General features: G+C 46.9%; 1 protein-coding gene across 2 annotated transcripts; it reads right to left on the reverse strand.

The window, feature by feature from the left end:
• Nucleotides 1–18,327: 18,327 nt before the first annotated feature.
• Nucleotides 18,328–114,779, reverse strand: LOC144829522 (C1GALT1-specific chaperone 1-like). 2 transcript variants are annotated; one of them, XM_078688740.1, is made up of 2 exons: nucleotides 114,273–114,779; nucleotides 18,328–24,459 (listed from the first exon to the last, which is right to left on the reverse strand). In XM_078688740.1, the coding sequence occupies exon 2, from the start codon at nucleotides 24,451–24,453 to the stop codon at nucleotides 23,500–23,502; it is 954 nt and encodes a 317-aa protein (XP_078544866.1). In that variant the 5' UTR covers nucleotides 24,454–24,459; nucleotides 114,273–114,779; the 3' UTR covers nucleotides 18,328–23,499. The 2 variants fall into 2 exon arrangements, with proteins under 2 accessions (XP_078544866.1, XP_078544867.1); XM_078688741.1 differs by lacking the exon at nucleotides 114,273–114,779 and adding an exon at nucleotides 113,933–114,054.
• Nucleotides 114,780–144,179: the final 29,400 nt, after the last annotated feature.

Here is a 144,179-nt window from a genome sequence, read left to right on the forward strand (position 1 = left end):
TATGGTGTTGATTGCACTTACTTGTAATACGTAGGACTTCAATCTTGTAATTAGCATTGCTTACAATAGAAATAATAACTTCAAACTGAAACACCTACATCATTGTTCTGAAACATCCGAGCAGTTTTTATCCCCAGCCTCTTGCTTGCCTGTTTTTGTCCTGCTTACTCATAAAGACATGATGGTAGGAATTGAAATCGCCTCAGTTGACGTTATTATCATGCACAACGCTTGACAGTCACAAGTGTGTGGCATGCAGATAATTTGTGTTTATTTCTCTTGGAGTTGACAGGATACTGTTTTATAGCTTGTGTACTCATGTATATTGTCAGTCGAGTCTGTGTAATTGCAGGTTTGGGTTAGACTTTCAAAGTTTCAAGATTTGTCCATCAATATAAATTCTAACTCAGACCCTTCATGGTTGTTCTTTAGCAATAGGCAGTTCCTGAGACAATAAGATCTCCCCTTGGCATTGCTCTGACTGCTGCCTCAGTTAAATAGTCTACTCTTGGCAATGTTACAAATGGGGTATTTTATATGTTGAGTGTTTCCCACTTTCTTATTAGAACTTTGATCAAGACAATATAGAAGCATTTCATTAAATGTTGGAGGTTTCAAATCAAAATACATCAGCTTTTTGGGCTGTGGTGCGAAGTGGTAGGTGGGGGGCCCCCCTCTATGTACTTCGCAGGGGGGCCCCCTCAAGTTTTGTTACACCACTGGTATCAACGTAGGTAGAGGGTCGATACGCTGGGTGTAATCGGGAATGTATGTCCTCCCGAAATTCAAAAATCCCAGCAAAGACTGAAGCTTTTTCAGTGTAGAAGGAGGTCATAATTGTGCACATTTCTCAAGAAAGTGGGGCGCCTACCCCCTACCTTCATTATTGAGTTCGTAGCCCAAAATAAACGCCGCAAAATGTGAGATGTGTGATTTTGCAAAATTGAATTTGTATCCATAGACAGCAAACAACAAAATAATAAGGGCGACTCGGACAAGATGAGGCATCAGTTAATCGTGCGTCAAATAAATATCAACGTACGAGAACGCATCAGGGTCTATGCTATGTAGCAAAGACAACACGTGCAGCAAAAGCCCCGGGGCTATTCATATACACCATAGGCACACACACACATTTTTTCTGATTTTCGACAGAGGTGAATGCTGTAAAGTCACTGATCTCAGGAGCCAAATTGTGACGATAGAAACCATTGGATATATCCAGTGTAGTTTTGTATTTTTTACTTATTAGACTGTTCACTAACGCAGAGCTGTGTGTGTTTTGAACCGTAAATGTACGACAATGACTATTCAAATTTCGATAATCTAAGACAATGCGATACAGACGTCAGGTTTTGATACCGGAAAAAGAGAATTATTCATCGGTGATGCACTCCTTGATACTCCAACTGAGTCAGAATATCACAAACGGGAGCCTTAGCTTCTCGTTTGATCAGATATTGCAGCTGTGGCAGAGACCTTAACGTGATCTCATGTGCTGCAGAATCTCTGTCCCAGCCCACTTGATTATGGCACACTTCTGGGTTAAGGGCCAAAGCCCACTCGGCTGCAAAAGCCTTTGCATGTTCCTCAGGGACATAATGCAAAAAAACCCAGAAGTATCACGTCTTCCCCTTTGGGAGCACTAGCACAAATGGTGGTGGCCAATCTGGCTCTGCTAACAAAATGTCACATGAAGAGCTGAGATTTTCCCAGAAAACCGCTGTGATTGTACGCTGTATATCACCTTCAATTTGGAAGACGATCCATCAGGTTTCGATGCCAGAAAAAGAGGATTATTCATTGGTGATATGCAGGATTCAATCACTCATTGATACTCCAACTCAGTCAGAATATCACAAATGGGAGCCTTAGCTTCTTGTTTGATCTGATATCGTGGCTGTGGCATAGACCGTAACAGGATCTCATGTGCTGGGAAATCGTTATCCCAGCCCACTTGATTACGGTACACTTCTAGGGCAAGGGCCAAAGCCCACTCAGCTGCAAAAGGCTTTGCATGTTCCTCAGGGACATAAAGCGAAAAACTCGGAAGTATCACTTCTTCCCCTTTGGGAGTGGCTAGCACAAATGGTGGTGGCCAATCTGCCTCTGCTGACAAAATGTATTATTTGAAGAGGTGGGATTTTCCCGGAAAACCGCGGTGATTGTACGCTGTATAACACCTTCAATTTGGAAGAGCATTTCATAGCGTCTATCCGGAGGGCAACTCGGGTAGCTGCTATTTCTACTGTAATGAATATATCAGTTGCTCTCGGCTCCAGACAGGGACGTAGTGCCTCCCGCACTATGGTAACCTCAGCCACGCTGGACCTTCACAGAACTATGCACAGGAAAACAGGACCTCGGTGTATAAGGGTTGTACCTTCCTACCACCTTAGCACCCAAAATCCCAAAACCGACTAGCTATATTGTCTCATTCGTTCTCCTACATAATCACAAAGCTACAAATGATTAGCCAACCCCGAACAAAATACTCCTGACTCTTTCAGGAATCGCGGTAGCAAGACATTCCCTTTCGCTCACTCACTCGTACTTGTCCACAATAAGAATTGTCCGAGTCACGGTTATAGTTCAAAATGTTTATTTGAACTATCGTGCTCTATAATGCAGTATACATGCCACTTCCAGCTGCAAAATTAATAAACCTAAAATAGTTAGCATTGTTACAATCCCATAGAATATAAAGGGGGATGTCATCATAAAAAGATAGTGGAAAAAGGACTATAAGGCCTAACCACCCTACCCGTGGGAAGTTGAAGTTTATTATATAAAGGAAGATCTCTGGGCTGTGTCAGCAGACCCCATACCTTAGAACCTAGATGGAAGGTTTACATCATAGGAACAGCATAGCTCTTCTCCACGGAAAGTCTCCCTCCAAGTGTGTGTGAACAACAGGCATCCCCGTAATATCAAAGCACGAGTTTCCAGCAGTGCAGCTGTGTTAAGCATGTGTTTTCTAGGTGCTAGGGACTGACCAGAACAGAATAACAAGGGCATGTTTATCGACCTTGCACATCGTGTTCAAACTAAACTCCAGGAGAACGCAGAAAGCAGACAGTTTTAATGTGAAAGGCACGAACAGAGGCTTGCAAAATAAAGTCCTGTAGTAACATGCGCAAAAGCAGCATCATGGCAGCAGAGCTCATGCTAACTTAGCAATGTCGACAATGATCCTAACGGCCATATAACAGTATAAGATATGACCAGGTTGATGGCTCACAGACCCCCCTTGACAATCCTTCAGCAATTACCAATTACCATCCACTTGCCCAGACAGTGACCAGAACAAAGGCAAAGAGGAGCTATGGTGGTTCCAGGGTAATTACAACAGAAGATTATAGAGCCAATGTAAATCCCAGTTACTTGTGAGGTGGAAGCACGAAGCAGTGTCTGCAAATCAGGCAAGTAAACCATCAGACAGCTAAAACAGTACAAACCCTCCTCCTGGGCATCTCAGCCTGGACTTTAAGGGAAATGGAAGGGAGAGCAAGGGCAAATTCCCAGTTTGGGCCACTATCGCATGACCCATTTGCCCACCCCTCTATCCTTTAGGGTCCCAGCCCACCTCCCTAAGTTGAGCCTGCGACCCCTTGACACACCTTCAGGTATGAGGAACACCTTTTACTCCTTCCCTTACTCTGGCCTTAATCCAAGTCGGTTTGCAAAATATATCGGAGTAATACATTACTTTGTGATTTCTGGCAACACTCGCTGGTCTATTTGAACTCTAATCCTGTTAGCTCTGCTTTCATTGCTCAGAAAGGACTTTTTGCTTGCTGAAATATGCACAAAAAAACTTCCTTTCCCTCTCTGCTGTTCTTCCTCTCAACTCACCCCATGTGCTCCTGCACCCCCCCCCCCCCCCACCAACGTCTGGCTCTGTTCTACTTTGTTTGCACTACTTTTTATCGTTGTAGCCTCCGTTTCCTTCCTTCTGCTCTGCCCGCTCCTCCCCACCCACCCCATGTGATCCCTCACTTAACCACCTAACCACCTAACCACCATTACTTACTGACAGTTTCCCTCTTTGCAGTCTGTTGTTTATGCCTCATACTCTGTCCCCCCTCTCCCATCCCACTTCACTCTTCCTGTGTGAACCTGTACTCCCTGGTATGCTCTCCTCCAACCAATTACTGCCTCTGATATCCTTTGTCTGGCCTGCCTTTCTTCTTTGCAGCCTCTTTGTTTCAGCCTTCCACTCTCCCCTCTTCCTCTACACTCATCCCATCACCACCTACTGGCTCTGCTCCCCTTTGATTACTTTGCTCTTCCCTCTTTGAAGCCTGTTTTCTCTGCCTTCCACTCTGCCCTCTCCATCTCCTCTCCCTCTCTACTCACCCCTGTGTGATTCTGAGCCCCTTGACTTCCCCTGCTGACTCTCCTCTCCTCTTCTCTCATAGGCCCTGCTGACCATCAGTGTCTGTTGATCATCCCAATAGCTGTGTAATCCCCAGAATACAATCAAAGGACCCCTAAAGCATCTGCTGAGTAACTGCAGAAGGGACGTCAGCTTTAGATCAGCATTTTTTGACAAAATGTGATTCTATTAACTGTAAACATTAGTGATTTTTGTGCAAACCTGCCTGCTCTGTGTTAAAAAATGTTTACTGCTGCAAGACTCTCCGCTTGCTCCCTCCACCTTCCCGCTCCTCGTCACTTTCCCTAAATGTTCTTCCAGACACAGGTATGGATTAGAAATAGGAACACAACCCTCCTTGAGGTGCACACATTTGGCGTCTGCTGGTAACCTCTACGTTGGGCCTGCAGGTGAGCCTTAAGGCCTGAGAGAGGATCACGCGACTTCACCACCAGCCCATACAACCCATCTTCCCAGGGTGTTTCAACCCCTGCATCAAGGCAAAGGGCAGCGAATACAAGGGTGACTTCACTGTTTGGCTTGGCATTCAGGCCCAACAACTAATGTGCACACACTCTCTCAAAAAACAAACACCTACCAATCCCAGGAAACAAGGCCACTCCAACCTATCTTCACCCACCAAACAATATCCTCCTCTACAAAACATTTCTACATACCCTTATACCCCTACATCCAGACAAGGGCCCCTTCACTTCTTCACACCCGACAATTCTGGGCTAAACCCAAACCCAGTATATTTATCATCATGACACCACTGCCCCAAACAGTACATATCCATACTCACCCCAATCTCACAACCCACTCCCTCCTCTCACTAAATCCTTCACTACCCCCTGCCAACTCCAAATATTGTTCATGCCAACCCTCACATCCCCCTATCATACCACCGTTCCCTACACAACTCACCCTCTTTTTTTCCACTATAGATCCCAAGACAAGACTCTTCCAACACTTCTCCCCACCAATAAGCCTACTGCTTCTCCCTTCTCAGCTACAACTAACCCTTCTGACCAATGTATCCCCTCTTTCACTCCTCAGAGGCTCTCTTTTAACACTTAACCCTACCCCCTCACCTTCAACCTCCACACCACCTAGATTCCTCACATTCAAAACCTACATCTCAAGTCACTACAGCAATAACACCCAATATTAACCAACCAGCATGCACCCAAAGCACCCACACAGCCTTTCTCTGTAAAACATTCCAGACATTAACAAACTCCCATCCATAACAGAACACCAACATACATGCACTATGCACCTAACGGCAGCATGTAAAACACACATTCACACCCATCTCTACCTCACAGTTACCTACCAAAGATACCAACCACTCAGTCCAAATATACATAACATGAGTCACTCAACCATCTGTCATCCATTGCAGAATTAATTTAAAGCCAAAAACCAGACCCAAATTTCCCACCACCATGTCTCACCCATACCCCTTCCACCTTCAACATATGCAAAGCCACTCCACAACGGTCATTATAAGTTGGCTTCCCCTTGTCTACCACACAAAGCTACCATTCAGAGCCTATCACCTAAATTTCAACCAGTCTCTTCACCCCCACATACCCTACAAAATTCCTTCTAAGCATGTTAGACAAGGGTAACTACACCCAGCACAACTCAATTTATATCCTTCTAAAGGAAACTCAATCACCAATAGCACACCTGCTACAACCTTAAAGGATGGTACTCCCTCTCCCGCAGCACAAAATTACACCACCTCTCCTCTGAAACCGCTCCTTTAAACTGCCTACTAATAAAGGCTCATTCTTTGTCCAAAAACAAGTAACACATCTTTAACCTATTGACAAGTACAGAGCCCGAGATACTCTTCATAACTGGATCCTGGCTGATGGAAGACATGGTTTCAGTAAAACTGTTCCACCAGGGGCGTGGCCAAGATGGCGGCGGAGTAGGACGTGCTTCTTGTCCCCTCCGGCGCCGGGCCCAACATAGCATTGCCCAGCATTGGCCCCAGGGACTCCTCTGGGCTGTGGAACGCTCCGGAGCCTCCCGCGAGCGGTGGCCGGCAGAGGAGAAAGTCTGGCCGCTCCTGTTGCCGAGGAAAGGGAGCGTAGCTGACCGCTGAGCCGGCGGGTCTGTGGCGCTGTGAGCCAGGGCGTCGGGAGGAGCCTGAGGTGTTCGGGGGGCCCGAAGTCCGCTGGCGGCCGGCGGCTGGAGATCGGAAGTGCCGGACCGGGTGCGCAGCACTGCAGGGGCTGTGCGGCGGCGAATTCGGCCGAGACCGAAGCTTTGGCCCGGAGACCCGAGAGGGGGCGGGGCTTATTGCCCGCGAACGGCGACCCTCTGGAGCGGCCAGCGGCCACTTGAGGTCGGAGTCTGAGGCCTGGTCGGAAGACGGAGGACGCTGCTCCCGGACCCGGCTCTCTACGTGTGGCCCGCGGCAGTGGAGGTGAGCAGGTGGAGACGGGCAGCGGCCGGCACGGCAGCACGGAGCCGGAGAGAGGGACGGAACCTCCTGGCCAGGCATCAACCGTCGCGCAGCGGCTGACGGCGCACTAGAGGCTAGGGTCTGAGGCCTTGCTGCCGGGCGGTGGATATACGGCTTGGAGCCTCGTCCGGACCCCCACCTTGTGGAGAGCAGTGGTGGCGCCTGGTGGAGACGGAGGTGGGCCCCCGTAGTGCTTGGCTGAGTTGGGAGGCTCGTTTGGGTCCCGCGTGGTCTGCCTGGCCGGACCTGGGGCCTGCAACCTGCTGCAGCGGTCTGGGACATTGAAGCGGAGGGACCCCTCGAGGTGAGAGACTTACCGGAGTGGAGGAGGAGGCCCGTTGACGGGGGTCCGGCGACGGGGGTGTGGATGGCAGTGGACATAGCGGCAGGAATTGGAGCTGTGGTGACCCCCCCTGTTGCTGGAGACCTACTGGTGGGCAGGAGCCTTGGAGGTGGGGTGGCGCCGGCTTGCCCGATATCTGCGGCAGCTCCGTAGTGGCCCCCTAGAGTCTGCCTTGGGTTCTTGACCGGTGGGAAACGACTGGTGCACCTGTGTTCGACCTGCCTGTCCGCCGTCCTCCTGCTGGTCACTTTTCCGTCCTTGAGGGGCGGATCCCTGGTGTAGTGATGGCCAATAACTCCCGCAAAGGGAAGGTTGGGTCTGCCAAGAACTCTCAGGCGCCGGCCTCCCCTGGTCAGAGTTCGTCATCGGGGAGATCTGATGATGAGGCCCCCGCAACTAAGGCCTTCATGAAAGAACTTTTTGCCTCCATCAAGGATGATATCTCCGAACTCCGCAACCAGCTGACTTCGGATCTCCGAGAGGTGAGGCGGGATGTCGACGGAATTGGGGAGAGAGTGGCTACCCTGGAAGATCATGATCTTACCATGGCCAATGATGTGCACTTATTGCAGCAAGATGTGCTCCGCCTAATGGAACAAAATATTGACCTGCAAGCCCATGCGGAGGACCTGGAGAATCGTTCCCGCCGGAACAACATCCGCATTAGAGCGGTTCCTTGGGACGGTGAGGCGGGGGATCTCCGGGAATATGTGCAGGCACTCTTCCTTCAGGTTCTGGACGAGGAGGACGTGCGGGAGATCAGGATGGACCGGGTTCATAGAGTGGGTCTGCCCCGGCGGAACGGAGGCCCCCATCCGGATATCCTGGTGTGTGTCCACGACTTCCAGGTCAAAGAACGGATTCTGAGGAAGGCTCGAGACATGCCTTCCCTGCAGTTTAGGGATCATCGCCCTCAGCTCTATCAGGACTTGGCCGCGACAACACTCCAGAAGAGGCGTGAGTTCCGTCCTGTCACTACCTACCTTCGAGAGCACAATGTCTCCTATTCTTGGGGGCATCCTTTTCGGATCATTTTTCGGTGGCAGAACAGGTTGGTCCAGATCCGCTCTCTCAAGGAGGCTAAGGACTTGCTGGGCCTTGAGGATGGGACCCCGTCGCCCGACCGCCGGAACTCCTCCCCACGGAGGAGACGTCGCTCATCGTCCTGGCACAGGGTGGGCCCGGAGAATCATCGGAGGCCTGACCGCGCGACTAGCCTTCAGGAACGAGGGAATGCTGTGGCCTCGGTGGCCTCTGCCACGCTCCCGCCGTCACAGCAGAGCTCTGGGGCGGCCTGATCTTCGTCTTGCTAGCCTTGGTGCCGGAGGGGCGCGCACTTACAGGTAACGGGGCGATGAATGTACTTTCTGAGAAGACACCCCGGTCTTTGGCCTTGAGAGACTCGCCCTTGGGTCCTCAACTACGCCCCATGGGAGGCTTTCTACTGGGACTGTCCACCTTGGGACTCACTTTGTTACTGTTTTGGGTGGTTGGGTGTTGGAGGGGTGGGAGGGGGACCGGTTGGGGAATGGAGGGATGCTTTTGGGTGGACGGGGTTTGGGGGGGGGGGGGGGGGGGAGGTGACGACGGTTGGTTTGTTGTGTGTGTTCGGACTGGTATGAATGGTGTTGCCCTTAGCCTGGGGGGGTCTGGGGTGGGGGCTTGCCGTGTGGAGGGGGGCACGCTGGCATTCGCGACTGACGAGCTGGGATGTTTACACTGCCCGCATGCCTATTAGTTTGGGTACCTGGAACGTAAAAGGCCTTAACTCGCCACAGAAGCGCCTGAAAGTGTGGAAATATCTCTTGGATCACCACTTAGATGTGGTGGGCCTCCAGGAGACCCACCTAGCCCGTAGAGATGAGCTTCGGCTCCGACATAAGCAGTTCCCCCTCATATACAGATCGTCCGCGACTACTAAGCATAGAGGGGTGGCCCTTCTGTTTAGGTCTGCTGTACAGTTCCAGCCTCTAGGAGTGAGTGGCGACAAGGATGGCAGGTGGCTGATGGTTAAAGGGATGCTTCATGGGAATTTATGTACGTTTGTGGTGGTATATGTGCCGAATGCCCAGCAAAACAAATTCCTGCAGGGGTTGTTGGAGGCGGTGGGAGCCTTCGTAGAAGGTCACCTGGTGGTTATGGGGGACTTTAACATGGTGTGGGATCAGGATGTGGATAGCTCACGTGCCCAGAGGTCGGACTCTGGGATATTCTCTGATGTGACCAAGCAGAAAATGGAGGAGTTGGGTCTTCTCGATGGATGGCGGGCGGTGAATATGCAGTCCAGGGACTATACCTTTTTTTCTCATGTACACCACACCTACTCCCGCATTGACCATATCTTTGTAAATCAGGCACTTCGGGGGGATGTCCGGGCTTCTGCGATTTTTCCTCTCTCTGTCTCAGATCATGGCCTCTTGACACTCCAGCTTCAGTGGTCGGTGAGGGGGGATGGGTACCGGAAGTGGTATTTCCCGGCGGCTTTAGTGCGCGATGAGGCGTCCTGTAAGAACTCAGGAAAGCCATTAGGGAATTCTTGGCGCTTAATCCGAGCTCGGACACCTCCGTGTTTAATACCTGGGATGCGTGTAAGGCCTCGCTGAGGGGTACCTGCATAGGGCTTAACGCAGCTCTTAATCGTCTACGTAGGGAGGAGAGGGAAGCCTTGGAGGCTGAGCTTGAAAAACTTGAGAGGGCCCACAAACTGGCGCCGTCTCGCACGACACTCCGCCCTCTGACAGCTATTAGAGGGAAGCTGAGGGCACACTATACCAACCGCTCTGAACTGACCCTTTTGCGGCTGCGCAGGGGCTCGTACGCTCAGGGGAACAAGGTGGGTAGCCATCTGGCCCGACAGCTTCGTGAAAAAAGGGAGAAGGATTATATAGGTGGAATCCGGGACGCGGGGGGCGTGCTTCAGCATCGTGACAGGGATAAAGCGGACATTTTTGGACGATTCTATGAGACGCTTTATACTGGCGCACCTCTAGATGAGGTTGCGCAGGACGCCTTTTTGTCCGCCCTCCCCCTCCCGCAGGTCTCGGCCGTCAGTAATGACCATTTGGCTGCCCCCTTTACTAGGGAAGAGGTCCTTGGGGCGATTAAGGCCCTTAAGCCCAATAAAGCGCCGGGGCCCGACGGGTACACGGCGTATTTCTACCAGTCGTTTGCCTCGGAGCTTGTAGACTGTCTGGTCACCCTTTTCAATAGCATGGCGACGGCCGGGGAGACCGCGGGCACTATGGCTGAAGCCCTGATCTCTGTGATCCCCAAATCAGGGAAGGATCCCTCCAGCTGTGCTTCGTACCGCCCAATAGCTTTACTGAACGTAGATGCCAAGCTGTACTCTTCTCTCCTCGCCCGCCGGCTGCAGGAGCTGATGCTGGCCCTTATCCATCCAGACCAATCTGGTTTCATCACGGGGCGGCAGACTCACGACAACCTACGGAGAGTGATTCACCTGATTGAGAAGGCGACCAGATTTCGGATCCCTGCTGTATTGGTGGGTCTGGATGCTGAGAAGGCCTTTGACCGGGTCGATTGGGGCTTTTTGTTCCGCACACTGACCGCTTTCGGGTTTTCCCCTCAATTCCTGACGATGCTGCGGGCTAATTTCCATCGTCCTACTTCGAGGGTGTTGATCAACGGACACCGTTCGGTCGCCTTTCCCCACTCTAGAGGTACGAGGCAGGGGTGCCCTCTTTCCCCTCTCCTCTTTGCCTTGAGTATAGAGCCACTGGCCTTGGCGATTCGGGAAAATGACCGCATCACAGGCATACCCTTCACAGGGGAGCTACACAAAATCTCACTGTTTGCGGACGATGTCCTGCTGTCTTTAGGTGACCCCGCTCGGTCTCTGCCGCCTGTCCATGAGGAACTCTCCAGGTTTGAAGCAGTGGCGGGATTCCGGGTCAACTTTGACAAATCGCATGTCCTGAATTTGACTCTTCCCTCGGCAGAGGTGGACCGCCTGCGCGGGATGACGCCCTTGACATGGACCACCTCGTCCTTATCATACCTGGGAGTGCGCCTCACGCCATCTGTGGGCTCCCTCTTTGCGGCAAATTTCCCCCCCCTGTTAGCCTCGTTGCGCACTGACCTCGATAGATGGAAGCCGAAGTTCCTGTCGTGGCTCGGTCGGATACATGCACTTAAAATGGTCCTCCTCCCCAAGTTTCTTTACCTCTTCCAGGCCCTGCCTATACCGTTAGATGCGGATTTCTTCCGCCGCCTGAAGACGATGATGCTGAAGTTTATTTGGCAGGGAGGCCGGGCTCGGATACCCTTCACGACGCTTCGTCGGCCTAGGGTGGAGGGGGGAGTTGGACTCCCAGATATGCAGTTGTATTACAAGGCCGCGCAGCTGCGAGTGATAGTGGAGTGGACCCAGCAGCTTTCTGAGAAGCATTGGTTACATATGGACCGTGCAGTGGCGGGCAGGTCTATTTGGGACCTGGCATGGAAACCTAAGAAAGACCGCCCAAAGAATGCTTACATTAGCACGCCCACTAGCACGGTTTTAAAGGTGTGGGATACAGTCACTGGTGACGATAGGTGGACCACATTCCCGTCGCCTTTCACCCCTATCCATTTTAATCCGGCCTTTCCGCCGGCTGCTCAGGAGGGTCCCTATCGCCAGTGGCGTGAGGGTGGGTGTCGGGCGCTTACGCACCTGTTTCATGGGAACGTGCCCCTCACCTTTCATAACTGTATGCGTGATTATGGTATATTGCCTACGGAGAGCTATCGTCATGCCCAGCTGCTTCACTGGGCGACCTCGGAAGGGGTGCGTGAGGCGGCTACTCGTCCACTCTCTCCCTTCAAATCCTTCTTGCTTCGCACGTCGACGATGCGGGCGCGATTTCTTTCCTATACAGCCTCCTCCTGCGTACGGCGGTTGCCCCGCGGCCTCGGTATATGGAACACTGGGAGGGCATTTTAGGACGGGACATTTCTGACACGGAATGGAAACAACTCTGGAGGGACGTGGCGGCACACAATCACTCTGTGAGCCTCCGGGAAGCCCATCTGAAAACGATGTATGATTGGTACCTGTACCCTTCCAGGCTCCACCGCATTTTTCCTACAACGTCGGACCGTTGCTGGAGAGGTTGTGGCCTACTGGGTGACTTCCACCATATTTGGTGGGACTGCCCGATCATCCGCCCCTATTGGTCGGAGATTCTCTCCCACATCAAGGAGATCTTGGGGTACCCGATCTCCGACTCGGTGGCGCATGTACTGCTGGGTCTTCGGGATCCATTGTTGGAACACCAGACTAAGGCTGATAAACGCATTCTATGGCTATGTCTGGGAGCGGCCAAACTCACCCTGGCGGCGGCGTGGAAAAAGCCGCATGCACCGGCTATATCACTGTGGCACTCGAGGTTGTGGGGCCTTCTGAGCATGGAGAGAATGTCGGACATCTTCCTGGGGGACTTTAAGAACTTCCACTTTCGCTGGGGTCCTCTAGTCCGCTTTTTGTCATCTGGACTCCCGTCTGCGGTATGCCCGCCCACGATACGGGCTTTGCACTTGTTCCAAGTCTGAATGGTATGTGTGCCTGCCACCAGGATATGTATGAGCATGACTGTGTCGTCACCACCGGGGAAGGGTGGGGGGTGGGGGGGAGATCTAGTTGGGGTTTTTTTTTTTCTTAGTTCCGGTTTATTGTTGCGACACTGCTTCATTTTGTGCCAAGAACTGCTTGACTTCAGGCACCTTTCCTTGTTTGCCTTTGGACAGAGCTTCCGTGGCTCCCTGGAACGCCATGAGCCTTGTGTCTGTCGGTCCCTGCTACCTGCCATAGAGTGAGCTTTCGTGGACTGCCTATAACATTTTCCTTTCAGCTTATTATGCTCCCCTGTGTGGGATTTGTGGCGGACTTGTCGCCTGTTCCCTTTCTTTCTCCCTTCCTCCCTTCCCCTTTTTCCTCTGAATAACTTCAATAAAAATATATTTTACAAAAAAAAAAAAAACTGTTCCACCAGACTATCAAACTGTTAAGCAAAGTTGATAGGCACAAGAAGAGGTGGCCTAGCTGTCATATGTAAGGAAACAACAGTTCTCTCCAAAGCAGAGGATGTTTCCTTACAAGGTTGTGAATCCCTCCTTGTCAGATGCAACCCTACACCAACCTTTTCCTATAACTTTCTACTTCTTTACAGACCGCCACCTACTAATGGAACATTCCCATACACCTTTCTAGGCACAGTTTCAAACCTACTCCTAAAATACTCAGACCTATCTGTCTTTGGTGACCTGAACATATGATTTGAAAAACCTAATATGGCCCACTCCATAACAATCCTCATTGGCTTACATATGCTCAACCTACAGCAGCACAAGATAAAATAAACATACATAACAGAATGTATAAGGCAACAATCAAACAAGGTAAACAAATAAAACTACGGTCCAAGTAGAATCAAAAATGTCAAATGCCCCAAAAAAGACATTTTTGAAAAAATACTCACAGAATTTGGCTATCCCAATTTCGCTGAAGAAACCCATGCCATTTCGCAGGGATTTATTCACAAGCTGACAACATATTACCCAGCAAAAGCAAACATTTTGGATTCATACTCGGCACCCAAAAGAACAAATAGTACTGACCCTTTTCTGAAACCCCCACCAGGGGAAACTTTACACAACCTCTCCACTCCTTCAGAGAACTATCACGGACTCAATTTCTGTATTGTGCCTGAGCAAGCAGGCCATCTGGTTGCACCTCTAACCATTGTCACCCACAAATCTTCCACAACATTCTTCCAACAACTTAAGCTGCCATTCCAGTCAGAACAATGATCAATAACTCTTTAATGGTGGGAGTTTTTCCAGAAGATTTAAAAAGTCATTCAAACACTCATTACTAAAGAAATCAAACCTGGACACTCAAGACTCCAACAATTACAGACCTATAGCACATGGACCATAATAGGCAAACTTATAGGCAGGTCAGCCTTTGCCCACATGTCACAATTCTCTTTTTTTTAAAAATGTTGTTATTAACTCAAGAAACAAGCTTCAGATATAAGCAATTGACAGTACAATTACAGAAAGCATTTGCCAGTCTTGACAATACTCAAACAATATCGCACATCAGCTTACAGGGAGAATGGACGTGGATCTCACCCCCCCATCAATATACGTCTCTAAAACTATCCAGGAAGCCCATCAATGTATCCTGTCAAACCCCTCACAGACCCCTATACAATGTCCATGGCCCCCATATGTTCTCCCACTTGCGAGGGCATCCCCGGCTTTGATATATCACCCGCTCTGCACCGTGACACCAGTCCATGTCGCATAGCCATGCAGCCACTGTCGGAGGTTCCGTCGCTCCCCATGCACGTGCAATGTTCCTCTTAGCCACCCCTCCTGCCAACGCTAGCCATAATTTGGACCACTTCGGCCACGTGAGCTCACCAGTAACACCAAGGATGTGCCATTGGGGTTCTAGCAGGACCTGTGCACCCAGTACCGCCTCCATCATGCGGGCGATGCCCTTCCAATATTTCTGAAGCTTGGGGCAGGCCCTCAGGATATGGAAGAATGACCCCCTCTCGCCACCCCCCCTGGCGCATTCCTCAGAGCCTCCACCCCAAATATGGACCTGCACCATTCTCGAGGCAGATGATCTGTGAAAGATGCGAAGCTGGACTAGTCGAAAGTACGCTCTGATGGCGATTTCCCTAGGGCACTGGTGGGCCTTCGCCCAATCATCAGGCCCACATCTATTTCCCAGGCCTCCCACAAAGGACCCAGACAGTCAGGAGTATTGTTTACAGGTTTTTTGTACGTTAGGGACACTGCCTTCTGAATTATGGGGTGTAAAAGAAGCCTATCTTCCAATGGGGCATATTCTGGGAGCACTGACCCTTCTTTCACGTTGCAGTGACATGCTGAGTGCAGTTGCCGGTAACAAAGGAATTCTTCTTCACCCATCTGAAGACCCTCACGCAGACTCTCAAAAGTTACTATTTTTCCGCCTTTCCAGATGTCCCCAAGCACGTCAATACCTGTGAGGCTCCACTTCCGGAAACCCGGCAGTCTGTGCACCTCCTTCAGGAAGTCCCCCTTCCATAATGGGGTCTGTTCAGTGAGCTTCCACCCACCCAGTCATTCTAGTTGCTGTATACCAAATGTCAACCACCGTTTTAGTATGTGGTGGCAAATGTGCGGAGCCCCCGCTCCGGTGATATAATTCCCTCAAGTGACTGCCGGACCCAATGCCAACCAGTCCTCTCTGTAGGCTGGTTCCTCAAGTGGGAGAAGACCCAGCCGTTAACATTAATAAGATGGGCAGTCCAGTAGTATTTCCTAAGATCCGGGACCACAAGCCCCCTCCGTACACCGCTTTCTGTAATTTTTAGCGCAATCCTGGGACTACCCACCCACCCCACAGTAACAGGCGGAGCTCGGAGTCGATCGCCTGAAAGAATGAGTCCGGGATGTGATAAGGAGTATTTTGAACGACATACAATAAGCGCCGAAGGGCCATCATCTTGAAGAGGACTGCCACCCCATAAGGGAAATAGGGAGCCCCCTCCAATGTGCTGCGTCCTCCCGCAGTCAGTAATATGTCACAATTATTGAAAAAAAACTCTGTACTTTCTGACTTCCAAATGGGCACTGTTTAGAAGTGGTACTGAATCCGCTGTAATCTCCAACTGTGAGGAGCTTAAAAACACGGTAGATTGAATGGGCCTGTGGTGTTCCTTTTCTTTAACCTTTTAGCTGCCTTTGACACCATAAATCATGGCACACTAATCCTAAGAATCAAGGAAGCCGGCACACAGGGTCCACTCTTGCTTGGATCTCATCTTACCTTCATAATAGGAAAAGACACAATCTAAACTCCTTTTTTCTCATTGAAGCCCTACAGCATAAAGGCAGGAGTCTCTCAAGGTTATATCATATCACCCGACCATTTCAACAGCCACCTCACATCCTTACAGGAACTCAATATCTTTGAGTTCACCTACTATAAGTAAGCAGTTGACCTGCAGATACTTCTTGAAATGGATAGCCCCAAGGACCCTGGAAAATCAAATATCTTCAGTTACCTCTGATCCGTTGACTAGTGGATGACATGGTGTCACCTCAAACTAAACGCCTCTAAAACTGACGTACTAACCTGTGGCGACTGGAAAGTTATGACATTCTCTGTACCTCGCCTCATGACCTACAACCATCACCAAAAATATCCTGGAATGTAAGAAACCTGTGAATACCATGGACTCCACCCTGTCCATGAATGCCCTAGTGAAACGCTATCCACTTCGAGCTTTATTACATTGAAAATGCTGCAGCACATCTTCTCACACCTTGGATTACCCTGCAAGGTACAAGCAACAATCGTTCTTGGACTATCAACACTAGATTACGCAAGATCATGGCTCACCTTTACCTACCCTGAGAAGATTAGAGAATTCAGACATCTGCTGCCAGACCACTAATATATGTAAAGCCACAAGCCAATATCACCCATGCCTTAAGGGTCCTCCTCGGTTTACCCGGTATCACAAAATCTTCCTTCAAGCAGATTTAGATCACCCACAGGGAAACTCATGGCAAGGGCCAACTTTTCATTGGGAAGAAAAATCATAAAACACCCAATAAAGGAACCTACTCTAAACTGGCATATGGTCTCCAAAACCAAGCAAAAACACATTTATGATTGGAAGAACCCATGCATGTTTATTCTAACATGACAAAATAACTGTCTGGTCGCATAGATTATGTTGCCTAAATAAATGTGTGCATGTAAACTTCAGCTTTTATGAATATCTTTCTCTACATGTATGTAGAGAAAGAGATATACTATAGTATGTGTGCATGTAAACTTCAGCTCACATGAATATCTTTCTCTACATATATGTAGAGAGAGATACAGTATATTTACTATATATATGTATTACACAGACACACACACACACATATATATATATATAGATATAGAGAAAAAAACAACCTATTCATATTTATGTGCAACATACATGTGAATGTCTGGCCCTGTAAATATTACATATATGTAATACTTACATATAGTGTCTTATCGGGGTCGTTAGTAGTATATAAGTACAGTTTACATTTGCTCTAAACAGAATAAATTGCTTTGCCGTTTTTCCCGGGCTTACCAGCATAACTTGCTGGCCTTTTAGGGCTCATTCACTTGATACTCACCTCAATAAAACATGGTAGTGCATAATGAAGGTACAGCATAGGGCCTTACAGAGGCCAGTCAGGAAGGCACATAGCCCATGTGTCAAATCCCCTGCACGGCTCCATGCAGTGGCTTGACGCGACTCCATGGCCGAGCCATAAATCGCACTGCACTTTGCGGTCACACCCCGCAACCACCTCCACTGCACGCTCGCACCTCTACATCGAGACCCCACCCCTAAACACCACTCATCCCTCAGAACTACTGATGATGGTGGTGGTGGGAGTAGCAGTGGTAACTGTAAGACCTGGCCCCAAGCAGTGGGCAACTGCAGCAGCAAGCAACAGGCAGGTAGCGGAGTGAGGATGACCGCAGCATAGCACAGCCACAATATTTGGAAAGCCAAGTTACAATCTCTGATTGTGGCAGGGTGTAGCAAATAGGTGCAAAAGCTCAGGCTGCAGTGTGTTGGAGCAGAAGCAAGAAGGGTAAGAACAGGTGTCGGTGTCAGGATAGGACTGTGGATGGGGTCCAAACTGCCGGCACGAGCATGCCCAGCTGCTTCTGTGCTAACATCATGTCACAAGCAGCTAGCATAGGAGGTCGAGCGACAACTGCCTGGTTAGTGGTGCATCTTAAAACATATTTACCTATGAGGATTCATTGTTCACCTATATAATGCTTTGTAGAACGATGCTCCCTAGCTGAACATTCTTGTGAAGGTTACCCCCAACTTGCTGAAGCTGGGACTATTTATGTACTAGCCTGTAGTTTTGGATGTTGACAATATTTTCATCTGCGTTTACTTTGTTGGTGTTCAAAGTCAACTTAAACAGAAACCAAACCTTTGAAGAAACTAATAAATCAAGGCGAGTAGAGTTATAACAATATAAACCATATGAAGATAAAAATATGCATTTAATGGTTTACAGAATAAGCAACACAATAAGTGATCCAGTATAAATTATATTTTAATCGCAATTCCATAATTTACATTTATGCTCAAATAGATTTTATGTCATGGGTGATTTAGATGCATAAAAGAACACTAGAAGGAAAGGTGTTCCAATAGACCATTCAAAATAAATTAAACACTTGCAAAAATATATTTTCAAGATACACCAGATTATAAAATTTTAATTTCTCCAATGTATGTAAATATTTACAAGAACAAACCCAGCCAAGAGAGTAATGCAGTATCATCGAGTTAAAGAGACAGTCATTTTCCAAAATATTTACACCCTGAAAACAGGTAAATGAAGACAAATCTCTGCAGACAGTTAATAGCCACTCAGGGAACAGCAGATAGTAGACTATCGAAGGGAGCAATTGATGCTTGAGCGTCGCAGTGAGATGTCACGATGCAAGGGCATACTTCGTTTTAAATGAGTGCAAGGAATGTAGAATACATACCTCTGTTGTACTGCACTCACTTGCCAAACGATTACAAGGCATCTGTCTGCCTGTTCGATTGGTCATTCCACAGGAATAGAGTAGGGGCATTCTCGATCAATGAATATTCTCCAAAATCTTGAAGGCGGTCGAACAACCCTTCAACAGTATAAAAAGGGAACAGCAGCTAGGAGGTATTCGTCATACATGTTCAAGTCTGTCCGCAGGTGCAGTGGACCTCTCGTAAAATTGTTATGATTAATTCAATACTGATGGGCCCTACTGTGTCTTCTTCTTGACAGTGTGAGCAACTCTCATCCATTAGAGAGGACTGAGGGAGGCTAGGGCAAAAGGACTGAGGGAAGCTAGGGCTAGAGCCCAAGGGAGGCCAGGCCAGGGCAAGAGGGCCAAGGGAGGCCAGGGCAAGAGGGCCGAGGGAGGCCAGGGCAAGAGGGCCGAGGGAGGCCAGGGAAAGTGGGCCGAGGGAGGCCAGGGAAAGTGGGCCGAGGGAGGCCAGGGCAAGAGGGCCGAGGGAGGCCAGGGCAAGAGGGCCGAGGGAGGCCAGGGCAAGAGGGCCGAGGGAGGCCAGGGCAAGAGGGCCGAGGGAGGCCAGGGCAAGAGGGCCGAGGGAGGCCAGGGCAAGAGGGCCGAGGGAGGCCAGGGCAAGAGGGCCGAGGGAGGCCAGGGAAAGTGGGCCAAGGGAGGCCAGGGCAAGAGGGCCAAGGGAGGCCAGGGAAAGTTGGCCAAGGGAAGCCAGGGCAAGTGGGCCAAGGGAGGCCATGGCAAGAGGGCCGAGGGAGGCCATGGCAAGAGGGCCGAGGGAGGCCATGGCAAGAGGGCCGAGGGAGGCCATGGCAAGAGGGCCGAGGGAGGCTATGGCAAGAGGGCCGAGGGAGGCCATGGCATGAGGGCCGAGGGAGGCTATGGCAAGAGGGCCGAGGGAGGCCAGGGCAAGAGGACTCAGGGAGGCCAGGGCAAGAGTAAGCAGGGAGGCCAGGGCAAGAGGACCCGGGGTGGCCAGGCCAAGAGGACCAAGGCAGGCCAGGGCAAGAGGACCAAGGCAGGCCAGGGCGAAAGGGCCAAGGGAGGCCGGGACAAGAGGGCCAAGGGAGGCCGGGACAAGAGGGCTAAGGGAGGCCAGGACAAGAGGGCTAAGGGAGGCCAGGACAAGAGGGCCAAGGGAGGCCAGGGAAAGTGGTCCAAGGGAGGCCAGGGAAAGTGGTCCAAGGGAGGCCAGGGCAAGTGGGTCAAGGGAGGCCAGGGCAAGTGGGCTAAGGGAGGCCAGGGCAAGAGGGCTAAGGGAGGCCAGGGCAAGAGGGCCAAGGGAGGCCGGGAGAAGAGGGCTAAGGGAGGCCAGGAAAAGTGGGCCAAGGGAGGCCAGGGAAAGTGGGCCAAGGGAGGCCAGGGAAAGTGGGCCAAGGGAGGCCAGGGCAAGTGGGCCAAGGGAGGCCAGGGCAAGTGGGCCAAGGGAGGCCAGGACAAGTGGGCCAAGGGAGGCCAGGACAAGTGGGCCAAGGGAGGCCAGGACAAGTGGGCCAAGGGAGGCCAGGGCAAGAGGGCCAAGGGAGGCCAGGACAAGAGGGCCAAGTGAGGCCAGGGCAAGAGGGCTAAGGGAGGCCAGGGCAAGAGGGCTAAGGGAGGCCAGGGCAAACAGCAGTCTCACGTGCCTTATGGCTGGAATAATATCCTTCAAGAGAAGTCAGAGGCAGAGAGCGTTGTTTACCACTGACAAATATTGGTACATTTCGGTACTCATTACACTATGGTGTCTGAAGCCACAGTGTAGATGTCAAGTGGACTGGCATAGACCATCTCCCATTCAGAAACCCAAGTCCATAGCTAGCTAACAATACAAGCTAGATGCTAACTCATTCCATAGGACAACGTAAACAGAGCCATGGCGGGCCCACTTACAAGAAGAAACAGAATGCGCGGATTCACTTGCGAGTAGTAAAATGCATTGGGTCTGACTCACATAGCTATTTGCAAGTATATGTTTAGATTACATGACCAAATAGTCAAAAATCACATCTGAAATTCATAAAAGTTGATTTTGCTCTCGTAAAAAGATTTATTAACACAAACGTTTTTATGGGAGTAAATCTACTCCAAGGATTGGGGTTGTAGGCATTCCAGGACTGGATTGCCATTAAAGTTTATGTACACCCACAAATGTGGGCATAGGTACAAATTCATAAACGTTTCCCATAAGTTCACTTGTAAACTTGGACGTGTCACCGCCTGGTAACCTGTGACAGATGCAGATTTCTAGGAATCATTTTAGGAAATTGTGGTTCATTTCCAAAAAGAGAATGTACCACATGCCCAGCCATAACACTTGAGGTGTAGATTTGTTTTTTCCTTTTACAAATTGCGTTCATTTTTGGCGAATTACTGGTTTATTTAGCTTGTCAATAGGTATATCGATCAGCAATGTTAAAAGATCAAAATACCAAATTTTAGTTTTTAGATCTATAAAGTGTGTGAGAATGATGAACCAGCAAGTTGGAATCTTAGTAAAAAGGATGTGTTGGCCAAAACGCACAATATATCGATATTAGTACATATTACCTCACTGAATTTCCTCAGAAGCTCATTTGCTAAGTATGCTTATAGCATTCATGACCAAAACCCCCCCCACAATGCAGCCTAAAAAGGACACACTATTTACGGTGTGTGCAAAAAATACTACCGGTTGGTGTCTGCTGCCTTTTTTCTGCGATCCTATTACGTTCAGACGAAGGGTGTTTGCGTGCACTTTTCTCTCTTATCAGGCAGCACTAACCCGGAGAATCTGTACAAGGCAAAGCATAATCTTTTATGTAACCTTGCAGACTGTTAATACCTTCTGCAGCAATTTTTTAGCACTGCTGTGTTTTGCTGCAATATCTGGATGGATAGGATGTCCCGAATCAGCACACTTTTCACACAAAGCAAAATCAAGCTAATTTGGGCTCCTGTCACCTTTCAGTGATCTGAAATCAGCCTCCTTACATTGCTAGTAATATCCAACCATATGTGGGGTCCTATACAAGAATTAACCCACAGTACAATCCTGGCAACCAATGCAGCTCACAGACGCACTGCTCAAGGTTTCCCCGGAGAACATCGAATATACAAATATATTAATATTACAAGACCGATGCCAGAAATTCTTGCCCAATAACTTTGCTGAACCTTCAGTTCTTTGCGTGGTGTAACAGAAGATGCAGAATGGAATATGGTACGTCAGAAAAGGCAGTTAAAAGAAGACCAGAATGTACATATAAACTAGATGATGCATTATACCGCTGCTTAAGAAGATTCAACTTCAACGATGAACCCACAACATTTATCGTACACTAGACGACAAGACATTCTTTCATATATGTTAGACTTCTTCGCCCTCTTGAACATTCCAGAATTCCATGAGTCACATATGCAAGCACATTTATTATTGTATTTGTTTTTTAGAATTTCTCAAATAAAGTCAAGGTCTTTCATAAAGGATTCAGAAATTAAATGAACATGACTCCCTAGCTATGTTTGAAAAGTGGGCTTTGGAGTGTGATGTTCTTGACTACTGATGGGAAGAGACTTTGTAAACTGGCATGGATTTTTTTTTTACAAGCCACTGCTCCCTTCACACAAATCTCATTGATATATCTTATAGAAGCCGATTGGTTGATTTTAGCCTATTCAGTGACTGATCATTAATTAATTTAGCGATCTGAAATGAAGAATGCAACCAGACAGCTTTCGTTTAAATAAAAAACAACAGAAGATCCTATGGGAATTTGAACCACTAAGTAAAAGTAGACTTTTGCTGTGGGGATACCATTGAGGAGATAACTTTACAAAGAAAGGACGCACCAGAACATTTGGTCACAAGTTGCTTCAATGCAATGCCCTACAGGTTGAACCTTGGAGGATGGTTCAGCTGCACATACTACACAGGTCCACCTCTCATTTCAAAGAAAATGCTTCTCTGTCAAGTACGAAGATTTGAAAAAAAAAAAATACCAACCCAGTATTCCCTTTGGTAAGCAGATGGTGTTGCATAACAACAGGCTATACGACCACTTGGTGGTATATACACTATTAATTTCTAATGCCGAACATCACCTGTGTCAGACAATGTTGCAAATTCAGCATTTTACCTTTAGTGAGTAAATTAAACTGAACCAAATGTATTTATAGAGGTCATTAAAAGAGTGTTCCAATATTCATGGATGTAACCATTAAGAAATATACTTTTGGAATGGATCTTTCAGAGTTTAGACTTCCACACCCAGAAAGAAATACTTAGTGATTAAAAAGGAGAACGGGCAGCTCTGAGCCTATCGTACTGTTCATTCCCTTAACCTAGAAGGGCATCTCCATCTATCAACCATGATTCCGTTTATTCAGCAGCACTCCCAATCTACACTGGATTCAGCCTTCAGTGCCTGGCATGTTCTCTGGGGAGGCACATTTGCACATGTGCAGCTTTTCTCCCAAGGATTAACTTGCATCAATATGTCCTGTTGAAAAGGAACAATCTTTGTAGTCATTATTAATACAGGCCAATGTGTGTTGGCAATATAACTCAATATTACAGTTGCTGCATGGATTCCTTTTGTAGTGATAGCCAAATGTAAAGGGCAAACCAAATACTAAATAAAAAAATAACGAGTTTTAAATATAAACTTTCACCACCGTTTTCTGTGACTAATTTGTTGAGCAACTGAACCTTCACCCCTTTCCAGATACTCTTAATCATTGTCTGAGCCATTGGGCGGCAAAAAAAACAATGCATCATTGAAAGTATGCCCATAAGCTCGGAGCCGGTAAACACCGTACATCATGACGTGCATGTAGTTTGGGGATATTCCAGTAAAAGAGACAGCCATGTCTGAGCAGCATCCTTCCACCACTTCCTGCGGACTTTTCTCCATTGCCTCTCTGATAAGAGTTCCGACAGATTTCGTGTTGAAGATATCCTTGCCTTCAGAATCCTCTGCATTTTCTGCAAATATTCCACCATACTTCAAACACACTGCTAGCTGCTTATCTTCCGGCAGCTTCCATATCATCCCTGGCTCTTCAGGGCACTTATCGGAGTCTTTCAAGACACTATAAAGCCGGCTTAAAGATTCTATACTCAAAACAATGCCTCCTTTCATGTCCACATACTCAAGTTCTCCAGATTTGATAGTATGGCCTATATAGAAAGGTTGTGCGGGATCCTTTTTTAATAAAAAATACTTCAAATTTTCAATAACAGCAAAAGTCGTGGGGTATGCCAAAAAAAACCAGTTGTAGCTCTCTTTGTAATTTTCATACGCATATTGGTAGGCTTTCCTCATCATTTTCCAATCGTCGGCTGTCCCCAGGGAAACGGAGTTGAACACCTTCATGGTTTCGGAACTGAAGAACTCGGCCTTGTCACAGTGTTTGCTCCAGGTTTCCCTGACTGCTGCCCAATGACTGAGATCCTTAGGTTTTACTAGTATGAGGCAATAAACGCGGATGCTGTGACTGAGGTCAAGGCGCTCTGCTTCGGACAGCTTCAGAACTTCTTCCTTGTTGGGTGCTTGAATGTGGTGGTGCTCATGGTGTGTTCTGGTTTCCTGACCTGTCTTTATATGCCCCAGCATTGTCACCACAGCACAAAAGATGCCTCCAAGCATGAGACCTTTCACAAAAGAGCTGCTTTCGGAAAGCATTTTTTCCTAAAAAGATACAAACAGGATACGGATTAGTTAACTCTGTAAGCATTTAGACTGCAAAAGAACACATTTTTGTACAAAGACTAATGAGCCATTAGATTTTTATTATTGAAGGCTGTTGAGGGGAAGATTACTGGTGTAGTAGACCACATTCTAAAAGAACTCTTACCCAACATTGGCTGCACAGCGGTTTATTTTTTAATTGTTTTACTGAAATCAGAGAGCTGTAAACAAGAAAACAAATTTACAAATACATTCATTGGAATGATCAGATGTACTGGTCACTCAGCTATACAATGATCAATGACTTGTGAGTGTGCTGGCTGAGAGCCACAGGGTTTCAACATATCTAGCATTTTAGGTCAAGGCACCTAAGCTGACTAACTCATGTTACTTTTTATTTTCAGTTTTACAGCTTTATTCGACATTTGTCATAAAAGCATTCACCTAACCCTAATACAATAAATACTACACATAAAAATACTTGCTAAAGTAAAATAGATATTAAACATGAATTGTCGAATAAATACATAATAAAATACACTGGATTATCACACTTCTTCAGAAGTGAATTGTTCTAAAAATTAAAATACAAAAATTCATATGGCAAAGTGCAGAATTAATAATATACATAATTTCATTGGGATGTAATTGCCATTAGTGATCGGGTACGAATAATCCATGCCCAGGCCAGAAATTTTGCTACCCCAACCACAAGCATAGTGGAACAGTCTGTTTCAAGTATCCTAAGAGCTACAGATTGGCTACGGGTTCCCATAATTAAGCACACTGGTTTTAACCATTTACGTCTTGGGATCGAGTACAGAGGGCAACAGAACAAAAAATGGGAAATGTGCTCAGTTTGTTCATTACAATGGTGACAGTGTTCGTCCCAAGCTGAGGACCAATGCTTCTTGAAAGCATTCACCGGGAGTGTGCCTATACGAAATTGGAAATAAAGTTTTCTATCATAAGGTTTTTCAATGATATCCCAAAAAGATTCATATGAAGGGTACATTTTTATATCCAAGAAGCGAGATGTTAAACTTGAACTTGTACCATCACTGAACATTGTAAAATACACCATCTCCCAATATAATTCTTTCAGCTTTGCTTTCGTGGGGAAGCAGGTCACATCTTTGGAGTCCCATAGGTAACCCAATTTCAGTTTTATAAGGAGTCCCCGGAGCTCCTTTAGCCAAGGGATACTATGGAAACGGTCAAACTTAATGACGTCCATCAAGGCCGCCGCATAGTGGCTCAATTCTGGGGTCACCATGATCCGTCTCCAGTACAAAAGAGGCCGTAGCCTCGTTATGTCCTCTATACCTTTTCTTCCGAGATCCAATTTTAATGGAATTATTGGTGTGCTTTGGGGAACCATCACCAGACCTCGTAGGAATCTATTTTCTGCTCGGCCCAGTTCTCCCAAATTAGAAAACCCCCATAATTCAGAGCCATATAAACAAGCCCCCAGGACTTTCATAGAGTAAATTTCCAACGCACAGTTTACCGGCTTTGTTAGCGAGGTTCGATGTTTTAGAGTAATTGCACCTGCTAACTGCTTAAACTTTAGTAGGGTTGTGTTTATATGTGATTTCCAGCTCATGTTTTCCTGTAGGATGATGCCTAGGTAAGAGAAAGAGTCCACCCTTTCTAAGGGTGTACCTTTATATTTTATTACACCTTTAAAGGTGGACTGCTGGTCAAGGCACATGAATTTTGTTTTGGTGGTATTCAGTTCAAGGCCCCTACCATCACAAAACTCACCAAAGGCATCAACCACTTTTTGGAGACCACTAGGGGTGCGGGAAAGTAAGAGCGTGTCGTCCGCGAACATAAGGACGGGGACACGAGAGCCTGCAAAAACTGGGGCGTCACTAGCAATCTTCTCTAGGTGTTCAACAATACCATTTATATAGATTGAGAAGAGAGTCGGCGCTAGGACACACCCTTGTCTCACCCCACGTTCTACCGGAAAGGGATCAGTTACTTCTCCTTGCTTGCCCCATCTTATTCTTGCAAAGTTGTTTTCGTGGAGACGGACAAGGAGTGTAAGCAATTCCTGGCTTAAGCCTACGTCCGACAGGGTCTGCCAGAGTTTTTCTCTGGGGACCAAGTCGAAAGCGGCTTTTAGGTCCACAAAGACTGCATACAATGTCCCCTTCTTTAACGTAACGTTTCTCCAATAGATGGTTAGAAAGTGGAGAACTTGGTCAACGCTACTGGTTAAAGGGCGAAACCCAGCTTGGTAAGATGATAAAATATTCTTTTCATCAATCCATTGCTGCAGTTTATTCTGGACTAAACGGCCCATTAGTTTTTGTGCTGTATCAATCAGACTAATGGGTCGGTAGTTTTTAGCCAGAGTTCTATCACCTTTCTTGAATATGGGAATAATTTCGGCTCCCTTCCATGAAGCAGGTACTTTCCCTCCCATTGCCACCGCATTAGCCAGCATAGTAAAATAACTGCACCAGGAGTTCCGATCCGATAAAAAGATATCAGCCGGAATTCCATCCATACCTGGAGCTTTGCCCCCTGCTACACAATCCAGTACAATACTCACATCCTTTTCAACAAATATTGGAGATTTGTAATAGACAGGTGGAGGTGGACAATCGTGGATGAATGTTGGGTTACGGGCATACTGTGGTTGGAAAAATTCTACCCAATCGCTTTTCGGGACATAGTTCATCGGCTGTAGGGCTGCGCCACCCTTTTCCCATTTTACTGTAGCCCAGAAGCGCTTGGAATCCTTGGAGGCACAAGCCTCCTTAAGTTCGCGCCAGCAATCCTCATCCCAACGCTTCTTTGCCAGTTTTTGGGTCTGTCTATACTGGTTTCTCGCCAGCCTAACTGTTAATGCATTTCCTATTCTCAATTCCAGGCTAAGTTTTTGCCGTGCTATCCTGCAACTTTTGTCATACCACCCTTTACTCTCTTGGACCTTTTTGTTTTTGTTTGGGGCTACCGTTTTAACAAAGAAACTTTGAATTTTGGAAAATAGTTTCTCATGGGCCTCCATCATGTAACCAATGAAGTCAGTCATCCCATAGTGGGACTTGATCTTGGAAACTTCATCCACCACTAATTCCTCGAGGATCTCTAATTTAGTAGCGTCTTCTAGGAGCATACTCCACTTCAAGTGGCGAAGGTTATTTGAACTCACAAGATCTTGCGTTACCATTTCATTTCCTCTTGGATTTCGGAACGCTTCTTGGTAGGGATGGAGTGTCAGGCACAAAGGATTGTGGTCACTTTCCATTTTATCTTTCACTTCCATATCTACCAATTTGTTCCAAGCCCTTACATCCAATAGTATGTAATCTATTCTGCTGGCTGCTCGGCCATTGTCAAATGTATTTTTCCCCATTACATCAGAGGGTGTCCGTCCATTGACTGCTCTAAGACCTTTTGAGAGACAAAAGCTCTTTAGTTGAATTGCTACTGTGCTCCATTTTCTAATGACTGGAACGTCTAGTTGAGGAATTCTCCACTTGGCATCCTCATCTTCGGCCAAGATCCTATCCTCTTCACCCAGAGGTTCGAAGGTGGTGTTAAAGTCCCCGCCTATTATTACATGGGGTTGCACTGGTAGCATTTCAATGTGATGCTCAAGAGTCATTATAGTCTCTGATAATTTACCCCCACCAACTCCCCTGGAGTAAAGATTAAACAGGGCAAGTTGTTGGCCATTTTGCCAAGTAATATCAAGAGCTAGAATATCATTAGAGGGTATAGACCTTTGCTTAACTATGCAGTTCAATGTTTGGCGTACCCAAGTTAACAGGCCCCCAGAGGGTCGACCTACTCGATTTCTTACAGCTGGGATACAGAAGTTCAGGTACCCTTGCCGGAAAATTGGGGTAAGCGACCAAGTTTCCTGCAGCATGATAATATCATACTGGTCGATAAAATCGACCCAATCTGGGATGTTTAGCTTGTTTGTAATGCCAGCTATATTCCAAGAGACAAGAGATAAGGGCAGGATGTCCAATTGATGATAAAGCTGGTCACTAACAGGAATGTTTACTGCTTCTTCACATTCTGTACTCGGTGATAGACCTCCACTCAGTGCTGGTAGTTTATCAGTCACCTCTAATACTCTATTTTGTCCCTCTAAAACTACGCTTAGATCCTTTGGGGCAGAAGTGTAGGATTCCCTAGAGACCAGGGTCAGTGTTTTTGGTAAGCGCTCATGTGGGGTAGGTGCCCTATCGCGCCCCTGGTGCAACTGAATTTTAGAAGGGGCAAGAGGAGAGCCCACGAGTCAATCACACTCGTTTAAGTCAGATAGCGCAGAGTAGTGGTTTTCCAAATTTAACCCCCACTCACATAATGGGCCATTCCTGACCCTTCTGTTTCCCACAACTGTCCACTTTGTTCTTAGTATACTAGGTTTAGCTACTAGGCCTCTTCTACTGTAGAAGAAGTCCAATGTCAGTGGTATTATATCTGCTGTTCTAAGTTGTGGTGGGAAGATGTTCCGTAGGACATCAGGTAGTACATCAGGGCCCTTAAAATTCAAAACCACACAATCCCCTTTGAATTTCTTTGTCTTGGTGCCTATCCACTTGACCCTTCTTGCTGTAAGCAAATCATCAGATAGTTTTTCCTTGCCCCAGGGAGATATATGCATGTTGCTACTAAGCCACTGCAGGGCCTTATTTCGTAAGGAATCTAAAGACTCAATCTGCCCTGTTTTCAGTGGTGGTATGTTAGCAAGCACTAGAATCAGGGGAGAAGCTTCAACGATTAGTTCAACTGGGCCGGTTTCTGGGTTAAAAGTCTCAGAGGTAGTGTTATCTACTGTTTGCGCTAGATCTAGGATTGGAGCAATGTCAGGAATATCACAGGATCTAGAACTGGCTTGCTGAGTTTGGTCAGGTGGGATTTGTGGGCCTACGTTTGGGTTCCCCCCAAGCGTTTTCCCTGCAGCCTCTATATCTTCAATTTTGCGTATTATTAAATTTGGTATTTCCCCCACCCCCTCACTGGTTTTTCTCAAGAGGGTCTCTAATTTATTTACTTTGTTTGCTAATTGGTCTATTTTTGATATAAGGGGTTTCATTAGTCCTGATAGCTTGGACTCCAGTATACCCAAGAGCTTATTTGAAAACATATCCTCCCAGGCTATACTTTCATTCTCTTCCTCCCCTATCCCTTCTTCCGTCCTTTTATTCGTTCTTCTAGGTGGGATTGCAGGTTTATTCTTACAAGAACGGGGGCCACCTCTTCTAGGTGGAGCCTTAGTGGACCCTCTTTTGGCTCTAGGTGCGGGCACAGGGGTAGGAGGGGAAATGCTCTCTGAGTCTAGCTCTACAATTGTATCACAATCATTTAACTCTTCTGAAATGGGTAAATTGGCAATAAAATCAGGTTGTTGATCGATAGATGCCGTGGACACATTTATTGTAGGGCAATCATTAGAGTCCTCGACAAAGTCGGTAGTGATTTATTCGTCGCTGGTAGGGTGAAATACCCCAGATGAATTAATTTGAGCACAAGGTGGAGAGTCCATAAGTCCCAAAGAAGACCTCCGGACATTATTAATTTTGGCCACTACCTGGACCAAATAATTGTCCATTGTGTTGGCCGGGGTAACAGGTGTTTTTTGCCTCGACATGACAATCAAATAGCTCTGTGCAACGGAGCCCTGGTAGTAGATATAGCTATAATAGACCAGTTAATACAATGACCGCAGGAAATGTAGAAGTATGTCGCCTTACCCCGAAAGAAGTTGGATGTTGGGGCAAAGAGGGATGGCCCAGTCCAGTCTAGAACAGGCTAAAACAGGCCCGCCCTTGGCCCGGGCTTAGCCCCGGGCCCGGTCCCGCGATGCGGGAAGAACAGCCCCTTTTACGGCGCCTCCAGGCGCTCAGCCTCTACGCGACTTCCGGGCCAGTCGCGGAGGCTTCTGGGGGCTGTAGTCTCTACTCCCCCGCTCGGCGGCAGTCCCGATGTTGGAGGGCTGCGGTGGGGGGAGGAGACAGCAGAGGCGATAGAATGGCAAAAAACTGCTTTTCCCAGGCAAGCGATGCAGTGGCAGGTCAAGGTCCCAGGCGGGAGGCAGCACACAGGTAAGGGCACAGCAGAGACGATTAAGTGGCAGGTCGGAGTCCCAGGCGGGAGGCAGCACGCAGGTGAAGGCTCGCGCTACGCCTTTCAAACTCAGGCGTCACACCTCATGTTACTTCCTACTAGATCCAAAGATGAGCCAAGCAGAAAATAATCTGTGCGACTTGTGAAGCACTATTATATACCATGAGCGAGAAGTGTGGAAACAAGATCTGCTAATTAAAACCCTCTTTATAAGGGAGTTGATAAGCTAGCACAGTGTGGAGTCTTTTCAGTAAATGGAATGTAAGGCTTGTTGCGAGGATGGAATGTTGCTATTTGAAGTAAGAAGGAGTTGGAGCTGTGAAGCTGGCAGAGAGCTAGAGGTACCTGTAACTGCATCTTCCTAATAAAGATACCCATCTTCACTTACTGCGTCGGCGTGGATCTTTACACTGTCACTGCTTGCTTCACTGTGACTGAACTGTCACCGTTTGATTCACGTTACATTTGGCAGCTAATTTGGAGTACTGCACCTGATCCTCGAATTTTGTCAATGCTTGCGCTATGCTTGGGAAGCTATACATATCTTTCCTGTGTCCCACTGATCTGCGCTGTACTTTAACCTTGTGCCACAACACCACATTTCCTTTTAGTGTCTTGTGTGCCCTACCAATTATTATCATCATCTGGTTTTGCAAGTTATTGCCTTTCCCCGTTTGCATCAACAATTTGCGCCAAAACTGCTACTGTTGGGGCTGCAGCGCATGGACATTGCTCGCGCCACCTATTCGCGTTGTTATGTGTACACGCACTAATTAAATAATAACATTCACCGGCCTCACCTTCCATTACTGGAGTTCTTCCACGGACGTTCTTCCTGCCATATTCTTCCTGTGTCCAATTTCCTTCAAAGAAAAGACGCACAGTGGCATGCACGACGGCGGCCATTTTAAGAAGTTTGGAAATTCTCCACAGAGAAACTGTGCTCAATTTCATCTGGATATCGACGTACGACATGCACGGTGGCCATCTTAAGAGATTGGGAAAGCCTCCAATAAGAGGCTTCTTCACAAGAACATCGTCTTTAACTCATTTTCTTGAAATTAAACCACCGTTTCGTAAGACGCTATTTGGATTGACTGAACTTCAACTATACTTCATTAACACAGCACGTTTTGAAGTTTTTATTTTAATTTATTATGTTGATTAGTTGTTTACATTAAGATTCATTTTTTTTTTTAGGTGGGACTTCAAGTAACTAACAATTCTTCTTGTTACAGGTGGGACTCGAATTAACAAGATAATTGTTCAATTAGGACTTGGCTTAATTAGTTTGTACTTGTTATGGCTGACCAGGGTTTAGCTGCTCCTCCGTCCTTTCTTCCTACACCTTATTAGTCTGCCATACCTAGGAAGGAATGGAAAACGTTGTTCTTAACGAATATATTGGCAACTGCTGCAGATAAATATGGTCGCGTATGCAGGCAAGCCACATTGCTCCACCACTTGGGTGTTGAGGGACGTCGTCTGTATGAGAATCTTCCTGAAATTTCCCTAGGTATGGGTGATGGTCAGCCAAGTAATGTTTATGACATGAGCATGCAAATGTTGGACATGAGGTTTGTTAATGCTGTACTAGAGAGACAGACATTTTTTGGTCGTGTACAAAAGCTAGATTAAGACATTGTAACTTACGTTGCCGCTCTCAGGAGACTTTCTTTAACTTGTTGTTTTGAAAGGTCAGTGGACTCACTTATACGTGATCAGATTGTGAGGTGTACCAACAAGAGGGTGCTTGAAAAATTACTTATTAAGGATTCTACATTAGAGGAGGCAATACAGATAGCTAAGGGACTAGAACATAAGGATTTATGGATAAAAGAAATGGACTAATGTAGCAATTCAATGGTGTCAAAAGATATAGACGTCGATTCCGATCCGGTAAAATAAACATCCGTATGAATCGTATCCGGAGCCATCTCCGTACGACTCGTACACACGCCGTACGACCCGATGAGTACGATCCGGACCGGGGTATCAGGACGAGAGTCGTACGGTCCACGTCAGGTAAGGGCGATTCGTACAGAAAAGCGCACAATCACATACAAACCGTACGGCGCGTACACCCCATGATCGCAGGGGTACGGCGCGTACCCCTGCAATCATGGGGGGTACGCGCCATACACCCAGCGTACATGGGGTACGCACCGTACACCCAGCGTACATGGGGTACGGTGCATACCCCATGTATGCTGGGTGTACGGCGCGTACAGCCCATGATCGCAGGGGTACGCGCCGTACCCCTGCAATCATGGGGGGTACGCACCGTACCGGGGGGGGCGTTCCGTACCTGTTTCGGCGCAAACTCTGCTTTTACAGCTGTTTTCAGCTCCCGTAAAAAAAAGGGTCGGACGGTGCGTCCCCGACACGTATCGTACTTGCTGGGTCGTAAAAACCAGCCGCTATGTCCGTACAGTGGGTTCCGAGGGAGAATCGTACGGAGATTAGAGTCGTACGGACTCTGTACAACTCCTGGTATGAATCGTACTTCATCGTACGTACGGGGGACGTTGCAGGGTACGATTCGTACGGGAAAAACGCTCCGAAAGGCTATTCGGAGCGCTTTTTACCGGATCGGAATCAGCCCCATAGTGTCGAATGATCTGGGGTCAAAGTATCTGGGGTCAAAGGATTTGGCTTCTAAGGGGGTCTGAAATTCACGCAAGTGTTGATGATATTAAGACTGTGAAGCATGCTACGAAGTTGCAAACTAAGCCTCTTAACAAAATGTATGAGGTTCCTCGCAGCACTAATACTGCCCTGGGGACCAGTGCACATGTAATCAAGTGCTATTGGTGTGGTGCTCCTGGTCACATTACTTCTAGCAATAATAGTATGGCTAGGAATGTAATTTGAAGAGCATGTGGCAAGAGGAAACATCTTGCCAAACTAAAACCCAATATGTACAAGAGGTGGATGACATCTGTGAGAATGTTCATGAATTAGTGTTGTGTGTGGATTGCTCTAGTGTTTCTGAAGAAGTATGCAGCAACAATGTTGTGGATGGTGGTATTGCCACAGCAAGCACTGATAAACTCGAAAAACCTCACTGCACCATAAGTTTGGATATGAACAATGTGAGGATGTTAGTCGATTCGGGCAGTTTGTACACATTGCTATCCAAGGAAATGTATTACAAGGTGTGGGGTAATATGAGTAATATGGAGTCTTGGGACAGGTCTGATATTAGGGCTGTAGGTTATGGTGGAAAGACCATTGATATCCTGGGCCTTAAATAAATGGTAATTTCCTTCGGTGGGAAGAAGGTGTGTGGTCATGTGTATTTAACTAACCCTGGGCGTCCGAATCGGCTACGCCCACGGAGTAGGCGTAGTGTTGCCTCATACGCGTTTTGCGTAGACAGCGTAGCCGGCAACACTACGCCCACTCCGTGTGCGTAGCCGAGTCGGCTGCCACCCGCCTCCCTCCCGCCCTCCCCTACATACATTATTTAAGCAAAATACCCTTAATAAAGCAATTTTAAAGCATTTACCGTGTCCGGGGCTCGTTCGGGGCTCCCTCTTGGAAGAGCGTCCCTTCATAGATACCAATGCGCATGCGCGGCCGCCCGCGTATGCGCATTTCTCGGGAGAAATGCGCATGCGCGGCCGCCCGCGTATGCGCATTGGTATCCATGACGACGCGATTCCAAGAGGGAGCCCCGGACGAGCCTCGGACACGGGAAAAATGCTTTAAAATTGCTTTATTAAGGGTATTTTGCTTAAATAATGTATGTAGAGGAGAGCGGGAGGGAGGTGCGCAGTGGGGCTACGCGGAGTGCGGGAGTGGGCATAGCTTCTCGCCCACTCCGCGGAGCCCCACTACGCCCGGGCTTATATTTAACAAGACAAGGCTCCAATTTGCTGGGGTGGCGCCATCAAAAGGTCCTGGGTATTGTGCTAAATCCTAATGCTACTGAGCCAATCAAGTCTACTGTTGTGCAGAACGTTGATGCTTATGAGACAATTGTGATGGAGAAGTTCCCCAAGGTTTTCTCTGATAAATTGATGAATCTTAAAAAATGTTTTCATAAAATTATTCTTAAGAAGAATGCAGTACCCGTACATAAAGTGAGAAACGTACCCCATCTAATGAGGGGTCCTCTCCAAGAAGAACTTAAGAAATTATTAGAGCAAAATATTATTGAGCCTATCGAGGCCTCAGAATGGTTGGTGCCCATTGTGGTTGTGCCCAAGGATGGGGGCAAGATTAGTTTGCGTGTCAATTTGCGTGATTGGAATAAAAATATATGGGTCGATAGGCAACCTCTGCCCAATATTTCCAAAATGCCTACTGCCATAGACGGGGGAGTGACGTTCAGTGTGATTAATATGTCAGCAGCATATCACCAGGTTGATTTTAGTGAAGAATCAAGGCATCTTACCTCATTTGTTACACCGCTGGGTGTATTTCGTTATCACAGAATGCCATTTAGTTTTGCTTCTGCCTCAGCTGTGTTTCAGAGGTTCATGCAACAGATTTTTGTTGGCATAAATGATGTTCTGTGGTTTCAAGATGATGTGTTGGGTGTGGGAAAGGACAATGCACCCCATGATGAAGTGATGAACGAGGTCCTGAAGCGAATGGAGAGACACAGGTTGACTATAAAAAAGGAAAAACGTCAATTATGAAAGAATTGTGTGACGTATTTAGGGCACGAGATATCCAAGACAGGGATTAAGCCTAAGAAGAGTATTGTGTCTGCTGTTAAAGATGCCCCATCTCCCTTCAATAAGAAACAGCTTAAATCTTTCTTAGGGCTGGTGGAATACTGTTCCAAGTTTGTGAATGGGTTTACGGAGATTGTGGAACTGCTGAGGTTATTAATGAAGAATGGCGTTGCATTTAAATGGGATGACATATGTGACAAGGCGTTCAACAGGGTGAAGACTTGTTTCCTCCATGCCACTTTTGGGCATTTCAATGTCTAAGCGAAGACTTTCATTACTAATGATGCCAGTGCTGTTTTGACTCAAGTATATGACCGAGAAGAAAAGATTATTGGGTTTGCATGTAGGGGACTTCAAGGAGCAGAAATATCATATTCTGTAATAAAGAAGGAGGCTCTGGTGTGTTGGGGCATTAAGCATTTCAGATACTTTGTCTACGGGTTACCTTTTAAAGTTCGCACAGACCACAAGCTCCTTGTACATTTGTTTAAGGGGGGTAGAGGTCTGGAGGGGAGTGTGACTCCCAGGATTTCTAGATGGATGTTATCGGTGCTTGAGTACAACTTTAAAGTGGAGTATTTGAGAGGTCTAAAAAATGTGGTAGCTGATTATTTATTAGGATGCCAGTGGATGTGGTTGAAGATGATATGGAAGTGGGTGTTGAGGTGATCAGGTGTAGTGAGGAACAAGCATTCGACAAGGAGGAGTGGGACACTGCTATGTCGAATGACTAGGTTCTGCAACAGGTCATTGTTGGACTTGGCCCTTTTTGCAGGGTCATCCCTGAACTTTTTGCCTTCCTCCTGTATTTTGTCTAACCTGTTTTTGTTGGTTTTATGACTCTGGTCACTTTGCCACTGCTGATCAGTGCTAAAGTGCATATGCTCTCCCTATTGTAAATTGATGTATGGATTAGTGACTCCATGATTGGCTGATTTGGTTTACTTGTCAGACCCTAGTACAGTGTACTGCGTGCGCTCAGGGCTTGTAAATCAAATGCTGCTAGTGGGCTTGCAGCACTGGTTGTACCACCCACAGAAGCAGCCTGTAAAAGTGTGTCTCGGGTCTACCATTGCACAGCCTGTGTGCAGTCTGGTACTGCCATGTTGACTGGGCAAGTGCACCCACTTGCCAGTCCCTAAACCTTCCCTTTTCTTCATATCAGACACCCCTATGGTAGGCCCAAGGGAAGGGTGCATTGTAGGTCTAAGGTAGAGCAAGCCCTGATGTGTGTGGTATGTCCTAATAGTGAATTACAGCCATTTTCATTTTTCACTATTACAAGGCTACCTATTCCCCATAGGCCAGAATGGGCAGTTAGATTATTACATTTTATAATCCTAACTGACTCAGGGAACTACGTAAAAATTCGAGTTTAGTATGCCTGAACTCAGAATGATAAAATACATCTTTTAGTGAAGTTGGTATTAACATTCTGTGTTTGAAAATACCACTTTTAGAAAGTAGGTATTTTCTTGTCTAACTATCCAAGCCAGCCTCTGCTAGGTTGTGTATTCCTTGTCTGGAGTTTGAGTGACAGGGGCTGGGGATTCCAGGAGACAGGGTGAGTCAGTCCAGTAGTGAATAGAGAGATCTGCATCTAGATGGGAGGGAGGAGTTGCACCAGGGACCTGAATAGGGTTGTGCCTTCCCTCCACAATGCTGGCTCCACCTTGTGTGGCCCTACACTGTGAAAGGAGAGAAGGAGTCATGTTAACATAGTGCTCCAGGGCTGTGTCTTCCCTCCACAATGCTGGCTCCACCTCCTGTGGGGTGTCTGATGTTTTCTGCCCTGCACTGTGCAAGAAAGGAAGGAGTCCTGTAAACAGAGTACTCCAGGGCCTACCAGAACTGGTTTGGACTAGGCAAAGGCCCCTCTGTCCTCAGAAATCTAAGGATTTTGGGGTATAAATATTGGGACCCTGATCCCAAGAATTTAGATCACTTTTGGACAACAAGAAGAAACCTTTGCTGAGGAGTGGAACCAGAAGAAACTGAGGAGAGACTATCCATAAGCTGAAGTGCTGCTTGAGGGATTGGCCTGCAGTGGTTACCTGACTGCCAAAGAAAGGAGAAAGGAACTTTGTGTACTTTCATCAACTTGTAAGGATCTCCAAGGGCTGGAGAGAAGAGCTTGCCTCCTTCTGAAGTCTGAGGGACAACAGACTTCAACCCCCAGCTCCCCAAGAGCTCTTTGGAAGTGCCTGCTGCTGCTTTGGACCTTCTGAGGGACTGCGTGTCGCAAGGAGCTGGAAGCGCTTTGCAACATCGAAGAAGCGTGTCACCGTCGCAGCCTTCGTATCACTGATCAAGGGTGTCGGCGTTGTAGCTGTCGCATTGCACCGTAGAAGCACCTCGCATCCACGGAGAAGCGTGCCGCCGTTGGAGCCGCTGTTGTTGCATCACGGAACAAGGATGTCGCAGCTGCAGCTGTCGCATCGAGTGGAAGCGCCTCGCATCGTCAGAGAAGAGTGTCGCCGCCAAAGCCGCTGTTGTCGCATCACGGAACAAGGGTGTCGCCGCTGCAGCTGACGCATGAAGTCAATCAATCAATCTGTCGAGACTTCTCGCAACATCGGAGAAGCGTGCCAAATCAAGAAAAAACAACATCTTTATTTCTTTGCACCAAATTTTATCGCATCATGGCATTGCTCGCCGCATCGCCCCGGAAACACAGTAAGGAATCAACGCATCACCATCTTCGCAACACTTTCGTTGCCCTGCGTGTCGCATCTTAAAGTACATTGACTCCAAGAGTCGCATTTTAAGATCTACAAAGAAAACTAAGCCAATTCTACCATTTTAAGTATAGTATTGTGGATTTCTGTCGTTTGTGGTCTTGTGTTAAATCTATATAAAGAATACTTATTTTTAATATACAACTGTGTGGTGTCCATCTGCAGTGCTGTCACTGGATTACTGTATGTGTTTACAAATGCTTTACACACTGCCTCTGAGATAAGCCTGTCTGCTAGTGCCAAGCCACCAAAGGGGTGGGGTGAGCAGGGGTTATTTTAGGATTGTACCCTGACTAGAGGCAAGGGTCCCTATTTGTCACAAGTACCTCCCTGTGCCAACTAGAGACCCCCAAATCTAACATTGGTGGTCAGCAGTGAGGATTCTGGACTTGCATTTTGGCTCATGTACAGTGATTGGTGAACACTACTAGTGAGGCAGACCAAAACGCGACCAGATATTTTTCGGTAGATTTCTTTTTGGGATTTTCTATTTTTGAGAACTGCTAAGTTTAACCAGCATGGAGAGAGCAGAATCCATAGCCTCTGTTGATTTTGAGTGGGAAGAGGAGAAACTGGAATGCTACAAAGTAAAGCAGCTGAACCACTTCTGCGAGAAATTCAATGTTCCCATTATTGGGCTCTCCAGGAAGGAAGAGTTCTACAAGGCGCTGAGGGCCTGGGTAGAAGCAAGGAATACCCCTGAGAATGAGAAAGGGGGTGAGAATGCAGATGTGCAGCTGGAAGGGCCATTGAGTCCAGGGGGAGGGGAGCACCTTCCCCCGCAGGTAGCAGTGTTTGCATCGAGACGTTGCTCACCGCAACGCCCTGAAAACGCAGTAAGGAATCAACGCATCACCATATTTGCAACACTTTCGTTGCCCTGCGTGTCGCATCTTAAGGTACATTGACTCAAAGTGTCGCATTTTAAGATCTAAAAAGTGAACTAAGACAATTCTACCATTTTAAGTACAGTATTGTGGATTTTTGTCGTTTGTAGTCTTGTGTTAAATCTATATAAAGCATACTTATTTTTAAAATACAACTGTGTGGTGTCCATCTGTAGTGTTGTCACTGGATTACTGTATGTGTTCACAAATGCTTTACACACTGCCTCTGACATAAGCCTGTCTGCTCGTGCCAAGCTACCAAGGGAGTGAGCAGGGGTTATTTTAGGAGTGTAACCCTTACCCTGATTAGAGGCAAAGGTTCCTTTTTGTCACAAGTACCGACCTGTGCCAACTAGAGACCCCCAAATCGAACAGTCATGAGTAGTGTGTCAGATGGATGGCGAGGAAAGCACGTTCAAGATACTCGCTTCAAAAGTTATTGCCACGTTGAGACAGAGTTGAGTGTTAGCGAAGGGAAGTTGTAGAGAAGGAATCAATTGGTCCCGCCGTCAGGCCTTAGGAGTAATATAATGAACATAGCGCATGAGGGGCACTTAGGTAGGAATATGACAGAGAGGATGGGGAGAGGATGTAGCCTTGCGGCTACAGCGGTGAACCTCAAAGCTGAGGAACTGGGTTCAAGTCTCGGCAACGGCACTCAACATCCTGTGATTCTTGGTAAAAAAAAGACTTGAGTGTCAGTCATTTTGGTGGCCTGGCATGGACAATGATATTGAGGAGGTTGTTAAGGAGTGTTATGCGTGTGCCAATAGTGACAAGATGAAATTTGTGAGGCAACCGTTCCTTGCATGTGTGGCTTTTCCCAAGCGTCCATGAGAAAGGGTGGCGATTGATTTTCTCGGTCCCATCTCCAAACTCGGTTCGCGTAGTACGTTTTTGATGGTTTTAGTGGACTACCATTCTAAGTGGTTTGTCGGTGAGACTGCTGATTGCATTGAGACAGAGAGTCATCGGGTTCATGGAAAGGGTTTTCATGAATGAAGGAATACCTAAGACCCTTGCATCCGACAATGGGGTTCAACTAGTATACAAAAGGATGCAAGAGTTTCTGTGTAGGTTGGGAGTCAAACATGAAAAGGTCGCTATGTTCAGACCTCAAGAAAATGGCTTGGTTGAAAGAATTAACCCCTTGATAATGGACAACATTCAGGTTTCGATCTCTAATGGTTAGAGTGACGCCTTATTCAGTAACTGGGGTGTCCGCATTTGTCTCTCTCAAGGGGCGTGAACCTGGTGTGATGGAAGTCCCTGGATGGCTTAAAAGTAAGGATTGTTGATGGGTTGATCATGCTGCTGTAGAGAGTGATGTTGTGCAACAGCAATTGAGTGCTACAAATTACTACAATATCAGGAAAGGTGTTCCAGTTCCTGACAAAGTATGGTGACTGGGTTGTAGTAAGGTGAGGAGGAATTGTCACCAGAGGTGACAGAACATTTTCTAAACCTATGGAGGTCAGAACTGTAAAGACGAATATTCTCATCTTAACCGAAGGTTTTGCTTGGAGTATTGGAAAGGTTTCTAAATGTCGTGCTCCCTAGCCAATTCTTTGTGATTAATGTTTTGTGATTAACTGTTTTTCTTTTCTTTCATTGTTTAGTAGGATATTTTGTAGGATGCTTTTGTTACTATATGTAGGGGGAGATGTGTGGAGTCTTCTCAGTGGAGTGGAATGTAAGGCTTGTCGCCAGAATGGAATGTTGCTCTTTGAAGTAAAAAAGGAGTTGGAGCTGTGAAGCGGACAGAGAGAGCTGGAGGTACCTGTAACTGCATCTTACCAATAAAGATAACCATCTTCACTGACTGTGTTGAAGTGGATCCTTACACACGGGCCTGTATGCTGCACTCCGTATGGGAATACACATAAATTGGGTAATAGTGACAACTGTGTTGGCATCTCTCAGAAACCACATCAGCATGGTGAAAAGCTGTCAGACCCCATTGAGGGAGCCAGAGAACAGGCAGGGGCTACTGAGTACCAACCCTGGTGCGAAGGTAGTTTGCCACGGGGTCCATACTGCTTATGACTCTGCAAACTGAGTGAAGTAGAATAATTTCCACACTTGACTGTAAGGGTAGCGAGGGAGAGAAGTCACAGGCTTAAACATCCAAATAGACAAAATAACATAATATCCAGCCCATTGCTTACCTTTCATTGAAAAAGAAAATACTTTAATCGCATTGCAGAACCAAATAATACACAATCCGAAGAGTCAGTTATACAGGATTGTCATAAATTGTGTTCCAACTGTGATGAACTACACCCACACGATTTCCGGTAACTGTTCTTCCTCCTGTTATAGTTTAGACCTTGCGTTTGCTGGCCCCAATACAATGACATTGTTTCCCAAACTGTGGACGCGAGCTGATTTTTGGTGGGTTGCGAAAAGCAAAGTAAAAAATAAAGATGCCTTGGAATTTTGTGTTTAATGGTCTAATTTGCCATGATTCGAAGAGAGGTAATGCTGCTTTATTCTTTTAACACAGGGATTGGTGTTTACTTTTCTTTCTCTGGCTGCAAAGAGAGGAGTTTTTAAAGTGAATTATGTGAACATATAGTATGTTGTTTTTAGTAATACAAATATCTGTAAATAAACTGTATGCATCCAGCAGTTAGGGAAGCGAAAAGGAAGCACTTGTTTCTGTAATTCCGAAGTGTGCTGATAACAGATTTTAATAGGATCAAAACACATAAAGACACTTGGTGATGCACAAATGTACATTTTCACAGAAACCCAATTTCCACACAGTATCATTTGTGTGCTATATAGTTGTATCAGCAAAACTATGTTTGTGCAAATTTAGTGCCCATTTCAATGGAAAATGCGCTGTCTGTAAATGACAATGCACGACCAAACAATGCTGTAGTTATATTAAAAACTGGGCCAGCGTCAGGTCCATTAAAGGTAGGTAGGTCGCAAATGTTTGTTGTTCTAAAAGAGGGATGTACTTCTAGAATGTTTGGGAAACCACTGAACTATTGTAGTAGGCAGTATTTATCCTCAGGTGAGGAAATATCATAGCTTCTGAAGCAACCCTGTTCAATGCATTCTGCATTGCTTTTAGCACACTGTCAAGCGGGTGTGGCAGACTTGCATGCCTCAGTCTCTGATCCCTAGGTGCAGGCTAAGCCCTGCGGTTTACCTGCTGGCCGTTTGTGGCATTCCGGTCTGGGTTTTCTACTGTCCTCACTTTTGTGGGGACCCAAGCCGTAGCCTTACTCGGTAAATGGTTTGCAGAACAACCATGGTGATGTGGAAATCTGTATTAGTACTGGTCTTTGGAAGCGGCAGCTACAGGCAAGCACTCAGCAGTGGTAGTTGTGGTTCACTGACTGGTGGTGTCTTTGAGGCGGTTGCAGCCTGCAGTTCGATAAATGCTCTTGGCAATGGCTTGGCTCTTTTATCCTCGTTGACAGCAGCAAGCTGCTGAGCAACATGAGAATACCAGCTCGAATAAAATCTTGATACAGCTCATTCATGAACTCTGCAGAGAGACCAGAGGAACCACTTCACAGCACGGGTCACTCGTGGATCAGTCTTGGCAGTCAGCTTTCTCTATATGCTCCTAATGCCAGAAAGAAGCTGAGCTTCTCCTTCTGGGCAGTCTCTCCTTTAGCAAGGCCACACATGCTTCTTCCCTGCCTCAGTAGACAAGCTTCAAGACTCGTTAGAGAGGCCCTCAGCTCCTCCAGCATAACGTATTAACTTCAGGTAATATCCCTCATCTCTGGGAGGCTGATCGTCAGGCAGACTCCAGCCATTAATGCGCAGCAGCTCTTCGAGTACTTGGTGGAGCACTCTCGTCCTTGGTCCAGAAGAACTTGGGACTGCAACAAAGTGCCACTTCTCTACACATTTTCCAGACTGGATGTGGATTACCTGTGTAAGGCTTCAGAACGGTTTAAATAGGTTTTCTTTCCAATGTCACTTCAAGACTGTGCTCCAGACAGCCTCTAAGAAAAGGGATGGCTCAAAGAGCAAGTGGCAAAGGGATTATCTTCAAGCTGGACTATACAAAAGATGGGCACAATGATGTGTGAGTTCTGTGCACCTGGCTGTTACCAGCCTTCTTGAAGCAGTAATTGGAGCCAGACTCACTTTGACCAACAGAAACCACAGTCCCACCTCTTACCTCATCATCTACTAAACAGCAATGATTTGATAATCTGCAGTAATTCGCTAACAAGGACCTCATGGAATTTCAAAAAGATAGCTCTTTCTCCATCCTCCTCACTTCAGCGTCTTTGTCTCAACTCACCTGCCACAGGAATAAAGGCAATATGCTTCTACTGTCCGAGGGAAGCTTCCTTATCCTCTATGTTGCATCATGGTAACCCATGGGTATCTAAAATGTACCCCATTGGTCCCAATACTCAGCCTCACACTGCACACAGTGTTACTACCATACATGTGACACATGCCCACTACACATATGCACACAGGGTGTGAGTGCAAGGTTTAAGGTTTCACATCTCAGCTGAACTTTACATGAGGGGGTCAGTGGAACACTTTCTTACTGACATAGGAAAAAGGCCTAGTCACAATACGGATAAAAAAACAGTACATTGCCGCTGCTACTTTATGTGAAATACCAATTGTATAGACAAGCGTCTGTGGCCTACTTGGAGCGCATGCTTGGTGTATCCCGTGAGGTCAAATAATAGGGCTGGGTCATCACTCTGTCAGGTCCAGACTTATTTCTCTGCACACACGATACTCAAGTGTGATGCCATGGACAAAATAAAGTCTGCATACCATTTTCACTTGCTGTCGGACACTTAAGGAGGAGTACACACCCGATTGGTATATTCAGGTCACAACACAAGTTATTATGTTATCATGCATCTTCATGAGACAATTGCCCGTTACCTAAGTGGCATGAATGCCAAGGATAATAAAAGCAAGCAGCACACTAGTGAATGCCATTTCAACATGCTTGTTCAGAGCAACGTGGGGTTTGAAAATTAATTTAGAGGCTTTACTCAGAACCTATCTGCTGTTGACTAAAGCATGTGTCAACAAAAGCCCGTTTTACATCACAATGGGGACACTGAAACACCCTAAAGAGTAAAAGCAGAGTCTTGAATTGATTATCTGGTGCGGGATTACTCTACAAATAATTTAGAGGTGCCTTCTTTCTTAGTGGGGAAGAAAAAATTACTGCTATTACCCATGTATCTTTTAACTCTTTAGCAGAAAGCAGACACCTGCACACCCTACTCAGTAAGTCTGTAACTATTGGCCAACGTTGGGGAGGGCGTAGATTTTTTTTTAACCAGGTGGGGGCGCAGCAAAATCCCTTCAGCTTTAACCCCTCGCCAATCTGTGATGTCAGCACGGCGCAAGGTGCACTGACGTTACAGATTCACCACCGGACATGGAGGAGTCTGGAGGCGAGTGTTCTCGCCCACTCCGGTGTTTTTTTTTTTTTTATAGCCCCTGATGCTTCCTTACGTTTCAGGGAGGCATCGTTAGAAAGGGGAGGGCTCTCACCTTTCCAACGGTGCCTCCCTAAAATTGTTTTCTGCTTCTGGGTAGCAGTCGTGACGTGACCGAAAAACAGGAAAAACATTATGCCATAGGGACTGCTGTTTTGGGGTCATCCCTTGTGGTGTACATGCTAACTCCCCTGGAGACATACTTATTATTATTAAAGGTGTTTGCCCCCCCAACCCCCCAGGTGAAATAACTTTTTTTACCTGCATTTTAATCACATAATGCAAAATAAAACGAATACAGAAAACAAAGTGTGAGTTGATGGTGTCATACATATTCTTACTGCAATAATTTATTAGAGGCAGCGACAACATGTCCCACACGATCATCAAGAAAACACATCTACATGCCCAGCCTAAACTGAGGTCCACCTCATATAAAACCAAGGAGACATAACAGACATTATGTAAGCAAGCACCTTTACACACCTGGTCATCAGAAATGTAACGTATTAGTCCTACACACAATTAGCCCTCTGCATCAGATCCACTCTTGGCGCTCGGATCACTATTCTCCTGGAAGGCAGCCAGCAATTGAGCTCACATGATGGCATCCGCTGCCCCTTCATCTGTCCGAGACATTCTCATGTGGTTTTCCTCTGCCACTCCCCACTCCCCACTCTAAAAGATCGCACAACCAAGAAGGGTTACCATTGTACCCATCTACCCAATGACCACCCATCAAGTTACCAACAAGAGGGCCAGCTGGACTAGTCAGTAAGGAATTTTACGACCTTTAGGGCGCACCGCCACTCCCAACAAGCAAGCCAGTAGCATCAATTGTATACTAAACCCAGTGACCACAGCAATGCGTGGCACTACTTTGCCCCAAAATCCAGAACTTTTTCGCATTCCCATGCAAGATGAATGAAAGTGACCCAAATTACACCACATCGACCTCACTTAGCTCATCCAGCTAATCATTTTATTCAAACGATACAAAGTGACACAAGTATGGTGGAAAAAATACAAGTGCAGCAGCTTAAATCTGTTATTACAAGATATGGTACGCACAATGCCCAAAACACTCTCCCAAACCGAATCCGAGATCGGCGCGCCCAGATTTTTATCCCAGGCCCCTCGTGCTGGGAATTGTTGGGGTTGAATATCACCCCTAAGAGCCTTATAAAAGAGGGTAATCAGATGACATCCCTCTCCCCAGCCAAAAAGACCATCTTGCATCCCCCGAGGGCCCAGGCACAGCTGGGAAGTCTCTCCAGCTCTCCCTCGACACACTCCAATTTAGCATAGTGCAAGAAGTGGGCTGGTCCAACTTCAAAAGAATCCTGAGCCTCCAGGAATGTAATAAAGATGTCTACGGGGGATATATCACCCGCCACCAGGCCTCCCTACATTGCTGCATGGATCGGTCTACATCTATAGTCCGAAATTTAGCAAGGTCCAACAGTCGTAGCTCCCTACTGAAGGGGGCATGACGGAGAATCTTCTGGACTACCTTCTCCTAAAGTTCTGCCATGTGCCGAATTGAATACGGAACCCGATGATCCGATCTGCCCCTTCACATCAACAACTGAGGCAAAGTGTTGCCACCAAACTCTGTTGCCAGGAGCCGTTTTCCCAATTCTCAGACTCTGTGAGCCACCTAGCAACATGCTGCAAATGTGCGGCATAACAGTGAAGCTGCACATCCGAGACTGCTAATCCCCCATACTCCAAATCCTTATTGAGAGTTGCCAGCCCCACCCTGCTACATTTACTGGCCCATATGAGGTTCACCAACAGGCTATCCAGCTTGAGGGAAAAAACGATCCCGCAGGGGAAACAGACAATTCTGTATGAGGTACAGGCAGCACAGAAGAAATACTATTTTGGCCATAGCTGCCAGCCCCATCACTGAGAGGGTAAGGTTATTCCATAACTTAATGGCATGCTCTAGTCCAGTCAGCAAACTGTCCACATTTTTGCAATGATGTTGTGCCTTAGTATGGGTAACCCAGATACCAGGTATTGAAATCCTTCCACCTACCACTGGAGACCCACATCTGGCAGTTGGACCAACTGTTTCCCAACTAAACCGCAGAAGGAAAACAATAGCAACTTACGGATATTGAACCTAAGACCCGAGGCCTCACCAAACTGCATCAGGAGTGGGACCAAATGGCCACCCCGTAGCACGGGAAAAGTAGGATGGAGAGAATAATTGAAACCCCCCACTTTTTTTTTTTTTTTTTAAAGTTCAGTGTCTCCTCCCCCATAAGTTGTTTCTCCTGTAGACAAACAATTTGGATCTTATTACACCTAAGGAATGAGTGGAACCTGTGATGTTTAATGGACGCTCGCAGCCCTCGGACATTCCATATGACAATACTAAATTGATCAGCCATCACCATAGTAGAATCTTAGGCGAGACATCCCCCTGCCCCTGCCACCTCAAATATCCAACTAGAGAGAAATTGGCTGCACCATCGAAAGAACCACACTGTCACAACAAACAACCCCAAACAGGGTGTTCCAAAAATAACTCCCTCACCCCGGACAGATATGTAGCGCATCAACAAAACTTCACAATGCAAATCCAACTGTGTTCTTGTTGTCAGGACTCACAGCAGAGATTCTACACACTAAGACACAACCCAGTCACAGAATATCATTCCTTCAGGAAAAACTGTAAACAATCACATGCATAATATCATGTCCTCAGAAGAAACTAAGCACAGTACATGCCAATAAAAAACACCACTCAAACAGTCCAAGCATGTAAGCCCCAAACCCCAACACTCTACATTCAATGCAAAAACAAAATCTGCCAAGAGTTCTGTGTACTGTTAGAGAAGACCAGCAGACAGCAAAGCAGAGGATAAGACCACATTAAGGAGCTCATTAGGATTGCGGAAGGACCACCACCGCCAGCCCTGCGGTGGAGGTCCTTCCTTCCTTCCTCCGACTGAGATTTTCCCCCTGCCAAATTAGGATGGCGGGGGGAATCTCACTGCTACCGTGGCAGTCAAAAAGACTGTATGAGCGCGGTCTTCATCAGTAAGATGGCGGCAGTGCCTAGCAGTCCCTTTGCGAGCATAATCTGTGAAGCAGAGAGACAGAAGCAGGGTAGACCAGTCCAGAGTGCAGACACATGTGGCGGCAAGCACTGCCAAAATGCTCTCGGATCTGGGTTCCGAGAGGCAGAGCAAGCACAAGTTGTGCATCTCCCACCCTAAGCAGTAACCAACCTCGCTGGGCGCCCGATGATGCTTTAACATAAACACGGACAAGGTACTACCAGACCTTATCATAGTCAGGCTAATATACCTAGACCCATCCAGACCCTAAAAATACAGGGTCCCATCCCTGTTCACTATTTTATCTAGGTCCTGAAGAAAGCCTACTTGACCCCTCCTGGGCAAATCAAGATAAACCGCCATCCGAGCCTCGGTACGTGAATGAGGGTTTTTTATCGGTACTCGAAACTAATAACTAACAAACCCTGGTTACTCAGGACAAGTGATCCTTTGCCCCATTGATTTTTTGACTATACAAATAAGGAAGCTGAATGGATCACAAACTCTTCCTACTCCCCCTTTTGATTTAACATACTTCCACGCTATGAGTCATAACAAAGACGGTATGGGAGCTTGTCCAACCACTCCTTCATAAAGGGTATATCTTTTATGTGGACAACTTCTATACAGGAGTACAGCTGTTCAGCGTGTTGTACAAAGCGGGCACTGTGGTACGCGGTCCAGGTGGTTGTCTCTGCAAAGGACTCTTGCAGGAGCTTGATTGTAAAAAGCGCCAAAAATCCTAGAGTACTGTATTGCATGCCAACAACCTACTCATAGTCAAATTCTCCAAACCATGATGAGAGCACTTCCCCCAGTCACGGTGTAGGGTCAGTTGGCCGAAGTTCACAAGCCCACCTTTATTACAATAAGTACATGGAAGGAGTGGATAAGATGGAGCAGGTACAACACAAGTCGTAATACTCGCCCATGGTATCAGAAGCTGTTTACTAAAGCTTACAAAAAAGATGGATTGAATGTGTGAATTAATCTCAGCCACTGGTAATTACTCCGGGCAGCATCCCAGTCCATCGTTATTATGCACACTACGCACCTCAGTTTGGACCCTGCTAAATACAAATTAATCTTGACCCCGCTCCAATGGGAACAGTCCAGCCCCAACTGCCAAGCCAGGTATTTCCTGAACTGAAACAGAAGCAACCCAGGATTGGTTTCGCCCCGATTATTGGCTCATCATACAGGTATAGCTTGGTTCCAGTGACACAGTGTGTACGGGACCCACATCTGGGCATACCTGTGTCACTTGGGGTGACTTAATAAAGCATAATGGTGATGGATGGAATGCTTGAATTAACTCCAGTCACTGGTAATTACTCTGGATCATATCGATGGATTGGGATGTGTCCCAAGCGATTGCCAGTGGCCGAGATTAATTTAAAAATTTCATCGATCACCTTGTTGTTTATGCATAGGAAGCTGTTTACCAACCTGATCAATTGGCAACATACAAACCATATGTTGTTTACCGCAAGACCACCACAAAAAGACAGATGCCTTGCCTTGACTTTCAGTTGACCATCATTGAAAGTCTTACTGCTGAAGAAGCAGTAGCCTCGACTTCTTCTGATGTTGAGGAAGTACCAAGGCCGCATTTTGTCATTGCAGAGTCTATGCTAAGCAAGGAAAGAGGCTGGAGACTCGCTGTTACTGTCCATCTCAGCAAGGCCTATGTTTTTCAACTTGCTTACATAGTACCATACAAAAGTGAAGTATTGGGAAATTGACCGAGGTGTCCTAGTATAAACCTTTTAGAGGCTGTGCATGGATATATACCTTCCATGGCCAACTATTTCACCAGACAAGCAGGTTTTTAAATTGTTTCCTCTAGCTGACAAAACTTTGACTTGCATATGGGCTGATTGACACCTTTATCTACCATAAGCATGAGGTAGATATTCTGTTTGCCATATGACAAGTGCATTACAGTCACCCCACTGCACATAATGGTGAACGGAACATAGGCTACAATGTCACAAAATATCATAAGCATCAAAACCTGAATCCTTTAGTAGTTTTTGAAGTGCACTTTAGGGGACTTAAGAAAGTCTTCCCCAGCATGTTTACCTTAGTTTCAAAGGTAGATATGCTCACTCCATTGAGGGAGTCAAAGCCTTAAGGCATCCTTGGATAACCCCCCAAAGATTTGGATTTAGCACAGTGAGTGCGCTAAAGGCATAGAAAATAAACATCATCTTGAGATTCCAGTAGATGCCACGGAAGGCATTAGTAACGGTTTATTTGGTATTAATCAGGAAACAGGTAGAAAGAGGTTAGGCTGATTGTGTTTTCTCAGGGGGGATAAAATAGGTAGAAATTAGATAGTCACGGTAGTAGAGGTACATATGCTGTACCTTAATCTTTACCAAAGCACTCAACCCCATCAGCACCTCACTCACCCTGATACTCAAGCACTCCCTCACTCAACTAAGCCGATAACTCCTAACCATACAAAATGCAGCAGCCAGGCTCTCACTCCCACCACACACACACACCCTGCACCTCAAAGAGCTTCACTGGCTCCCCATTCACAGCTCTCTTCAAACTCTTGCCACACACGTCCAAAGTCTGACACAACACTGGCCTAGCAAACCTCAAAGCCGCCTCAGATTTCAGAAACCTCCCAGACACCTATGTTACGGTGCACTGCTACTTGCACACATTCCACACATATGCAGCACGAAAACAGGTAGTAATGACTTATCCTACCCTACTCTGAAAGCCTGGAATGATTTGCTCTTACACATCTGCGCTGTATCTAAAATTCTTGCATTCCGCACGAAGCTGAAGACGTGGCTCTTCAACTAGGTGAGTCTATGGATCAGCCCTGACTGCTCCAGGGTTAGCTGCGGGATACCCTCTCGGGTGAAAGCATGCTTTACAGATACACATAAAATTACAGAGAACTCTGCATTCAACAGTACAGAGTCATATTTGTGTCCTGCTTGCCATGTTCAGCCGCCATTGTTGTGTACAGGCTTGCTTGATGTGCGTTTGTGTGCTAGTTGGTTAATGACTGGGTGAGTTGGGTTGACTGGGATTGTCGTGCTGTGGCATATGAAAGCAAAGGGCTCTTGAATGGCAGCTGTGAGAAATTGGGCTGTTGGCTGAGTGGGGCATGAGCCCTGGTCAAGCAGCAAAAAGGGTGAGGCACAAGCCAACTAAATTAACCGGTGATCAATCTTCTGGTAGCTTGGCACAGAGCAGTCAGGCTAAACTCAGAGGCAATGTGTGGAGTATTTGTGAAACACTTCAAACAGTAATCAAGCGAAAAAACCACAAAAAGGATGCCAAACAAAGTTAGAAAAATAGAACTGTCATTAATAAATTGAGCAAGACCAAAATTAAAAAAATCTAATTGGTAGAAATGGAGACATTCAATTTAAAAGATTTTAGTGTAAATAGCACCAAAGAGCAAAAGGGTTCCAACTGTGGATATCTGATCGTGCCAGACTGAGACAAAGTCACAAGTCCAGACCGACCGTGATGAAGCGGCCCCGCTACAAGGACCCTGTTAGGCCCACTAAACACAGAACCTTAAATCTAGGGGTGGGTGGAACTGCCGGAGTTAGATTCAGTTAAATGTCATGGAATTACATTAAAATTCTGAGACAGGGCGGAGTGGGCATTTGGTGCCCTTTTCTCAGTGCAAAATGCACCCTCACATCCAAAAATGGATGCGAGGATGCATTTTGAGCTAAGAAATAGCACAGCCAAATACTTAATGCACTGCAGTGGATACCCATCGGCACCCTTACATGCTCTGCAGTGACTACTGCAGTGCATGTAAGGGTGCTGAGAGTTATGCACCCCTGTGCAGTGGCTTCTAAGCAGGGCAGGAAGAGGGAGTGGTCCCTCTATGACTAAAAACCACTGAAGCTTAAACTTTAATCTGCAGTGGTTTTTAAACAGAGGACTGCTCACTCTTTCTGCCCTGTTCGGAAATCACAGCAGTGCATTTCCATTGGCGCCCTTACTAACATTACTCTACAGTAATAACTGCTGAGTAAGGACAACGTGGGATATGCACTGCAGTGCATGCATTACCCTCAGCGCCCTTACATACTCTATAGTAATCACTACAGAGGCCGCTGAGGGGTATGCTATGCACTGCAGTGCAATCAGTGGTTTTTAAACAGCGCTGGAAGAGGGAGTAGAACCCCCTATATTTAAACACTTCAGATGAAAGTTTAATCTGCAGTAATTTTTAAACATAGCGGGACTGCTCCCTATTCCAGCCCTGTTTAGAAACCAACCACTTCAAAATTATTTCACTGGCGGAATGGCTGAGTTGATCAACAGAACAAAAGTAATGCGGAATTACAAAATTCCTCTAATGCCTCAAGCGGAATAAAAAATTCTGCCAAGACTTCTTAAATCCTGGTTTGCGCGCATTTGAGGATCCGAGTCAAAGATGCGTTGCGCAGCCACAGCAATGCATTGGTCAGCGATGAGGTGAGGCAGCGAACCGAGAGCCTGCGTTGTAGTTGAGGAACCCGCTGACAGGGCTCGCAATGCAAAGTCTGGCGTAAAGTATGTGGCGCGAAGCCGGGGCGATGTGTTGGATTCAGGGAGCTGCAAGACTGCTATGTGAAGTCAGGTGTCGTTGTCAAGGCTGCCGTCTTAGAGATGCAAGGGTCTGTCCTGAAGATGCATCGGGCAGCGGAGGTTACAAGCAGAGAGTGGGTATTTGAGGTGAGTCCTTCCACGCAGCAGCAGAGATGCATTGGTTCTGCCAGAGGTTGCACCACATAGCCTAGGCGATGTGTCGGTCCTGCAGGATCCACAGAGGCCGGCAGAGCACCTTAAGCATACTTCCAAGGGTCCAGGAGTAGGGTGGTGCCACTTGGCAGGGTAGACTCACAGACAGGTGCAAGGAAGACTGTTTATGTCCCTGGGGCTTCAGATCAAGAGGCCAGCTAACTAGCGCTTGGAGTCACTCTGGTTTAAGAGTTGCAGGTCCAGTCCTTCTCACTCAGGCAGCAGTTCCTTTAGAGCAGCAGTGCAACAGAGTGGCAGCCCTTTCAGCAGCACAAAAGTCCCTTTTCCTGGAAGAGTATCCACAGGTTCAGAAGTGTACTGAAGAGGTGGTGTCTGAAGTCCAGTATATATACCAAGTTGTGCCTTTGAAGTGGCATAGGCTTCTAGAGTCATGCCTTTGAAATGCACAGGTTTTCTTCCTTCCAGGCCCTGGCTCCAGACTAACTGCAGGGGCTATGCATCCCTTTGTGTGGAGAAGGACACAGTCTATTCAGGTGTAAGTGGGGCTTGGCACAGCTATTCCTTCCCATCCTGCCAGTGATGGCCCTTCCAGTCACACATAAGCTCCCATTGTGTGTGGCTGTCTAGGAGGAATACACAAAGCCCAAGTGTCACCCATAACAAGTCATGTGACCCGGAGACAGGCTGCAGGCACCAAATTGCTAAGGCAAGAAAATACCAACTTTCTAAAAGTGGCATTTTCAGAATAGTATTTTAAAATATGACTTCACCATAAGATCTTAAATTGCAATTCCAGCGACACCAAAGATGAAGGTGTTCCCTCTTCCTATTTGGAAATGTAACGTATACAATGTAATAAGGTAATTTTAATGTCATCCATCGCGACAGGTAGTCCTTGCAGTAGTTTTTCACTACAAGGACATGTAAAACTTAGAAGTACATGGCCAACTTTTTAAATACACTGCACCCTACCTTTGGGGTGTTATGTTCCATATAGGTACCCTGATATAGGCCCAGGTAATATCATACACCTTCACCTACATGACCTCCCTTACACTACCAAGCCTTACACTACCAAGTAACAAGACTTTTAGGATTGAACCTTTACCTAGGTCTAGTCCTGGGCGCAGAAAGAGGGTTTTTCCCTGAACAATAGCGTCCTATAACTTCATCAATAGACTCACACAGTATGAATCAATATTCATAAGGGTTCTTATAAACCAGGCAGAGGCTACACCACCTGCATAATATCTATGTACAAGGTTAATCCCACACGTCATCCTCAACTCCAACAATGGCTAATACAAGAAACAAGGGACAAAGGAACCCTAAATACTTTCTGTATAAATACAGCACATCTTAGTAGGGTTGGCTAGAGGAAACCCAGACATCCCAGCCGACACACTGACTAGAGACACTGAGGCTCCTGCTTGCAGACGCTCTAGCTGACAGTGGTCTGACACATCCCTCGCGGGGTGTCCAACTCGAGACCAGGAAGGGGTCCCACATTCTCTCACTTCAGGTAATGGGGTTAGACTAAATCCTAGAGGGATTCTTGGCTTTTCACCTACTCACATGCTAGGTACACTTAGGTACATCTAGACAGGCATCGTAGGAGTATGCGCCCTCTTTTTATCATGCATTTTATATTAATGTATGTATTCAGGATTATTGCAAGATGGTAGAACTGTACTATCCTTTTATTTTCACAGTACTGCTAATCATATATATATATATATATGCTACTGTCTAACGGTTGTTGCAGCACATCTATTATACACTAGAAGAACAATTGGGCAATACATTCTTATTGTAACACCCCCAACTGTTACTTCTGTGTAAATTTCTGAGACCAAATACGTGTTCACGAGTGACTGGTAGTATATTGTTTCCACGTTTCTGAGGGATCAGGGTTCTGAGGTTGCCAGAAACTATTCTCTCGCCGATAAGAGGAGATTCTAGTGGCACTGTGAGCTAGCTAAAATTAACAGGTGAATATTCTCGGTGGGGGTGCTCAGAGTTAGTCTGCCACCAATCCTACAGTTTATGTTATCCAAATGCGCAGATCCTGTATGGGTAATGTAGCAACTACACGATAGGGGCGGTCTATGGTCTACCTTAAGGGTGAAGTATAGGTATTAGAGAAAAAAGGTTGCAGCATGGCAAAAAAAAAATCCAGGACAAAATGGCAGTTAAAAACTGCTCAAACGGGCTCTGCAATGGCAGGCCTGAAACATGTTTAGAGTGCTACTTAAGTAGGTGGCAAAATAAGTTGGAGGTTCACTAGCAGTATTTAATTATAGGCCCGAGGCACAGGTATTACCACTTTACTAGGGACTTACAAGTAAATTAAAATATGCCAATTGGTTATAAGCCAATGTTACCATGTTTTGGGGAAGGAGCACATGCACTTTAGCACTGGCTAGCAGTGGCAACGTGTGCAGTCCTATGTCCAGCAAAAACAAAGTCAGCAGAAACAGAAGGTCTGAAGGCAAAAAGTTAGGGGAAACCACAGCAAGGATGCTCGGTCTAACAGCGGTAGTATGTTTATGTGAGTACACGGATGTGTTGGATTGGGCCCTGTGCTACCAGTATGAAAGTCTTGTGTGTAATATATAAATGGTGTGCGAATGACCCATAAAGCAATTGGTGCCTTTACATGGCTTTATGGCTCACCTTAAGTAGTCTTGGTTTCAACAGTCCAAGACTGTAGTTAGTATTTTTTCTTTGGAGCTAGCAAATCTGGAGAAGCCAAAACCAACCATTGTAAGTGGTGGGTTAACTTCAAAAGTTTAGTAAGAACTGCTCAATTTTTCACAAACTAAACACCGAGATGTCCAGGGTGATGTAACCTGCATTGATCCCCATCACTTTCCCATAATAACCAGCAAAACTTGAAAGTGCATAAATGGCAAATATTGCACATTTATTTATATTTTGTTTTGGAAAATTCTGGATTCTGTTGAGATCCATAATCGGATACCCACCCAGCATTCCCAAGTATCTTCACATTATTATTTTATTATTATTTATTAAATTTATAAGGCTCGACAGCTACGCAAGAAGGCTTTCCCGGCGCCGGAGCAGATCAGAAGGATGTATAGCAGCTTGTGTGGTTACTGGTTGAAAAGTCAAGTCTTAAGGGATTTGCGGAAAAGTGTGTAGACCGTTTCGTTCTGGATGGCTGTGGGAAGTGCATTCCATAGTAAGGGACAGAGATGTGCTAACGATCTGCCTCCCATCCGAGATAATTTAATTTTCTGCACAGAAAATTTCTCTTGAGTGGAAGAGAAAAGGCACCGGGATGATACGTAGGGGCTGACCAGAGATTGCAGATATTGAGGGGCAATTCTGTTTTTGATTTTGAACCTGTAGCTTAGGGCTTTAAACTTGATTCTGTTCTCCACCCTGAGTCAATGAAGGTCCCGCAGAGAACTTGAGACAGAGGTAGCTCTAGGGACCCTGCAGAGTAGTCTTGTCGCAGAGTTCTGCACCAACTGCAGTCTACGAGTCACTTCCTTGTTAGATCCGAGATAGAGAACGTTTCCGTAATCCAGTCTCGAGGCGATAAGAGCCTGGACTCCTGTTCTTTGAGTAGACTCGGGCAACATCCAGATGATCTTTTTCAGCCACTTCAGGATGGTAAAACAAGTGGAGGTTACTTTGACTGCCTGATGTTGCATAGTGAGCGAGTCGTCAATGATGACACCTAGGTTGCGGACTTGACTGAAGGGTCGAGGAAGTCTTCCCATTTCATTCATTCATTCAATAAACTTTATTTCGGTCAATATGACCGTAAAAGTGCAATCAGAATACATACAAATACATTTAAAACTGCATAGAAAATTAATTGCATGTAATGACAAGCATTTGCAATGCAATAGGTCTCGCATTTACGCGAGTTTGAGCTATTGACATTGCATATGACAATGCTTTTTATATTTGTATTCGTTTTTTAAACATAAATAAAAGGCATTGTCATTTACAATGCTAATAGCTTACACTCGCGTAAAGGCAAATGCTTTTTTCATGTGCCACTATAAGAATAGCTGTGCTACGTGAGAGTGATGTATTTGTCCTGCCCCGTGCTATTTTGATGGTCTCCAGTTCTGGTGAACTTTTTGATTTGTTTCACTATTATTATGACATGGTCATCTGTGTCCGTAGCTCTGTATACGAGAACATTAAATGTGTTTGAACGCCATGTCAAGTAGCAGTGACACTCATGTGAGCAGGACTTTCTCACTTTTCCTTTTCACTCATTCTAAAATGTGAAAAGCACCACCTGATGGACAGTGGAATGATCCCGTGTGACTCGGGGACATATTTCTGTGGCTGAAATGTTTTTTACGGAAGTCGAGCAGTAACTCCGCAATAACATCTGAAGTAAAACGTGACTTTTCACTGATTACTGGTGAAATGTGGCAAGAAATGAGCCTAGTATGAAGTCTTCGTATGTGTTTGGAATGTTTCTCATCTTCCCAGCGTCCACAAAAGGACTACGGTCAGTTACTGTGGCTTTAAGGGATTGATACCACCTTGGACCTGCACAGCGAGGCCAGGGCTGCATTACTGCTAGCTTTTTGCTGTTTTATCGTAAGCCATCTATGGTCTACTGAGTCATCTGTGGTCTGTAATTAAGCTTTGCTGGAGGTTTGGCTCTCGCTCAGCACTTAGGTTTGCCCGACCACAGTAGAAGCTTTATGTGGACTTGAGATGCTTCTGTTAATGACGGAGCTTGCAAGCTTCCGTTAACAGGCACGCATCAGACACCACATTTTCGCAGACGGACTTACTGGGCAGACATTTGACTCATTTTGCAGCAAGTCATGGGAAAGCAAGATAACATCTATAGAACAAGCAGCTCCCAGCAAGCAGCACAGTGGGCGTCCACATCAACACCAATCTTCAAGTGCCGTCAAGAGTCACCAGTGCAGCAATGTGAGGAAGCAGATAGACTCAACGGCGACTCGCGGGGAGCCCACGAGCTGTGTTATGTCTCGCAGCGTTGCTGGGACGCCTGCCCAAACCGCGAGAGCTGGCAGTAGAAACCAAAGTCGGCTCTGCACCAGCGGAGCGACAAGAAACGGCACAGGGCAGACAAGTGCTTTGCTGAGCAGCTGGAAGTCGCTGCTTGGCGATGACAATGTGCCGGCAGGCTCCGAATTAATGCCTCACTTCAGGGCATCAAAAAGATGATTTCTGGGCATGCAGTTTGGGCCTGCTTCAGACCCGCACCCCTGAGCACCTTGAGTTAGAAAGAGGAGTCCCTGGTCCGCTGCAGCGTCTGATGTGCAATTCCAAGAACGATAAAGCCACGCGACAGTAGCTCCTATTCAGGCAATAGCTGAACAGCAACTTTAAAACTGAGCGCGGCGCCGCTTCAAGGACACCGCGCTTGGTTTATTTTTTCAACTTGAACACTGAGAACGGTGTCCTTGAAGCGGGCGCTGCGCTTAGTATTAAAGTTAAACAAGGCTCCTGGTGAAGCTGCACAGAGAAGGAGCGGGACAGCCCTTTCGGTTCCGAGCGCAGCTCGACGCTCACGTCCTGCTGGGCGGCCCGTCTCTGCAGCGGTGACGTGGCTTAATGTAATCCCCGTTCCTGGCCAACGCCTAGCATTACAAAGAGTGGTGGGGGGCTGCAACAACGCGAAAAGTGGTGCGCGCATATTAAAGTATGCACAAACAAGGCACCATGTTAAAAAAACAAATAGTCCCTACATTAACAGATACTGCCTGTTAGACCTGTCAGCTCTTTGGGTGGTCCCTCCTGTTTATTTATTTATTTTTGTCCCCTTTTTGCCCCTCAACCCCCTTTATTTTTATGTCCACTGTAACTTTTTGGTGTTGCCCTAGGGGGTCAGGTGCTCCTTGACCCCATTGATCCTCATAGGCCTAGAAATCCCTCCGTTTCTGAGGGCAGGGTTAGTCACACAAAATGGTGGCCAATAACTGCCATAACTGACACTTCAGGGACAGGGGCCCATAGGGTAACACAGGGAGACTTTAGAACCTTCCAGCTGGTGCTAGTGACCCGAGGCTAGCCTATATAAGGCCAGGGTCAGGGCAGCCATTTTGAGTAGTGACCAGAGCATGTTGTGGCACCTGGTCGCAGGAGGAGCGAGGCAAAGTTGTGAGGAGAGAGGCGCATTAAGCGAAGGAAGATCGTTCCTTGGATCGGCTGCCTACTTGAATGACGTCTTACCCGGCTACTTGACCCAGCCCTTCTAACGTGGAGTTACTCCAGACTATCTGCGTGTGCCCAGCGCAGCTAAGTACATTTAAGTGTGCAGTGGGAGAGCGAGGAGCGGGAGTTCCAGAGGTCGAAGAGTCACTCACTGTGAGGAAGAACTTGAAGCACTGCGCGATGTTCCCAGGCGTCCGCTGTGGCCCCCGACTGCGCCGAAGAGTGCCAGCTTGGTGGTGCCCCCCTTCGAAGTGGCTGAGAAGAAAGCCAGGCAGGCTCTGTGGTCAAGCATCGGAGGCGGAAGAGCCTCGAGGCGGCTGCGGAGGAGACGGCCCAGGCGGGGACGGCCGGCTGTGTTGCCGGAACTGAGGAGGCGCTGTGAGTGGCGTGACGTCGTGACAGGAGGCAGGGCGAAGGCCAAGCCGAGGGGGAAGAAGTCAGCCGCGACCTCGGAGGAGGCCGTCCGACAGTGGAGAAGGCGGAGAGAAGGCGGAGCCTGCGGCGGAAGGAGCCGGTGAGAGAAGGATCCCTGAAGCGTGGTAAAGAGCGGTGTGGAACGCCGGGTTCCCCCTTCCTTCTTCGAACCAGAGCGAGAAGAACGCAGAACACCCAGCCGCTGGACGAGGGCAGGGTACAGGACTCTAAGACAGCCATAGAACCTTCCAAGTAAGCTGGGAGAGTGGGCGGAGGCAACAGGAGCTGACGTGACTGGCCATCAACTGCCGGCAGGCCCGAGTGTGAGGCAGTGTACACCAGCCGGGTTGACAGGGGCAAGGGTGTAGGTGTTGCCAGCAAAAGACCCCCTGCCCCCCCCCCAGAAGGCGGTAACAGTGTCCCCGTGTCAGTCAAGCCAGGGTGACTTCTGTGGGAAGGGACATTATAGATCATAGAATCATGATCATTCGAGGAAAGGTAGGAGGGCCGAGGCGAGAGACTGAACGGGCAGTCCCAAGAGGAACCTATCAGTGGGGCTTTTATAAGACAGAATAAGATGTTGGAATAACTTGTCTGTGTCTTTAAATCAAACAGCTGTCTGGATTAGCGCCCATGCATGCCAGTGGGGAGAGATTTGCTGACTTATTGTGTTAACAAGCCAATTGATGGTCCTGTTTCATTTGGGTAAAGTACCTGACTGCTTCAACCTTTCCAATTGTCAAAGTAGATGCACAACTTAATTGTACTGTGAAATTGGTAGCAAGAAAGTGTAACAACATAAATATAAGTACTGGAAAGTTTTCTACTGTATAAAGCAATATTAAGAATGTAAAATTTGGAACCTCATGGATGTAAGAAAAGAGTAGATGGAGTAAAATTGAAACTCTGACTTTTGAACCTATCAACAGAACTTTTATAAAACAGCCCGTATTTTTCTAAAACTGGTGTAGTGTCTTTCTTTTCTAGTGGATAGACGTTATGTTACTGAAGGGTGTGACGCAAACTTAACACATGTGCCTTTGGGATAGGCCTTCCTATTCTGTGCCAAGCTACCCTATGTAGACTGGTAACCCCAGGTCCAACATAATTGGTGTCCAGCGGTGGGATGAGAACTGTGTTTGCGTCCACTCTAAAGTAACAAAGTGTACTCCACAGGCCTACACCTGGAGTTTTCTCCTGGCGGACTCCCTAATTATATTTTTGTTTTTTCTAAATTTACTCTTGGTGGTGGGTGGAGGTAGCTTCTATATACCCTCTCAACCAATTCCTTTCAAGTGGCTGTCCCGAACTCTCATTGGCAAAATGGAATTTGCTCTGGAAGAGTTAGAGACCTATACTGTGACTCAACTCCGAGAGTTTTGTCAAAATATGGGAGTGTTCTTTAAGCGTGGTGCTAAGAAGGGGGAACTTCAGACCAGCTTGAGGGCGTGGGTGGCAGCACACCCAGAGGGGAAGGAGGAGGAAGAGGAGACAGACCGGGACACTGTCATCGGTGTAGATGGATTGTTCCAACCTGAAGTGGGGAACCTATTACCGGGTCCTAGGACACTTTCAAGGGAGGGCAGCAGTGTCTCTGGAAGAAGCTTAACCCAAGCTGAATTAGCTGACCGGAGGGAGAAAAGACAGCTAAAGTGGGAGTTAGCCCGGTTAGAAAAGGAGAGGGAGGAGCAGAGGATGGCTCATGAGTTGAAACTCAGAGAGTTAGATCTCAAGGCCTTGCAAGTAGGGACTTCCAATTCTCCAAATGGTGGCAGCGAATCCAAGGATTTGACCAGGGAACCCAGACCTTATCTACCTAAGGACGTAGTCACCAGCTACAGCGCAGGGGATGACATCGCCAAGTGGCTGGCCGCCTATGAGGTCTCCTTAAGAGCCCATGGGATACTGGAAAAACACTGGGGGGTGGCTTGTACAAATACATGCCTCCTGCAGGAAGGGATACACTTTTGGCCCTAGAGCAGGAAGAGCAGACCCACTACCCCACCATGAAAGTGGCGCTGATCAAGAAGTTTGGACTGACCCCAGAGAAGTATCGGCAGAAGTTCAAGGGTAGTCACAAATTAGGCACACAGAATTGGGTGGATTTCTTGGACTACGCAAAGAAGGCATTAGAGGGTTGGGTACAAGGCAGCGAGGTGAGGGACTATGAGGAGTTGTACAACCTTATTCTCAAGGAGCACCTACTCGAGAAATGTTTTCCCGAGCTGCGTCAACACCTGGTGGACAGCAAGCTGACCAACCCCCGGAAGCTTGCAGAGGAGGCGGACATCTGGGCAAGTACCCGGGTGTCCTCAAAGGGGACTGGAGGGGATTCCGAAAGGGCCGGACAGGGCACCCCCCAGAAGAAAGAGGGGGGAGATAAAAAACGGGAGTTCTCCAAAGGCCCCCAAACCAGTTTCCAGGGAAAGGGAACAGGATTCACCCCTAAGGCTAACCCGCCCAGAAACCCTCATCCTGGCCAAAGTCAGCAGCCAAGGGTTGTCCACTGCTTTGAGTGTGGTGGTGTTGGACATTATAAGGGAGATGTCAAGTGCCCAAAGAGACCACCCCCTCCCACTGGAGGAAAAGCCCCGGGAGTAGCTAGTGTAGTGCTCGGGGAGGAGTTGCCCTTAGATAAGGGTGGTGAGTGGGCGGGTGTCAACTTAGTGTCCCTGGGAGATCAGGAGATGGTTCCTAAGATCCAGGTGCCCTCAAATACTACAAAATATGGGCAATGGGTCCCCATCAATGGCCAAAGAGGGGAGGCTCTGAGAGACACAGGAGCCAGTAGGACTATGGTAAGGAGTCAACTGGTGTCTCCAGAGCAGGTCATTCCACATGTACTCCATCCCGCCGCGATGGCTGACGGCAGATTGGGCCACTACCCTGTGGCCGAGGTTCCCTTTGAGTGGGAAGGGGTTGCAGGTTCACTTCGAGTTCCCGTAAGCCCTGCCGTGCCAGTTGATTGTCTGTTGGGTAATGACATGGAGCACAATGCGTGGAAGGAGGTGGAATACCGGACTCATTCGGAGATGCTGGGTACACCTGACTGGGCCTGTGCTAGCACAAGGTCTGCGACTACGCGGAGGGGGAGTTCGCCTGGGCTGGAGCCTGGAAGAATGGCCCAGCCCGCTGCCAAAAAGGGAAGGAACCGAGGACAGGAGAAGCCTGCTTCGGCTTCCACGCCCCATGAGACAGATCGTCCACCTGCGGTGGTGGACCAGGAGTCCATGGAGGGGGAAGTAGTCTCCCTGGAGGACTTACCTATCCCTGCTGAGTGGCATGTGGAAGGAGGGCCTACCAGGTAGGAGTTTTGTAAGGGCCAGAAGGAGTGCCCTACCCTCGAGGGACTGAGGCGACAGGCCGAAGCCCAGGCAGCAGGGAACGTTGCTGGGAACTACCATATTTACTGGGAGGACGGACTCCTCTACAGTGAACCTAAGGCACCTTTGCCCGGTTCATCACGGGCCTTGGTAGTCCCTCAACGTCACCGAGCCTTTCTTTTGGAACTGGCTCATGAAATTCCCTTGGCAGGACACTTAGGACAAGACAAGACCTTTGCCCGGCTTGTCCCCCACTTCTACTGGCCTCAGATGAAAGTGGCATCCGACACATACTGTCGGACGTGTGTATCCTGCCAAGCCAGTGGGTAGACAGGGGTGAAGCTGAAAGCTCCCCTGGAACCACTTCCTGTCGTTAGCACCCCCTTTGAAAGGGTGGGCATCGACATTGTGGGGCCATTGGATCCACCAACTACAGCTGGTCACAGGTTTATCCTGGTTCTGGTGGATCACGCCACGCGGTACCCAGAGGCAATTCCTTTGAGGACTGTCACTGCACCTGTAGTGGCTAGGGCCCTGATGGGGATCTTTACCCGAGTGGGTTTCCCCAAGGAGGTTGTGTCCGACAGGGGGACCAACTTCATGTCAGCGTACATGCGAGCTATGTGGAAGGAGTGTGGAGTTACCTACCGGTTTACCACTCCTTATCACCCACAGACCAATGGTCTGGTGGAAAGGTTCAACAAGACCTTGAAAGTCATGATAAGAAGTCTGCCTGAGAGCCTGCGGAGGAAATGGGACGTCCTCCTACCCGGTTTGCTGTTTTCCTACAGGGAAGTGCCACAGAAAGGAGTGGGCTTCAGCCCCTTCGAGCTTCTGTATGGGCACCCTGTGCGTGGACCTCTCAGCCTGGTGAAGGACGGATGGGAAAAGTCTCCCAGGAAGCTTCCCCAGGATATGGTGAGCTACATGCTGGCTTTCCGGAGCCAAATGGCTAAGTTGTGGAAGCAAGCTTCAGACAACTTGGAAGCCAGCCAGGCAGTGATGAAAGAGTGGTATGACCACAACGCTCACCCCGTGGAGTTGGAGCCTGGCCAGAAAGTGAGGGTGATGGAACCTGGAGAGCTAAGTGCCCTCCAGGATCGCTGGACAGGCCCCTTTGAGGTGGTGGAGAAGAAGGGTAAGGCCACCTACCTGGTGGATCTCAAGACCCCTCGACAGCCCTTACGGGTGCCCACCATGAGAGGTCCGAGGTCATCTTGATGATGGTGACTGATGGAGCAGAGGAAGCGGAAAGCGAGCCTCTCCCTGATCTCTTTTCGTCTCAAGAAAAGGATGGGTCGGTGGAGGGAGTGATTCTCTCCCCATCCCTAACTCCTGAGCAGCGAGAGGACTGCCGCCAGGTCTTGGAGCAATACTCATCGTTGTTCTCCCTTGTCCCGGGAAGGACCCACCTGTGTACCCATGATGTGGACACAGGAGACAGCCCACCAGTGAAGTCCAAAACCTACCGGCTGTCAGACAAGGTGAAGGCCAGCATCCACAGTGAAGTTACCAAGATGCTGGAGCTAGGAGTCATCGAACCTTCTAGCAGCCCCTGGTCCAGTCCGGTGGTTCTGGTACCAAAAGCTGCCCCACCGGGCACCACTCCAGAACTGAGGTTCTGTGTGGATTACCGGGGACTGAACTCAGTGACTAAGACTGATGCACATCCGATCCCTAGGGCGGATGAACTTATTGACCGGCTGGGAGCTGCCCAATACTTGAGTACCTTTGACCTTACTTCAGGGTACTGGCAGATCTCTCTTACAGATGGAGCAAAGGAAAGGTCAGCCTTCTCCACGCCTGAGGGCCACTACCAGTTCTGTGTGATGCCCTTTGGGCTCAAGAACGCCCCTGCCACTTTTCAGCGGCTGGTGAACCAGGTCCTCTCTGGAATGGAGGCTTTCTCCGCTGCTTACCTGGATGACATTGCCGTCTTCAGCAGCAGTTGGGAGGACCATTTGTGTCACTTACAAGCTGTTCTCCAGGCCCTGATACAGGCTGGCTTGACAATCAAAGCCAGTAAATGTCAGATCGGGCAGGGGTCGGTTGTGTACCTGGGCCACTTGGTGGGCAGGGGAGCGGTGCAGCCCCTCCAGGCAAAGATTGAGGCAATCATGGCCTGGGAGCCCCCCCAAGACCCAAACTGAGGTCCGAGCTTTCCTGGGCCTCACAGGTTACTACCGTCGCTTTGTGAAGGGGTATGGCACTATTGTAGCGCCCCTCACTGAGCTCACATCTAAGAAACAACCTCGACGGGTAGTCTGGACGGAGGCTTGTCAGCAAGCCTTTGAGAAGCTGAAACAAGCAATGTGTGCAGCACCGTTCCCGAGGGCCCCGGATTTCTCCAAGGAGTTCAATGTCCAGACAGACGCATCAGGGCATGGCATTGGGGCAGAGTTATCGCAACTCAATGAAGAGGGTGTCAGCCTGTTGTCTTCCTGTCGAGGAGATTGCTTCCCCGGGAACAAAAGTGGAGTGCAATAGAGCGGGAGGCCTTTGCGGTGGTATGGGCTCTGAAGAAGTCGCGGCCATACAGGTTTGGCTCGCACTTCCTGGTTCAGACTGAACTTCGTTGAATGAAGGGAGAAAATCCCAAGCTGTTGAGATGGTCCATCTCCCTACAGGGAATGGACTTCCGGGTGGAACATCGGCCTGGAGTGGACCACGCCAATGCAGACGGTCTCTCTAGGTATTTCCGCCTTAGTGCTGAGGACTCCCAAGGGGTTGGGTAGCTCTCCCCACTTTCAGCTGGGGGGGGACGCGTGTTAGACCTGTCAGCTCTTTGGGTGGTCCCTCCTGTTTATTTATTTATTTTTGTCCCCTTTTTTCCCCTCAACCCCCTTTATTTTTATGTCCACTGTAACTTTTTGGTGTTGCCCTAGGGGGTCAGGTGCTCCTGGACCCCATAGATCCTCATAGGCCTAGAAATCCCTCCGTTTCTGAGGGCAGGGTTAGTCACACAAAATGGTGGCCAATAACTGCCATAACTGACACTTCAGGGACAGGGGCCCATAGGGTAACACAGGGAGACTCTAGAACCTTCCAGCTGGTTCTAGTGACCCGAGGCTAGCCTATATAAGGCCAGGGTCATGGCAGCCATTTTGAGTAGGGACCAGAGCGTGTTGTGGCACCTGGTCGCAGGAGGAGCGAGGCAAAGTTGTGAGGAGAGAGGCGCATTAAGCGAAGGAAGATCGTTCCTTGGATCGGCTGCCTACTTGAATGACGTCTTCCCCGGCTACTTGACCCAGCCCTTCTAACGTGGAGTTACTCCAGGCTATCTGTGTGTGCCCAGCGCAGCTAAGTAAATTTAAGTGTGCAGTGGGAGAGCGAGGAGCGGGAGTTCCCGAGGTCGAAGAGTCACTCACTGTGAGGAAGAACTTGAAGCACTGCGCGAGGTTCCCAGGCGTCCGCTGTGGCCCCCGACTGCGCAGAAGAGTGCCAGCTTGGTGGTGCCCCCCTTCGAAGTGGCTGAGAAGAAAGCCAGGCAGGCTCTGTGGTCAAGCATCGGAGGCGGAAGAGCCTCGAGGCGGCTGCGGAGGAGACGGCCCAGGCGGGGACGGCCGGCTGAGTTGCCGGAACTGAGGAGGCGCTGTGAGTGGCGTGACGTCGTGACAGGAGGCAGGGCGAAGGCGAAGCCGAGGGGGAAGAAGTCAGCCGCGACCTCGGAGGAGGCCGTCCGACAGTGGAGAAGGCGGAGCCTGCGGCGGAAGGAGCCGGTGAGAGAAGGATCCCCGAAGCGTGGTAAAGAGCGGTGTGGAACGCCGGGTTCCCCCTTCCTTCTTCGAACCAGAGCGAGAAGAACGCAGAACACCCAGCCCGCAGCCGCTGGACGAGGGCAGGGGACAGGACTCTAAGACAGCCATAGAACCTTCCAAGTAAGCTGGGAGAGTGGATGGAGGCAACAGGAGCTGACGTGACTGGCCATCAACTGCTGGCAGGCCCGAGTGTGAGGCAGTGTACACCAGCCGGGTTGGCAGGGGCAAGGGTGTAGGTGTTGCCAGCAAAAGACCCCCCCAGAAGGCGGTAACAGTGTCCCCGTGTCAGTCAAGCCAGGGTGACTTCTGTGGGAAGGGACATTAAACACCAAAGAATCGTGATCATTCGAGGAAAGGTAGGAGGGCCGAGGCTAGAGACTGAACGGGCAGTCCCAAGAGGAACCTCTCAGTGGGGCTTTTAGAAGACAGAATAAGATGTTGGAATAACTTGTCTGTGTCTTTAAATCAAACAGCTGTCTGGATTAGCCTCCATGCATGCCAGTGGGGAGAGATTTGCTGACTTATTGTGTTAACAAGCCAATTGATGGTCCTGTTTCATTTGGGTAAAGTACCTGACTGCTTCAACCTTTCCAATTGTCAAAGTAGATGCACAACTTAATTGTACTGTGAAATTGGTAGCAAGAAAGTGTAACAACATAAATATAAGTACTGGAAAGTTTTCTACTGTATAAAGCAATATTAAGAATGTAACATTTGGAACCTCATGGATGTAAGAAAAGAGTAGATGGAGTAAAATTGAAACTCTGACTTTTGAACCTATCAACAGAACTTTTATAAAACAGCCCGTATTTTTCTAAGACTGGTGTAGTGTCTTTCTTTTCTAGTGGATGGACGTTATGTTACTGAAGGGTGTGACACAAACTTAACACATGTGCCTTTGGGCTAGGCCTTCCTACTCTGTGCCAAGCTACCATATGTAGACTGGTAACCCCAGGTCCAACACTGCCCTGCAGCGTAGGTTAATTGTAGTTGGTTGCTGCTGCTTCCTCCGAAAACGGAAGTGACACATCGGCCATCCAGCCAATAATAAGCAAGATAACAACAGCAATGGCAGATTTCACCAATGGCAAGCAGCAAAACAAAGAGAAACTCTATGGGTGGAGTTTGACTACTATTACTGATTACTTTATGCCTCGTAGAGGCAGCGCATGCGCTGCCTATGCGAGACCTAAAAAACTAATTAAAAAAACAATAATGGACATTGCTGGCACACATATGAAGTAAATAGGTTTCACACTCAATTTTAAAATGCCCACTATTCTAGTTGCTTCGCCAAAAGAAATCGAGGGCAACAAATATAACAGAGGGTTGTTCAAAGCAGGGGACAAGGATTCGCTTTTTGAAAGTGCATAGTGCGAATAAATAAATAAATTAAATAAAAACAATTTTCATAAAAAGATGACCGCAATTCTTGCCATGCAACAGTTGGTAAGACCTAGCACTGGGAGCACCACGATGCAGGCTACTTCTAAAAGAGGTTTTCACAACAATTGTGGTAGTAGACTAGTAAACTACACAAAAACAGGGAACAATAGTACCATTTTAAAGACATTAAGAATATATATGAAATATACATACTTTAAAAACATATAAGATTAAAAAAAAAACTATTTCCCTGTGACATGATTGAGGGGCCAACATACATGCTCAGTTAAAATTAATCATATAAAAACAGGACCAAGTTTTAAAACTGATGGAGGTGACCATGAATACATGTATTTTCCGGATAATTGATGATAAGATTGTTTTGTTTCCTCCAGAATCATTATCTTAACTTTTTTTAGGATGCTTTTAAGAATATCCTGCGGGTACACCACATAGAAAATAAGAAACCTGTAACTGAGTAAACAATCGGGATACTACAATCATGTTTCAGTATCCTGAAAGCCTCAGAGCAGCGCCTAGTTCCAAGGTTTCTACAAATCTGCACCAGCCATCGTTTTCTTGCCTTATGGTAGCCAGGACAGCTAAAAAACACATGGAACAGTGACTCTTCAGGGCAGTCACATGCCGGGCACTTCAGAACTTGTGAACCCCCCCACTTGTGTGTAAAACAATAGAGAGGCAAAACCCCATGCCTAAACTGAAGAAAAAGCTTTCTAGCAGCTGCCGGCTTGATATCATCTTGGGCCGGCTCAAGGCTGAACCTATCTTTAATTTCTAAAAAGGCTGAGTTTAACTTGTCTACTCGGGGGCTACTATGAAGCTGTGCCATATTATACTCCTATAGTGGGCCTTTAGCAATTTCCTTGGGAGTGAGGTGCAGGCGAGTTCAGGGTCAACACAGAGTTCCCCCAGCCCCATGCTGGCTAACATGTTCTTGATATACGCAAGCCACGGCAATTTGGCTGCCCCCTGCAGGTTCATCACTTCTTTTAATTCCTCCCTGTAAGATAAAAGTTCTGGAGTAACCCACAGGCGGCGCCAATACAATAAAGGTCTACGGTTAGATTCATCAGCGATTGCCCTAACACCCAGATCTAATCGGAGCGGAGTTAGCGAGGTGCTCCGTGGGAGATCTAACAACTTTCTAAGAAAATTGTTCTCTGCGTGCGTTAGGTTCTCAGAACTAGAGTGACCCCATAGAACGCCATATAGCCCCCCTCCCCGGGCTTGAACCGTGCTGGACTCACTGGTTTCTGGCTGGACTTACAAAAAACCTTCATGATACCACCTGACGATTGTGATAATTTTAATGATGATTTTTTAATTTGTGCCCCCCAGTCCATGGTCTCTGTGATTGTAATGCCGAGATAAATCGAAAGAGGAAACTCTCTCGAGGGGTTTACCATTTAATGAAGGGTTTGCTTGTGTACTTTTGGGGCTATTAAACGCCATAAATTTAGTTTTCTGTAGATTAATTTCTAATTCTCTTTCACTACAGAATGCTTCAAATCTATTGAGTACCCTCTGGATCCCCATGGGTGATTTAGATACTAATGAAGTATCATCGGCAAACATCATTGCTGGGATTATACGGGAGGCTAGTTTAGGTGCATCAAGGTCTTTCTCTACAAGTAAATAATCTATCAAGCCATTTATGTATAGACTAAAGAGAGTAGGGGCAAGCACACAGCCCTGGCTAACACCGCGTTTAATCAGGATGGGTGCAGTTAGCTTTCCATCCTTGCCAAACCTGATTTGGGCAAAGTTTTCCTCGTGCAGCCGCTTAATGAGTTGGGATAGAAATGCTGGAACCCCCATCTCGTGGAGGACTGCCCACAGTTTTTCCCTTGGGACCAAATCAAAAGCTGACTTCAGGTCTACAAATATTAAGTAGAGGCTACCACCCTCTAAACACACGATCTTCCAGTGTAACAGTTGTAGCCTGAGCATTTGGTCCAAAGTAGACAGTTTTTCCCTGAACCCTGCCTGTAAGGGGGTAAGTATCTTCCGTTCCTCCATCCAAGTTTGTAACAGAAGCAGCAATACACGTGCAAAGATTTTTTGCGTAATGTCTATCAGGCTGATCGACCCGTAATTGGTTGGTAAAAGCGGTGAACCTTTTTTGTAAATGGGGATTATTTCCGCTCCAGCCCAGCCGGGGGAATCTTCATGCCCTGAAGTTTGGCATTCAATAGTAAGGAGCCCATACAGATGGTTCACTACGAAAAAGATCCCCGGGAATTTTATCTAGGCCAGGTGCTTTCCCTGAGCTATTTTAGCAAGGGCTCCCTTAATTTCGTTTAAACTTACACTTGTGCTGAAACTATCGTCATAGTGTTCATTGGGTTCCCCTGTATTGGGAGAATAATCAGTCCCTATAGGGCATCCTTCAATTATCTCATCGTTCAGCGTATCTCCCTTAGATTAGAGAGTTTAGAAATATTCCCGCCAGACCTCTTCTTCCAAAATCGGCTCTACCGGTGATTTAGCACCAGAGCTACCTGTGTTGACAACTTTCCAGAAGGTCCTCATATCCCTGGCTCCCAAGGCGCTTCTCAAAGCATCCCACTTGTCCATTTCCCACCCTTTTTTGGCTTCAGTGAAGGCTACTTTATAAGCCATCCTATCAGTTTTAATTAACTGGCGATCATTAGCCTTGATGGACGATGCCAGGGATCTTTTGACATTACGGCAATGATCATTATACCAAGGATGGGGGGGGTGGGGGTTCCTGCTTGGCTGATTTGTTATTTTAGGATAGAAGAAGTCTAATGTGACTTCTCCTAGACTAACGTGGTTCATTGTAACCAGCATGGAATCTATACTATCCCCATAATGAGGTATTGAGTTGGATGCTGTCAGAAGCACAGGGATCAGGGCTTCGTATAAAGTGCTGAGTTTATCTTGAGATTGACTGATATCAGACCATCGCACTCTTCTCCTACAATTTGAAAGTGTCAACCTAGCATCAACAGGATTATCCAGATTGAGGACACTCCCAGGATTAAGCTCTTTTAATTAGAGTACTAACGCATAACATTCACTGTCTAGCTGTGGAACAACCTTAAAATCAATTAGCATATCCCAGGATTTGGAGTCAATTAAAATATAGTCTAATAAAGAACCACGCTCATTTCTATGGAAGGCATAACTACTCGATATATCAGACAAAGTTCTACCATTGCAAGCTCTTAGGGAGTGTTTCAAAGCAAGGCAGTTCATCTGAATCACCAGAGGGCACCATTTTTTAACTGGTGGACATCTGGTCTCAGGGATTGCCCAAAATTTGTCCTCATCATATAGGCTATCCTGGAGCATTCCCTCTAGTGGCTCAAACTGGCAATTGAAATCCCCTCCTAGAATCACCATATGATTGTCAGCAATGGTACCTAAAAACGTAGTTAGCTCTTCCAGCGTTATAGACTCCTTTTCCTGGGCAGTTGGTCTGGAATACACATTTAAAAGAGCTACGGAAATCTTTAAGGGAAACTGCAGTATAACACATAAAATATCGTTAGATCCTGTGTCAATCTGCTTGGCCGTACAACCTAGGTGAACTCCCACCCATGGGCTAAGGCCTCCTGATGGTCTCCCTTTACCCCCTGATGTTGCGGGGGTACTAAAAGTGGCAAAACTCAATTTGGTAACCTCCCTTCAGGCCCATGTTTCCTGGAACATGCAGATCTCAAATTGGCTAATAAAGAGACCCCAATTTGGGTAATCTAACTTGTTATTCAGACCCGCAATGTTCCATGATAGAACCCTTGTCTTTGGGCAATTGAGGAGGTTCGGTTTGTAAGCCACTAGAGGGGATGGTTGCGATGGGGCCTTTCTCTTCATACTATCGTCCTTCACATCGGACCCTCTGGTTAGTCGAAGTTTTGAATTATATCTCAGAACCGAGTCACAGCCATCGTGGTAACAGCCAGGGGAGCCGCTCATGCTCCCACAGGTTTAATCCTCCCCCACGCAGCATGCAAGGTCCTGTATCACTAGTCTGGGTCTCAATTTCTATTAGGGGCGGGCGTAATTGGTCTTTAATGTTGGTGGATGATCCTTTAGTCAGTCTACTCCATCTAGGCAGCGAAACCTATTTGCGGTGGGAATTAAAAAAATAAATTGCCTTTGCCAGTGCTGGTCTGGGGGAGGTAACTCACAATTATTGGGGTCATTTCTCCAGCCCCGCTCAAAATGCCTAATGTAATGATGAGGCCTGTTGGGGGGTAGAAATAACCCAATGGGAGCACTTGGGTGCCACACGTTTTTCTCCCATCCTGACTGGGCCAATGTTGTGGGCCCCATAGATCTTTATTTCTGCCATGGATCAGGACCTCCGTCTTCTCTCCGTTCAGCTTCAGGTGGTTGGCCCGCATCCATGATGCAATTTTACCCAGGCCGAGCTGAAGGAGGGATGGCCCGGCAACACTCTCCCTCTCCATGGAGAGAGAAGAGATGATTTGGGAGTCCGCGTAGGAAAACAGAGACAACCCCACCTCTTCCGTGACATCGGCTAAGGGTCTCACGTTTAGGTTAAAGAGTAAGGGGCTAAGTATGGAGCCCTGGGGTACCCCGTAGGGTGAAAGATGGATGTCGGAGCAGGATGTTGGGGAAAAGATTTGAAAAGTACAGTTGACGAGAAAAGAGATCAGCCAGTTCAAGGCTGAGCCACTGATGCCTAGAGATCTTAACGTTTTTATCAGTATGGTGTGAGATACCGACGCTCAGGTCTAATAAAAGGAGGGTGACCGTATCTCCAATGTCCAGATGTTGCCGTAGCCGTTCCATTACCCCTAGTAACGTTGTTTCTGTAGCGAAACCAGCTCTGAAGCCAGATTTGGATGGGTGAAGGAGTTTATTAGTTTCAACAAAATTAGTAAGTTGAGAGTGGATGTGTTTCTCCAGGATTTTGGAAAAAGTCGGTAGTGAAGAAACAGGCCAATAATTGGAGGATAAGTCGGGGTCGGCGTTAGCCTTTTCGAGGAGAGGGACCACCATGGCCTGTTTTCCAGACTGGTGGAACTGTAGCTTCTTGAAGGGAGATATTTAAAAGGTCCATGATGGCGAGCAGATATGGAGGCTCAAGATGCATTGAGCCCAGGGAAAGGCAGGGGGTCCATGGGTGATCCAGTTTTGATACTATCTAGAAGTCTTTTAAAAGATGCAGCATAGGGTAGGGGCCAGGTGTCCAGGCTATTAGAGTGGGCGCAAGGCAGCATGACCTGATCAGGATGGGTAGAGGCTACCACGGGGGATGTAAGAGTTGTTAGGGAGCTAGCAGGTTGCAAAAGTGAGGGGTTGTTGCATTACGAACTCGCATTATCCAAGTAGATTTTTCCGACTTTCTGAAGAAAAAGGTTGCTAGATCCTCACATTGTCGTTTATTAAGAGGGGGGGTCTAGCTAAGGTGGCGGAACCAGCAAGCTTTTTTACCATACAGAAAAGGGTTTGGGAGCAATTCAAGGCATCAGAGATAGTTGTTGAGACATACTCAGCATGGGCTGATTTGCAAAGGCTGTGATATGCTTTTTTTGGCCTTTTTATAGATAGTTTTAGATTCGGGAGCATAATTCCTTCTCCATCTACGTTCCAGCGCTTTGCATTTGGCTTTTTCTATATTTAGAGTGTCAGTAAACCATGGTGCTGGGGGGCAATGGTTATTTACCCTTTTATTGGAGAGCGGAAGACAGGTGTCTATGGTAGTGCGGAGCCATTTTTGCAGTGTCAGAAAGCATAAAAATGGAACCCGTTTTTTGTGAGTGGCCCTAGCGCCCATGATTGGTAATGGCACAAAACGTAATTGGGCCCATCACATTTTTCTGCTGAAGCCCAACCTGTTTTCACAATGTGGGTAGCTGTGGATTTTGGGGCTCGTCTGTGCTACCACACAGGAAAACCTAGCAAACCCACATATTTCTGAAAACTAGGCAACCAGGGGAGTCCAGAGGTGCATGCCCTGCATGGCTTTCAGTAGGTACTTTTACCAAGAAGCCCTTGCCGACCTCAAACTTTGGCTAATAACATGATTTTTCCTCACATTTCCGTGATAGAAAGTTCTGGAATCAGCGGTAAGCCACACATTGTATACCCCCTAGTGTTCCCACATGTCTTTCGATAAGAACGGTACCCTTCTTCTGTAGGCGAGCCAAGAGACCGTGCCATAAAAGGCCTGAAAGCACTACTTGGAGAGATCAGTAATGCAGATAGCTGCGGTATTTGGGACCAAACACAGATATTTTTTTTAACAGCAGCTACGCTTGGGAAGGCTGCCCAAGAACCAACCATACAAGTGCCTGGCAATGTACAAGCTTCTACTCATTTCACATTTGTGGGACTCTCACCCACTCAGACTGTGCAGAACGCCAGCAACTAACTAAGTGACTGACTAGCTTGATAGTCTGACTCAGTGCTTGAGAAGGCCCCAAAGTGGCCTTTAATTACTCATTTGCCCTGGTAAGCCTACAGCCCAGTATGCCAGTTAGAGATTAAAGCCCCCTCCAAAATCACCACCACTCCCTTTGGCAGGAACTGTCATTCCTAGACTATGAACCATTTCCCTGGTGCCAGCATCTTGGAGTCATGGACTATCCATCTTACACTCTCTAGAGACACCCTGGGACAAACGTTTCTCTCCCTTATCACCTTTCTATTGTAAAAATGAAACATTACTGAATCCAAGGATACAAATGTTTTAAGAAGATTTTCCACAGGTTTCATGGACTGTATTGCATCTGTTGTAACATAGTAGTGATTTTGAAGATCAATTTGATCATCCCGAAAAAGACAATAACAGGTACAGTTTGGTGGGCAGAGTGGGTAGCCATTTTCCCTCTCAAAAGATATTAGTGTATTGTTTCCCAAGTGACGACCACAATGCACAGATTGTCATCAGAGACGGTCTAACCTCTAACCGCGCAGGAGGCATAAATGTTAGTGTTAGGATCGTTAAACTCCCACTGTACTTAGGAGAGAAGATTTCTAGCTCTAGAGCATAGGATTACAAACAGCACAGTAATTCCAATTACTGTAATGATTGCAAATGGTATAACGTGGGGTGTGATTGTTTATATTTTGTGTTTATTGTCTCATTACATTTCTTACAGTTCACTTTACTTTACTGTGCATTGAACCCTTTAAGTGCTAAGGCTGTTTGGCACCCCACTCCCCCCACAAACTTCTCCCACCCACCACATAGCGCTTAGCCCTTTGGGAAGTTCGGGCTTAAGCCTTCATAACTTTTTCCAAAAAAGATATCGAGGTAATTGAGTGTCCTCCCCTCCCCTCCTGTCCCTCTCCCACCACCACCACATATTAGGGAGACTAAAAGGTATCCGGGGCTTGTGGATTACCCAGGAGGGAACTGAGAAAGTAGCCAAAATGCAGTATCTTTTTTTAATGTTCTGTAAAGGAAAATATGTGGGTTTCTATTAATGGCATCAACAAACTGTCTGCTGGGCTAAGATTGCCTTCTTCATCGCTTTTAAGACTTTGCTAAGTTCGAAAAAGTAAGTTCTTTTAATGACCGTTTTTACAATAGTGCAACAGGGGTAGTCAATATTTCCTGTTTTTGTGGTTTCTATCGACTTGTAGTTTTTGGGAGACAGAGGTGAGATTCTAATGGATGAACCAGGAAGCTGAATACTTCTGACAAGTAGACCAAATTCTGAAGAAGTCATCTGGGTAGATAGACCATGGTTTTCCTAAATAATTTAATTGTTGAAATAAAAAAATAATGAAAGTAAGACAAACCAGAAATTGGCGCCAATTTTATTAGCTGAATTTTTCTATACTGATGGCCGATCAACATAGGTAATGTACCTTTACCTCCACAAGACTCTCTGTTCACAGATATATGTGTTAATTGTTTAAAAACATGTGAAATCCATAACTAACAAACAAGCGTCGGCTTATAATTATTGATGTTTCTATTGTGTACCGACCATGCATCAATTCATAAGGTAAAAACTTATGAATGAAAAGCAGGTATGAAGGAAACCTATGCATTTTTTTCCAAAACATATTGGATTAATATTTGTAGCCACATTTGACACATAGGGCCCGTTATACAGGAGTATGTAGTTAGAATACACAAACATGGCATTGTTTCTGTAGCGGATGCATCAATGACTAAACAGTTAATGCTAACATAAGACATACCCCCATCTCATCCCCCTTCAAAGTCCCAGTGACATCTGATTATCGTCATGTATACACAGTTTAATTAATATTGGATAGTTATACCTCTGTTAGGGCGTGTCATGTGTGTCTTGTGGTCGGGGGTAGCAGAATACCTCAGTAATATCTTGGCATGTTTTTGTGGACACCCTCGAGCAATACTGGGCATTCTAGGCCCATGCAGAAATCTAGGCTTGCTTGCATACTCCAATTGGCGGTGAGGTAGGTGCTTTCTAGTGGCAGGCTATCACTCTCTTAGCTATGGTGAGGCCCAGGAAAAGAAGGTTGCGTTAATATTTATTGCCCCTGATTTCATTGGCAATATGTAGAAGAGCTCATTTGGGGAATGTGGGGAGCTCCCAACACAGAACCTAGAATAAGAATGAAAGTACTCCCTGCCAAAACGCCACATGACCAAACTGTGTGTAGGAATGTACAATCCGTAGCATTGCAGCGCAGGTAGGTATGAGTGGGCACCAGGTCAGACAGACAGTTTATATTGTGTGAAATATGCCCTGTGTAAGTATTTACATTGGATAAGGCGTAGGCAGGATGAAATGGCCGCGCTGCGGGGAGACTCTAGAGCTGCATTCAAGTCATAGTCTGCAAGTGGGCCAATTTCCATATGCCATGTCTCCCACAGACCAGTCAATGAGTTGTAACTGTTTTTTTTTTTGTCGAATCTGTTTGTTGGCATTTTTGAATAAAGACATCACATTTCATGAGACATTCCAACAGCCTATGCACAGTATGTGGACATAACAGGCGGTCTTCAAGGGTCCATACACCTTACACGTAGGTAGCCTAACCGCTTGATTAAAATAAGAAAGAAAGGAATTGTCCCACACATTACTGGCAGATCATTAATTGTCGGGTGACCGCCTCAGGGCGAGTCCGTGTCTGTCCACGCGCTAAGCTGGTGCGCAGAATAGGCGGTGGATCTTCCCTGCACCAGGGTTGTGCACATCATCTGAGTTGTGACTGTTTGTGACGAGGGTTTAATAAATCTTGGTGATTTGGTGGTCTCCCTGCTCGCTTATGAGTAGTTTGCCTTCCAGGGGATTGAATTCAGGGAGTATCTTCAGATCTTTGATATACGGGGACAGGGAGTGTCTGAACTGTAAGTATTTGTAGAATTGTGTATGTGGCATAAGGAATTCAGTTTGCAGTTCTTGAAAGGATTTAAGTGTCGTTACGCGCATGACTGTCTCTAAAGTGGATATACCTATGTCGTCCCGGTTCCGAAATCTTTGTAATGTGGCCATCTGAAGAAGAAGGCCGCCACACCACAGGTTACTCTATCCCACCATCCCATCCGTTTTAGTGATCGTTTCCATACCCGGAAAACCACTACCATTGCGGGTGGCAATGCCCGGATCCCCGACTCTCTATATAGGTATGTGTGGACAGGGGTGTGCCCCATTAGCCAGGGTTCAACTGCATATGTTGGATGGCCTCTATCGACATACCACCATTAATTTAGTATTTGCAGGTGCGCAGCCACATGATACAACTTTATGTCTGCTGCTGCGATGCCGTTGCAATATGTAAACTGATGACACATGCCTAATATCACTCGGCTGGTGCCCCCGTCCCATATGAACTGACTTAATATGGCGCTTATTTGCCAAAACCATGTAGCTGAAACCGGGTATGGGGGGGATTTTGCAGCTGATATAGCAGACGAGGCAAAGACACCATGTTAACCCCTTCGGCGCTCATGACGAGCTCAGCTCGTCATGAGCGTAACTTGTCCTACGCTGATGATGAGCTGAGCTGTAACGCGGGTTTTTCAAAATCGCAGCGCGCAGCGGGAAAACCGCTAGCGCACATGCGGTTAAAGATGGCTGATCGGCAGAAAAGGTTAAGGGGTAGATGGGACCATGATTTCACATCTGCCTGCATTTGTTCCATCAATGGAGCAAAATTGTGCTGCCATGATCTGTGAGGCAGTCAGAAAGACGCCCAGATACTGCATGCCATCGGTGGTTATTGTAAGTCCCTTCCCCCATGCACCCAGTACCTGTGTGCCCAACAGCAGCCAAAGGACTGACTCGGTCGTGTTCATATGAAGTCCAGAAGTCTCTCCAAACACCTTCATAATGCGGAGGAGCTGAGGGCTGGATTTGTGGGGATCGGTTATGAAGAATAAAACATCTACAATTCTTTCAGCAGCACAGAGGGAAGCAGACCACAGGTCCCAGGAAGGAAAGCGGCCACTGCCTGAACTGCGCCCGTAGGTGCCAGTTCAAAAGTGGGCAGGGGTCCCGCAGGATGAGAAGTGGGACCAAGGCCAAGAGGGGCCCGTCTGCCCCTGGAGGAGGCTGGGCCATCCCTATTTGAGGACTGGATTGATTTATCCTGTACAACTACGCGGACCTCATTCACCGGATTAAAGGTACTTGTTTGAAATTATATTCTTAGACAAATGGGCAAACGAAAGGGACCGGGGCTGGATTTTTAAACCCATACTATCACTGCAATTGACACTATGCTGGCTAGAGCAGTTGGGGATGATCTCAGACGATAAAGTACTGGTGAAGCGTAGACTCTTCATGGACCTAGGACACCTTCACAAGCATTTTGCAAATGAGGCAGATCCCATTTCTCTCGCTGTAGCTCGCCCTGCTCCACCCTCCCCACTCTTACATTATACACCACTGTTAAACACAGGGGCCTTTGACACCACATCCTCTACTGCCCCCGCATAGCTTAATTCACCTAAGAAAGTCCTGTACAAATCAGCCTGTGAAATAAAGGAAACCTGAGGTGTTACTGCATTCTGTGTCCCAGAGGGACTCTGTACTGACCCCACCCCCAATTGTAATGTTAAAGCTCCCTCGAGCAGTTGGCTGCCGAGCCTGGGACCCCGCACCTGCGCGCCTGAATGGTACTAAACCTGGCAATATGTGGCAGCCACCGGCAACCCCAGAACACGGCCTAATCCCTGCTGATGAGGGGTAAATACCCAGAAACACGTGTCCAGGGATGGCGAAGATAGCAGAGAATCGAAAGAAGATACATCGCGGAACACGAACTACACTTACCACAGTCCTTAGGGGCGATCCCGCTGGTGTGTGAGTAGTGTGCGACCCCACCCCCAATTGTAATGTTAAAGCTCACTCGAGCAGTTGGCTGACGAGCCTGGGACCCCGCACCTGCGCGCCTGAGTGGTACTAAACCTGGCAATATTTGGCAGCCACCGGCAACCCCAGAACACGGCCTAATCCCTGCTGATGAGGGGTAAATACCCCGAAACACGTGTCCAGGGATGGCGAAGATAGCGAAGATAGCAGAGAATCGAAAGAAGATGCATCGCGGAACACGAACTACACTTACCACAGTCCTTAGGGGCGATCCCGCTGGTGTGAGAGTAGTGTGCGACCCCACCCCCAATTGTAATGTTAAAGCTCTCTCGAGCAGTTGGCTGACGATCCTGGGACCCAGCACCTGCGCACCGGAGTGGTACTAAACCTGGCAATATTTGGCAGCCACCGGCAACCCCAGAACACGGCCTAATCCCTGCTGATGAGGGGTAAATACCCCGAAACACGTGTCCAGGGATGGCGAAGATAGCAGAGAATCGAAAGAAGATGCATCGCGGAACACGAACTACACTTACCACAGTCCTTAGGGGCGATCCCGCTGGTGTGTGAGTAGTGTGCGACCCCACCCCCAATTGTAATAATTCAGGAGTGGGCCCAAGCAGAATTTAATTTACAATAGCCCCGAACACAGTTTTAAAATCAAAATAGGGACAATTGAGCAATGTCCCATTTAAACGTAATAATTAGGTAAAAACATTCATCAAGCGTGTACCACTATATATGCCTTTCATGGACTTAAGTGCAGCTTTCAACTGTGTAAATCGAACTAAATTATGGCATATGCTGTTGTGCAAGGGCCTGGATGCATCTCTCGTCCAATTTCTTGCATATCTCCATAGGTGTCTGGGAGCCAGAGTTAGATTAAGTGATTCTGGAAATATGTCTGAAGATATTGAGAGGTATAGGGGTGTCCGGCAAAGGTGTGGGCTCGCCCCGCTTTTGTTTATATTTTACATTAATGATCGCCACCTGGCTTTTGTTAAAGGGAATCCTCTACCCACACTTTTATATGCGGATGAAGCTGCGTTAATGGCTCGGACCCCCAACACACTGCGCCTCTTAGTATCTGACTTCACAGACTTTATGACTAACCTTGACCTTAGAACTCATTTTACTGAATCACACATCATGGCATGAGGTCCACACTGCATTCAATTGTCTAGTATGCAAGTAGGTGAAAATTCCCTAACTTGTGTTAAAACCTTCCCTTACCAGGGTGTCACGTTCTCTGCCTTTGGAGATTGGTCACCTAATATTTCACACTGTAGAACACAATTTTCAAAGGCAATTAGTTCATTATTCTCCCCCCCCCACCCCAACCTCGAGGTGGGGGGCAACTGAAAGCCATGTTGCAACTTTATAAATCTTAATATGCTCCTATTGCTACCTACGGTTCAGAAATCTGGGGGCGGCTAACTGTGAAACCTTACAAAATGAAGAAAATAGGTTCTGCAGGCGACTCCATAGAGTACAAATTTCATCTCCCAATGTTATCTGTCACAACAAGCTAAACCTATTGTACATAATTGATTTTATTAGAGTAAGGCCTCTACTATTTTGGTTATCTCACTGGAGCAATGAGAAGGCCGTACTCACAAGAAATATAATAAATGCCTGCCTCTCTAGTGATAACGGCCTCCGAATCCCATGGTTGCCAAATATTAAATCGAAATTAGAAAAAAATGTGTATGCAGAAGGCTTTTACAGAGAAAGACCTATGCCCTGCTTTTAATAACAATTAAAGCCAATAGGTCTCGCCTTTGGGACCTTATAAGTGTTTAGCCATTCAACAGTTAATGTTGTAGCAGTAAGGATATTGTGCTGCATAACTAAATACTTATAAGGTCCCAAAGGTGAGACCTATTGGCTATGCCAATGCTTGTTTTCAATCTGAATGAATGAGTGTGGGAGTCTAGTGCAGTGGTCTGCTGGATGTTCTGTAGAGGAATGGCTGTTAGTAGCATCTGCATTCAGTGCATTCTTGGTCTGAAGTGAACACGTAGCAATCAAAAGGCTACCTCCAAAGAATATTTTGTTATTTACTTTCAATTAAAAAAAGAACAAATATCTGGACCATCTCTAAGCCGCAGTGGAGGTTCCCAGCAAGTAATATGTGAGCCTGTAGCTCAGACATGAAGCAGAACAGGCTAAAATTGTATATCAGATAATTAAATATTAATTATTTAATAGCTTTATACAGTGACGAACATTGTAAGGTATGAGAGCGCTTAAAGAACTGCAGACAACGGTCATGTGGATAACACACTAATGCAAATTAGACGGTCAATGGATCAAAGAGCTGGTAATAGCTACAACATAGCAAGTTAGGGAGAAGGAGGAAGTTCAGGGGTGTGGAATTTATTAAAATATCTACTTGTCCATGGGGCAAGTTGCTTCATAAATCTACTTGTCCTGTAACAAAATCCACTTGTCCCTTTTGTGCCATGTGGTTCAGCGACAAATTATGGCAGCAATCTCATTATATAAGAGCTCTTATATAGCCTCTCTGATTATGCCAGGGCTCATACCATATTCGTTTTTGAATACTAGCAATCCCTTTATGTTGCCACGTTTCTGCAGATCTACATACTGGGACTGAAGGCAGTGGTAAGCAATAGTTCCAGAGTTGGAATGCCCTTTAAGTCTGTGCAAATCTACTAACTTGCATGTTTTAAGGGTTTTCAACAACTCTTCTCTAATCTTTTCCCATACTGAGAAATGTTGGAAATTTACTCGTGACAATGGCAGGCGTAAACCTTCTTCCAGTGTTGGGGAAAAAAGTGGTTGATGGGAAAGTGACCTTGCAAACACTCGGGTTTTTGCATGAGCAAATCTACACATGCATATTTGCTCATGATAAACTGCAGTTCACAAATATTTTCCAGGAGTACATTTCTTGCCCTACTTCTATAAATTCTTGTAAATTCACAAAAGGCATACAGCTGCACTTAATGCAAGGACAGATACTAAGGGTGCACTTTTGAGACTTTGTTTAATAATAGGGCCCCTAATTTGGTCTGGCGTTAACCACAATCTTTTGTGTTTGTTAGAATTCTGTCTCCCTCTCTCTGTATCGGCTGGCTTCACTGTGAGTGACGGCATTAAGCTCTTTCACAAGGAGTATATTGGCACACAAAGTAGTTTTGTTCAATGGCAGTAACTAATGTGGCAGTGTGTGCTTTTTTTAGGCCAATTTCTTTTGTTTTTGCCAATGTTTGTTATAATGGTGAGGGCCCGGCAGCTCTCACATCAAGTAGGCTTTACAAAAACCATGCCAAAACAAGTCATGTATTGGCAAAACTAAAAGGCTGATCACTAATTTCAGACCTACGGGCTTTGCCAATGCTTGTTTATTTTTATGTTTCTCATAATCCTTTTGAAACTGGTTACACTGATTTTCCAATATGAATATTTTTGCGAAATACTAGCATGCATCTACACATTTTGCTAAATGATGCTGCAAAGACACGGTACCTGAAATTTCACAGTAGTTTAACAAAATGTTTTATTTTTCTACTTTCATTTTTTTAGGAACATTTTATATTGAAAGCAAAGAGTCATTAATCTTGCTCTCAAGCTTCTGCAAATATTTGCATCTAATCATAGGCACACAAATAATAACTTAACTTCAGGCAGTGCCCTTCCCTGGCCCTTAATGTGCTACTGCAAACTGGCAGCCAAAGAGTTTGTGCTGCAGCGGGTTGGGGCTATTTGTCCCAAGGACAAAATACACATTAAAACGTGTTGCCCTTGACCCCAGACAATACGTCCTGGGCGTCGGGCTATAGGAATTCCACATCCCTGAGGAAGATAGCAATGAGAACTCGAAAGAAGAGCAGAATGGGAGATAATGCTGAAGAGGGCGAAGAAAGAAGAGTGTGATAGAAGAGGATGAGAATAAAGTGAGGACTAGAGAGCAGAACAACAAGATAGAAGGAATGAATGGCTAGTAGAGGGAGAGAGGGAAAGGAGGTGAGCTAGAACAGAACAACAAGAGGGTAGGATGGTGGCTCGAGGAAACGAGAGAGTGGAAAAGGGAATTAAAGGAGAGAGTGAGTTGGGGACTAAACAGGATGCATAGCGGGGTGAATGAATGAATTTGGGATTTGTATTGCGCGACTTAACCCGGAGGCATCAAGGCGCGTCTGATGGAAACAGCTGAGTGGCCGGTGACACCCGAAGAGGGGGATTACAGGTAGGATTCTGCGAATAGCCAGGTTTTTAGACCTTTACGGAAAAGGGCGAGGGACGGCTGGCCAGGACATATTAGTGTGAGATGTTGAAAAGAGGAAGAGGAGTCAGTGCTGTGACGCATATGTATGGTGGGGGGGCCTGCGCCTCCCATATCTCATGGATATTTATAGGCATTAATGGTTGTTGAGCATCCTGCGCCACCGGGGCTGCAGGGGTCTATGTTATGTCCCTGGGAGGGGCAGGAGTAGAAGAAGAATTGGAGGGCAGTCAGAGCAGAGGAGAAAGTGAAAGGGGGGACAGGGAGAGAGAACGGAGAGGACGCAGGGGTGAGGAGTAAGTGGGAAGTTGAGAAAGAAGGCAAGGAATATTTAGAGGTAGAAGGGAGGGAGCGTGCCCAGAGAAGGGAAAGGTTGGTAGAGGAGGAGAGTGAGTGCCCAGGAGCGAGAACAAACAGCTGGAGAGAAAACAGAGGGAAAGAGCGGGAAGTAGATAAAAGGATGAGAAAGGTGTGGTGGAAGGGAGGTTAGAACAGGAGTAGGGGAGAAAAAGGGGGATTCAGAAAGTGTCAAAAAGAGACAACTATAGAATGGCTGAAAAAAGAAATGGAAGGAAAGAGGAGCCATGCAGGAGAGGAAGTGGAAAGCAAACGATTGTTTGTAGAAGCAGGAGGACTACAAACTGGCAGTGAGCTATCGAATTGCAAAAGCGGTCACCAAGCCCGGGAGTGGTGCGTGCACTCTCTAAACGGAATTTTAAACAAGCATTGGCCGCGCGGCCGTGAAAGTGACACGGCTGCAAAAGTTAAAGTAATCGCGAGCGATGAAAGCCGCTGCGAGTGTAAGGGTGGAAAGCCAGATGGCGCCTGATCGCGCGCTTAACCGCAAGCTCTAGGCCATGGCAGCATTTTCAAAAGCGCACTTGCTAAAAGTCTCGCCAGAGTAGCGTATGAGCTAGCTAAGGTGAGACCTAAAAAGGAAGTAGCCACGGATTTTTATGAATTAGAGCTGGAAAACCACCTAAAAAACCAAGAAGGGAAGCCGTCGATTACTGCCTATTTGTCTTTGTGTGACTCGGCGACATCTCCCGTCTATTTAGAGCATCCTTGTGGGAGATGGGAGAGCTCGCTGGTATTTAGGTTCCAAGCCGACACTGCCAAATATTTATTGTGCTTTCCACTTGGGTATCAACCAAACCTTGCTGCAATTCCTGCCCCTGTGATAACAAATCATGCCAAACCATGTTCCATTTTTTATTGTCCTGTACATTCTATGAATTTTATACAAGATTATTCTTAATTCCACTATTTCAAGGGTAATACAGTGATGTTAGGTAGTGTAGAGCTATGTTCTCACTTGTTATTCTTTTATCGGACAATGAAACATGCTTACACGTAGGTTCATTTTTTTTTGTGAGAACTTTTTATTATATTCATTATTATCACAGTAGAGTTTCAGGATGACTTATAATCACGTTGCACATCTTCAATATATAATCATACACAGTAGGAAAATACATTAAAATAGGCATCGCATCCCAGCTATTGTTTAGACCCCTCACACTTTGTACACGCCTCCTCTTAATGTTCCCCTTCCGAACCTTCATCATCCCGGTCATGTGGTGGCTCACATATGTCTCCCCTAAATTTATTCCATGCCCCCCCAGATTTTACTCCACTTTCGGGGACACCCACGATTGATGTACACCGTTCTCTCTGCTATCATGGCAGCATCCATGTCCCCGCACCACGAGGCGAGTGTCGGCAATTCCGCCGATCCCCATGTTTGTGCAATGTTGCGTTTTGTGACCATGATCCCAAGCGTGGCCCAGTCCTGTGCCTGGTGTGTAAGGTCATTGGGCTCCCAAACATTTAGTAAACACCGCCTGGGTTCCAGCACCAGTGACACTTCCTCAGTTTGGGATATCGTCTTCATCACTGTTTTCAAGTATTCCATTATTTTGGGACACTGCCATATGGTGTGGAAAAAGGTACACTCGTCCCCACAACGACTTAGGCAATAAGGGTGTGATGTTTTACCTATCCAGTGTAAGGTATGCCTAGTATAATAGGATCGGTGTAAGATTTTTATCTGTACTAGTCTAAGTCGTGAGGGTATACCCACCTCCCGTGGGGAGGTCAATGCCTCCTGCCATTCAGTGCGATACAAAAGGGGATGATGGACGACTGCAATGCCAGAAACCGGTCCTCGGAAGCTTGTTTCCGGTCCAGGGAAGGCATGGCTTGGCAGTTCGGGCTGGACTGTTCCCATGAGGCACAGGGTCAGACTGATTTGCATATAGCCATGTCTGAACTGGGGTGGCAGAGTGGGCTAAAGAACGGTGATGGATTCAACCCAGATCTTTTGACTGGGTGTGAGTGTTTGATTGGTTTAGATGCTCCGTCCATCACCACCCCCTTTTGTACCGCTTTGGCCGCCATAAGTGTGGCAGGGTATGCTCAGACGTGAGTCCCTTGCTCACTTTGCCACTGGATTCAAGCAAGCCGGGCTGAAGACGGCTGCAATGTCAGAAACCGGTCCTCGGAAGCTTGTTTACGGTCCAGGGAAGGCATGGCATGGCTTGGCAGTTCCGGTTGGACTGTTCCCATGAGGCACAGGGTCAGACTGATTTGCATATAGCCATGTCTGAACTGGGGTGGCAGAGTGGGCTAAAGAACGGTGATGGATTCAACCCAGATCTTTTGACTGGGTGTGAGTGTTTGATTGGTTCAGATGCTCCGTCCATCACCACCCGCTTTTGTACCTGCCATTCAGTGTCATCGAAGTCACCTACGCCATTGGACCATTTTTCCCTAAGGGGGCCTGTGGGATCCGGCAGATTGTTAACCAATTTTCGGTAGGTGAGTCATGTCGCCTTCTTATGCATGCAGTCAGTCAACAATCTGTCCTCAAGAGGTGATGCCTCCGGGACCTCAGTGCCAGGTGTTAAGACCGTTGTTAGCGCGTGTTGTATTTGCGTGTACCTAAAGAGTTACGAGGGTGCTAATTCATATTGTTGTTGGAGACGTTCGAATGTGACAACTTTCCCCTTGTTCCACATGTCACCCACCGTGGATATTCCTATTGCGTCCCGTTGATCAAAGCCCTTACTATTCCTGAGCCTACCCAGCCGTTTTGTGTCCCAGAGAGAAGTAAGTGGGGTTATGACCCTTTGCCATCCCAATTTAGCCTGTGCTGTGTGCCATATGGTAACTGTGTGCTTTACGGGCCCTATTAACGCTGGGCTTAGCTTACGATTGTATAAGGCAGACAGCATGCTTTCCGTCACAAGTAAAGATCTATCAGCCTTAAATTCTGGGTCCGTCTGTGGGGTATGTATCCACTGGTTAATTACCTTCAACTGCGCTGCCCAATAATATAACTGTATGTTTGGGAGTGCTATCCCACCATCATACCATCCTTGGACCAACTTGAACTGTGCTATGCGCGCTGGTTTCTTTCCCCATAGTAGGCTGGAGACCTAGGCTGCTATCACTGTGAAATAACTCTGCGGCACTGGGTATGGCATGTTTTCCAGCGCATAAAGAAATTGAGGAAGGGCCATCATTTTAAATAGTAATGTGTTGCATCTCTTTTAAGGCGATCTAGCGGGAGTTGTAGATTTCTTCTAAATAAATCCTCTGAGTTGGCTGTTCATATATATATATATATACACATACACCTAAATACTTAAACCCATCTTCCGAGATCTGGAGCAGGCAGCCTGCAGGGAGATGCGGTGTGGGGCCCGTGTAATACATACAGGACATATTTGGACCAGTTTATGGTGTACCCAGACGCCCGCCCAAACTGTTCGCAAATGTTTAGAAGAGTTAGTATAGAGTGCCTCGGGATGCCATATATAACAGAACATCGTCTGCATACAGGGAGATGCGATCTTCCCACTCTTCCGTCCATTTGATTCCCCGTATCATTGGCTCCCACCTAATCAATGCCGCCAATGGCTCCAGCACCAGGGCAAAAAGCCCCATTATAAACAAGCATTTACAATGCAACGGTTTCGCCTTTGGATAAGTTTGAGCTATTGGCATTGTGAATGACAAACTTTTTATTTATGTGTTGGTTTTGAAAACAGATAAATAAATGGCATTGTCATTTACAATGGCAATAGCTTAATCTCTCGCAAATGCGATTTGTATTGCATTTTCAATGCAATAGGTCACGTATTTACGCAAGTTTGTGCTATTGACATTGCAAATAATTCGTTTTATTTATGTTTCAAAAACCAAAACATAAATAAAAGGTCTCACACTGCTGTCTCTCTCACACTGCTGACTCTGCCTTGAACACACCCACTGTTGTCTCTCTCACACACGCTGCGGTCTTTCTTACAGACACTGCTGTCTCTCATACACACTGTCTCTCACACTGCAGGTGTGGGTTGTTTCCAGCTCATCCCGGCTCTCACAGGCACCGCCTCCGGGGATTGATAAACATGCAGGGACGCGCCTGCTTCGTGGGAGAGCAGACCAGCGGGATGTGCTAGCGCCGAGAAGCCATGTGAGGAAGGATGCGCCTACCATGTAATCAAAGGTCAGTGCCAAAGAACGGAAGCATGGCAGCACTCTTGGGGTGTGGTTATGTGGTAACAGACTCCTGGACGGGTAGAACAGATGAGGCGCATGTCCGATGAGTGGGCAGGCCCCAAGTGAAAGTAGATAAAAGAATAGTATTACAAAGAAACAAGCAGGTAAGGGGAAAGGTCACAAAACAACACTGGTTTTATTTAGAGTAGATGCTCAGGCTAAGTAACATGCAGCTCGACGAGTCCACCTCCTATTAAAAAAAAAATAAAAAAATAAAAAAAACATAGGCAAAATAAACTCGTTGTGCCATGGACAATTAAAAAAAACACTGATCCAATGTATTCGCAACTCATCATGCTCCTGTGTACACGACCTGGGTCTAAAACAACCTCCCACAATGTATCCATGTATTTCTTAGGCTAACTACTATGATCGTCAACCTAATTCCACGGATATGGGGACAGGTAGGAGACTCCTAGAACAAGAACTACTTTGTCCATTGTCCATACCACATATTATGGAAGAAGCAGTATTCCTATGGGTTCTGTATCACTGTCTTTTAGTACACCATCTGCACGTCCTAAGTTAACATATGGACTGCTTGTGTCTGAAAACTCATCCAACAGTGGGTCTTCCGCGTTTCATGCTTAGAGATTGGAAAGATGGATTTTATATATTTTCGATGGGAGGGGTAACCTCGCAGTATGAAGAAAACTGCAAATTTTAAAGGAAACACGCAGACCATTGGTTGAGGCTGCAAGCCAACTACCTACTGAAAATTCATGGCCACTCTGGTGCTGAGTGAGACATAAAAATACAGTGACAAAAAAAATGAAATTCGGCGCATCGTTTGATGACTGCAAGCTAAAATAAAATCAAGACATCCCATTTCAGCCTGCCCTTCCCGAGCCTTCCTACTCGATTGCCTCATAATTACCCCATCCGCAGTCCAGGCACATCCAAAGAGCAGGGATTACTCATTAGACAAGGAATTAGCAGGACTGCGGGCTTCACTGGCCAGAACAGAATCCTGGCCGAGTCTGGCAGCGGCCGAGCCTGGTTACTCGCCTGCGGTGTCACAAACACAGCCCAGTCCAGACTCAGAGTGAGGCAGAGCACCTGCTTTCTAATCTTCTGGGAAAGAAAAGCGCTGATTCAGCAGGCAGCACCAACAACCCATGCCAGGCACATCGGGCTGACGTCAGCTGGGCCCCGGAGTCAAAGGGCACGTCTGGGTTAATAAGCAGCACGGCCGAGTCCATGGCAACACTCATTTAGGCGCCGAACAATATCCGACATGTCTGCAAGGCTGAACGGTTCGCCAGTGTGTCCGCCTGATGGGGTTACAGCCCGAATTAATTTGAAGGCGCTTGTGTGGGAGGGGCGGCGGGTGGACTTGTCCAACAGCAAGGAACCCGCACACACTGGTCTATGAAATTTACAAATAAAAAAGGAAGTGACAAAGGAAATAAGTCTAATTATGCCTTTATACATTTTAACTTAAAGCAGACAAACTCAAGTGATTTACAAGTTGGGCCGGAGACACGGACAGCGGGGGAGGGGGCAGGAACGGGCACACGGACAGCGGGAGGGGGGCAGGAACGGGCACACGGACAGCGGGGGGAGGGGGGGCGGGAATGGGCACAATCAAAAGGCAGAAGGCAAGAAAAAACAAGGTGGACTGACTGTAAACTGAAGCTGCTTAGGGACGGGGAAGAATACAGCAAGTCCAACTGGTTTTCGTCGCTTGTTTCACCTCCACCACAGGCACCGGCTGAAGGCAGAGAGCAGCTGTCCCGCGTCCCCTCTTCAACACAACAAAACCTCGGCTCCTTCGTCTCCGTTTAAAACCAACATAAATCGCGCAGCCCACTCCTTAAAACCAACATAAATCACGCAGCCCACTCCTGCAAAAGGCAGGACGAAAATAACAACAAAAACATGGCGTAAAAAAAAACCAAAACACCCGCCCACCGCCGCATGACGTACGAAAAGGGGTGGGATGAGTAAAAATTGCGGGAACACCCACGAATCTGCTCCGGCAATGACGGACAGATCTCTCTTCCAATGGCTAGCCTCCATTTATGGAGCTAGCCAATGGAAGAGCAGGCGGGACAAAGCCCCCGTACTGTTCTAACATAAGATTTTGCCTGCGCGAACGCTGCTGCGCAGCGGATGCCAGGCGAAACGTAAAAATGGGGTTACCCAGTAAAGTCAAAGGACCTGGGTATAGGTCGGGTTTAGCCAAAAAAAATGGTCCTAGACTATTGTGGCATAAAATCAGAACAGTAGCATTAAATGAGTGTAAGGATATCCATTTAGGCACATAAGATTATAGGCAAAAGAACATTTCAAGGCCACTGCAGAACGACTGATAACTTAAATGTATTTAGTCATATTAGAGTTATTTCAAAAAACCCACAATGATTCAAAACATGATGTACAATGTTATATCCACACAGCTATCATCAGGAAGAAGGGGATGTGTGAAAGTTTAGTGTTCATGTGAAAAAGTAGAAATGAAAAGAAGAAACAATTGTCGTTGCATTAAGAAATTCAAATGACTTATGGCATATGGGATCCAGTACAAGTTGAAATGGTCTCCCTTTTGATATTCAGGCCTACCGCTATAAGCACAGTTAGATACAGTACATTCGTTAAACTGTTCTCCTGACAGTGTAACCTCATCTGTGTTTCAGGTGTAGGGGGTCAGATGTAGAGTGTAGGCCTATTCGGGGGTGTCGACGTTTCAACCCTGTTGCCTAAGGGCGAGTGTAGTCCTCAGCTTCGGGTCTTCCTCAGGACAGGGGCATCTGAATATAACTGTGATATTTCAGATAAAGTGGCCGTGCTAAGTGGGGCAAATATATTGGTATAAGTGCCTAGACAAATTAAATAATGTGCCTCAACATAAACAATACATAAATTAAAGTAGGGCTCACCAATGTGACAAGTCTGGTGAGTAACCAACGGTTTGGCTTCGGGTTAATGAATAATCAATCCCGAGTTGGCTTCGGATAAATGAATAATCAATCCTGTTGGTACATCAGGATGTGGGAACGTTTCCCAGTACTACAGATGAACACTCAAAAATGTGACAATTAGACAAAGAAAAACGCGTGGATAGCGCTTGAGACAACTAAAATAGGGGTGGCAGACTCACCCGCTGCGTGGGGGCGTCAAAGGGTATGAGTCAATTGCTTTATTAATCTGTGGGGAATAATACAGTGATTAATCACGCTGAGCGTGACAGCGAGGACTGCATGCCTCAAACGACAACTAATGAAGGGTGCGCACGTCTAGGGTTTAGAATTATCTTGAGAAAAGAAAATATATCCGGAGCTAAATGCAGCGCGCCACATCCGTGGGCCTCGCTGGTGGAGAGAGTGATCGGCGGTTCCGGCCGGTTTAAGTAAACAGCGTGCACATTAAAAACCGAGCACTCAGGCGGTGGCGTGATGCTCTCGTGATAATTACAGTGTGGAAAGACTGAATAGCGAGTGTCATGTAGATGAAATACACCGATATAGTAAAAACAAATAAATAATGGAGGCACTGGTGTTTGTGAAACAGTGATAAGGAACGGGGTATGCTGGACAATGAATTGATGGATTAGCAGCCCAATGATGTCATTACCAAAATATGTTCTTCAGGTACGGTAGATAGCAACCCATTGTGGTTATTCATTAGGGTGCAATGCACATAAGTTCTGAAGGACTACATGGCGAGTGTCATGAAGATGAAGACACTGTTATTTGTGACAGGGTAAAACGAATAAATAATTAAGGCACTGATGTATGTGAAAAAGAAAAAAGGAACGGGCAATGGATTGAAAGGATTGACATCCCAATGAGGTAGTTACCAAGTCATCATAGTACAACAAATCACTCCCCAGTGCGGTTGTTCAACAAGATACAATAAGGTCCAAATACAAATACAATAAGGAAACAATAATTACAAAACGAAGTACAAAACAATATACACCAAAAATAATAATAAAAATTACAGAGTAATGCAGCCCAGCTGTGTATAACAGAGAACATATGCAGAAGCCTCAAGTCATTTCACAAAACTGGGAACCAAATATCGAAAAGGTCACATGAATATATCCTGCCTACCAAGTGTGTATGAAAAGGGGGCCCATGTTGGCATCTGGGATTAGCGCACACTCTGCCTTATTGGAATGGTGCCACAAAGGATCCTCTAAGCAGGCAAGAGTATTGAACATATTGGGATCAGGTGAGGTACACCTAACCATTATTGAGGATGCCTATTTGTCTTGAGATTTCCTCATGCTCATAGAGACCCCTGTTCACAGTGTCAAAAATGTGGATCCATTTGCACTAGCGGACATTCATTGTGTTGGGAAAATTCCCACCTCGTGGGTTGGTCTGTACTTTCTCTATGACCCACTACCTTAGACTCTCAGCCGAGTATCCAAAGGTGGTGAAATGGTCCACCAAAGGGGCGCGTTGTGGGACGCACCGGATCCTGCTGCAGTGCTGCTGGATGCGACACTTGCACAGTTTGCCCTATGTACAGGAAATCACATGGGCATACTATGGCATAGATGACTCCAGCCGAGTTGCAGTTGGTATGCTGCCTCATTGTGTGAGTGTAAGTATTGTAGGTGCAATGTTTGAGTTCCTTAGTTAGAGGGCAAGCCTTACATGTCCCACACTTGTAGTGACCCAGGATGGGTGGAGTGTTCCATAGGGTCGTCTGTTTTTCTGTTTTTTTGGTAATAGTGATTTTACCACAAAGTCCCTCACATATTTGCCTTTTTAGAAAACATGCATCGGTGGGTCAAGAATGCCAATTTTGTCTGCCACCAGGTGCCAATGTTGGTTGACAATCTTCCTCACATCAATACTTCTGGTACAGAATGTAGTGGCACAAACAATCCTTTCTTTGGCAGATCGACTGTGTGACTTATGTTCTAAAAGGAACTCTCGGTGACAGAACCAGGCTCGTTTCTGTGCCTTCTTGAGCAGACTTCTAGGGTATCCTCTCCCACTGAGGCGTTCCCTCAGGTCCGCCGACTCCTCAAAAATTTCCTCTTTCTTGCTACAATTCCTACGCAACCTTAGGAACTGCCCGAATGGTAAATTGTCCCTAAGGTTGCGTGGATGGTTGCTCGAGTAGCGCAGGAGGGTATTCCTCTCACTAGGTTTTCTACAGAGGGTAGTGTGGAGTTTACCCCCTCCTCCTTAATTGAGATGTCAAGAAAATGTATAACCATTTTGTCTGATTCCCGAGAGAACTGGATATTGTGGATATCGGATATCGGTTGTTAAGCCAGGTATGGAACTCCTACAACTGTTGTTCATTCCCCTTCCATATCATTAAAACGTCGTCGATATACCGACGCCATAGAGAGACCTGGTCTCTGTAGGGGTTAGCTTCGCTGAAGATATGCATGTGCTCATATGTGTCCATGTAAATATTAGCCCAGTCCGGGGCAAAACTTGCCCCCATTGCCACACCCTTTGTTTGCACATAATGATCTACCTCAAAATAGAAAAAATTATTTGTCATGGCGATCTCAAGTAACTGAATTAAAAATTCAGTCGGGACCTGCCATGGTCTGGGACGTTTATCTAGTGCTATTCTGATGGTATCAAGTGCTTCTATTTGTGGGATGCTTGTATAAAGTGAAGGTATGTCCATGGTCACTAGAAGGTTCTCTGTAGGATTAAAAGGGCGCTTATCTACCAATTGTATGGCTTGCATAGTGTCATGTAAATAGGCGGTGGTGTTTTCTGCATTCGGTTTTAGAAAAACATCGATGTATTTACAAAGTGGTTTTAAAACTGAACCGCACCCGGGGATGATGGGTCTCCATGGTGGGTTGGTAAGTCTTTTGTGTACCTTAGGAAGCGTATATATGGTCGGCATCCTGGGTTGTTCATTATTGAGGTACGTGTATTCTTGTTTAGTCAGAAAACCCTGGGTCAAACCATTCTCGGTCACCCGCCTGATGGTGCTAGCCATATTCCTGGTGGGATCCATTCTCAATTTACAGTAATTACCCTCCACTCCAAGTTGGGTAAGTATTTCTGTTTTGTAATCCTCCCTGTCTTGGATCACAATAGCCCCCCCCCCCCCCCTTGTCCGCGGGCTTCATTACAATGTCAATGTTGTTCTTGAGTGTTTCCAGTGCTTGACGATCTAATTTCGAGGTGTTAGATTGGACATATTGTCTCTCTCTGAGTAGTGTATTGATATCCCTCATAACCACCTGCTCATACGTTCGAACCCTGTGTGACATGAGCTGGGTTGGTGGAGTGAAAGGGGACGGGGGTCGTAGGCCAGTGTTTGAAAAGCTAGGTTTGTGGGGTACCTTGTTAAAGTAATGTTTAAGGTGTACCTTACGAAAAAATTGGTGTAACTCAATCTTCAGATTAAAAGTGTTGGGTGTGTTCGTGGGTACAAAAGATAAACCTTTTTCTAAAATCATACGCACCTCTGGTTTTAGGACATATTCAGATAAATTGATAAGGGGGCTAACATGTCTTGCAGGAGGGTATCTCACCACTTGTAGTGGTGACGTCTGGTCTGGATGTCCCCATGCATCTCTTGCCGGAAATGAACCTGTTTCTTCCCCTGGCCTCTACCTTGGTTCCACATGGGTTGGCCCGGGCCCCTGGAGTATCCCCGTCCCCTGGGTTGTCCCCAGGAACGGCCTCTCCCTCGGTAGCTCTCCCATTGTCCCTCTTCTAAAAACATGTTGTTAGAGTAGTTTGGGTACTGCGGTGTGGCTGCACTGGTGCTAGGTCTGTCTGACTCACAGTCAGATCCACTGGCGGCAGAGGAGTCTGAGAAGGTGGCGTACCGCCTGTATCCCCCCCGGCCTCTAGTGGAGTACCTTCCCTGGGTTTCTTGCTTATAGTAATCCTCTGCTAGGTAGGGGTAAGTTACTTTTTTTCTCATAGAATTTAATATCCTTCTCAAGTCTTTCAATTTTATTTGATTGGGCGTAGATGTCAAAATCCTTCAGGGTCCTTTCGAGACGTTCTAGGGCTTCTTTAGCATTAATTAAAGCCTTGTCATCAATTATTTCCTTCCTAAGGTCAGAAATTTCTTTCATTAAACGTTCCACCTCTTCCAAAGCTGTCTCGACTCCAAGCACCATCCAGTGCCTGGAGCAGGTGTTTGAGACGAAACTGAAATTACCCTTGAATTTAGGATTGTCCACAAAAATTGCGTGCTCACTACGTACTTGTAGGCCTACTGGGATCACATTGGCTTGCAGATATTTAGTTAAAGCATGCCCATGTAGTCTGGTTCATATACGTTTTTTCTCCAACCGCTCTAATTTGTTCACTTTCTCTTTCAGTGAGAGGTCAATGCTCATTGGGTTGGAGCCCAGAAAACCACTGCCTCCTTGAGCTTGCAAAAGTTTGTCAATGTAGTCTTCACTGTAGGATAAAGTCTCTTTTTCAGACATTTCCAGGTGGACTTGTTCAAGCAACACAAAATGACCAAAAACACATATACAGAGACAGCAACTCTTTAAAGGAAAACACACATTTTATTGGAAACACACAAAACCCTCGCTGGAATCCCTGCTCAGAAATACCATTATAAAAAATGGGGTTACCCAGTAAAGTCAAAGGACCTGGGTATTGGTCGGTATAGAAAAACAATGGTCCTAGACTGTCGTGGCATAAAATCAGAACAGTACCATTAAATGAGTGCAAGGATATCCATTTAGGTACATAAGGTTATAGGCAAAAGAAGATTTCGAGGCCACTGCAGAATGACTGATAACTTAAATGTATTCAGTCATATTAGAGTTATTTAAAAAAAAACACAATGATTCAAAACATGGTGTACAATGTTATATCCACACGGTTATCATGAGGAAGAAGGGGATGTGTGAAAGTTTAGTGCTCATGTGAAAAAGTAGAAAGGAAAACAAGAAACAATTGTTGCATTAAGAAATTCAAATGACTTATAGCATATGGGATCCTGTACAAGTTGAAATGGTCTCCCTTTTGATATTCAAGCCTACTCCTATAAACACAGTTAGATACAATACATTCGTTAAACTGTTCTCTTCACAGTGTAACCTCATCTGTGTTTCAGGTGTAGGGGGTCAGATGTAGAGTGTAGGCCTATTCGGGGGTGTCGACGTTTCGACCCTGTTGCGTAAGGGTGAGTGTAGTGCTCAGCTGCGGGTCATTTTCTTCAGGACGGGGGCATGAGGTATCTGAAAATAACTGTGATATTTCAGATAAAGTGGCCGTGCTAAGTGGGGCAACTCTATTGGTATAAGTGCCTAGACAAATTAAATAATGTGCCTCAACATATACAATAAATAAATTAAAGTAGGGCTCACCAGTGTGATAAGTCTGGTGAGTAACCAAAGGTTTGGCTTCGGGTTAATTAATAATCGATCCTGGATTGGGTAAAACGAATAAATAATTAAGGCACTGTTATATATGAAAAAGTAAAAAGGAACGGGCAATGGATTGAAAGGATTGACAGCCCAATGAGGTAGTTACCAAGTCATCATAGAACAACAGAATACACCCCCAAGTGTGGTTGTTCAACAAAATACAATAAGGTCCAAATACAATAAGTAAACAATAATTACAAAACGAAGTACAAAACAATATACACCAAAAATATTAATTAAAATAACAGAGTAACGCAGTCCAGCTGTGTATAACAGAGAACATATGCAGAAGTCTCAAGTCATATCACAAATCTGGGAACCAAATATCGAAAAGGTCACATGAATATATCCTGCCTACCAAGTGTGTATGAAAAGAGGGCCCATGTTGGCATCTGGGATTAGCGCACACTCGGCCTCATTGGAATGGTGCCACAGAGGATCCCCTAAGCAGGCAAGAGTATTGAGCATATTGGGATCAGGTGAGGTACACCGAACCATTATTGAGGATGCCTATTTGTCTTGACATTTCCTCATGCTCATTGAGACCCCTGTTCACAGGGTCAAAAATGTGGATCCATTTGCACTCGCACACATTCATTGTGTTCGCAAAATTCCCACCTCGTGGGTTGGTCTGTACTTTCTCTATGACCCACCGCCTTAGACTCTCAGCCGAGTGTCCAAAGGTGGTGAAATGGTCAACCAAAGGGGCGCCTTGTATGACACACCGGATCCTGCTGCACGATGTGACACTTCACTTTTTGCAGTTTGCCCTAAGTACAGGAAATCAGGTTTTCAGGTTTTTAATGTCTTTATTTCGATAATAAAATCATAAAAGACACATTTAAAAAAACAGGTACGAAATATTTCGACCATAATACAGTAAGATGAAAGTAAAAACATTAAACATGTTATTACACTTAAGTCACAGCTAAAACAAATTATTAAACCATCAGAATATACAAAGACATAATTACATCTGAACCTAAAAAATAAACTGAGCTAACACATTTCAAAGTACCGGATTAGTGAGCTCTAGCCTAAAGCAGTTTAGTGAGAGTTCCTTCTTGCCCTTATTGCCCACGCCCAGCCCAAAAATTTAGCCAAGCATATCACAACGGTTTCCGAGGTATTAGTTTTCAAGACCCATATTGCTTCTGAAGACCTTTTACAGGATAGGCGCTGGAACAGGGTTTTAGCCATGTAGTGCGAGGTTCTAAATACTGCGGGCAAACAAACAATAGATGACCCTCTGTTTCCTTTTGACCAGGGCACCAGCAACAAGAACTTGAGGATGTTTTTCCCCAAGATGAAGTAAATGAATTCAATGGTAGGGCTCCTACTCGAAACTGATGATATAGTTTCTTGTCCAGTGATCGAGTGATGATATCCCAGTAGGTCTCCCGGGAAGAGTCCTGCTTAAAGCATAGGAATCTTCCTGTTAGACTACCAGAACTGGAAGCAATTACCAAGGATTGACGCCTTGAGGCCCAAAATAATTCTTTGAATTCTTTTTTAGAGGAGAAAGTGTTGGTACCTGGAGATACCCACAGATCATTTAGCCCCATATCTTGTAAACTCTTTTTCACTGATTGAAGCCATGGGATTCTTTCTGAACCCCCCATCGCCCTCACATCTGCTAGCTCTTTTGCAAATAGTGTAAGATCCGGCGAGGTCCACAAACGCCTCCAGAGAGCCACTACTCTTGAATTTTGCCATATCGTTAATGGGGAGGCTTCCCATATCATGGCAGAGAGGTATCGAGGGAGAGGATTGTGGTAACCCTACCAGGTTCCGGAGGAATTTACACTGGATTTTATAGAGACTTGACAGATCCATGAATCCCCATAAATCAGCCCCATAAAGTATGGCAGCATTTATTTTGGAATCATAAATTTTCATGGCAGGGATGACCCGTTTAGTTATTGATCTCTTCTGCTCACGCAAAAGACAGCCCGTCAGTTGGGCAAATTTTAGCTGTTGGGCCGCGATTTGCTCTTTCCATGACAAACGGCGATCCAAGGTGACCCCCAGGTAAGTCATGGTTTCAACCTGTTCTAGGTTAACCCCACTCACTTTTACGTTGCTATGTAGAAGGTTATTCCTGGTTAAAACCATGAACTTGGTTTTACTCACGTTTATTTGGAGGTCATTATTTGCACAAAACTCCTCAAAACCGTTCAAGGCCCGCTGTAGGCCTGACCGTGTCTTAGATAGGAGTACGGTGTCATCCGCGAAGATGAGCATGGGGAATTTGGTCCCTGCCAGAGATGGGGCATCAGTGTGGGTATCAGAGAAAAATTTCACTACCTGATCTATAAAGAGCAGGAAAAGAGTGGGCGCGAGGACACAACCCTAGCGAACTCCACGGCTTACCAGGAATGAATCTGTATGTTGTCCTTGTCCTCCCCACCTTACCCTTGCATAATTCTCTTCGTGCATTCTAATGATTAACTCTAGTAGTTCGACCGGCAACCCTAAGTCCCTCAGTACCTGCCACAATTTACCTCTAGGTACCAGATCGAAGGCTGATTTTAGGTCAATGAATGCGGCAAAAATGGTGCCACCGCCGAGCATAACCACCTTCCAGAAGATCATACAAAATCGAAACACCTGGTCGATGGTGCTCGTCCCAGATCTAAAACCTGCCTGCATTGGAGACAGTATATTTTCTGAGTCCATCCACCCCTGCACTCTGGCCAGGATCATGCGGGCAAAAACTTTTTGGAGACAGTCAATTAAACTAATCGGGCGATAGTTGCCCGGATTAGACCTGTCTCCTTTTTTATATATAGGGATGATCTCAGCCCCCTTCCATGTTTTAGGGATGCATGCACCCTTTGCCAATGCGTTGGCTATGTTAGTTATGTATGGCACCCAGAGATCTGCGTTTGATTTAAACAAATCCGCTGGTATTTGATCCAACCCTGGGGCTTTCCCCCGCTGAGTCAAGCCGTGGGCAAACTCTGTCTCAGTGTTAGTAAAGGTCAGAGTTTCACCACAAGTGGGTGTTACATGCAGCTTGTTTAGTGTGGGGAGGAGATCAGTGCCCACCATGCGAAATTGGGACGAATAGTGTGTTATCCAGGCTTCTGGTGACACATGATTGGTTGGGGTACGGGAATCAACATCCTTCCCCCATTTAACTATATCCCAAAATCTTGCTTGGTTGTTGGACTTAGTGGCATCCAACAGGTCGGCCCAATAACCATCCTCCCACGTCCTTTTAGCCTCCCACTGAACTCTTTTATACTTTTTCCTGGCCTCCTTTACATCACACATATTCCTAGATTTAACTTTATCTACTAGGTTACTGTGTGCCACCCTGCATTCCTTATTGTACCACTTTGCCCGAGTAGCGAGTGGTTGGCCAGCTCCATTCTGACAGGGTTTCGAGAGAAGTAACTTGAGCTCATCAAAACATAGTTCATGTATATCCAAAATTTTGTTTGGTTCTAAGGTACCCTTCCCAGTGTCATCTGTAAGCATTTTGTTTAGGGCAAGCATAACCACTTTCTCAATATTAGTCTGGATGGATTCATCCCCCGAAATGTTGGACCATTTCAACCTCCTACGGTCATTTGATAGAGTTACAACCCCTTGCGCCATGGGAACTGGGTCTTCCGTTCTTATCAGACCATCCATCCTTAATTTCAATGACAGCGGGTTATGGTCGCTTTCTGGGCGAGGGACAACTTCCATATCGACCATAATTGACCAAAATTCCATTTTAAGAAGAAAATAGTCTATACGACTTTTCCTTAGTCCGTTGTCAAAAGTAAAATTGGCACCAAGGTCAGCGGGTGAACGTCCATTTACTGCCCTTAGCCCCCAAGTAAGACATAGTGCAGTCCAATTTAGAGCAGCCTCCGTTGCTTTCACGGGTTTACTAGTCAGTAGGTCCGGTATATTCCATGTTACATCCTCCGCGGACCCCCAACTGTCCCCTGCAACGTAGAGCGGCTCTATGGTACAGTTCAAATCACCAGCTAGAAGGATTAAGGATCCTTTATTCCATCCCGCTAGTTGTCTATCCAGGACATCCACAATTGGGGGACACCGACCACCAGGGAGGCCACGGGAATAGATGTTACAGATTAGCATATCTTGACCACCTTCCTTGCTCAACTGGATGGTCAGTAGGTCGGGGTTATCCTCATAGAGTTCTGTGATTTTAAATCCCCATGCCTGTTTGACCCATGTTAACAACCCCCCTGATGCTCGCCCTTTACTACTTTTAATTGCTGGTTTAAAGAAGTTTAAAAAACCATTTATGTGTACAGGTTCGATTGCCCATGTCTCTTGTAATAGCACAACATCATATTTAGTGATAAAATCCAGCCAATCCTCTGAAACCATGCGGGCTTTTACTCCCGCAACATTCCAGGACACAATATTAAATGTTGTTGTAGATTCTGCAATGATATTACATGGGATGGGTGGGAAGGAGGCATTTGTTGGGGTAGACCTAATGGACAGGATTCTATCCCCTGTTGCATCTACATTGCTATTTTGCAAACATTCCCCCTGTGCCATAACCACTATTTCTGCTATTTTATCTGGTACAATCTGATCACCTATTTCGGATATCAGTGGAATTTGGTGTGGAGTTTGTACTTCCCTCTCATCAACAGCAATGGAGCCACTCGTCAGACCGGGAGAACACCGTCAATCTACCATCTCCAGGTCAGACAACGGTCCAAAGTGGTTGAAGAGTAGTGGGTACTGGGATGGGAGCGGTGTTCTGGGTCCTTTATACCTCCCGTCTCTCACTCTCCACTGGCTTGTACCAGTAGGGCGATTACTATTTGTGTGAGGGTAAAAATAGGAGAGATCTAGGGATTGGACATCGCCCTGACGGGCAAACCTAGCTTTCCTTCGTATAAGCTCCACAACCCATGGGTCTTTGAACAAGATCAAAATACAGTCCCCTTCCAAGTCTTTGGTACCATAGCCCACCCAATCTACTCTTCTCACAAATAAAATTTCTGTTGGTGATGATGGTGGTAGGGGACGGTTTTTATTTAACCAGTATATTACTTTATTGCGCAGTTCCCCTTGCGTCTCCTTAATACCGTCTCTTAAGGGAGCTACACCAGTTAAGACTATGGTATATTGGGCCGCTTCTGGGGGCAAATTTGCTCGGGGTGTTGGGCGCATCTTTTGTTTACCCTCCAATGGTGTCCTGGAGGATTGAGGATTGGGTTTCCCCCTACTAATTATCTGAGCTGGGATACTGTCAGATTGCTTTGGCCTGCTATCTAGCATAGGCGGATTCACTTTGTCTGGATAAGATTTAGGTGGGTGTTTTCTCCCTAGTACTTTAGTTGGGGTACTTCCATTAGCAGTGATAGCCGTATTGGAAATCACATGGGCATTCTATGGCATAGATGACTCCAGCCGAGTTGCAGTTGGTATGCTGCCTCATTGTGTGAGTGTAAGTATTGTAGGTGCAATGTTTGAGTTCCTTAGTTAGAGGGCAAGCCTTACATGTCCCGCACTTGTAGTGACCCAGGATGGGTGGAATGTTCCGTAGGGTCATCTGGTTTTCTCTGTTTTTTTGGGTAATTGTGATTTTACCACAAAGTCCCTCACATTTTTGCCTTTTTTGAAAGCATGCATCGGTGGGTCAAGAATGCCAATTTCGTCTGTCACCAGGTGCCAATGTTGGTTGACAATCTTCCTCACATCACTACTTCTGGTACAGAATGTAGTGGCACAAACAATCCTTTCTTTGGCAGATCGATTGTGTGACTTAGGTTCTAAAAGGAACTCTCGGTGACCGAACCAGGCTCGTTTCTTTGCCTTCTTGAGCAGACTTCTAGGGTATTCTCTCTCACTGAGGCGTTCCATCAGGATCGCCGACTCCTCAAAAAATTCCTCTTGCTTGCTACAATTCCTACGCAACCTTAGGTACTGGCCGAATGGTAAATTGTCCCTAAGGTTGTTTGTCGTCACTGTCACGCTCAGCGTGATTAATCACTGTACTATTCACCGCAGATTAATGAAGCAATTGACTCATACCCTTTGACTCCCCCACGCCGCTCCCCCACACAGCGGGTGAGCCTGCCACCACTATTTCGGCTATCTCAAGCGCTATCCACGCATTTTTCTTTGTCTAATTGTCACATTTTTGTATGTTTATCTGTAGTACTGGGAAACGTTCCCACATCCTGATGTACCTACAGGATTGATTATTCATTTATCCGAAGCCAATCCAGGATTGATTATTCATTAACCCGAAGCCAAACCTTTGGTTACTCACCAGACTTATCACATTGGTGTGCCCTACTTTAATTTATTTATTGTATATGTTCAAAACATTTGTATTAAGGCCAGGGAACCCACAGACTAAGACTCAAAAAAATAGAAGACAATTGGGAAAACCATATACATATGCCTTGACGTTATACATCTGAAATACACAGACGTTATGGACAGCAAATCACCACCACCAGCCAGATAGCCCCTACCTACTCAAGGCCATCATGGAGTAAACAAACACAACACCCAGACAGTACAAGTGAACCATCACCAACATGCCCACCAAGAATGTGCCCAGACAAGTATTAGAACGTGCCTATATATTTGCAAAAGAATACTTAGTCCAACAATAGGTATAAGCACCTTCTTAATAGGTGCTTTTATGCATCTTTAGATATAAAAACCAGATTTGCCAGACAGTCCTCAGCTAGGTGAAAACACCAATCTCAGCATGTAGGGGGGTGGGGGGTAGAATATACATAAAGGTTTATTCCATATACTGCTAGAATGCAGTATTGCTAGACCTGTAACTTATCAAGATTGGCCAGTTGAACAGGGAATCCATGTTACCACAATATTTCAGGCAGACAGGTAATCTACTACATGGTAATCGAACTACATAAAGAGCCCTTGCAAAGGGATTCAGAGGCATGGGGAGTACATGTCTTACCTGCGGGGATTAAGCCCCATAACTCCTTTCTAGTGTGACAATTACTCGAAATTCAGAAGCCTCTATTCTTATATCTACATAACGACAAAAAGAAGAGGGAAAGAAGGGCGAAAAAGAGAACAAATATCAAAAAGCCATCCTCAATGGACCGTCACAAAGGATTGTATCACTAGTTGGAACGAAATAATATAAAACCTACTGACCTTGTACATATTCTTGGTTTCTACAGGACGTGTCAAACACCGGAACAGTATGGCGAGAGGATAATATAGCAACACCCAGTGAGGGGCCTCCAATACTTCAAGAAAAAAAGGCCCCAAAAAAAGGAACACAAGATAACTAATAATGTACCACAGATCAAACTAAGGCACACCCTGATCTAAGTTGGATCATAACCACTGATGAAAAAAGTGGGCAAAAAACCACCACTCAGTCAACTAGATCAATACTGGCATTCCTATCTGTGAGTTATCCACAATGCTCAGGTATTACCTTTTAAGGTTGCCCTTGGTCCAATAATCCTCCTCCTTCTCAATCTTCCAACAATGTCTATGCTTCAATATGTAGTGGACTGTGCAAAAAAAATAGCAAACAAACTGAAATCAAAGCCACCTGCAGTCATCGATGGCGAGCAGATCACATTAAATTCTATACTCCTTGTACCATATATGAACCCTTCCTTGGAGCCTAAAGCATGAAGCCCCGCGCCTGTCAAATAACCATATAAATGCTGCTGAGAATACTTTTTTTTTTTTTTAACCACTTGGATGCTAAGGTTCCTGATAATCCTCCATTAAATTTCCATTGAAATCAATGGAAACTCCATGACGAGCTGAGCTCGTCATGAGCGTCGAAGGGGTTAAACAGTTTTATTGATTTTTCCATAAACAACCATCAATAGCATTACAATTATCAAGCAGTCCGCCCCAGAGTCCCGCCCACAATCCTCGAAAATAAATATGTAATTACAATGTTCCAAGTCATTTCTGCGTTCCATAAAATACAACCTGAACATGTAACTCCTTTTCCGGGAACTACCATTTAACAATTCACTTAAGGTTACCTACCCTTCCTTACTGAACCAATTAACTAACTTCCCCATTCTTACCCTCCCCCCACCCTTTTCCCTGTGTGTCCTCCTACCATTCCGTTCTATAGATAAAGTTTGTGTTGATTCTCAGCTAACTCATATTTCGGGGTACATTTCATTCTCTGCTGCTCAGTTCGCTTCCTCTGTGCCTAATTGGGTTATCAGCACCTGGACCAACTCCTCCCACGCCCTCGCCGCTTCCAGCGCTTTTTCATTGATCTGTCGTCGTGCTTGCCGCAAGCGGACAGCCCCTTCGCTACAAGCCCATTTGAGATATTAGGCTTTCCACCTCCTGACACTAGGTCCCTCTCTCGCTTTCCAGTGCATCGTAATCTGCTGAGAATACTTATACGGGGAATCTTGAAGACAGTAATGCCCTCAACTCACAAAGTGCAGTAATGAGCTCATCTCGACAGAAAAACCAGCGTAAAAGATAATAAAGAAGTACCATGCATGCAAGACTCATGAAAAGAGCAAGGACGCCCCATTCGCCAAAATGTACATGCTCATTAAAGTCATGCCCAACACGGGTGCTAAGAGACTAATTACACAAGAAATTCTCAGGCAGTAAAACGTTCCATGCACAAAAGACAATAATGACCTGCAGTGAGCGAGTGCACAAGGGGAATAAACTGGCAATAGATGAAATTAATGCTACGGAAAATAACAACCAACCACCCTAGTAACCAAAGAGATACACCTTCCAAAGAGAGGGTCTACCTAGCAACCCACTGGGAAGAAGAATTAGCACCTCACCTCTAAAAACGGTCCGATGTATTCCTGGAGTGCCGCCTCAATAGAGCTCGCATCCGCCCGAAGAGAAGCAAAAACTGAAATAAGCTCGATATAAATACACGCGTCTCCCAACACAAACACGGAGCACCTGGTCGAGCCGGCATAACAAAAGAAGAAGGACTAAACAAAACAGAGTTCCAGCGCCTCCCTTTAGTAACTACAAAGCACCCAACGTGGAGGCGTTTCTATACACTGCACGCACGAGATGCATAACAAGGTCGGCAGGCCATGGACAGAAAAAATGAAATACACAAATCAGAACGGGCGCCACCTTTGAAAGGTAACTGCACTGTTAATCCTTCAAATGAATAAGGAAGTAGGTGCAGCCTTCGTACACTAAAAATATCCAAGACCACAGTGTGTAGGCTGAATATACATAAACCCTATACTGTCCAATAAAGGTATACACTGCACGCACGAGATGCATAACAAGGTCAGCATGCCATATACAGGAAAAAGGGACTACACAAATTAACACGGGCGTCATCTTAGAAAGGTAACTGCACTGTAAATCCTTCAAATGAATAAGGAGATAGGTGCAGCCTTCGTACACTAAAAATATCCACAACCCCAATGTATAGGCTGAATATACATCAACCAATTACTGCCTAATAAAGGTGACAACACCATTAAGAAATATAATGTGGACGAGATGTGATCTAATAAAGGCAAAGATGAACTCACACCCTTAAAAGAAAAACCCAAAAGGGAAACCAAAAATAAAAAAAATTAAAAAACACCAAATACAGCCTAATTTAAACACAGAACAAGTTCACATAAAATACCCAGAGCTCAACAGTACCCCATAAGGAGAGGTTTAGCTACTCAAAAAACTCCACTGGGAGCTTTCACTACGACCAGCAAGTATCCAAGACAGAACGAAATCTACAAACAAAAACAGATGTTCCAACTACCACGGCTGGGTCACGTGCCATTGGATATCTTCATTCAGCCCCTGTTTCACACTGTTGAGGGTAAAAATCCAAAAAGTTTCTCTTCTCTTGCGCACTATGTCACTCGATAATCCTGCTTTGATTTTAGTCTTCTCCAGAATGCACCACTTAATATCTTATTCAGAATGACCTTTGTCCACACAGTGTTAGACAATTGGTGCCGACAATTTCCTAGTCCGCACGGCCGACTTAAGTTCGCTGAAGCATACTCGAAATTCACGCGCAGTCCCCCCAATTTAGATTACACAACATGGACACAGAAACAGATAAACAATGTTCTGACTTCCACAATTGGTAAGGTCATACAACTTGATGTCACGATTATTAAGGGACAATTTATCAGTGACAATAGCAGCCTCACAGGCATGACATGAACCACACTTGTAGTTACCTGAGATAATCGATAAGCCTGTAATTGAGGTCTGGCGGGAACCACTCACCCGGGCTTAGAGTGCACTAAGATGTCACGCAAATTTCTGTTTCTACGATAGGCCACCAAGGGTTGTTCCGATTGGGAAGCCTCTCATTACTGTTCAAGATTTTCCAGTTCTTCTAGATGATGTTTTTAATCTTGTAGTTAAGAGTGGAATGATTCACAACACAGACAACTCTATGTTGGGCCTCACAACGTGTACCTTCGAGCAAAGCGTCTCAAATGGAATACTTGGCTCTTTTATAAGCATGGCGTACCAGCCTACGTGGATACCCTCTAGCCAGAAGGTGGGTCCTCAGGGCATCGCCATGTTTGTGAAATTCTGTCATGTTGGAGCAGTTCCGGCGGACCCGCAGAAATTCTCCAAAGGGGATGGAGTCCTTCTGACAGGTCGGATGGTGACTGCTATATTCCAAGATGGTGTTCTTAGCAGTTGGCTTCCTATATAAGCTTACCTCCAGGAGGCCGTATCCACTTGAGATGACAATGTCAAGAAATTCTACACTGTGGGGGCTGTAATTGGCAGTGAACTTTAAGTTCGGGTCACTTGCGTTCAACCACAGGATAAACTTGTGTAGAGATTCATTGTCTCCCCTCCAAATGAAAAAAATATCATCAATGAAGCGTCTCCACAGCCCAACCTGGTCAAAAAAGGGAGACACTTCATTAAAGATATGTCTCAGTTCCCATTCGCCCATGTACGTATTAGCTACGCTGGGAGCACAGGAAGCTCCCATGCTGGTGCCCTTAAGTTGTTGATAGATGTTCCCATTGAACTCAAAATAATTATTCACGAGCACTATCTTCAAGCACTCGAGTATGAAACCATCAGGTCTGCCACCGGCTGATCTCCGAAGTAGGGCGGCGACCGATTGTAACGCTTGAGGGATATTTGTGTATAACGCCTCAATGTCAAGCGTTACAAGGATCTCAGTGTTCTGATTAAATGGCATGCCCTCAATCTTAGCAATGATGTCACCCGTATCACGGATGTAGTAGACATAAGTCTGTGTCAACGGACACAGATATGCATCCACAATCTTGGTCAGCGGCTCCGTGCTGGAGCCAATGGTGGAAATGAAAGGGCGCATAGGGTGATTGTCAACGCTTTTATGGGTCTTCGGGAGCCCATACAACACTGGAGTTTTGGGACATGATTTATTGAGGAAGTTAAATTCCTCTTCACAAATATATCCCAACTCAAGGGCTCTAGCTGTCATTTCGCTGATGGTAGTTCTCAGTTTAGTGAGTTCCGTCGGGTGCGATCTTTTATAGTGCTCAGGGATAGCCAGCATCTGAAGCATTCGATCATTATAGTCTGTCTGTTTCATTAAGACTATCCCACCACCCTTGTCGCATGGTTTCACAACCAGATCTTTATTTTCTTGAATGTCCTTAATAGCTCTATTCTCCAAGTGAGACAAGTTCCCACGCATAGGTAGGGGAGATTTCACAATGCGGGCAATCTCTTTAATCACATTCTGTTCGAATATCTTCACCTCAGGACCCACCATCTCAAGGGTCGGGGTGAACTGGGACAGGGGCTTGCTTGCACTTAGACTGATTATCCTCATTAGGTTTGAGGGGCCGGTCAAGAAAAAAAAAGTTCATCTCACTTTCCAAAAAAAGGAGAACAAATCCTCATGTAGTTTAAAGATATTTGGTCGGGTAGATGGAACAAAGGAGAGGCCCAGGCTCAAAACAGCTAGTTCATCTGAGCTCAGGTCGATAGATGACTAATTGAAAATCGGCAGGGTGTCATTATTCATACATCCGGTGGCCTGGGTGAGGCCACCTACCACCAGTACTGCTGATTCCGGGTCTTTACATAAGGTTGCTGATGTGGAGGCACCATCTGTTGAGGGTCTCCTTGGTCTGGCGCCCAACTCCGATTCCTGCCTCTGTACTGGCCCCTAGATAAACAAGCATTTACAATGCAACGGTCTCGCCTTTGCAAAAGTTAGAGCTATTGGCATTGTAAATGACAACATTTTTATTTATGTGTTGGCTTTGAAAACAGATAAATAAATGGCATTGTCATTTACAATGCCAATTGCCTAATCTCTCGCAAATGCGACACCTATTGCATTTGCACCCACACACAGAGCCACACACACACACACACACACACACATGCAAAACCGGAGCACAAGCAGGAAACAGAGGCACACGCAAAACCGGAGCACAAGCAGGCAACAGAGGCACACACAAAACCGGAGCACAAGCTGGCAACAGAGGCACACGCAAAACAAGAACACAAGCAGGCAGAGGCACACGCAAAACGGGATCACAAGCAGGCAACAGAGGCACGCGCAAAACGGGATCACAAGCAGGCAACAGAGGCACACGCAAAACGGGATCACAAGCAGGCAACAGAGGCACACGCAAAACGGGATCACATGCAGGCAACTGAGGCACACGCAAAACCGGAGCACAAGCAGGCAACAGAGGCACATGCAAAACCGGGGCACAAGCAGGCAACAGAGGCACACCCAAAACTTGCCTGTGTGAGATTCTTCAGTTCAAAGGCAGATGCCTGCTGCTTTGGACCTGACTTGGGTGCACTTCTGGCCGCTCTCCTCCAGGCAGGTGGTTATGCCATGCCTCACTGGACCTTTGGAGTGCATGCTCACAATTGCCTCGGTTGTTGGCGGGCTTCTCTTCCATTGTGCAAAGGCAATTTCCAGAATGGTGTGGGCTCTCACTGGAGGGTGTTCTGGGGCTGTTCTGGCATCTCGTGACACAAACAAATATGACTACTCTCCTCAACATATTTTTTTGCTCCAGGAACTACTGTCGCTAAGACCTATCTAAGAAGGTGAAGGCTTCCTTGTTTCTGGCATGAAAAACTTTCCAATCCAAGATGGACTATTTCGTTTCCAGTTCTCGTGGCTTATTTAAGTGTCAAAATCAGCCTTCACTGTATGTATCACAACCCACTTGAAGTATTTTTCGGTAACATCAGTGCCCCTCGTGCATTTATTTTTGTCCCTGTATTTTTCTTATGATCTCCAGCGTTTGTTTCTTTTGGAATTGGGCACACTCCAGCTGTGTTGCCACACTGGACTGAGTGGTCACGAGTTCCTTCAAGCCTCCTCTGATTCTTCAACGTTTTACAGCATTCCTGGAGTGATTTTCTGCAGTTGGGCTTTTTCACCAGATTCTGTGGCCCTTCGCTAGACACAGATTCCTCATATATGTAGTTTATTTGTGTGAAGAGCACATTGGCCTTACATCGGGCAAGGCCTTTCATGGCCTAAGGAGTTCTCTGTCCATCCAGCGCATAACAAGAGCTTTACAAGGATTTTTTTTACATATGTGAAGGATTCCACCGGTCATGCATGACGCACTACTAACAGCAATATGTAAATGCATCTCTTGGCAGTGTTGAAACACATTCCAAAGGCAACAGCCTTGACATGACTATATCTGCTTCGTCTTATCCATCATGCAAAGACAGGCTTCTTCCAGATCAGACTGGTCATCTAGTAATTTCTAATCATTTAGCTAGCCCAGGCCCCTACTCAACAGACAAACAAAATGCTCTGGAACACCTCCATGATCATTAAAAAAAAATCCCATTCAGCATATTCACACAATGATTCTACACCCGTCCACTACCCCGGCTGGCCCTGGTACCCCATTCCCTGAAATGACCAATGCACGTAAAGCTTTAGTGGACGTCTGTGATTTCTCTGTGTTCGAGAAATGTCAGATCAAATCCCTCTGCACCCTCGTACATTGAAGGACTGAACTCTAACAGAAGAAACATCCCAGAAAAAGTAATGGGATTTGGATTATTTATTCCTGCAGGGACAGGGTTGGGAGACGTGGTAAGCTAATAGAGGGAATCATATGCACGGTCTATGTAATATCCCTATATGCCTATTAAGTTATTTTTTTTAAAAACCACCCCCAAACATGAAAGAGCTTGGTGGAAATGGACAGCACCAGCAATCCACACCCTCCAGTAAGAAAAAAGCCAGGGGGGGGGGGGGGGCTCAAAGATGATTAGTACTTAGAAATCACGGTCACGAACAGCAACCAGAGCAAGGCATTATTCAAAAGTGAAAAATAGGGGCTCAAGCCGATTCCACCTATACCTACTTCCTACTCCGTAAAAGGTCCATTAAGATATGGATGAAATGCGTGTTTCATGGCTGGTTGTTGTAACTGCTAGTGTGCAGTAGTCCATCTTTACACAATGCCTGTGTGTGACAGAATGTATAGCATTCGTTCTCATTCTCTAGGTACTGTGCAATGTAGGGGAGAGGGCTGCTCTTAATGTAGGACAAGGAGCTCGGAACATATGTGAATAGACCGACAGGGTGGAATCCTGTGGTCATGGAATATTCGCTTGCCAGCCCCTGCCACACGAAACATTACTGAAGCGGCAGCTGTGGGTCCTGCAAGAGGAGGGGGGCTCACGCGCCAGGGGCATACCAAAAGCTGAAACGCAGGACGGGAAGCTCGGAGTTCCAGGGCCCCCTGCCCACCCTGCCCCCCCCCTCCCTCCCTCCCTCCCTCCACCACCACTGGCACGTCCCTAGCATTAGAGCTCAGGACTGGGTCAGGAGCCGGGGGGATGTATTTGTAGGAACGGGAGGCTACATTTTCGTTACTTTGTTTTTATTTATTTATGCGTTTTTATATAGCGCGGACTTTACCCAAAGGCGTCAGAGCGCTTCACAATAGGAACAAAGCTGATACATAAGGAGAAAATTACAAGTGAACAAATTACAAAAGCAAACGTTTAGTTACATGAGGCAAAAGTGACATTTGTGAGCAAACAAAATACATGGGGCAGAAAACGGTGAAGTACAGGAGGAAAAAGTGACATGTGTGCAGGTTACTAGTAAACGAATTGCATTCTGGGGCTTGCAGTCTTAACTCTCTCCGAGGGGCTAGTAGTTTCCACTAAAGCTTATTGAACTTGAGACTAAAAGTTGTTTGTGAAAGGCAAGCCCACAACCAATCAGACAACAAAAATGAAATATAGTGACAACCTCCCTCTAGGTCTTTGGGGACACTGCTAGCAGTGCAGGACTTTTGTGTGATAGCGAAATGCCTTCTGGGTGTTGTAGTCTTTTTTTTTGCTTTAATTTAACTCATTAGAGGAACACACCTGAAATCACTGATCTGTGGATCAAATGTTTGGTCCGCACACCTTTGCAACCAGCTCGCCGGCTCCAAACACACGTGCAAGTTGGTGCCCCAGGTCTCTGCAGCAGGCGCACTGGCCCACGCAGCTATGAGTGATCTACACGTGCGACCTTCAAACCACATCAATGAAACTTCACCACATTGACTGTCCTGCCCACAGTTCTGACTGAAGATAAACTAAGACCGGCCTCACCCGTCCCTAAAATGACATATTTACCTGATGGCCCCTAAAATGTGCCATCAGACCCCGAAAAGAAACCAAGCAACGTTCACAAAAAACGCAGGAAGAGTCGCTCGGCGGGTGGAAGGCCTCGTAGTGTGTACTCTGGGCACAACCTGTAAATCAACGATTCGCGCCTCAAAGAGGCCCGCAGAGCCCCCCTGGTGCAGACTGTATTTTCAAATGATCTTACAACCCATGTGAAAAAGATCATTCAGCGCCCACACCATCGCAGAGGGGTCTTCTAGGAGAAGACGCTGCGAGTGACCTCATCAGAGCAGTGGCACTGTAGCAGTCACAGGTCTCTCAACGAGGTTCAACAATCACAGACACGCTGCGCCCGGCCAGGGCTGGGGTTCATGTATGTGAGGGGTGCCCCTGCTACTGAGGGATGGGGAGTTAAAGCACATAACACACGTCTCTGGACCCTTCCTCACTGCCAGACCCCCCACCACCAGCCACTGCCCTGCGCATAAGCGGCAGCTGTGGGCCCTGCAAGAGGAGGGCTCACGCGCCAGGAGCATAACAAAAGCTGAAACGCAGGACGGGCAGCTCGGAGCTCCGGAGCCCCCTGCCCCCCGCACCCCCCTCCCTCCCTCCACCACCACTGGCACGTCCCTAGCATTAGAGCTCAGGACTGGGTCAGGAGCCGGGGGGGGATGTACTTTGTAGGAACGGGAGGCTACATTTTCGTTATGCCACTGCCCTGCGCATCTGTGAGAAGCAGCAGGCTCTGGGCTCATTCAGCACTCAGAGGCTTTTCCAGGGGGATACGAACGCTATTGTCGGTCTACGTTCTGTGAAAAAATATTTCTTTAAAAAAAAAAAAGCTAACAACATCAGAGTGGGCACATCAGTAAAAACACTTTACACTCAAACACAATAATGTTTCACCTGTTGCATAGGTCAGACCCAAATCAGCGAGGCAAACTTTCCTTGCAGGAAGCCAAGCCTCCTTCAGACGTAACTAGCTGCAGCGGGCGAGTTCTTCCCCTTCCCTGCTCGTCCGTCGCCAAACTGCTCCATAGGGCACGGATTAGGGCATTTTACCGAAGGACATAAAAAAAAAAATTCTAACCGTCGACCAACAAGGAACTATGTATGGTGAAGGTGGGGGTAGCAATAAATAGAAAAAAAAGAGCATTACAGCTGCCAGTACATTACGTTTGAGACCTAGCGTGTCTATTTCCGGTAGTAGGGTATTTATTATCGAGTTGGCTACAGCGTCACACTAAAGTCACGTCAGAGCGCTAGATTCGCTTAAAATTTGCAGGAGGCTACTCAAAACCTAAGAAGCGGACCACGTCGATGTTATGCTTTTGCATTGTATTGCGCAACCCACCCCTGCAAAAGACACGTCCAAAATGGCAAAAACATGCCGGAAAAAAAAATCCGCCCACCGCCGCATGACGGTCTAAAAGGGGCGGGATGAGTAAAAATCGCCAGAACGCCCACGAATCTGCTCGGGCAATGACTGACAGATCTCTCTTCCAATGGCTAGCCGATGGAAGAGAGAGGCGGGACAAAGCACCGTACTGTTCTAACGTAAGATTTCGCCAGCGCGAACGCTGCTGCGCAGCGGACACCAGGCGAAACCTAAAAAGGGGATTGGCCATGAAAGGGCCGTTGGCCTGTTTGTCTGCCTCTAAACTGGCGTGAGTCAAAACGAACGCCACCCATCTCATGATAGTTATCGTTATCCGAGTCATGTATTTCAGATTTATAACGTCAAGGCATATGAATATGGTTTTCCCAATTGTCTTCTATTGAGTCTTAGTCTGTGGGATCCCTGGCCTTAATACAAATGTTTTGATCTTTTTAGGTGTGTGTTGTTACCTTTCCCGGGTGGAGTGGCATTTCCCCCCATACTTTGGGGCATTATATCTGGCAGGTCCTGATGAAGGTGGCATTCTATCAGCTTGCAGCCACTGAAACGCATCGACCACGGTCATTTTAACACCCTGCCCTTGTGCTGTTTCTGTCTTTGGTCATCCCAGTTACTTTGTTATTCTGTAATTGTGTTCCCCAGACATAATGTGAAGGTGTGTCTGGATTTGTGTGAGTTGGGTATGAATGGGTTGTTGTGGTGTCTTTGGTTGTCTCTTCCCGGGTTTTCATGATTGATTATATGTATTGTTTCTCCTATTTATGTTGATCTGTGACTTTACTATGTTGAAATATGTTATTTGTAAAAATATTTATGGATTTGTATAAGTTATGAAAAAATATTTTGATAAAATGAAATGAAAATAAAAAATTGTATACGTTTTAGATATGTTGTCATAATTTTCTCCGAGTGGGTTCAGAAACCAGCTTAGGCGCTCACAGTTGGCCTTTGGGATTAATTCCTATGCATGAATAAATTTGGTCATGAGGGAGATTTTTTCTTAGGTCTGTCTATTTTCCCCACTTCTCCCTGACCTTGTTCTATATCTTAAGAGGGGGTCCCCTTCCTTTTTTGCATCGACACACAAAACACCCCCCATTAAGCTTTCTCTCTCTCTCTCTCAGGCAACCTCCACTTTCATTTCTAGTAGTGGATGACATTTCAAGGTGAAAGACAAAAGCGTGAAAAGAGACGTACACCACTATCACTAAGGTAGGAACATGGCAATTATGGTTTTGATTGATCTTAGTGCAGGTTGTCACACCTGGGAGCCTTGCGTCATGGTGTATTCAATGTGTTTACCTTATGACGCTGTGTTCAACTGATTCCTGCTCCTGTCCGAAAGCACCTGTAACTCCCGGAACTGACGGTTTTAGCACTCAACTTTCCTTTGAACTACACGTCAGCCATTGTCTGGGGAAATCGTGAGCGCGAGAACCGTGACAGTGTGAAACAAACAGAGCAGAGATAAGCTGATCCTGTGACAGAGGGCAGGAAGTGCAGAAGAAGGGCAGCTGCCTATTACAGTAAATCCAGGATAATGTAATTTGGGCTGTAAGGAACTTGGGACAGCCTTCGGCATTTCAGTTAGATGGGATACGATGATGCCATGCTTGGAAGCTCCCGGCACAGAATGACTCACCAGAGGATTGGCACCGCTCCTTGAGCACCCAGGCTGCTCCCACCACTCCCGTCCTTCCTCCGATACTGGCTGAGAGATGATCTGGTCTGGCAGGCTCAGCCACTGTTGCTGCTGCCGCGCGCAGCCTCACTCCTCACACTTCCGTACTGCAAGCAGAGCCTAGCTACCTACTGCTTCCGGGTCCGCCTCCGTAGTCAGAAGCAGGGGCGAGTGTTCGGTGTGGCAGACGGCACGTGCCAGACGTCATATCCAACAGTTGTGACGCTTTACGTTAACTATCTAACATGCTGCCACTTAATCCTCCTGTGGGCGATAAACTAATGCAATTTCCGAGAATTATAAACCAGAGACGGGCCTGCGTCAAACAATGGACCATTAGCATCATGACCGCAATTCCAAAACGTATCGTGTATCAGCTGTGGTCTTATTGACACCCTCGCCTGCACCTTTGTTGGGTCTCTACGTGGAAGACGTTACTCGTTACTCCGTCGACCTCGGCCAATCAGCAGGGTCGCTGCGATGACGCGGGCTCCTGTGCATGTCTCACTCCACTGGAGTATACCTTCCTGGGCTCCACCTCTGCCTCTAGCTCTAGCAACTGTAGGTCACGCCTTCGGGGCGTGTTTTCGCCGCTTGCTGCTAGGATTGCCCCTTTTCCTAGAAACAAATACGCCATTTGTTTACGTTTTGCTGTTTTGTATAACCTAATGCGCAATTCCCAAGATGTATTTGCTTTGCTGAAATGATCGCCCTGCTTGCTCTTCTGGTCACTATTAAACGATTTAGACAGCTCGCTAATACTTTTTGACTGATTTCTTTGAGTGTTCTATGTTTTAGGTTTATGTTTGCATTTTATATACCACTTACTACATCTGAAACAAGCATTGGCATAGCCAATGTAGTGTCCTAGTGTGGGCCTGCAGAACAGAGGCAAGAGGACACATGCACTTCAGGTGGTGGTTAGTTACGCACTGACCACGCCCAGAGCCCTGGGCTATTTATTCACTCAAAGGCGCTACCGCGCTCACGTAAAGGGGGATACCAAAACTCTTGTACGTCCAGGGGGGAACACACAGGAAACAGTGGGAGGGGGCGTGTGCTGCAGTGGTACGCCCCACTGACAGCAACACTACATTCCTCCTTTACCTAGGGATGAAAAACAGGAATATACAAAACATTCAGATGCTCAAAGTCTATCTCTCAAAGTCTCTCCGGTCATCGACCGTGTTGTGGCATGGGGATGATAGCATCCATACGATAGTTCACCAACTGTCTCTGGTTCAGTCTCTGATTAAACTGCAACATGCTATAATACATTAACTACAAAAACAGAACAGTCTTACTTCAGTTCTCGGCGGGGTCAGCCATCTCGATCACTTCAACGCCAGCACTGAGCCACGAAGTCGCGATATCTCTGGGAAGGCTTTGGGCACGGACGTAGGCTGTATCTCGTCTGGCTTCGACTCTCCCCGGTGGCTGCAGGTGGTTCTTCCGAGTCTCTGGTTTCCTGAGCAGTGGAGTCCTCCACGGGTCTCTGCGTGACCTGGATGCTTGGGGCATTGCCCTCTGCTTGGCTTGCTGCAGCGTTGGTTTCCACGGGACTTGAGGGCCGATGAGGAGGGGCCGGGTACCATTCCTCCTGGTCACAGTCTAGGTTCTCCTCAGGCACTCGCTTGAAAAATGAAACATTTCTAGTGACGGACTCGCCGTTCCTGGTAGCTGTGATCATGGTTCCATTTACCTCTGTTACTGTCCATGGGTCCAGTTCAAAGGGCATGCGGAATTTCCCTCCGGGGTGACGGTCTTTCACCAGAACCCTATCCCTGACTTGTATTGGACTGTCCGTTGCTCGCCTTCGTCGGGACGCTTCTTGATTGGTTTTGGTGCGCTGCTCCATGGACCGGTTCTTCGGGTGAGGGGCGTGTTCCCACGCAGGGTGGTGCGGGATGGTGTCAACTACGACTCTATTGAATGAGAGTCGACTTGGAGAGACTCCTGTCATGCAATGTGGGGTCAAACGGTATTCTCTGAGGAACTGGTAGATTGCTAGCTCCAGACATTGGCCGTCGGCGACCGCAATTTGTATTGTCTTGTTCAAAGTCCTCATTAGGCGTTCGACCTCTCCATTAGCCTGAGGCCACCGGGGCGTGATCCGTCTGTGCTTGATACCTTGGCCTTGGAGGTATTCCGTGAATTCGCTGCCGTTAAAGGGGGGTCCGTTGTCGGTGCGGATTTCTTTCACGAGCCCATGGGTGGCCAGTATCTTTTCGAATTTCGGTATCACTTCCCACGTTGCGGTTGACGACACAATCTCTACTTCCGGGTACCGGGAGAACTCATCCACCACTACGAGCATGTACTTGCCTCCAGGGAGGCTACCGAAATCCGCGCTCAATCGCACCCACGGGGATGTGGGGCCGTCCTCGGTCACTACTGGCGCCGGAGGGTTTGGGAGGCTCGTCGCTAGACACACTGGACACCTGTGGATCACTTCTTCCACCGCTTTGTCTAGCCCCGGAAACCACACCTTACTTCGGAGCCTGTTCTTGGATTTGACGATTCCTTGGTGCGATCCGTGTGCCAGGACCGCGGCTTGTTGGGTCAAACTGCTGGGCAGCACTAGGCGAGGGCCTCGCAGGAGGCACCCTTCTGTGGATACGGACAGCTCGTGTCGGACTTGATACAGGGCCTTCAAAACGGCCTGAGCATCCGATGTGCGGAATGATGCCGGGCTCTGGAGCGCCTTCCAGTCTCCGCTCTCTATGGCATGGATCGCGATCTGGAGGCAATCATCGTCCTTGGTGGCACTTGACACCTCGTCCAGAGACATGGGACGTGGTCTTGACCTTTCGACGATCAGTCGGACATACTCCTCGGTGTCTGCTGCTTCAGCGGCCTCTGCATCAGAGACAGGTCGGGCGTGCCTCGACAAGTAGTCTGCAGGATTGCGCGAGCCAGGCCGGTACTCCACTGTAAATTGGAACTCCTGCAACTGCAGCACCCACTTCTCGATCCGTGGGGGCGGGCGAGAGGAAGAGCCTTGGAAGAGGGGTATCAGGGGCTTGTGATCAGTAACTACTGAAAAGGGATGTCCATAGAGGTAAATGTGGAAGTGGCGGCACCCCCACAGGATTGCAATGGCCTCCCGCTCTATTTGGGAGTAGCGTTGTTCGGTGGGTGTGAGGGTGCGGCTGGCGTATGCAACGGGGGCCCACTCCCCGCATGGTTGACGCTGTGATAGGACGGCGCCCAGGCCAGTGGGGCTGGCGTCCACAAGCAGTTGTGATTCATTTTGAGGGTTGAAGTACACCAGCGTCGTGTCGGCCGAGAGAGCCGCTTTCGTGTTCACAAACGACTCCTGTTGGTCCGGACCCCACGTCCAGGCGGTGTTGGATTTCGTGAGATCCCGGAGTGGTCCAGTTAGGTCGGATAGGTCCTTTATGAAATGCCCGCAGTAGGTCACCATGCCTAAGAAACTGCGGACTGCGGTTACTGAGGTGGGTGCGGGCGCGTTGTGGATGTCTTGGACTTTCTCTGGGTCCGGGCCTACTCCTTGGTCGGAGAACTTGTACCCGAAAAAGCTTATGTCTCTTCGCAGGAACTCGCACTTGTCTTTGTGCAGAGTCAGCCCTCTCTCCTTTAGGCGGTCGAATACTGCGTGGACGCGCCGGATGTGTTCATCCAAAGTCGGGGCATGTACCAGGATGTCGTCACTCACGTTTAGCACCCCGTCGAGACCTTGGAGGACGTTGTGAATAATATTCTGAAACACTTCAGCGGCGCTTGAGATGCCGAAATTGAGCCTCGTGTACCTCCACAGGCCAGCATGTGTAGAGATCGTTGTGATTGGGCGCGAGTCTGGGTGAAGCGGGATCTGGTGGTATCCTGATCTCAGGTCCATTTTAGAGAACCACTTGGACCCTGCGAGCTCCCCGATGATGTCGTCAATGGTCGGCGTCAGGTGACGTTCCCTCTTGATGGCCAGGTTGGGAAGTCGCATATCCACACATATCCGTACCGCATCGGGCTGCTTCGGTTTTTTCGCCACCACGATGGGGGACACCCACGGGGTGGGCCCGGTCACTCGTTCGATGATCCCTGCGTGTTCCAGCATTCTCAGCTCGGCTTCTACCTTGGGCCGGTGGTGGAACGCGATCCGCCGGTGCCGGAGAGCTACAGGGGCTACGGATTGGTCAATGTGGAGCTGGACAGGAGGCCCACGGAGGCATCCGATGCCCTCGAACAGCGAGGAGTGTTCAGTGACCAGATGATCCAGGCCTTGAGCTTGTACAGTAAGGGCAAAGTGTATGAGTCCAAGTTCACGTGCCGTCTTGCAGCCAAGGAGGAACCCTGACCCCTCTTGGGATACATAGATCTTTGTCTGCAGTTGCCTGGCGTCGTGGGATATGGTTGTTCTGAATACCCCGCATAGGCGTAGGGGCCGCCGAGTCCCGTAGGCAAACACCTGCACTCTGGTGGGGTGAAGGGCGGGAGCGTCCACCAGGTCCCGGTACACGCTGGCCGCCATGAGGTTTATCGTCGCACCGGTGTCGATGAGGGCTCTGATTGCCTGGCCATGGACTTGGACAGTGCACATCGGTTCGGATGATGATGCGGCAGTCAGGGTGTTGAGCATGCGCACCACGTGGACAGACGCGGCATCTTCTTCGTCGTCGTCCATGTCGCTGCTGGGTGACGTGTCCGGGAGTGGCGCCACCTGTCGCGCCCTCCTGGGTGGGCCGTTGAGCTTCTTCCGTTGAGACGACAAACAGACACTCGCAAAATGGTTGGCTTTGCCGCACGCACTGCAGATTTTACCTTGAGCTGGGCAGGCTCCCTTGTGCGGAGTGGCACCACCACACCACATGCAGGTTCGATCCCGGGTGGACTGGGAGTGATGGGGCTGAGTGGCCTTCTGAGGCCTCGGCCGGCTATCTGGTCGTTGCGTCTTGACTGCGCACACTGGCTCCGATTTGATCTTGACGGCAGGATCTGGCTCCATGTGAGCTGCACGGGCTTTGGAGAGCTCTTTGGACCGTCCCAAAGTGAGGATGTCGCGCATGGGCATGGCGTCTGTTTCGAGGACCCTCTCTCTCAGCTTCAGAGATGCGCACCCTTGAATGAACTGGGCGCGAATTTCGTCTTCCGCGTCCGGGAGTGTACACGTGCTCGCCAATTTCTTGAGACGCGCGTAGAACACATCGACAGACTCCTCAGGGAGTTGGCGCGCTTGTCGGAGCAGGAAGCGTTCGTAGTCGGCGCTGGTGAAGGGTTCGAAATACCTGGTGATGGCATCACGCAGGGTGGCGTACGTGTGGGGCGGGTCGCCTTCCATGATGTCCTTGGAGATGTCGTGGATTGCCTCTCCTCCCAGGTGTAGGAGCATTGCTCGGCGTCTCCCCACTGCGATGTCAGCTGCAATAAAGTAGGTCTCTAAGCGTTCCACCCACTTTTTCCAACGAGATGCCTGGGAGGGTGGCGTGCCGGTGATGGAAAATGGCTCTAGGGGGGGCACATTGGCCATGTTGGCGGCAGTAAGGCCAGGCGGGGCACACCTACAGCACCGGCGGGCAGAGGCAGGTCTCTCCGGGTCACCCAGGCACAGCAGGAAGGAGCAGGCACCCCAGGGGCACTGGCAGGCTCTTCTCCGCCAGAAGCGTGAGGAACGGCAGCCTCAAATGTCCGATGACACGCGAGATGCGTGAGGTTTTGCCGCCGTGTGAACCGCGCATGCGCGGGACCGCTGGGCCGACGTGCGGGCCTGGCGGCGTGCGAGGCGTAGAGCGCGGGCCTCGGGCAGCAGGAGCGAGAGTGAGGCAGGGCGCAGGGGCAGCCGTGTGGAGCGGCAGGCAGCAGCCCGTACCTGAGGAGGAATGAGGCCACGTGGAGGCACCGGAAAACAGCGTCGGCAGCCAGCAGGTAGGACGTCCCCTGGGGTGGCGAGGCAACGTTGAATTCTCCACCGCCGAGGTATGGGCGGGCCAGGCGGGGGCTGGAGATGTCGTCGAGGCTGCGGGCGGCCTTGGAAGGCAGGAAGGTGCACCGCCAGCAAGGAGGCGCGCCGCGGGGCAGCGGGGCGGGCGTGGGTGACCGGCAGGGCCACAGAGCGGCAGGGCACGCGATGGGTAGGGGAAAGACCCCCTCGTCGCCAATGTAGTGTCCTAGTGTGGGCCTGCAGAACAGAGGCAAGAGGACACATGCACTTCAGGTGGTGGTTAGTTACGCACTGACCACGCCCAGAGCCCTGGGCTATTTATTCACTCAAAGGCGCTACCGCGCTCACGTAAAGGGGGATACCAAAACTCTTGTACATCCAGGGGGGAACACACAGGAAACAGTGGGAGGGGGCGTGTGCTGCAGTGGTACGCCCCACTGACAGCAACACTACAGCCAATAGGTCTCGCTTGTGGGACCTTCTAAGTATTTAGTTATGCAGCACAATATGCTTGGTGCAACATCAACTGTTGCGTGGTTAAACACTTATAAGGTCCCAAAGGTGAGACCTATTGGCTATGCAATGAATGGGCTTCCGTAGCAGACTTGCAGCCTGTTACAGCTTGTTACAGCAACTGATTGAGATAAAGTTTGCATTTCAAATAAGCCAAAGCTAACACAATTTGAATTAGTAACGGTAAGATTCGCAATGATCTAGAGACAAGTTAACCCCTTCGACGCTCATGACGAGCCCAGCTCGTCATGGACTTTCCATTGATTTCAATGGAAAGTCAATGGAACACCTCGCACACCCCTTAGCAGCCAAGTGGTTAAACAAGCATTTACAATGCAATGGTCTCGGCATCATTAAAGGTAGAGCTATTGGCATTGCTCATGACATTTCTTTTTTTTTTCTTTAAATCATAAATAAATGGCCTTGTCATTTACAAAGGGCAACTGCAAGACTTTGTTTGTAATGCAAGCCATGCTTTCGCAGTACTGTTGAATTTCATTATCCTCGCCTGGTGCTATTTTTCAGCCGTAAATAGCGTGAGTTTTGTGGAATTAGGCATAGTGCAACCTACCTTTGTGTTTTGGAACCTTGTGTAACAAGACATGTGTTCAGCTGTTCTTTGTTTTAGCTCCTGTGTGTCAGTGCACCGTGTAAGCGTACAAGCATACCCTGCTCTCTCTGGAACAGTCACTCTGCACTCTGCCCTCAACAGCACTCTGCCCTCAACAGCACTCTGCCCTCAACAGCACTCTGCCCTCAACAGCACTCTGCCCTCAACAGCACATATCACTCAACAGCACTCTGCCCTCAACAGCACACAGCACTCAACAGCACACAGCACACAGCACTCTGCCCTCAACAGCACACAGCACTCTGCCCTCAACAGCACTCTGCCCTCAACAGCACTCTGCCCTCAACAGCACTCTGCCCTCAACAGCACTCTGCACTCTACAGCATTCTGCACTCTGCACTCAACAGCACTCTGCGCTCAACAGCACTCTGCACTCTGCACTCAACAGCACTCTACACTCAACAGTATTCTGCACTCTGCACTAAACAGCACTCTGCACTCAACAGCACTCTGCACTCAAAAGCACTCTGCACTCAACAGCACACTGCACTCAACAGCACTCTGCACTCAACAGCACTCAGCACTAAAGAGCACTTTGCACTCAACAGCACACAGCACTCTGCACTCAACAGTACACAGCACTCTGCACTCAACAGCACTCTGCCCCCAACAGCACTCTGCCCCCAACAGCACTCTGCCCCCAACAGCAATCTCCCCCCAACAGCACTCTGCCCCCAACAGCACTCGGCCCTCAACAGCACTCTGCCCTCAACAGCACTCAACAGCACTCTGCACTCAACAGCATTCTGCACTCTGCACTCAACAGCACTCTGCAATCTGCACTCAACAGCACTCTGCCCTCAACAGCACACAGCACTCAACAGCACACAGCACACAGCACTCTGCCCTCAACAGCGCACAGCACTCTGCCCTCAACAGCACTCTGCCCTCAACAGCACTCTGCCCTCAACAGCACTCTGCACTCTACAGCATTCTGCACTCTGCACTCAACAGCACTCTGCGCTCAACAGCACTCTGCACTCTGCACTCAACAGCACTCTACACTCAACAGCATTCTGCACTCTGCACTAAACAGCACTCTGCACTCAACAGCACTCTGCACTCAAAAGCACTCTGCACTCAACAGCACACTGAACTCAACAGCACTCGGCACTAAAGAGCACTTTGCACTCAACAGCACACAGCACTCTGCACTCAACAGCACACAGCACTCTGCACTCAACAGCACTCTGCCCCCAACAGCACTCTGCCCCCAACAGCACTCTGCCCCCAACAGCAATCTCCCCCCAACAGCACTCTGCCCCCAACAGCACTCGGCCCTCAACAGCACTCTGCACTCAACAGCATTCTGCACTCTGCACTCAACAGCACTCTGCACTCAACAGCACTCTGCACTCAACAGCATTCTGCACTCAACAGCATTCTGCACTCTGCACTCAACAGCACTCTGCACTCAACAGCACTCTGCACTCAACAGCACTCTTCACTCAACAGTACTCAGCACTCTGCACTCAACAGCCTCGCACTGGGCTGTCCGACAAACTAAGATGAAAAGAAAGTAAGAAAAATGTGTTGATATTTCAAATATACATCTATGCACTTCCAAAAACACAATATCTGTATTATTAGTCTAAGCATTTGAAAATATCTTAACATTTGCATTGTGCCCTATCATAATTTAGTATCTGGGCACATCATGTCCACAGTCCACAAATTTTCCCTATTAAAAAATAAGCAGAAAAAGCCTCGTAGTTTGAATACCTGTTCTCCACACATCCATTAAACTCAATAGTCCTCGTTAAATTAAAAAAAACACATTCTTATCGTTATCAAGTGAAGAAACATGAAATGCCATCCCTCACTGTCTGTTCACTGAAAGAGGTGCTGTACAGCTTCAATGGGAGCTGGTGCCAAGGGTATCCGGGCTGTGGTGCCTGTCAGGGCTGATGGACCCTCGGAGACAGGGGAGCATCAGAGACACAGCGCTGAATACAAGGAGATCTCACCTCACTAGTATGTAAGGGCTCACTAAAGCTGATCTGTACTGGTAGTGCTGGTAGCAGTTTCATTAAGGCTTGAAGAACTGTGAGCAAGTGGTGATGACTGAAAAGTTTCTGTTTTCCTTCTCATTGAAGGCACACCACCAAGACTGGGCTACATTGCAGTTCACACACTGTAAACATTAACCACTGGCCACGCTGCACTAAGACTCCTCCTCCCCCTGCTCCCTTCATGTCTTCACAAACATTTGCTCACACTGGACCTATCCTCTTTCTATCAATCATATCTACTTGTTTTATATGAGTTTTGTATGAATGTTTAGTTTATTGTGTCAGTACACACTCGAAATGCAATTTTTGCAGCCCATAAATCATTTGCATTTCACGACATTTCACGGCGCGCACATTACAGGCACACTGAAGTGTATATCTAATTCCAAACATTTGAATTTAGGGGTAGATATAAAACCTGACAGGACATCACAGCTCCAGCGAGAAGGAGAGCAGCTGTAAAGGGAGCCAGCGCGCGCTGAAGTAACAAACAAGAAAATCAAATTACTGCTGGCTTAATGCGGCGTTAAGTGTAAACAGAGCCCGCGCAAACATGCCTAAAATCAACAACAGAGAGAGGGCTGCGTGCGCCGGGATCTCGCCGCTCCCGGAGAAAAATAATGGGGCATAGGTGTGATGCTTAAATCGTAATTTATGTAAAATCATCAGTAAGGTTCTGTGGCTGGCACATTACTCTCAGAATCACATTGGGGCTGAGATGTGCTTCCAAAATGAAGGGAAAATCCAAAGTATAAGTGTAGCGCACGCAGAGCTGTCGGAAGAATGTGGATCCATAATCAAGAACCATCTCTGGAATACATTTTAAAACAAGCTTTTGCCGGGAGCAAGCATGCGCACACACACAGGTGAAATATAACAAACTGCAGAGTGGTGCACGCGCGCCCAGCATCTGTCTTCAATTACCGCGGCCCCTGACAGCTGGTAATTGAAGAAATATGCCCTTCTGCTGCGCGTCTCCGCACGGAATATGCACTAGGCGGAGCAACTCTAACGCCTATGGCCTATTGCGTGCTGGCTTTTAAAAACACAGGCATGCTAGGCCCAATTGCCATGCAGCTGCCATAAATAACGAGCAAAAATCACAAGCTTTTCTGGAATTCGTAGGTTAGATTTTCCAAGTCCTCAGAAAAGGACTCTTAAGCCACGCCCACTTTGTGGGACGTAGGCCGAGTCCTAAAAAGACAAGGGCGCACACAATGCAAACAGTAAAAAGAAGGAAAACAAATACAGTGATTCTGGTCAAAACCGAAAGAGTGGCAAACCCACGGGTCATTCGACACACCCTTACCTAGTACCAAACAGCTGTGTTACAACTCCCTTATGCATCCAAATAAGACATTCTACTTCCCTCGTACATTGCTGTCTGTATTTACATGAACCACTGTGCTCTTTTTAAATCTGGACTTTTATAACCGCCAACTAATTGTCCCGTGTCTACTCACTGCACTTACCTAGGTTCCACCAGACACCAACTCCTTCCCATCTCTGTACAATTCACCAAGTACATGCAAGAAGATACCTCACTTCCGCCTGGTCTAACCAAATAGAAGAGTTTGCCTGAAAAGTGCTTCATGCTTCCACGTGACATCAGGTTGGGAATTAGTGTTGCAAGCTTATGCCATTGGCGTGCACGTCGCATGAAGAAGATTGTCTGCAGGGGTGAATCACTGCTGTTACCACTTCTCATGTGAGATTGGTTGAGGCTGGAGTGCTTGTCAGGCTGACTCAACTTACAATGATTGTTACCCCTGGCCCTGCGAGACAGAAACGCAAGGTGCTGCTCATCTTTTACTTCTTAAATTATATCGCGGGACCTGGGGGGGGGTGCCAGGCAGACTTATGTTAAAAGTGATTATAGCTACCGCCCACTGGTTGCCCCAATGGTTGCGCCCGCATAACCTATGGTGTAGTCTTTGAGATGTGCCAAATATTCAGCAAGGGAGGAGTATGTTTTTCAGCTCGGTTTTCCATGCCCTCTCAAATTGGAGTTTATTAGATGGAGCCCATGTCCGAATCCTATTGGATATTGCCATATTTGAGCGACGTACAGCTATAAGAGGCAAGGTAACTGAAAGCATGCTAAAGAAATAATTACAGCAAAACGGCCATGCGCGCCTCAGACTATTTCGATGTTCTAGGGTGGGGGGGTGTATGGCAGCAAAATGACAAAGCACGAAAAAAGAAACAAACAAAGGACTACAGAAGGACGCGCTCGGAGCTGCAAATCAAACAAGCATTGGCCGCGTGGCCATAAAATCGAAAGTGATTGGACGCGCTCTGTGGTAATCACGCGAGTGGTGCGTGCGCATCAGTGATCGCGCTGGAAGGTAGGCAGATGGTGGCTGCATGCGTGCATGCTCGCGTGAACGCAAGCGCTAGGGCGGCTGTGGCAGCACTTTGAAAACCTGTATACTAAATGTCTCTCCCCGGCAGCGCATGCGCTGGCTCAGGCGAGACCTGAAAACGAAAAATACCATATTTTTTTCGATTGGCATGGTGCCTTTATTATGCACCAAAGCAATTTGAAAATCATCCCAATCATTATGGATGTCTTATTTCACTGATAAGGGCTTTCTGGACAAGAAATCAGCTGTATCTTCCTGGAACATACGCCTAACTATATACAAAGTCTTGAATTCTCATGGACATTCTGGCAATGAAGGCCGATGCTTTGATAATTCCTTCAGTAGTGAGAAGGCGTACTTAAAGTTTATGGTCGCTTCTGATTGCACACTGCTTGCCTGGAGTACTGTGCTTATCCACTCAAAAGGAGTACCGCAGTCATTTAATATTGAGACCTTACCTGAAGTATTGTTCCCACTTATTCACACAGGCTCTCTGTCCAGTGGCTCACAGACTGACACTTCTACCTGGTGTGGGGCGTGGCGAGCCAGGACAAGGCGAGTATCGCTTGCACCCCTGATTCTCGGATTCCCTGAACCATCCTGGAGAGGCCACCTCTGTGATTCCGCGAGTGGCTGGCAGCTCGCAGCCTCGTTGCAGGCATCCGAGGTTCGCAGAGCTGCCTCCAGGGCATAGGTGAAGGTGCCTTACAGTAAGAGGCAAGCGTGGCTGCCATCAGCGGGTGGCCGCAGCAAGTGGGTTCCCTTGGTGGTTTTGCGGAGGCGGCCCAGCCAGGTCGTGTGCAGCCTGCAGAACCACCTTGTGAGCCCCGCTTGCCCCCCTGACTCCCAGCTCTACTTTCAGCACCCCCTTCTCTTCCTTCAGCGCCCCTTCCCCAGCTTAAAAAGCTCTTATTAAAGTGGCACACAGCTCAAAAAAATAAAAGAAAAAGTGGAACATCGACATTCTTAGTACCTCCAGCACCTTCACTAACACCAATTAACTCTCAGCTTCCCCCGCCAACTGCACAAGAGGTTCAGCAGAGCGCAGGCAAATGGGGGTGGGGTGCGACAGTGGACCGGAGCCAGGGAAAACCAGCAAAACGTGCACATGGACAAAAGAATAGGATAAATCGCTCAAAGGAGCAAGGTCCAAAGAAAGATAAAGCAGGAGGCTGCCAGCAACAGGCTAGCTGTCTCGGAAGAGAGGTGCAGCAACAAAGAAGTCAAGACAAGATCTCACTCCCTAGGAGGTGCAGAGGCCAAACCTGCCATGAACCTACAAAGCACTCAACAAAATAGAGTACAACACCACCCAAACCCAATTTCAAATTACTTAGAGCCTATCGAGGCAATAACAGAGACCCTAAGTGACCGAGCCAAAAACACACTGATCTTCCCAGCAGAGGCCACACTACACCTTGAGGGGAGCTCACGACATTCTGAACAGAAGCGTATTATTAAAACTATTTGAAGCCCTCCCAGCCCTGAGCCATATCAAAACCAGTGATCTGGAAAGCATTGAGCTCAAATCCAACCCCAATCAACTGGCCAAGAAATCACAATAGCAACCTGAACAGATCACTCCTTCGTTAAACTGATTTGGGGGCATAGGGAGTCCTTTTCTAAATGGGGCATTGAGCTAAAAAAGGCGGAGTACCTCTGCTACCCAAGCCTATTACAACAACCCAATCGAATAGTGGATGTCCTAAAAGGTGCAAAAGGCCCTGACGAGCTCAGTATAACGAACGGTGATGGCCAAACGACAAGGACATTTACTATCACAATACCACACCCCGAAGCTGCCAATCCTATGGTCAACCCGCAGAGGATCGCCTTAACTACAAACCCCGCAGCTGCATGAAAAAAAAACCATGCAAGGATTCTAAAAACGCCCTGGGCTGTAAGATCTGTTCATGGAATGTGAATGGCTTAAGTGCAAAATTCGAAGATGCTGACTTTGTAGAGTTCATCCTACAGTGTGACATACTTCTATTACAAGAAACCTGGCAGACCAAAATGTCACCAATAGCAGGCTACAAAGAATACCTCAACCCAGCCATAAAAGACACGAACTACAGAAGGGTAAAAGGCCGTCTATAGACCTTCATCTCAACGGATATTCCCTGGAAAAACTTTGCTATTGACCTTGATTCCCCATGGATGCAATGCACCAAACTCGAACCTTTTCCCTCGACCGCCTTGTTAATCATAAACATCTATATACATCCTGACACGGAAGCAAAAGGGACATAGAATCCAGCAACTGATCGCCACACTTGAAACTCTAAAACTCACCCATCCACAGGCCAACATAATATTGACCGGGGACTTTAACAGGAAGTTATTGCAAGGTGAGGAAAAACATGTATCAGCCCTCATACAGGCAAGACAGGGCAACACAAGCAGACGGGACACCCTGGGCAAGAGATGTGTGGCTCTTCTAGACGAACTCTCTCTGTACACGCTAAACGGACAAGGTTATTTGGACTGTCCCGCAGCATTCACTAGAGTGACGCACAAAACAGGCACAACTATCGATTTCACCTTGGTGGACCTTGACCTTTTTCCTCTTACTCTGGACTTCCAAATAAAAGCAAGAGCAGAAAGCGACCCCCATCTCAAACCTTTACACTAACCACCATTCTAAAAAGGTCTGGCCAAGGCTCTTTCATTATCAAATCAATCCTACAACTTAAAACGACTCATTTGGAATAAGAGTAACATAGACACCATCAAGGGGACATGCTTCTCATTAATGGCATCGCCAGAAACAGAACCGCATTGCATTGAGGCCTGGGAGTCATTCGTCAACAACGTAAATAGAACAAAAATCCAACCATGCTAATGGACATAAAGCCCACAGACTCCCCCACCCCCCCTGGGGCAGCCTGATATACAAATAATCTGAGGGCAAAAAAAAATACCTGAACAAATACCTAAGATCACTGCAAACTCAGGGCTCAGAACTAACACAGCAGATCCTTACATCAATAGCAAGAATGAAAAGAGACCTAAAAAAATAAATCAAGATGGCAAAGCAAGTATATAATGAACAATTTTGGATGAAATTACTCCACGCCAAATAGCTGCATTCTCAATTGGTTTAAAGTAAAAACGTCTGAACATAGAATCAGAAGACCAATCAGCACAGCGTAAAATGTCCTGAAGACTACCTCCTACCATACATGCTTTGGAAGAAGAAGCACTTTTCACAGCACGCACACCAAACATACTCACATCCACCCCACACTTTTTTATCATTTCTTTCTCCCATCTTGCCAAAGTAGGTGAAGAAACAGCCTTATGAGGATGTCTGAAAGAGGTAAACAAATGATCCACACCTGAGTGTCTTCAATGCATTGTTCGTTCATATTCCTTAACACAATGAACCACACACAACACCCCCCTTCATCAAAATAAGGATAAAAATTGTGGAAAAGTTTGTGTTAGAACTCTGTCTTACATGGAAACAAATACCTTAAGGGGTATAAGATCTAAAGGACCCCTCTAACGCATGAACATTTGAAACCATGTGGAAAGAAACCAGACACAACAACGTAGTCAACTTGAACAATAGATCCCTAATATTCAAATCACCATTATCACTCTATGACTCCAGGAAAATAAAAACCTTTGAGATATCCCAGAGAACTGAATATCTTGGACCTGGAGGTTTAGCAATCCTAATGCTTCTTAACAACCTTCTGACCATAATATCCTGACCTACAGAAAAACCTTTAACCAAAATGTGACCTGCTGAAATAGCTGATCTGTACAAGTTCTCTGACCTGTAAGGCAAGCCTCTGGTAAATAATTCTGACAAGAAATTCAAAACTTGAACTATATCTGCTGAAGCGGGATCTAAATTCCTTTTTACACACCAGCAACTCCAGTTTCCCCATGCCAATCTATATGCCATCCTGGTCCCGAGTGCCCATGAGTCCTCAATAAACTTGATGCTTCATTAGAAAGTACTGGCTTTTTCCAAACTCTCCTGAAAGTTTCCAAGCCACTAATCAAAGCGGACGTGCTTCCACTAGGCTGTGAATTTCTCCTTGAGGGCCACGCAGAATTTACGGAAAAATCGTTAGCAACACCGACAGATCTAAACTAATTTCCAACATAATCGGGTACCACACTTGAGAGCTCCAAAAGGGAGTAATTACCACCACTGTTTCCTTCCATTTGCGAATCATCCCTGTCACTCTGCTGAGGGAAACACCCGTTACAACGAATGTATTACTTCGCGGTGCAATCCCAACATGACTTTTACATCGCGGCCGGCTTTACAACGCATGCATTCGCGATGCATGTTACAACGGCGCAATGACATATACATCACAAGCGATTACATCGCTAGTGATGACAACGCGGGAAAAAAACGATGAAAACACAGTGGCTCATATATCTGCAGGTCGGGCAAGTTAATGGATGAGTGGATGGATGGATGAATGGGTGGGTGGGTTGCGAAAAATGTGGATGGATGCATGATGGGTGGATGGATGGGTGGGTGGATGGGTGGATGGATGCATGGATGACCAAAATTGTGGATGGATGGATGCATGATGGATGCATGATGGGTGGATGGCTCGATGGGTGGGTGGATGGATGCATGGATGACCAAAATTGTGGATGGATGGATGCATGATGGGTGGATGGCTCGATGGGTGGATGGATGGATGGATGAATGGATGGCTAAAAGTGTGGATAGATGGGTGGATGGATGGATGGGTGGTTGGGGAAATTTTGTAAAGAATTTTGGAAAGCGTTTCATGGCAAAAGTGTGGGTGGGTGGGTTGCGCCAATTGGTGATGGATGCATGATGGATGGGTGGATGGATGGGTGGATGGATGACTGAGTGGGTGGGTGGCGACAATTGGTGATGGATGCATGATGGATGGGTGGATGGATGCATGGATGAACAAAATTGCAAAAGTGGATGGATGCATGATGGATGCATGATGAGTGGATGGATCGATGGGAGGATGGATGCATGGATGACCAAAATTGCAAAAGTGTGGGTGGATGGAGGACTGGGTGGGTGGCGACAATTGGTGATGGATGTATGATGGATGAGTGGATGGATGGGTGGATGGATGCATGGATGAACACAATTGCAAAGTGGATGGATGCCTGATGGATGTATGATGGGTGGATGGATCGATGGGTGGATGGATGCATGGATGACCAAAATTGCAAAAGTGTGGGTAGATGGATGACTGGGTGGGTGTTTTCTTTTTGTTGGCTTTGCATGCTTAGAGCGGCGCCCACTTTTGGGACACTGTGCTCCTTTTAAAATGTTATTTTTAAAAGTTTGATGTGGAGCACGGCGCCCGCTTCAGGGACACCGTGCTTCGTTTTTTTTTTTACTTTACCCAGCATGATCCTTGCAAACAAAGGGGGTGGATTTTGTGAGGTGGTGAGGTCTGCTCCGTCTGAGTGCCTCCAGTCTGAGGGGGTTTGAGAACATTCCGTTCATGTGCCCAGCTGGGGTCGCTCACTTTCAGACTGTATTACCCTCTTCACCTCTCTGTTACAAGCAGGTTTTTATCACCTTAGACTTTGTGAAGTTGCATCTTTGTGGAAAGAGAGAAGGCACTTTCTTTACCGTGGTATGAGTATAGTTGTAGACAGATAACCTGATTAAAATTACCAAATGTATGTCAAAATGAGTGGACAGACCTTTCAAAAGTGAGCACATTTGGTGGCATTTCATTGTTTCTCTTTGCATATCTCTCCCTCAAATTTTGGGATCCTGCTTTTGTGCCCACTTACATGAAAGAGAGCTGTCTGAAAACTTTTAAATATGGGTAACAACATGTAAGCTGAGATGGTATTGGTGCCTGCATAATATGGTACTTTTCTTTGAAATTTCTCTGTTACCCGAGAATGGATGTACGAGTTGTATAAGCACTCTTCTAAATATTTTTTACGATTAGGACTCTCTAATATCAAACAATATGAATCACTGATCACAGAGAGTAACTCATGATCAGCTTTTTAAATTGCAGTTTTCCTCATACTGTTAGATTGTTGTGTTGCAGTGTAAAGTACTGCGTGCGTGTACAGCTGCATACACGATAACAAGTTTGTGCTTATTAAAGGTGATTCTAGTTTAATTATCCTCAATTAAAAGTACACTTGTCCCAGACTATACTCGTTTTCGTTTGCACAACTTGGATCATGTTCTGAACAACAGAGGAAAATAGTACACAATATGCATTGGGACAACAAAAAGGCAAAGCCCGCGTTGTCATGACGTGCGATTTATGCGTCCGCGATGTTTCATGCTTGCCAATAGGAATCAACGCATTGCCGTTGTAACTACGTGCGATGTAAAAGATGGCGATGTGTTGGGCTTTGCGATGTATTCACCGCGGGGTTAAAGCCCGCGATGTCATGGTGTGCGATGTATGATCATACATCCCTCTGCTGATCGTGGCAAAGGGTGGGAATGCATAAGCCTGAAGCCCTCTCCAATCTTGCAGAAAAGTATCTATTCCGGCTGCATCCGTGTCTGGGCGCCAGCTGAAAAACCTCCCCACCTGACAATTAAGTCTGTTTGCAAACAGATCCACTTGAAACGGACCCCACAATTGGTCCAAGCTCCTGAACACACTTCTGTCCAGCATCCAATCACTGGAATCATGGAAATTCCTTGAGAACAAATCTGCTACCGTATTTGACAAACCTAGTATGCATTCCAACTGAACTAACATGCCTCTCTCCAAACAATACTCCCAAAAGATCTTTGCTATGTCCACTAGACCCAACGAACGTGGACCACCCAACCTGTTGACATATCTTACTGCGGAAAGATTGTCCATTCTCCACAATATAGAACATTTCACGCTTACCTCTGCAAAACATCTTATTGCAAAAGAATCTGCCAATAACTACAAACAATTTATATGTAAATTCTTTTCTTGCTCTGTCGACCACCAGTTCTTAGCAATCCACATCTTGCACCCTAACTTTCCAAGCTTGCATTTGACTCTATAATCAAGTCTGCATTTTCTCCAAAAATTGCACGCCCGTTCCGAGCATCCATATTCCTCAACCACCAATAATACTCCTGCCTTGCTTCCAGAGAAAGACAAACCTTCTCTGAGTACGTCAAGCAAGCCTTCGATCTTTGTAAGGCTCGATAATGCAATGGCCCCGGGAAAATAGCCTGAATAGTAGAGGATAGAAGGCCTACAATACAGGCTAACATTCTCAGTTACGATTCAGAAAAGGGGGTGGTGATGAACAGAGTGTCTGAATTAAGCAGACCACTCTTACCCAGTCCAAAGATCATGGCTTGATCCATCAACCGTTATTTAGCTCACTGCCCCATCCCAGCTCAGAACCTGGCTATATGCAAATTAGTCTATCCCTGGCCCAGTGCATCATGGGAACAGGGCAGACCAAACTACCAAGCCAATTCTTCACCAGAAAGGAGACAAGCTTCCGGGGACCGGTTTCTGCCATTTCAGGCGTCGTGGGCCCGGCTTGCTTGAATCCTGATGGAGCAGTGAGCAAGGGACTCATGTCTGAGTATACCCTGCCACACCTATAGTGGCCAAAAACGATTCAGAAAAGGGGGTGGTGATGAACAGTCTGGTCTGGTCTGCCCTGTTCCCATGATGCACTGGGCCAGGGACAGACTAATTTGCATACAGCCAGGTTCTGAAACTGGGATGGTGCAATGAGCTAAAAAACGGTGTTGGATCTAGCCCTGATCTCTTGACTGGGTGAGAGTACTCTGCTTAATTCAGAGACTCTGTCCATCACCACCCCTTGTTGTAATTAATTTTGTCCACCCTAAGCGTGGAAGGGTATACTCAGATGTTAGTCCCTTAGTCATTGCACCATCAGGATTCAAGCAAGCCGGGCCGAAGACGGCTGAAATGCCAGAAACCGGTCCCCGGAAGCTTGTTTCCTTCCCAGTGTAAGAATTGGCTTTTGTAGTCTGGTCTGCCCTGTTCCCATGATGCACTGGGCCAGGGGCAGACTAATTTGCATACAGCCAGGTTCTGAAACTGGGATGGTGCAATGAGCTAAAAAACGGTGTTGGATCTAGCCCTGATCTCTTGACTGGGTGAGAGTACTCTGCTTAATTCAGAGACTCTGTCCATCACCACCCCTTGTTGTAATTAATTTTGCCCACCCTAAGCGTGGAAGGGTATACTCAGATGTGAGTCCCTTACTCATTTCACCATCAGGATTCAAGCAAGCCGGGCCAAAGACGGCTGAAATGCCAGAAACCGGTCCCCGGAAGCTTGTTTCCTTCCCAGTGTAAGAATTGGCTTTTGTAGTCTGGTCTGCCCTGTTCCCATGATGCACTGGGCCAGGGACAGACTAATTTGCATACAGCCAGGTTCTGAAACTGGGATGGTGCAATGAACTAAAAAACGGTGTTGGATCTAGCCCTGATCTCTTGACTGGGTGAGAGTACTCTGCTTAATTCAGAGACTCTGTCCATCACCACCCCTTGTTGTAATTAATTTTGTCCACCCTAAGCGTGGAAGGGTATACTCAGATGTGAGTCCCTTGCTCATTGCACCATCAGGATTCAAGCAAGCCGGGCCGAAGACGGCTGAAATGCCAGAATCCGGTTCCCGGAAGCTTGTTTCCTTCCCAGTGTAAGAATTGGCTTTTGTAGTCTGGTCTGCCCTGTTCCCATGATGCACTGGGCCAGGGACAGACTAATTTGCATACAGCCAGGTTCTGAAACTGGGATGGTGCAATGAGCTAAAAAACGGTGTTGGATCTAGCCCTGATCTCTTGACTGGGTGAGAGTACTCTGCTTAATTCAGAGACTCTTTCCATCACCACCCCTTGTTGTAATTAATTTTGTCCACCCTAAGCGTGGAAGGGTATACTCAGATGTGAGTCCCTTGCTCATTGCACCATCAGGATTCAAGCAAGGCGGGCCGAAGACGGCTGAAATGCCAGAAACCGGTCCCCGGAAGCTTGTTTCCTTCCCAGTGTAAGAATTGGCTTTTGTAGTCTGGTCTGCCCTATTCCCATGATGCACTGGGCCAGGGACAGACTAATTTGCATACAGCCAGGTTCTGAAACTGGGATGGTGCAATGAGCTAAAAAACGGTGTTGGATCTAGCCCTGATCTCTTGACTGGGTGAGAGTACTCTGCTTAATTCAGAGACTCTGTCCATCACCACCCCTTGTTGTAATTAATTTTGTCCACCCTAAGCGTGGAAGGGTATACTCAGATGTGAGTCCCTTGCTCATTGCACCATCAGGATTCAAGCAAGCCGGGCCGAAGACGGCTGAAATGCCAGAAACCGGTCTTCGGAAGCTTGTTTCCTTCCCAGTGTAAGAATTGGCTTTTGTAGTCTGGTCTGCCCTGTTCCCATGATGCACTGGGCCAGGGACAGACTAATTTGCATACAGCCAGGTTCTGAAACTGGGATGGTGCAATGAGCTAAAAAACGGTGTTGGATCTAGCCCTGATCTCTTGACTGGGTGAGAGTACTCTGCTTATTTCAGAGACTCTGTCCATCACCACCCCTTGTTGTAATTAATTTAGTCCACCCTAAGCTTGGAAGGGTATACTCAGATGTGAGTCCCTTGCTCATTGCACCATCAGGATTCAAGCAAGCCGGGCCGAAGACGGCTGAAATGCCAGAAACCGGTCCCCGGAAGCTTGTTTCCTTCCCAGTGTAAGAATTGGCTTTTGTAGTCTGGTCTGCCCTGTTCCCATGATGCACTGGGCCAGGGACAGACTAATTTGCATACAGCCAGGTTCTGAAACTGGGATGGTGCAATGAGCTAAAAAACGGTGTTGGATCTAGCCCTGATCTCTTGACTGGGTGAGAGTACTCTGCTTAATTCAGAGACTCTGTCCATCACCACCCCTTGTTGTAATTAATTTTGTCCACCCTAAGCGTGGAAGGGTATACTCAGATGTGAGTCCCTTGCTCATTGCACCATCAGGATTCAAGCAAGCCGGGCCGAAGACGGCTGAAATGCCAGAAACCGGTCCCCGGAAGCTTGTTTCCTTCCCAGTGTAAGAATTGGCTTTTGTAGTCTGGTCTGCCCTGTTCCCATGATGCACTGGGCCAGGGACAGACTAATTTGCATACAGCCAGGTTCTGAAACTGGGATGGTGCAATGAGCTAAAAAACGGTGTTGGATCTAGCCCTGATCTCTTGGCTGGGTGAGAGTACTCTGCTTAATTCAGAGACTCTGTCCATCACCACCCCTTGTTGTAATTAATTTTGTCCACCCTAAGCGTGGAAGGGTATACTCAGATGTGAGTCCCTTGCTCATTGCACCATCAGGATTCAAGCAAGCCGGGCCGAAGACGGCTGAAATGCCAGAAACCGGTCCCCGGAAGCTTGTTTCCTTCCCAGTGTAAGAATTGGCTTTTGTAGTCTGGTCTGCCCTGTTCCCATGATGCACTGGGCCAGGGACAGACTAATTTGCATACAGCCAGGTTCTGAAACTGGGATGGTGCAATGAGCTAAAAAACGGTGTTGGATCTAGCCCTGATCTCTTGACTGGGTGAGAGTACTCTGCTTAATTCAGAGACTCTGTCCATCACCACCCCTTGTTGTAATTAATTTTGTCCACCCTAAGCGTGGAAGGGTATACTCAGATGTGAGTCCCTTGCTCATTGCACCATCAGGATTCAAGCAAGCCGGGCCGAAGACGGCTGAAATGCCAGAAACCGGTCCCCGGAAGCTTGTTTCCTTCCCAGTGTAAGAATTGGCTTTTGTAGTCTGGTCTGCCCTGTTCCCATGATGCACTGGGCCAGGGACAGACTAATTTGCATACAGCCAGGTTCTGAAACTGGGATGGTGCAATGAGCTAAAAAACGGTGTTGGATCTAGCCCTGATCTCTTGACTGGGTGAGAGTACTCTGCTTAATTCAGAGACTCTGTCCATCACCACCCCTTGTTGTAATTAATTTTGTCCACCCTAAGCGTGGAAGGGTATACTCAGATGTGAGTCCCTTGCTCATTGCACCATCAGGATTCAAGCAAGCCGGGCCGAAGACGGCTGAAATGCCAGAAACCGGTCCCCGGAAGCTTGTTTCCTTCCCAGTGTAAGAATTGGCTTTTGTAGTCTGGTCTGCCCTGTTCCCATGATGCACTGGGCCAGGGACAGACTAATTTGCATACAGCAGGTTCTGAAACTGGGATGGTGCAATGAGCTAAAAAACGGTGTTGGATCTAGCCCTGATCTCTTGACTGGGTGAGAGTACTCTGCTTAATTCAGAGACTCTGCCCATCACCACCCCTTGTTGTAATTAATTTTGTCCACCCTAAGCGTGGAAGGGTATACTCAGATGTGAGTCCCTTGCTCATTGCACCATCAGGATTCAAGCAAGCCGGGCCGAAGACGGCTGAAATGCCAGAAACCGGTCCCCGGAAGCTTGTTTCCTTCCCAGTGTAAGAATTGGCTTTTGTAGTCTGGTCTGCCCTGTTCCCATGATGCACTGGGCCAGGGACAGACTAATTTGCATACAGCCAGGTTCTGAAACTGGGATGGTGCAATGAGCTAAAAAACGGTGTTGGATCTAGCCCTGATCTCTTGACTGGGTGAGAGTACTCTGCTTAATTCAGAGACTCTGTCCATCACCACCCCTTGTTGTAATTAACATTCTCAGTTAAACACAATCTTACTTTAGAGCATTCCTTAATTTGTTCCTTATCCTTTTTAGTTTCTCTTTTGTTAGCTTAAATACACCTTCCACAGTATCTATTACAACAACCCAAGAGCCGTGTTTGTTGGTTTGGCACAACTTGAGATTTTGCTTTGCTCACCACAAAACCTAAAAACTCCAACAGTCTCACTGCAAGATTTGCGTGGGAAACCAAATCTGTCTTGTTCTCATCCATAATCAAGATTTTGTCCAGATAAATAATCAGACGAACACCCCTCTCTCTCAAATAAGCTGCCACTGGTCGAAGTATCTTCGTAAAGCAACCATGGTGCAGACGATAGTCCGAAAGGCAGACACACAAACTTCCACAACCTCTTCTTCCACAGGAATCTCAGAAACCTCTGATGCTTCTCCCAAATAGGCACTGTCAGATAAGCATCTTTCAGATCTAATGGTGTCATGCAGTCCCCTTTCTGCAACACCTCCTTCAACAAATGTGCCCCTTCCATCTTGAAGTGATGGTAAGCTAACCAGTTGTTCAGTTCTTGCAAGTTTAGCACTAGATGCACACCCTTGTCTTTCTTCTCCACAAGGAAAATATTGCTTACAAAACCTTCCACACAATCCATCTCTCTCATTACCGCTCCTTTTGTAATCAGTTCCTGAATCTCCAAATCTATCAGCATCATTTGATCCCTTTGAAAAACCAACTTTCTTGGCATGCAATTTTGCACTGATCTTCCTACAAACTCTATTCGAAAACCCTGAACAGTCTCTAACAACCAAGCATCCCTTGTAATCATCATCCAATTTTGATGAAATTGGTCAAGTCTGCTGCCCAATTTTTAGGGGATAACAGAAAGGTCTTGACTGAGCCCGTGCCTCTTTAATCCCCACAAATGAATCTTCCCCGATATCTATTCCCCTGGGGAAAAAAATCTGCCTCCACGAAAGGCTTGTTGACCTTGAAAACCTCTAATACCTTGTGTGAAGGAGCCTCTTGTAATGCCCTGACCTCGGCAGAGGAACCGACTCCTTGTTCTCCCGGCCTAGCCAAAAACGTGCTCCTGGAATGCTTTTGTGAACTCTTTGAAGGGAACTAAAAGCACCCACATAGCTGGAAAGGTCTTTGATAAAATCGTCACCAAAAAAAGGCCATTTGCCGAAGGCCCCTCTTCTTACCCTGCTAACTCTGCCAATTTCAGATGAATTTTCAACAGGATGCCTTTCCTTTTTTCAATAAATAAAGCCGTATTGGCATTTCCTAAAAGACAGATTGCCATCTGATACCATTGATGAAGTTGGCCCACATCAACATGGTTTTTGTACAAATAAGTTTCCTCAGCCATATCAATCGCTTTTGTGAATAGCCCCACAACATCCAGGAGTCTATCTTGACATGACCTCAAACCCTTATCCAGGCCCTCCCTGGGGTCACGGCCCCCTTTTGCAATAAAGGCTATTATCTTAGCGTCCAGCTCTGGAGTGGCTACAACTTTCTTGTCAACTGAGGGGCTTGGGCATTCAGATCTCAAACTGACGCGCACCTCCTTAGGTATTTCCCTTCTAATCCAATATTCAATATATTGCGCTATGTGTTCAGAGGGGGACCATTCAGGAGATAAAGGGTGCTTGATTAGAAGGTGGTCAAACATGCTCCGACCAAAAGGGTCCAAGATAGAACCACCTTCCCTTTTTAATTTCCCTTCCTTAGGTAAACCTCCTCTAAAAGAGTGATCATCCTCGTGTCAAAATCTGATGAATTACTGAGTTCCACCTCCGCACTACCGGAGGACTCATCACAAAAAATCGCCTGGTGCTTAGGCCATCTTGATTTTTTACCAATGTCAAATTGCCGGCCTTCATCCTGCCCATTATTGATGCCCTCAGCATCACCCATTTGTCTGTCCTCACAACAAACATGTTCTACCATATTAGACTTCTTTCACTTTGCCAGCCCATCGCTGGTTGACACATGCTTGCTCTTTCACACAGCTTTCTTTGCTGATCTTTTAGCCACTTCCACCTCAGTAGCTGACCAGAATTGCTCCTCATCTGCAATAGATGACTTATGGGCAAGCGGCTCAAGCTTTTTCTCAATTCTAAGAGATACTTCTGTGGTAATTTTCTCAATTGCCTTGTTAATTTTTTCTTCAAAAGAGCTCTCCTGAGAACCCTTAGCCTGCTCCATGTTAAAACAACAAAATCTAACCACCAACCCAAAAGACCAGCAATAAGTTCCTAGGCTGCTTAAAATAACATTTATAAGCACAAGAACAACTTCACCAATATTGTCTACAAACTAATACATTACACCTCACCAAGAATCAGTTGAATACGATATCCGAAAAGCCTAAGAACACAACTATTCACTAAAACTAACAAACAGGGCAACGTCTCCTCAAAGTGAAAAAAACTAAAACAATCCTATCAGCCCACATGTTCCAACAGAGACACTTGCTACGGTAGCCAGGATGTGTCATAAAACCCCCACACGCAACACAAATCTCATCATGCAGCAGTCTAGTTTATCTAGACCGTCCCCGCTCACGCAGCATCGATGAGTGTTCCTTGCGCTCCTCAGCCTCGCATACAGCAGCAAGCCCAAAGCTCATGCCGACGAGACATCACTACCTGGGCACAATGCGACAGCAAACATTGCCATAGCAGCACCCACAGCAATGCGAGCAACTAACCGCGTCAACTAACGGTTACGCTTGTAAAAGGCCAAGGTAGGCCCAAAATAGGCAAAAAACATTCAAAATCTACACCATCTCATTCGATATCCGAAATAGACCACAACAAACACAGTGAAAGTGAAACAAGAGCGATCAAAGATCCATAAACAAACTCAGATGTAATATAAAATACAAGCCTTGATAGAACACCACATGAGTGAAAAACATACCACACGCTAGCCTGTCAAACAATCCTTACTCAAGAACAATAAAACGCCACAAACACGCAGTACAGTATAATAATAAACAAACTGGATATAGTACTTAACTGAATAAGCAGCAGCAATAAAAGAAGGAAGAGGACTGGTTGCTGTTTAAAAAAAATCTGTTTGGAATGTTTTAAAAGTTCTAGAAGCTTTAAAGTATGCTGCTGAGTGGTGGTAATAAAGGATAATATTGCATAATATTAGCCTGCGGGCCTTGGCAAAATCAAAAGTAAATGCACAACACCATATCTAATTATAATGCAATTGCAGTGCATAGATGTAACGTACCTACCACTATCCATCTCAGATTAGATATCTTTCAGGCTGCTCAGTCAATTTAGCAGCTATCTGGTTTACTGGCTATACCTCACAGCTCCCTCAACTGCCCTCTTCTTCCATTAGGCACTTGCGGCATTTACTGGATCACAATTTCCCTGCTTGCCAGCAAATTGCTTATTTGGCTTTGGCTGGAGGTGGAGGAATGGGTTGTAGTTGAGTTATTATATATTACAGCGGGTGCTCCTCACACGTGGAAGATACTGTGGGAACATGAGATGTGATACACACAGTTGAGTCAAAACTCCTTTAGGGCAGTGTTTCTCCTCATGTTGTTGTTCTGGCAAACCTAGTATTTTTCCTGGAGTTCAAAGTTCCGTATGCTGAGTCTCTTGGGCAGTGCTTTAAGTGATTTTGGCATGTTGCCCATCAATGGAGTGTTAGACTCTGTTGAGAAATTGCAGACCACCCAAATTGGTACTCCTAGCATCAGTGAGTACCATTTCGATGACTAGTCCCAACATTAGTAACAGTTGGTGGCAGGCAATTATAATAGTGGGTTACAGGACTTTTTACTGAATCCTGTTGACGAGACTGCCTACTGGTTGTGCCTGGTAAATCTATTTAGTAAGTTATTGCTTAGCCTTAATTCCCCATATCATGTGTGGTGTGTGATTGTGTGTGCATGTAAGGTGATGTGCCAATATTGGGGGTTCAGCAATGCATGTATGTACCTCCTAAAGTTCTATGGTGCATTTTGTGACAAGAGTGGTGAACAGAAGTGTGCCCCGTCCATGACTGCTTGACTGTGTGTGAAATTTACATCATTACTTTTATTTTGGCCCCAGCGCCATGCTAATTTATCATGTGTCCAGAGGCCTAGGTCTGTCCCTGGCAGCGTGCGATCCAGGACCGGTTTCTGTGACTTGGAAGGAAGCACCAAGCATACCCTCATAATTGGCTTTGGACTACTGCCTATGCCCTGGGTGTATGGCATAAAGCAGCATTGTACCATGTTCTTTCAGTATATAGAGAGACCAGACCTTTTTTGCTGTGCTACTGAGAGGTGAGCCTACTGACTCTTCTCATGTAAAGATCCACTGTTATGTGTAACCCAGATCCTTGCAATTTGCTACACCACTGTGTGCCCTTTTTTTGGACATTCCTACTTGGAGTCAGCCCCACTGTGAAAGGCTGCGAGTCTTCTAAGACCCCCAATGCTGCCCGGTGGCAGGGTCCCACCTCTAGTTCACCTTGGGTTAGCTACCAAAATAATGAGGCAAGCGCTGGAAACTGGAAGAAAAGAAAAATATTTTTTTCTCATGAGGAGACCACGTCAACTGCAGACACCGGGATGTCTGAGGGAGGTGTTCTGCTGGCAACTCCTTTGGCTCTTCCTTTTATACAGGTTTGACACAATGCATTTGTTTCATTATCATGGTTACACAAGCTTGAAGTCTCCGCCCCGGGCAGGTTGTCACACAAGCTCAACATTGTTTCATCAACATGGTTACACGAGCTTGGAGTCTCCGCCCCGGGCAGGTTTTCACACAAGCCCAACAGTAATTCTCCTCCCACCCAGGTCAAACAGACACTTTTACCTTGAGGCTGGACCTTGCTTAAGGGTCTAAAACATGTGAGACCAGCCAGATCTAAGAGTCTGTTCTGTTGATAAAAACAGGTTCCACTGTTGGCAAAAACAAGTCTTGCTGTTTGCAGTGCAATACACCATGTTTGCAAGAGTCTGTTTGGTATTTGGAACCTGTTTGTGTAGAGTGTCCAAGGGATTGCCTGTAAACAGAGATGAGAGGAAAAACGAGTTTGTGGCAGCAAGTGGGGCTTGAGGTTTGTCGTGGCAAATAGAGATTATAGCCCCCAGCACACATATCAGATTTGGTCAGAGGGTCAAATAGATGCTAGTAAGGGCAGGGTGAAACAAAGGTGACCAACAGAATACAAAATGGCTGCGGTCGGTCAGAATGACTGCAGCTTATGTGCACGTAGGAACTTCCACCAGACAAGATGGCGCAGATAATGTTCATGATTGTCGTTTTGCTTTTAACACCACTTCTAACTGTTTGAGAGCCATTACTTTGCACAGAGGTTCACTGAATTACCTTTTAAAGAGAACCAACTGAACCAGTTTTGAAACCCTAGACAGTGGAGCCTTGTAGGAAATGGTTTATAAAAGTTGGATCCAAATCACTCCATTTTGTTCCAGTCCCAAGTTTGTCTTGAACAAGGAAGGAAGTATACTCCTCAAAGTACTTGAAGAGCTGCTGTATGACCAGGGTAGGTGGCTGCCTGACAGCCAATGGGGGACACCACTGGAAGTAAACAGCTTCTGATAGGGGAGATGTGGGCCCATGTTGGAAACGGGATCCCTGGCTGGCCAGGGCTTTCGCCAAAGTCAGTCAGAGACCACCACTCCCAAGTCAGGGCAAGGGAGTTACACGCCAAGATAACCCCTGCTCACCCTCTAGGTAACGTGGCGCGAGCAGCAAGGCTAAACTTGGAGGCGATATAAGTTAAGTATTTGCGCACGCACCCCAGCAACAACACCCAGGACCCACCACAAAGGAAACTCCACACAAGGTTATATAAAAATAGCCTTTGTATTACACCAAAACACATTAGATAAAACACACACTTTACAATGTGCCAGGGGATATGTACAAGACAGGGCCACCTGGACCACTGTCAGGAATCAGAAGTAACACTTTTCAGAAATAGCACTTAGAATGTAAATCACTGTAGCACAAAATATAAAAATAGAGCACACCACCAGTAACTACTGGTAACCAGGACCTCACTAGCACCACCTGTACTAGGGAGAAAACAACCACCTAAGTATTACAATACCTGTAGGGGTGTAAGCACATAACACATGATGCAATGCATAACATTCATTCAGAGGTGTAAGGGAGGAAAACACATGATGCATCAACAATACATTCAGAGGTGTAAAACAATAACAATGGCGCCAAACTCACAAGTCACCACCTGTGACTGTCCCTAGGCCAGCTGGCCTCTCTAGGGCTGGGACGCCCTGTGTCCAATGTCAGGGGGGCCTAAACGTGGCAGCTGCCCACAAAGTGCTGGGCAGCTGGAGATGAGGATGGGGCCAACGCTGGAGCCTCGCAGGCTCTGGCCAAAAGAATTGCCCCTAGAGCCTCTCTGGGCTCTTAATTAACAATTTGGCACTTCGAGCCTCTCAGGGCTCTAAATACAACTGTGGCGCCTTTCTGTGGGAGTCACCCCCTCTGGGGGACTCGAGAACACTGGCCCGTCGTTGGAGTCCCCCTCCTGGGGACTCAAAGTGAAAATGGGGCGCCTAGAGCCTCTCAGGGCTCGTGAAATAATTGCCCCCTTGAGCCTCGGGGCTCGCAAACAGAAAATGCCCCTGAGCCTCGCAGGCTCTGAACCCCGGGGGGGGGGTGGCGCGGGCACCGACAATGTGCCCCGACAAGGTAGAGCCTCTCCGGCTCTAAACAAATGCCCCCTGAGCCTCCCCCTGCCCGTGCACACTCACCGGGCTCTCACGTGGAGGCTCCTCCGGATTTTCAGCTGCTAGGGCGGGTCGTCTTTGCTGGTTGCGGGGCTCTCCCTTCAC

Source organism: Lissotriton helveticus, chromosome 4_1 (genome assembly GCF_964261635.1).
Source record: "Lissotriton helveticus chromosome 4_1, aLisHel1.1, whole genome shotgun sequence".
Taxonomy (NCBI): domain Eukaryota; kingdom Metazoa; phylum Chordata; class Amphibia; order Caudata; family Salamandridae; genus Lissotriton; species Lissotriton helveticus.

Bases quoted from the DNA above. Each gene is read 5' to 3' on its own strand.
- LOC144829522 (XM_078688740.1), bottom strand. From the start codon at position 24,453: ATGCTTTCCGAAAGCAGCTCTTTTGTGAAAGGTCTCATGCTTGGAGGC.